Source organism: Peromyscus leucopus, chromosome 8b, assembly GCF_004664715.2.
Source record: "Peromyscus leucopus breed LL Stock chromosome 8b, UCI_PerLeu_2.1, whole genome shotgun sequence".
NCBI classification, from domain to species: domain Eukaryota; kingdom Metazoa; phylum Chordata; class Mammalia; order Rodentia; family Cricetidae; genus Peromyscus; species Peromyscus leucopus.
The window spans coordinates 96,652,153-96,795,354 of NC_051086.1; the positions used below are offsets into that span (position 1 = coordinate 96,652,153).

The 143,202-nt window shown below is 47.4% G+C and overlaps 1 protein-coding gene, 1 non-coding gene and 1 pseudogene across 3 annotated transcripts; all 3 read left to right on the forward strand.

Annotated features, from left to right (window-relative positions):
* The first annotated feature begins 8,354 nt into the window (after positions 1-8,354).
* Igf2bp1 (insulin like growth factor 2 mRNA binding protein 1) lies at positions 8,355-52,199 on the forward strand. Of its 2 annotated transcripts, none has more exons than XM_028869112.2 (15): positions 8,355-8,867; positions 10,014-10,074; positions 35,411-35,459; positions 35,845-35,896; positions 40,545-40,608; positions 41,546-41,827; positions 42,534-42,668; positions 44,496-44,618; positions 45,293-45,428; positions 46,628-46,750; positions 47,294-47,413; positions 48,307-48,381; positions 49,127-49,258; positions 49,547-49,660; positions 51,740-52,199. In XM_028869112.2, exons 1-15 carry the CDS (start codon positions 8,693-8,695, stop codon positions 51,830-51,832), a joined length of 1,734 nt encoding a protein of 577 aa, XP_028724945.1. In that variant the 5' UTR covers positions 8,355-8,692; the 3' UTR covers positions 51,833-52,199. The 2 variants fall into 2 exon arrangements, with proteins under 2 accessions (XP_028724945.1, XP_028724946.1); XM_028869113.2 differs by having other exon boundaries at positions 47,297-47,413.
* Positions 52,200-64,022: 11,823 nt separating this feature from the next.
* Positions 64,023-64,129, forward strand: LOC114693004. The gene has a single exon (XR_003734493.1). It is a non-coding gene; the product is annotated as a U6 spliceosomal RNA (small nuclear RNA).
* Positions 64,130-139,570: 75,441 nt separating this feature from the next.
* Positions 139,571-139,706, forward strand: LOC114693002 (annotated as a pseudogene).
* Positions 139,707-143,202: the final 3,496 nt, after the last annotated feature.

The window sequence follows — 143,202 nt, forward strand, 5'->3', positions numbered from 1 at the left end:
AATAAAGATAATATATAAAGTGTATATAGTTTCCCAAACAATCGCTAAAAACCTGCACATAGCTGCCCCTCAGAGTTAGATCTAGAACAACCCCAGTACTTTCAAAGTGCCCCGTTTGTCCTTCCGGGATCGGCCCTGAGATACTCTGCAGGAGCCAAGCACATTCTGCAGTTTCGCGTCCAGCGGTCTCTCTTTTCTCTGCCTCACTTCTTCCGGATGTACAGCTAAACAATTTGCTGCTTAGTTTTATGCATTCTTGAACTTATAGAATTAGAACCAAAAGGCGTGTAATTCCTCACTCCCAGAGCTTTGGATCACCGTGAGTCAGCCGTACTGCTGGTGCCTGGTCACTTCTCTAGCCATCACTGCTCATGGCTACCCCACAACACCGTTACGGCAGGCTTTGGGGGTTTCTAGTTCTGTTATGACAAGTGTTGCATGAAATATTATTTTATTAAAACCTTTTATTACACTTATTTATTGTGTGTGGGTGTTTAAACTTCCAGAAATTGGCGCTCTCTTTTTACCACATGGGTCCTAGGGACTGAACTCAGGTTCTTGTCCACTTTTGAGCCATCACTGGTCATGATAATGTTGTATACGTCTCTAGGGGCCAATGTGCACATCATTCTCTGCTTTTAAAGGGTCTTTCATCTTCCTTCTTTCCTCCCTCCTTCCCTCTCTCCCTTATTCCCTCCCTCCCTCCTTCCTTCCACTATATATACCTGGCTGTCCTGGAACTATGTTGACCAGGCTGGCCTGGAACTCACAGGGATCTGTTTGTCTCTGCTTCTGCATCCTGAGTGCTGGGATTAAAGGAGTACATACACCACTTGGCTAACAGGTTAAAAAATTATTTAATAAAACCATATGGGACACATATGACAGGTTCTCTCTACATAGCCCTGGATGTCCTGGAACTCACTATGTAGACCAGGCTGGCCTCGAGAATTCACAGAGATCTGCTTGCCTCTGCCCCTTGAGTTAAAGTTGCACTATTTCACTATATTCTTTCTAGTAATGAATCTTAGAATTCTTTTTAAAATCCAGTCATACTTTCATGCTCAATTTTACTTTCAACTTAGGTCACTATAAACATTGTTTGTGCCCTCTCTTAGTATTGGTGGCAGAACTGATAGCTAGAACGCTGAGTTACCAACTAGCTGATATAAGTAAGAAGGGAACCCCAGAGGGCTTGGGGGATCACCAAGAATAGCTCTTTCAAAGTGACAGTTTTGAATGACATAACAAAATAAGCAATCTTTCTTTGGTTAATGGGGTGTGAGTGACAACCCCAGAAGGAAGATGCTAAGCTGGCTCTCAGCAGCCAGCCTTAAGTGGAGCCCTTCTTTGAGATTGCTAGCCTGGCTGTCTGGCCCCGGGGGAATCCAGGACAGGAAGGCATGTGGCAAGCAGCTGATGTGGTTGCCTGTCTACCTCCAACCCTGGGTGCAGAAGGATGCGCAGGCTGTTTGACTCAACGCAGGAAACAGGTTCAACAGTTGCTAGTCAGCACAGGACTGCCATGAGCACAGAGCTAGGGCATGACAAGCCCAGAGGTGCCCATGGTTGCTCTTCTTTGTGTAGACCAATTAGCCTTTTCAGTGTGATTGTGCTATACTGTCATTTACTTTAAAAAAATAAATAAATAAGGAATAAAAAGGCAAACAGTCCAAAGCAGCATTTTATCTAATCACCCTGTCCACCTCTTCTCATATAGTGATTTATTCAATGTAGTTTTGGTGGACATCTGTCAGCATCATGATAAACTCCCTGTGATCCATAGTCTTTGTTCTCAAAGATTTCATACACAACTAATAACAAAATTAGTCTTAAGCAACACAAGCCAAGGAAAAGCCATACAAAAAATGTCAAAGTGTCCTGTGACCGTTCTCCGGGGAATGCTGGGAATGTAGGGATGAAGGAGCTCTGGGGTCTGTCACCCTGGAGTTCGTCTTTAAAACAAAAAAACAAACCAACACCAAAAAAACAAAACCAAAAAGGCACCTCTCCCATTTTGGTGGGTAGGACAATTCCAGCACTTCTGCATCCCCTCTGGCCCCAGAGATAACGGTTTGAATGCTAACAAGTGGGAGAGGAAAGGGGAAGGGGAAGAAGAAGGAGTGTGGATAAGCATATTGATTAAACAGAGGGGAGAGCAGAGGTGAGGGGTAGGGGGGCAGCAGCACCAGACCCCGGCAGAGAGGGGCAACAAAGAAGACAGAAAAGCTGAAAAAGAGGACGAAGGTAAAGGGGGAGGGGAGGAACTGACAGTGTCGGGAGGAGGAAGAAAAATGGAGGAACAAAAGGAGAGGGGGAGGAAGAGAGAGGGGAGGGAGGGGGAGGGGCTGGAGGAAGAGGAAGGGAAAGGGATGGGATCAGGAGCCTCATTTGAAAGCAATTTAGAAAGAACTCTAGGCTCTGCCTCCTGCACACTGTATAAACACATTGTAGAAATGGAAGGGCAAAAAAATAAATGGTGCAATAATTTATCACAAAAATGCTGAACAAATATTTTCATGTTAGGTTCTAGAGTGGAAATTCTAGTTGTCATAGTAAAATTTTTTTTTTTTTTTTTTTTAATTTGGAGTGTTTCTGGGAGAGGTAGTTGAATCAAATTTTTTCCCGAATTAACTGCTGAAAGCCAGGAATCATATCCTGGTTTAGTCAAACAACCAGTGTAAAAACAAAACACTTAGGTTGAATCTCTTCTGTTTGTAAAATTGGTTTGTACATGGAAACAGAGTGAAGTGTTTTCTAATGATCCCTCCCTCCCCCCACCCCGTGTGTGTGTGTGTGTGTGTGTGTGTGTGTGTGTGTGTGTGATGAAATACTAGTGAAGTGATCCGTGTACTAATTTTTTAAATGAAAAACTAAAAACTCACTGCAACATTTTCCCATAAGAACTTTGCAATATTTGAGGCAGCTCCTGGGGGTGGAGGAATCCTTTCAAGTAACATTAGGGAAATCAAGTCATCTTAAGAATAAAACTTGTAAAAAGCAAACGAAAATAATTTACTTTCTAGTAAAAATGCATGCATAGATGCTGGTAGCTAAGCTTGAATTAACTTCATCTGTCTTGACATCCTAAGGCATCCCTTTTTAATCAAAATACTTTAAATACTTAGACGACAACTGTGATTTCAAGTACAAAATGACCTCATTACTACTTCCATGTTAAATAATATTTAGGTATAGATTCCCTCTTTCCATAATTTGTTTTATTTGGAAAAACAACATTTGTCTCTTCTGGAACTGTTCAGTTTCCTACAAACGAAACCAGGGACCTATTTTGCATTTTGTGCAACAGGAGACAAAACTGCTCATTATCTTTGACCAAATGACTTTGGAGTTAAACAGAAAAAGCAAAAGCTGCAAGGGTATGAAGAATGTTTTAGACTGCTGTACCCTACCAAACAGGCAGAATAGAGGAGTTTTATTAGCAAATGAATTTGGAAACATGTATTTAAAAAAAAAAAGTATTTACTAGAATTAATTATTTACTTCTTTGCTTTAAGGTTTCCACACTAATTCTGAGGGTTTTTTTTTTTTCACACACACTGACTCAGTAAAACAAATAATTGTTCTTAAAGTTCTTCTTCTCCCCCTTGAGCCCTCCTAGCTCCAGAATTAAAAGCACACTCCTTTAAGGGTTTGAAACCCTTTTGAGTGGATGATGATTTGAATGAGGAAAATGTCTTTTCTGCTTATGGTTCTCTTCTATTTCATGAGATAGCCTAAACACATAATTATCCTTACTTATTTGACAGGAGAAAATGCTGCCTGTCCTTTTAAAAACTGGGACTAATTTACACTTTCTCAAAGTTTATAGGCATTTAAAAAGAACCACACTTCCAACTGCAGGAAGAAAGAAAACATCCCAAGGCAGTAACAACAATAAAACAAGCAAATAACAACAAAATAAACAAAATAAAACCCAGACCCAAAGAACTCCAAAAGTTCCAGAAACTTTAAAGTCAGAGTCCTCAGGAGAGGTTTCACTTATTTTGCATAGCAACCATAATTATATCAAAATAAGGAATTCTATTTTAATATATTTCCCTAATGCTTTCTAGGTTTTTTCTTTTCTTTCCTTTTCTCTTTTTTCTTTTTTTTTCTTTTTTTTTTTTTTTTTTTTTTTTTTTTTTGGTGTGTGTGTCCTCTCTTTTATAGAACATATCAAATTTTTTAAGATAGAAATCACAGGTAAATGTTAGATTTAAATTGCAATATGGATATTGGGGACTTATCCAAAGGAGTTAATAAAAAAAAATTAATACAAAATACAAAGGAGTTAATAAAAAAAAGAATTCTACAAAAATATATCTTCTGCACTATTTTTTCCTCCTACACTACTTACAAAAGTTTAAAAATACTGCAACGTATTTTTTCTAACAATACATTACTTGTCCCTATTATCCTGGATAAAATAGTTAGTTATTAAAACTTTGAGGCAGTGTAACAAGGACCATGCTACAGCAGTGAAAAACAAAGACAGAAAAAGATAAAACAGAAAGCTATTACAAACTGAAAAATGTTGCCAAGAAACACTTGAAAATGAGTTGAATTTTGCTTTTCCACTTTTCAACTTTGTAAAAAGTGGCTTTATTCTTTTACATTTTTTCTCTCTGCATGTTCATTTTGAAGGAAAATGGACAGAATTCCATCTTTAAAATGGAATCCAGTTTCAGGATTTTGTAGTTAGAGGGGAGCTGACCAAACACTTCTTTAGGAAAGAAATGAAGTAGGAGGAGGAGGAAAAGGAGACAAAAAGCAAGGAGTGTAATAACTGTAATTGTGAATATTATTACATAATAAATGCAGTTGTTAAAGAGATTTCTCCTTCAGAATATTTTTAACTCATACAGAAACTTCGTGAAGATTCATCTTTTCTTAAAAATAGGAAAAACAACACAGTGTTTGTTTTTAATGTCAAAACTAAAGCAAAACTCTAGTAAAAGGAGCTGAAATGTCTTCTGTTCCCCTTACCCCCACCTAGGAATGTGAGTCCTAGCAAGACACAACCCTTTGGCAGGTTCATTTTAGTGCTGGGCACATTCACAGAGGAGGTCTAAATGGTTAGTCAACACCATGTAGTTCCCCCAATCTCAACCTGAAACAGCCAGGTCACTGAGGCAAAACTCCTGTCAGGGCTGGAGGTTGCATCTTACCCCCAGCTGCCACTACTCTGGGCTCTTTAAAAACTCTTGCAGCCTCTGATTGTAAACACAGAAGCCCTGTCTTGTGGGGGGAAGGGGTAGGGAGGAGAGAGGATTAGAATTTAGTGAAACAGCTAACTTTGAAAAAGAATCTGTGAATAGAAATAATTGGTACTTTGTTAATGAAATAATTTTTTAAGAGATTTAAAAAATAGACTGTGGAAGTAGTCTATTCTGGAATTTCTATTTTTTCTTCTACTGTCATTTAAAGAAAAAAAAATAAATTATTTCTTATATAAAAAAAAGTCAACCTAAAAGTGAACTGAATTAAATTACTACTTATATTAGTTTGGTTTTTCTTGAACTCTAGGATAGCAAACGATGGGTTGCATTTTGTAGGAGATTAGAAGTCCGGGTAGAGTTTTTTGTTTTTTTGAGGGTTAAGTTGCTTTTGTTTTAGGAAGAAAGGGAGCAGTGGTTTGATTACCCAGGGAGATTATCTGAGAAGGTTTTTTTTTTTTTTTTTTAATCAACCCCTAAAGATTTAAAGTAAATGAAACAAATAGTTTCCTAAAGTTTTTGGGAGCTGGGGTGTCCTGCCTAGGTACCTTCTCCCTTGTCCCCCAATAAATATAACAAAAGGTTTGGAGACAGAGTTGCTATTTATGAAGACCCAAAGACTACTACAGACAGCTTCTGGGACCATCTTTTAGCCCTTTTCAAAAATCCACACACATCACTAAGAAAAGTCCCCAGGCAACAGATGCCCATATTCTAGCCAAGAGAATCCCTCCCCGCTGGACTTTTAATTTTCTCTAGTTCTCTTTACTCTGCATTTTTTCCCTTTCATTCAAAAATGTTTACTGTGAGTGCCTACTATGTGGCAGGCACTGTTTCCAGCTCATTGGTTTAGTTTGTTAAAAATTACGTTGTGATCAAGAGCTGACAAAGTTAGTGGGGGCTGGGGGACGTCGGGGAGGGCGTGTGGGGACAGAGACGCAGCTGTCTCCCACCTTCGTGGACAGAAAACATTTTTTTTTTTTTCCGACTAAGCAACTAATAGCTCGTAATATTAAATTCCTGTTGCTTCATGGGAAGAAAAATGTCACAAAAACAAAAAATCCGACAAACACGTGGCTGGCTAGAACAAAACGCCGATTTCACAGAGTGGATTCTGAAGGTGGTGGAGGAGACTCAGAGACCGAGTTGGAAGCCCTCCCCCGCCCCATTTCTTCCCGGCGCGCCGGGAAAACGAGGAGGGGACAAAGGTGTGGGGTGTTGTGTTATAACTCCCGACTTTGCAAACGGTAGGAAATCCTCCGGCCTAAGGGCGGTGAGCCGAAGTCGGAGTTGGCTTAAGGACTCTGCAAACGAAAAAATAACAATAAAAAAAAAAAAATCAAGCCATTCATATCGGTGCAGTCAACACGTGTTACGGAGCCGGCCCGGGCCGCAGGCGACTGAGACAATGGGGTCGGGACGGGGGAAGGGGAGAGTGACCCCCGTCTTCACCTGCCCTTGCAGCACGCGTGCCCCAGACAGCCCTCCTCCCTCCCGCAGACTCGCGCGGCTCAGGGAACACCCCTCTTTCGGGGGTGGGGTGGAGGGGCGGGTGTCGTCGGCCCCCTTCTCCACGGTGTGGCCGGGCAGGGGGCTTCTCCCGGGTCCCCGGGCTGCGCTCTCCGACACCCCCTGGCGCAGCCCCAGCCTCCGCCGCTGGAAAGTCGGTGTCCCCGCGTCGAGCCGGGCATCCCGGGATTGCGCGTGCGATGCATCCCGCGCTCCGCTGCGTGTCCGGGACTCCAGCGCGCGGCCCCTCCCCCACCGCGCAGACGGGGTGCGACCGCCCACGTGTCGCCCCCTGCCCAGTCCCGTCTTTCCCTCAGGCTCCGGGAGCCGGAGGATCCGGAACGCGTCGGTCCCGGCCGAGGGAAGGGACCTGGGCGGATCCACTTCCCCCTCCCCAAGAAGGGGGGGGGGAGAAGGAGGGCCGCAGCCCCCTCCCCCGCCTCCCGCTTCCTCGAGCGCCGAGCGGAAATTACCCCCTCCCCGCTCGGGCTGACCTGGGGACGTGGGCGGGGCCTCGTCGTCGTCGTCCCCCCCCCCCAACTCCAAGGCGGCCTTCCAAAATCTAGCACCCCAAACTAAGTTCCGAGACCCAAACCCGGCGCGTGGACAGCTGCTCTCGGCATCTCGGGTGGAGCGGGCGCAGGCGGCGCCACCTGTCCGCTCCTTGCGTGGGGAGGGCGAGGGGACTCACTCTCGGGTCTCCACCCGGTCACTCCCTTCTGAAACCAACCCCCTTTGGTTCGCTGGCGCTGGGTGAAGCGACCACCCCTCATCGTTCTCTCCCACCCTGCTGGGTCCTTCGGGGGTGATCTCGAGCCGGGTCGCGGGCTTCCCCCCCACCCCACCCCAAGATCGCTCGAGTGTTGTCATCCAGCAGCTGGACTGGGTGCGAGCCAGCTTTCCTCCAGCGGGGATCCCGAAACACGATTTGCTGCGGGTCCCTCGTTCCCAGGCGCTGCCCCCCCGTGTTCTCAGCTTCCTGGTCCCGCGCAATCAGGGTCCCCCCGGATCTGGACCCGGGAGGCCAGGGAAGTCTCGTGGGGGTGTGGCGGGGGAGACAGTGACCCCCTACTTAGAAATGTAGAGGAAAAGCGTCTTTCCTTTTCAACAACCGGCTCTTGCGACCCCCTCCTGAAGACCCCAGAGTCCTCGGCTTCTCTTTGTCTGTCTCGGCCGTCCCCCGCCTGTCAGTTGCTAGCAGTTTACCGGGGTGGGGTGGGCAGCCCAGTCTCCACGAAACGAATAAAAAAAAAAAAATGACCGTACATTTTACCCCTAAGGATTGGGGAGATTTGGGTCGCCACCGCCCTCCTCCCCCCCCCCAGTGCAGGTCACAGTGGCAAGATGGGTGGGGGCGGGGCGCCGCCTTAGGGGCCAGGTTCTTGCAAAGGGGGAGAGGGCGAGGAGAGCTTCGGGGACTCTGTCTCCACCTTCCCGCTTTACCCCTGGGGTGCGCTGAGTGCCCCCCAAGACAAGAGGCTGTTGGGCTGGTCCAGGTTGGAGGGGCCAAGGGGCCCGGTGGCGTCGGGGGTCTTTCCCTGCAGGGTGGGTGGGGGCTGTCACCACGTGGCTTCGCCTTTTTTTTTTTTTTTTCCGCTCCATTTTTTTTTTTTTTTTTTCAAGTCGATTTTATTTAGAGGCGGCGCCAGGGCGGCCGCGGAGAAACGTGACACACCAGCCCGCTCGCAGGGGTTTCGGACCGAAGGGAAGGAGCCGCGCCGCGTCGTCCGCCTCCCTGTGCTCCGCAGGCACTTCTCCCGGGCTAACCCGAACTCTCCCGTGACCTCCGTGTGCCCTCAGGCCGCCCACCCGCCCGGAGCTCCGGACAACTTCAGGGGTGGGGTGCGGAGAAAGTTTGCAGCTCCTGCCGCCCGCCTCCACGCCGCTCGGCCTAGGAGGCTCTCCGCCCGCGCTCGCCCGTTCGGCCTTGCCCCGGGACCGCGTCCTGCCCCGCCACCGCCACCATGAACAAGCTTTACATCGGCAACCTCAACGAGAGCGTGACCCCCGCAGACTTGGAGAAAGTATTCGCGGAGCACAAGATCTCCTACAGCGGCCAGTTCTTGGTCAAATCCGGCTACGCCTTCGTGGACTGCCCCGACGAGCACTGGGCGATGAAGGCCATCGAAACTTTCTCGGGTAAGAGCGCGGCCACCTCCCCGGAAAAACACACGCGCACACGCACGCATACACACAACGAAATCCCGAACAACGGAGACCTGCAGCTCCTCTTCCCTGGCCCGCCAACTCTTCCCGGGCCCGCGGGGCTCGGCCTCGGTCCCCGGCGTCCACCCACCTCCCTCGACGCCCCCTCCCCACGCAGAAATAGTCGGGATTTCCTTCCCCCTTCCCCCAGCCCGGGACGCTCGGGGCTCCTGACCCCCCCCCTCCCCACCGACGGGGCGGGAGCCCCCGTTGGCAACTGGTGGGGTGGGGGTGGGTCTCACGGGCACCGGGGTCCGGGTCTAGGCGTGGTTTCCCCGCGGCCCCCCCACCCCCCTCCGCCGAAGCCCCCCCCTTGCTGGAACACCCCCCACGCCCCATGCTCTCCGTCCTCAGGCCTTGGCAGGAGGGGTGTCCCCGCACCTCGGGGCTTCCCGCTCTTCCTGGGGACGAGCCCTGCGACAGGACGCGGAGGAAGGGGCTCCCGCCCAAGGCCCGGGGCTTGAGCCATTTTGATTTGAAAGTGGGGCGTGAGCCGGGTGGCGCGGCGGCGCCGGGTCGCCATGCTGCTTCCCGAGACGCCCAGGCTGGGCCGAGAGGCGCGCGCGCGGCTGCCGCCCGGGACCCTCCCGCCGGGCCGGGCCGCGCGCCCCGGGCCCTCCGCCGGCCCCGACAGGTGACGCCTGGTCGCCGAAGCTCTTCTCGGTGGCCCGGCAGGAAAATAAAGTTTGAACACTCTCCTCCCACCCACCCGCCCCACTCGGACTGAGCGGGTGCTCCTTTCGCCCGGCTCCTGCCTGCTACTTCTGGGAGTCGCAGGAGCAGCGCGCTCCCCCCAAAACGCGCTCACACCTTTCCCAAAACCTGGCTCTCGGAGCAGGCGCTTCAGCTCACCCACGTGATGAGTGGAAATCAAACGAAAAATTTGAAAAAAACAACGAAATGACGGGTTCCACCATGCCTGGAGCAAACCTTTCCCCGCACAGGCTTCGGCAGCTGGTGCCCGGATGCCTAGGAGGGCCCAGGAACTCGAATGCAGCTTATGCCCCTTACCCACCCTTCCCCCCCACCCTCACTCCCGAACCCTCATTCATTTATTTATTTATTTTTTTAAATCTTCAGGGAAAGTAGAACTACAAGGAAAACGCCTAGAGATTGAACACTCGGTCCCCAAAAAACAAAGGTAGGAAAAGCGCTCATTTGGGGGAACTGAGAGGAATATTAAGAGGGTCCATAGCGTCTCCAGTGGAACAAACCCATGACTGGCCTTTCCACCCCCCAACTCCGGATGTTGGGGGCTGGGAGAGAAGATTGGCTAAGATATTGTAATGGGTGTTTTACAGCTTAAAAAAAAAAAAAAAAAAAAAAAAAAAACCTCAACAACTTGGAACTGGGGTGGGCCAAAAGATGTTACTTGAAGAGATTAAAGAAAAAGAATCAATAGTGTAGAAGCCCTGTGGAGTTAATTCAGAGTATGGGACCATGTTTTTAGGGGAGCTTAAATACGGAGAGTTCAAACTCATGGCGGGGGTGATTTCTTCAACTTCCTGCTAGCCTCCTTTTTTTCTCTCATCCATATCATAATTCGAAAGTGGATTTAAGGGAGTCCTTTTGCTCTTGGGGGTGAAATCAATGAGCAGCCTACCCCCGTTAGAATCTCCTTATGCTGTGTTAATTTCTGTTCCGGGCATGGGTTTTCGTTGTCCCCCTCACAGCCCCTCACCCCCAGCCCCTCACATCTTATATTGCCCCTTCAACTGGATTTTCAAAGAATATGCTTTGGCTGTGCTATCCCTTTCCAACCCCCCCACCCCCACTCCTTCAGCCCATTGTTACCAGGGACCATCTGGGGTGAGAGCTTTGTGCTCGGGCTGTGAGCTGGGCCGCTTTGGAGGGTCTAGAACTCCGGGGATGAATGGGTGTGTGTGTGTTCTCATGTGAGTTCCTTTTACCCTGTGTTCCGTCTTTTCCGGCAAAGTGGGGTATCTCCATCTTGCTCCCCTAAAATTCGGGGCGCGTTTTCCAGTCTGCCTTGAATTCTGAAGTGTTTGGTTGAACTCGGGCTGTAGAGCATAAGGGTAGTGTTTCTCGAATCAGACTTCTTGAACATGTTGACAGTGCAGTTTTCTTTCCTGTCTTAGTCGGAAGCATCCCTCTGCGTTTTTGATCCCCTCAACCCCTTTTCAACTGGAAACTTCCTGTATTTCTGAACAGTTTTTGGCTCTTCCTAGGTGGAAAGGTGTGTGGTGGGGTATTTTTAAAATAATCTAGGAGGTATTTTTAAAATAATGTAGGAAGTTTAGCTGGAGGTTAAACTCCTCTGTGGTTTGGCTTTAGATTTTTTAAGTGACTGAATTATTGTATCTATAGATGATCAATATGGCTTGTGTCTATGTTTATAGAGTATGTGATTTGTTGTCAAATGCTTGAGAAATTTATTGGAAAGGTGATTAGAATTAGGAGCAAAGACGAAATTGGAAGGAAGGAAAATTGGAAAGAAGGAAAGCCTTCGAAAAATTTTTTGGGAGGTGAAAATAACATAATTGAGTTAAATTCTTTGAAGATTATGAATATTTAAATCCAAAGCTGTGTTGATGGGAAATCTAATAACTGGAATTCTGAAAAATGTGACAATTCCCCCTCTCCCTGCTCTTGAGAGTGGCTTAAAATTTAAAACCGAAGAAGGGAAAAGAGAAAGAAATAGCTAATTGTGGTGAAATGGAACTCAAACATTTATATTTTAATTTTCATGGTGCCCTGTATTTGTGGATCTTTCTCTTCAAGCCATCTGCCTGCTTTATGGCATTCCTGTCCAGGTTCCTTGTTCCCTCCAAAATGCATTACTAAGAGCTCTTGAGAGTGGGAATGGAAAGAGGGTCTCTGAGAAGATGGTTCTTAAAAAATTTCCCTCTTCATGTCCATATTCAATTCCATCTTTTGTGTGTTCTCCTTTTACTGAAATATTTTTTGAACCAAACATTGAGGCGGTTGTAATTTTTTTTTCCCCTTCTGGATGGTGGTGTGGGAAGAGGTTATTTCTAGCATGAACCGATTTTTGAAGTCTTGGTTTTTAAAAAAAAAGTTTGTTTCCATTAAAGTCAGTTTGCTCTGTTCGTGTGCCTTGAGGAGCAGCTTTGGTGCTTGTGTGGTTTGTGTCTGAGCATTCCCATTCAGTCGAGTTATTGCTGGCATTTTCAGTCTCTGGAAACACAGACACAAATTTAGTCAGGACCAACATTCTAAGCAAAATGAACACCTGTAGAAGTGTATTTTGTCTATGTGTATTGTGTTTTCAGTGTTTAAGAATGGAACTCCTGATAACACTCGAGTGCAAATGAGTTGACTTAAAAGTATTCCTGTATTTTGTTGTTCCTTTGAATATATTTGATAAATATGATTTATACCTTTCAAAAACCCAATTAGTAGTCTTAGCATCATATTTAAGCTGAAAACAGCAAATTTGAATTTTAAATATGAGAGACATTAAATTTCACTATTATCTTCCCCAACTCTGTCAGCCAGTACTGGGAATTTAGTTGGCAATTTTGTTCTATAATTTATATCTATTCACTGGCGTATGTTGGTACAAAGGAGAAGGACCCAAAGCATTTTAAAAACAGTTATGCAGCATTTGTGTTTAGATGTGTCTTCTTTTAGGAGACTTTAGAAAAATTTAGGCAAGGAAGGAGCTGCCTGCCATCTTAGATTTTCTTAGGGAGGGAAATGATTTGATTTACTTTTGAAGAGAATGAAACTTTTCTTATACCTACCCCTGAGGCCTTTTTTCTAGGAGTGTCCTAAACCTTGCATTTTACTTGTCAACTGCTATCATCAAAATAAAATGTTGCCCTTAACACATGAAAGATATTTTTTCCCAAGGTGATTCCAACTTTGATCTCTTTGGGCTGGTTGATAGTAGTGCTTTTCCTTTAAATTGACTCAAAATGAAGTGGGTTAATACTTTCTCCTAAATTTCCAATGATTAAAATGAAAACTAGGTCTCTTTTCCAGTGGTGAAAAACTCTGAAAAGAGAATGTATTCCAATTTGATTCCTATTTTATATAAGTTTAATTTTCTGGACTCAGCACCTTAAAATCCATGAAGGGTTGTTTTGTACATGACAGGAAATGTTTTCAACTTATTTAAAATGAACTGTAGAAACCTTGAATAATTGAGTCACTAAATCTTTTCAAAACACGTTAAAAATCACCTTTAGAAATAAGTTTGCGCCGGGCGGTGGTGGCGCACGCCTTTAATCCCAGCACTCGGGAGGCAGAGCCAGGCGGATCTCTGTGAGTTCGAGGCCAGCCTGGACTACCAAGTGAGTCCCAGGAAAGGCGCAAAGCTACACAGAGAAACCCTGTCTCAAAAAAAAAAAAAAAAAAAAAAAAGAAAAAAGAAAAAAAAAAAAGAAATAAGTTTGCATTTAATCAGAAAGCACACAGCACACAGTTTGGAGCTAGAGGCTGAAAAATGGAAAGAAGGTCAAAAGATGGCAGCCTGGGCTTTTAAAGCACTTAGGTGTAAACCAGGGTGGGGTGGGGTGGGGTGGGATGGGGTGGGGTGGGTTGGGGTGGGGTGGGGGTGAGTGAGGTGGGTGGCACACACCTTTAGTTGGGAGCCAGAGGCAGGAGGATCTGTGTGAGTTCAAGGCCAGCCTGGTCTACAGGGTGAGTTCCAGGACAGCCAGGGCTGCACAGAGAAACCCTGTCTTGGAAAATAAAACAAAACAACAAGAAGTTTATAATAGAAAGAATTTATAACTTTTTTTAGTAAAAAGGATGTTACCCTGTATATTTTTAAGTGAAAAAATGGTTGTCTTTGTTTTCTTTAGTATTTGGAGGAAATGTAGATACTGAAGCTCATTCCCTCCATTTTAAGTTTCCACTTAGAAATGAATTTTACAAATTCATAAATTTCCTTTATTGCTAGAAAAAAGCCATAGTTTCTTAATCTGGTAGTTCATATTTGAAGACGAAACTTGCCTGAGTATAATTAACTGTTCCTTGAAAGCATTGTGAATTTCTTAGCCCTGGGTTTTCTGGAATTTTAACTCTGATGGTTTCTCAGATGGAGAGTGTTTTAGTAAAGAAGGGAAGATTTGGGATTCCCATCACTAACTTCAGAGTGACTTTATTCCAGTTGTCTGGGTTTGATGACATGTGTTTTGGTGGTCTCAGTGTTTTGGGGGTGAAATACATAACCGCAATTGGAAGGCTCTTGATTCAAGGGTTCTGGGTGTCTGCCTTTCAGAATTACCTTAATAGATAATTTGAATCTAATACACGTGGGTGGCTGCTTTTAAGACATGGGAGGTTTTTGGTGTTTTTTATTAGTTTTGTTTTAATGTATAACAGTCAGTGACAAAGATAGCATTTGAGACAGACTAGTGAAAAACACTTACAAATATTTTATTAAAACCTTACATTTGAGCCCAGTAATCCCCTCAGAGTAAATCCCTGTAGAGGCAGCAGATTTTTGAGTTCGAGGCCAGCCTGGTCTAAGACAGCCAGGGCTGTTAAACAGAAAAACCCTCTCTCCAAAAATCAAACAAAAGCCAGCCAACCAACCAACCAAAAACAACAAACTCAAGCCTTACATTTGAGCTGGGCATCATGGTACACACCTTTAATTTCAGCACTCTGGAGGTAGAGGCAGATCTCCCTGAGTTTGAGGCCCACCTGGACTACGCAGTAAGTTTCAGGACAGCCAGGGCTATGTAGAGAGATTATCTCAAAAACAAACAAACAAAAAATCCTCACATCTGGTTTGGTTAAGTGAAAAGGGGGAAGGACTAGCAAAGTGTTTGTGTTTTGAGACAGGGTCAGTCTCATTGTGCATCCCAGGCTGCCCCCAGCCTAATGGTAATCCTCCTGCCTCAGAGAGCCTCCAGAGTTCTGTGATTACAGGCGTGATTACAGCCACTGGACCCGGCTGGCTATTTGAAGTTTAGAGATTTCATGGTGAAGAAAGATGTTTTTGGTGCATACCTCGGTTTGTGTGTGGAAGGTGGTAGGTAGGGATAGTGTCATAAGACAAAAATGAACCTAAGGCGATTGAGGAAGTGACATTTCCCCATCTGTTAAAATTTAAATTGTCTTGTCTGTCCCCGTCTGTTAAAATGGGGATGTTGTTCTAGAAAGCTCAACTTTGATTGAGGAGGGGAGTGTTAAGGAGAAAATGGAGAGACAGAGACTGAGGGGGATGAGGCAGTAGAGACTGGGGTGTTGGATTTCCACCTCACATTGAAAGAAGAGCCACTGGAGGCCCGTGGTCACTCTCTGTCACCAGGTTTAGGAAGACAGATGCGGTCAGCTCGAGGCAAGGCTAATTTTGTTTTGCCCTGAGTTTTTGGACTTCCGTGTTCAGAAACAGAGGGTGGGGTGGGAGAGGAGAGAGCTGAGCGCTGGAGGCTCTTCCTGGACCTTCCTGTCTGACCTTCCCACCGTGACCTTCCCGGCCCTCATGCCTGCCCCCAGTGCTCTCCTGAGCTGCACTTCCTTTCCCAGGGTCCTCAAGACTTAGTTCCTGGTACCTAGATTCCAACTATTTCCTAGTCGGAGGGCTCTGTGGGGCCATTGGCTGCTGGGCGTAGACCCCCGATCTAAACTGTCAGTTTATGTAGTCTGTGATCTTTACAGACTGGGACATCAGTTTGTATGTCCTGAAGGCCGACTGAGACAGTAACGGGAGTAATGGTAATGAGAGGGTCTGTGGGTTGTTGTTTTCTGCTTTTTCAATGTATAAAGATAGGGCTGGGGAGATGGTTCAGCTCAGTTAAAGGCGAGCGAGGCTCACAACCAAAAATAAGTGTATAAACAGGTCTTACAGCTGACCCCAGGGGAGGCTTTGACTTATTCCCTGTCGGAAGGAAACTTGGGCTCCCATCCACTTCCACTGTCCTTTTTAAACATCTCTCAAAAACAGAAGCAAAGCTCTCTTACATGAAATAAGGGGGCTGGAGAGATGGCTCAGTGGTTGGGAGCACTGGTCTCCCAGAGGACCTGAGTTCAATTCCCAGTATCCACATGGCGGCTCACAACTGTCTGTGACTCCAGTTCCAGGAGATCCGACACCCTCACACAGACATGCATGCAGGCAGAACAAAACAAAGAAACCCAACATGTGCTTAAGGTAGATGTCCACTTGGTTATTGATCATTGATTTGGTTAGAAATAGTCCTATAAGATAAAACACAGGGTAGATTACCAGCAGGAAGACGTTCAGTTTAGTCCAAATTCTTCCCGTGTAGAATTGGATGGCTTTGATCAGCGATGACCATGTGTACTTCATAGAGGCAGATCGGTCCTCTTAGTGCTGATATTTATTGCACAGTCAGCTTTATAAGACCCAGGTTGTTGGTTTGTTGTTGTTGTTTGTTTGTTTGTTTACCTTTGCAGTGCAGTACGTTTGGAATAAATATGACAGGAACAAGCTTTTTTTCAAAACACAAGCCACTGAAATCAAATGTGTGCTGATTACAGATAAATCATGAGGTTTTCCAAAGTAGGTCTGGCCCTCATAATTTTAATACAGTTAGAGGGAAATCTGATGGCAGCACACTGACCAAACATCAGAAAAGGAGCCCTGTTGCAGAAGTTGAGCACCAGCCGCAGAGCTGACCACTAGGCGACTGTTTTAGATGAAAAAATACCAAGTAAACAGCTGGATGGCTAAAGAGAACTGACTGGATGATCAGATATTTCCAAGTTCCTGGGGCAGTCTTACACAATCGATATTTTGGGGCTGGAAGACACAGTGATAAGGGGTGATGGGGAATTTTTGTTGAGTTGGGGGAAGGCCATTTGGAAATTTTTTTCTGGAGGCGGCAAGTGCCAAGTGTTTTCTCTGTCTGTAGTGTTTGTCTGTTCTGTGCATTCTAGTTTGTATTTCTTTAGCAAAAGAGGGCATTTTCCAAATATCTTCATTTAGAATTAATTTCAGGTTAAGTCTGAAATGGAAATATTCAGTATGAGCAAAATCTGAGTGAATAGTTTGAACAGAGTTTGAATCTTTAAGAGGAAAACTTAGAAATGATTTGCTTCCCTCCCACCCCCCAAGGCTGGATTTCTCTGTGTAGCTTTGGAGCCTGTCTTGGAACTCTCTGTAGACCAGGCTGGCCTCGAACTCACAGAGATCCGCCTGCCTCTGCCTCCTGAGTGCTGGGATTAAAGGTGTGCGCCACCACTGCCTGGCTGATGTGCTTCTTTTGAGACCGGTCTCACCGTGTAGCTAGGGTGGCTTAAGATTTATTTTTTAAGTTTTATGTGTGTGAGTGCTTTGCCTGCGTGGATATGTGTGCGCTGTGTAGATGCCTTGTGCTCACGAGGTCCCAGGAGGGAGTTAGAGCCCCTGGAACTGGAGTTGTAGGTGACTGGCAGACAACATGTCGGTGCTGGGAATTGATTCCCGGTCCTGTGGAAGTGCAGCCACTGCTTTATCCACAGTCATCTCTCAGGCACCCAGGAAAACTTTTTAAGAAGTTGCATTCCTAGAGACTCAGTGCCATCTGTCTGTCCAACTTGGGCACCAATATCCTCTTTTGGCCTCCACAAGCTCGTGTACACACACACACACACACACACACACACACACACACACAGCGAGTGTGAAAAGCCTTAAAAGAAATCTTTTAAAAAGTGGTCTTAGCCGAGAAGCAGAGGCAGGAGGATCTCTGAATTTGAGGCCAGCCTGGTCTACAGAATGAGTTCTAGGACAGCCAAGGCTACACAGAGAAACTGTCTTGAAACAAAACAAAGACAAAAAAGTTGGTTTTAAGGTGGGCACACAACTTTAATCCTAGCACTCTGGAGGCTGGGGATGGGGTTGGGGTGGGGGGTGTCTTTGAGTTCAAGGCCAGCCTGGTCTACAGAGTTCCAGGACAGCAGTGGCTCTGTGAAGACACCCTGTTTCAAAAAAGGAAAAAAAAAAGTTGATTTTATTAAGGTTGTTTATGGAGTCTTTTAGGGGGGTGAGGAATCATTCAAATCTCCCCCCCCTTTTTTGGCTTTTCAAGACAGCATTTCTTATGTAACAGCCTTGGCTGTCCTGGAGCTTTGTAGACCAGGTTGAACTCAAGCTCACAGAGATCCGCCTGCCTCTGCCCTCTGAGTGCTGGGATTAAAGGTGTGCTTCACCAGGCTAGGCTCATCTGTTTGCTTTTTGAAACAAGATCTCTCTAGGTAGCCCTGTCTGTCCTGGAACTCCCTTCTATAGGCTAAGCTGGCCTAGAACTCACAGATCCTCTGCCTCAAGAGTGCTGGTATTAAAGGTGTGGCATTATTCAAAACTCCTAAGGATCAGGAGGGAGGAAGCATTCCAAGGCCAGAGTCTTGATCCAGCCAAGGCCCTCCGTGCACCTTCTGTAAATAGACTGGAGCAATGATCTTCCTCACAGAAGAGCCAGTGTTGAAAGCAGAGACTCCCAGGTTCTCTGACTGTAAAGTGTGCCAAGAGCAGTATGTAGCGGCTAACACTGTCAGCACTATTATATTATTAGAACACTGTAGCATTACTGCCTTGCTCTAGACATGGGCTTTGCTGCCGCCACTTGAACTGGCAGGCCTTTGTCCTCTTTCCAGACTTCACAGTTCTGTTCTGTAGAGCTGTGGTTGCTCCAGAATTGGAGTGGATCAAGGGTGTTGGAGTTTGAAAACACGTCTATGAAAGGTTTTGCTTTAGGACTGTGTTGGTGAAATTATTAAGGCCACTCCACGTAGTTAAAAGATTTTAGTGGGTAACTTACAAATGAAGGAATAGGTAGGTTGCGGGGTCTGGGGAAGGTGTATCGCAATCCAGTGGTGTTCTCTGGAGCTCTGCTCCGTCCACCTCCATCGTCCAGGGTCCAGGAACAGAGAACGCACTGGCCCATCCAGATCTCAGGTCTCTTGGCGCCTCCCTTGGCCCCGGCCTTGTAGACGTGACAGTTGCCGAAGCCTCAATGGGGGTTGGAACTTCCAGATCAAAGCTGGAATAGCTACCCACTACAACTGTGTATGGCAACTTGGGGTGTTTTATCTAAGACATTAGATTAGGTGTTTCAGTATGCTTGTATACTTGGTGACTTTGGCACATTCTTTGTTTGTCATGATTTTATTGTTTTGGTTCTCTGTGGAGACTGGGTCTTTCTATGTCACCCAGTCTGGCCTGGAACTAACTCTTTATGCTGCTTGGCATGCATTGTACTGGTGCTGTACTGTGGGCTCGGTGGAGGGCGCCTTCAGAATGCTCAGTTGTAAGCCGGGCAGTGGTGGCGCACGCCTTTAGTCCCAGCACTCAGGAGGCAGAGCCAGGCAGATCTCTGTGAGTTCGAGGCCAGCCTGGGCTACCAAGTGAGTTCCAGGAAAGGCGCAAAGCTACACAGGGAAACCCTGTCTCGAAAAAAGAAAAAACAAAAACAAAAACAGAATGCTCAGTTGTGGGCAGCCTTCCAGAGCTCCCACTTTACCAACTGCTAGACTTGGAGGGATGCACCTGGGCAAGGGTGGTGCCCAGGAGAAATGGGTTATTTGTTACATTTCCCTGGATGTCCTGACCGGGTCCAGGCACCTCTCCATAATTTCACTGTTGAGGTTACTGTCCAGTGTGTGGAGGAGAGGGAACCACTTGTCACCTGACGAAGGTGTCAGATGGGAGGATGGGGCGGTAATCCCGACAGGGAAAAGCAGCTTCTCTTACCCTGATGGCAGATAATAGGGATGTTGGTTTTTATATTCTGCTTTTATTAAGCTCATAAAATAAGCATTTAGAAATTGGGGATCCCTGAGTGCCCTCAAGGAGACTGACCCTAGTTCCTCCTTCCTTTGCCTCTGCCGCAGCCTCACATTCCCTCCCTGGTTCCCTGCTTTGCACACGGTCCCACAAAATCCACTCAAAACTCATTTTCCTGGCCGCTTTCCCCTTTCAGTCCTTGTTCCAAGTGCACATGTCATACCTTGGGTGCACATGTCCACAGCCCGAGGTGGGAAACTTCTCTCTGGATTGGGGATGGGGAAGGTTTTCAGTCTGTGTGGTTTCTGGTCCTTTAACAGGGGTTGACTTTCATCAGTTACTATAAAGGTTTTACAATTTGTTAGTGCAGAGTGCTGTGTGTCACAGTTGGGATGGCTTTGGGCTCATCAACTTCTCATTACATCGTCCAAGGAGGAGAAAATGAAGGGGAGGTAGTAACTGAGATGGGACTGTTGGAGAAGGAAGTTGGAGATGTCAGTTCAGCGTTTAGAAGCTTTATTCAGTCTCAAGGACTCAGTCACTTGGCTGGAGAGGTCCATCTGTCATAGAGCCCAGCATTAACGGACAAGGATGACTGTTTAGAGAGCTAGCTTTTCTGAAGCCTGTGTGTCCTGAGCAAGGACTGAAGGTGCTAGACTGCTGAGTGGGGTGGTCAGAGGAGCAGGGATTTTGTTGTTGTTGTTGTTGTTTGTGTGTATTTCTCCCGGGGGTGGAACCCCCCAGCCTTGCTGAATGCCTGGTGCACATACTGCCAATGAGAACACCCCTGGCCTGGGTTTACTCTTTTAATTTTTTTTTAAAGATTTATTTATTTATTATGTATACACCATGTATGACTGCAGGCCAAAAGAGGGCATCAGATCTCATTACAGATGGTTGTGAGCCACCATGTGGTTGCTGGGAATTGAACTCAGGACCTCTGGAAGAGCAGTCGGTGCTCTTAACCTCTGAGCCATCTCTCCAGCCCTACTCTTTTTAAAATAGTATTTATTCTTATGTGTATGGGTTTTTTTTCCCTTTAAAAAATGTTTCTGCCGGGCGGTGGTGGCGCACGCCTTTAGTCCCAGCACTCGGGAGGCAGAGGCAGGCGGATCTCTGTTAGTTCGAGGCCAGCCTGGTCTACCAAGTGAGTTCCAGGAAAGGCGCAAAACTGCACAGAGAAACCCTGTCTCGAAAAAACAAAAACAAAACAAAACAAAAAAAAAATTGTTTCTAAATGATGTGTGTTGGGGGGATATGCACATGGGGTGCAGGTGTTTAAAGAGGCCTGAGGCGTCAGATTTCCCTGAGTTACAGGTGGTTGGGATCCACATGACATTGTGCTGGGAATCAATCAGGTCCTCTGGATACATGCTCTTAAACAATGGGCTATTTATCGCTCCAGCCCCTGAGTCCTAGAAGAGCAGCCAGTGCCCTTAACTACTGTACCACCCCCACCTCCCAACACTCTTGAGTGGTTTCCTCTTCATTAAGTTATCCCGAGTAAAAGCAATAAAAACAGCTGGCACGCCTTTAATCCCAGCACTCGGGAGGCAGAGGCAGGAGGATCTCTGTGAGTTCGAGGCCAGCCTGGTCTACAGAGTGAGATCCAGGACAGGCACCAGAACTACACAGAGAAACCCTGTCTCAAAAAACCAAAACCAACCAACCAACCAACCAACCAACAAAAAACCCACAGCTGGCACACACCCGTGATCCCAATTCTGGGGAGGTCATCTGTTTGTGATCCCAATTCTGTTTGAGGCCATCCTTATCTACACACCGAGTTACAGGCCAGCTAGGACTGCACAGTGAGAGTCCCTTACAAAAGAAATGCTTCGGAGGGATTCTTTCTGAAAAGGAGCTCTGTGTGGAGGGGGAACGGTCTTCAGGAACCCTGTGCCTGTCTGAGCTGATCAGGCCCCACTTCCGACCCTTGCTGGCCCTTGAATGGGTAGCTTCCTTGCCTTCCTAACCAGAGGAATGCTACCTGTCTAGTTCCAAAGTGCCTTTGCTTTCTTTTTTCTTCTTTTTTTCAAGAGAGAAAAAAAAAATTCCACACTGTCAGCAGCACTTGCCTGGGGGTGTGAAATTCTCTTTGCCGATCAGCCACTGGCTATTAAAAATTGTAAAATAAATGGCAGATAAGTGTGAGCCAATATTTGGCAGCCTAGCACTGACTTTGTGATAGTTTGCATATTGTCGCAGGAGTTGGTGCTTGTAGCCATGTATACATTCACTCACTCCTGCTTATCCTTTGAATCTACTGTTTATGGATGTCAGTCACTTCCTTTGCTAGATACCTGAAGTAAAACAAGGAAAAGGCCAGGCCACTCTTGGGTGTCTCCTGCTCGCACCCCCCCCCCTTTTCTTTGCGATGAAGTGGTCTTGGGTCATTGCCGACCACTCTCCTGTATGGTTTTTATTTATTGGGTTTTATTTAGCAGAGCTGGAGCTCCTCGGCAGGCAGAGGGGTTACAGAGAGAGAGAGAGAGGGGGAGGGAGAGAGAGAGAGAGAGAGAGAGAGAGAGGGAGCCTCCCCAAAGAGGGAGGTACAGGACAAGGTTCTTTCTATTAACAAGAGGAGGAATGCCACCTACCTGCCCTCTGGCGGTTTCCCTTTAGATCAGGAAAGCTGTGGGACTGGCCGGGGATTATGCTCTCAGATGGTGGGGTACATTAACTCATAACTCAAGAGCTTGCACGGAGGAGGAGGCGGGTGGCAGCTAAACTGGATTTTGGAGTACAGGCAAGAAAATAAAGCAGTGGATTAAGGAGGGCTGGTGGGCCGGCAGGGAGTTGGCATTCAGCGGCGAGAGTTAAGGTGCGGAGACTTGTTACTGCTCTCCGTGAGCCTCGTCGGGCATTATGGGAGGATCAGGGACCCAAAGGTGTCCTCCTACAATCGGAGGGGCTTATGTTGAGTGGCTCACTTAGTTCCATGCTGTTCTCTAAGGACGACAAAGGAGCCCCACGTGGGGGTTCACACCTGTAATTCTAGCTCTTGGAGGCCAGGGTGGAAGGGAGATTGCCCTGAATTCAAAGTCAGCCAGGGTTCCTCAACAAACAGAAGAACTACAAAGATGTTCTCCCCACCGCATCCAACCAACCGAAGCTCCAGCTGGGTTAGGTGGCAGCCACAGAGCCAGCCCAGGGTGCCCTCGGTAGGGGGGCTTGGTGTCTAAAGGGGCCACCCTTGGTGTCTAAAGCTGAGCTGGCCCTCACACACGGGCTGGATCTTTTTGAGCTTGATTGGAGTAGCGTAAGCTTTGCGAAGAAACACACCCGACCTGCATTTGTCTCTGCTTTTGAGCCTCCTCCTCCTCCTTTCCCAGGCCGAAGGAAATAAAGATGGTGGGTCCCGACCGGCCATCTTCCCTCGTGTGGGCAGTAAATTAGGAATAGGGATTCTGCAGTGGGATCCAGGGTCATTATTACTTCTGGACCTTTAGTCTCCTCACCCTGATTCTCTCCTTCTCTAGAAACTTGATGAATCTCTAGAAACTTGATGAATCCGGGTGAAGTGCTGCAGGGGGTGGGGGTGGGGTGGGGAGAGTCGGAGCTTGGGACAGGGCAGAGAATGAAATGTCTTCCTCCTGCTTCCCCTCCCTGCAGATAGGGACGGAGAGTGACTTTTGAATGCCTACTGAATCATAATTCTTACATGTTGGCTTCTAGGGAGCAAGAGCCAATCACCTTGGTTTTCTGGAAAGCAGGAAAGCAAGCTTTATGTCGTCCTGGCCATTGCCTCCTTGACCAGCTGGGGAGTGTTCCCACAGCAGCCTTATGTTCCAGGTTCATAGATTTTTGTGTGTAGAGACGAACTCGGAAGTACCTCGCAAAGAAAGCTGCCCTACTAAAGATAACTGATGACACCCCGAAGGGACGGGCGGGTACGGTCGTTTCAGCCCCTAACACCCTACTTCATCGTGGGGACAAGGATGACTTTGCAGTTACTTTGCTGTCGAGCCTTGGCCTCCCCGTGGCTGGGCGAGCCCCTAAGTGGTGTGTCCCGGTTCCGTCCCTCTCCCCCGGATCCCCGGCTGCCTGGTCTGGAGGGCCGCCCCAGCCTGGTCCCTGCCCTGCCCTGCGGCCGGCGGGGACGCCGCTGTCCCCGAGGAGGAGGAGGAGGAGGAGGGCCGCCTCCAGGGCCATTTTCTCCTCCCGGGCCTCTTCCCGGCGCCCTGCCCCCTCGCCGTCCCCCCTTAAATGTTTGCAGGCCGGGTCTCGGGCGGGAAGCCCCCTCCCCCACGGGACCACCTCAGTCACGGCCCTGACCACGGGGAGGTCGGGTCTGGATTTACTAAAGAAGCCCGGAGGGGGAGCCGGCCCCGCGCCGGCTGCCCAGCCCGCCGATGGGGTCGGGTTTCGGCCGGTGGCTCTGCGGAGAGGGAGGGCGAGAGACAAAGGGCAAAGTCCCGGTCCCCACCCCACCCCCACCCCGGGCCGCCCCTCCCTCCCCTCCCCTCCCTCCCCCGGGCCACCGCGGGCCACCGCCGGGGCCCCTGCGCTCAGCACCGGCTGCGCGCCCGCCCGCCCTCGGGTGCCCAGGGCGCCTCGCTGCGAACCTTCTAGACGGTGGCCGAGGGCCCGGGGCGCATGCATGCCGGCCCCCTCCTCCCTCTGCAGCGCGCAGCAGCAGCCCACCCAGGGCTTGGGGTGGGAGAGCGCGCTCGCCCTCTCCCCCCGGGTGAGGTGAGGGGCTGGGGGAAGGGGCGCCCCGAGGGCCGCCGCCGGGCCTCTCAGCTGCTCGGGCCTTCTCCATTGCGCGGCCCGCGGGGCTCCCTCCTCCCCCAGCTGCCGCCGCCCTCCCCCACCTCAGCTGCCGCCGCCGGGCCCAGGCGCGGCCTCCTCAGTTGCCCTGACTGCTCAGCTTCCCAACCCCGTCTTGGCAAAAGCCCGTGGGCAAGGCCTAGGCCCTGCGAGCTGTTGAAGACCCCGCCTTTTCTTCCTGGTCAGGGTGGCCCGAGAGCCATTTTGGAAAGCGCTGGTGGTCCTGCCTCTCCGTAGTCCCTGGACTTGGGGGGAGAGGGCCCTTCGGGGGGCCAGGCCACCCATTCCCCCAGCCCAGTCCAAGCAGAACTCGGGATGGGCAGGAATGGTGGAAGAGACTCGGTCTGAGAACACCAGCGCCTAGGGTACACTCCTCACGAACTCACCCTCCAACAGGTATTGGTTGACAATGGCGAGGACACACCAGAGCCCTGGTTTACTGATAAAAGAAGTTAGATTTTAATCCTAAGGATTTTCAGCATTATGCTAAATCCTTTTTCACTGGGCAAGGTTGTGGGTTGCCTGATTTCTTTTGAGATTGGCCTGCTTTCTTTGCTTCCGAGAACTCCACCTCAAAATCTTTATCTTGAGCTAGGTAGGCTCCATTTGCCTCCACCCTGGGTAGACTCCCTCTTTCCAAGGTTCTCCACATTGCCTTCCGATGCTTTCTCCTTAGCCTGTCCTCTCGGGCTTGCCAGGGCTAGACCATGTGGCTCCTGAAGACATGCTACAAATGTGCTGGGCGGTGGAGGTCCCTCAGAGCTTATTAACTCTTCCTCGATGCCTTGGGAAGACCGAGAAACTCTCCTACCCACAGCCTGAGAGGTGAGGGCAGGGCTCCTAGGGAATGGCTCGGTACCCACACAACACCGGAGGTTCTTCGAGTGGGCACTCTTTCTGTGTGTACTTGAAGCCTTAGTAAAGGCTCCATCCTCACGTCGTACCCCCACCCCCCACCCCAGTTCCTCCTTCCCCCTTCCCCACTGTTCAGCTCCACTTGGCCAGACCCCTGCAGGTAAAAAGTTAAAAAGGGAAGAGGCTACCCAAAGCCCCGGGGTGCAGGGTGGAGGCAGCAGTTGGCTCAGGAGGACCTGGAGTTTGCCGGGAGAGAGATCAGCTGTCCAGAGCTTCTGTTTGGGCTTTCTCTGGGGCTGCCCAGATGAGTAAGGGGTGAGGATTAAAAGAAAACCCACAACAAAAAAACCTGTGGGCTTTCTTGTCAACCCATTTTTTCCCAAGTGAGTGAGTGACTTGGATGCTGAGGTGCCTGTGTGCTCGCTCTCTCTCCTCCCTCCCTCCCTCCCCTCCCTCCCCTCCCCTCTCCCTCCCTCCAGTTAGCACCTCCCCCTCATCCACACTTTTACTTCTTTGCCTGCTCTAGGTCTAGCTAATACTTTGTAAGGGAAGAACTGTCACGGCTACCCTTTGGCCTCTGTAACAGATCTCTGACAGCCATCCAGCCGTATTATAGGGTAGTTAGCTGTTCTGCAAATGAAATCTGGTGCCCAAATTAGAGCCGCATGCAGTAAAAGCCAGTTGGCAAGCATTTAGCCATACAGAATATGGGCATTTTTCCTGCTCTTAACGCCAGACTCTTAATGGTTCTGCTATGCTAACACTTCCTTTGAACAAGCAGCACCGTTTGGTAAAATCGGCACAGACTAACCTGGAGAGCTGAGTTCCAGTCCTTCCCATAAGCTGGCTAGTCCTGCCCTGTTGGAACCTTGATTTCTGTGTCTGAGTTGAGGGGACAGCTCTGAAATACGAATCTGATTTTCCTTAACCAGAACTTCTTGGTAACAAGAGGTGTGCAATAAACAACATGTCCTATAAGAAGCCTGGTGATGCCCTCAGTCCCCAGTTTAGCATTCTACACAGGTAAAGACCTTTCCGGAGGAGAGGAGCGTCTCGCAGAAGGCTTTTCCTTTTCACGTCTCTAGCATTAGTTTAGGGATCAGGATACACGTGGGACAGTGTGTGTGCCGTATACATTTAAAGTTCAAAGGCTTTGGCTGCCAAGCTTGATGACCTGAGTTTGAACCCCAGGACCCACATCCTGAAGGAGACAACCAAACCTATTTGAACATGTTAACCGACCTCTGCGCATGTTGTGGCACGCACACCTCATACCCCACACCCCAAACACACACAAAACAAGCGAAATTTTAAAAAAATCTGTAAGAGGCAGCGTGCACACAGCTGCCTTCCATGGATGGCTGTGCCTTCTTGGTGCGCACCCACATGCGCTTTCCCTGGGGTGGTGGTGGTGACGGCATCTGCCTTGGCTCCAGACCTTGGTTACTTTTTTAGCCTGAGTCCTAACCTGCGGCTAGCTACTCAATAGAATGCCCGCCAGCCGCCCGTCCCGTCTGGCTGCCCTGCCTCTGGATCTTCCTGGCACGAAGCCCTGGGCATGGAGCCAGTTCCTTCTCCCTTCCCGGCACCGCCCCTTTTCTCAGCTGCTGCCCTGCCTGGAGCGTGCCAGGCCGGCCCCCTTCAGAAGTTTTCTGGACTTCCCACTCCAACCCGTTTTGGTGCCCACCTCTCCGTTTTGTATGTGGTTAAGAAGGATGGGAAGGAAGTATTGATAGTCTTGTGGTGATCTGGAAGACGAAGACCATCTTAGAAGAGGCAGTGATGAGCGTTATTTCTTATCTGGAAAGGGTCCAGCTTTGGCTTCTGGGTCAGTCCCTTAGGGTGCTTTTGTTGGGGGGAAAAAAAACCATAAAACAGCAGAATTACCTGCCTAGTCGACAACCTGTCACCCAAGCAGCCTTAGCTGCTTCCTCCTTTCCACACCAGCAAGCTGGCCTGGCCACCACTGGACTGGAAACTCCACCATAGTCTGCTCGGCACAGTGGGACAGTGTCCAGCCCCACGGAGCAGCAATGACGCCAAAGCCATTCGAGGAACTACAGAAACCATGAGTGTATGTGTTCACCCATGGACGTTTTCAATTACAGTCTCCACAGTAAAGAAGGCTCAGGTGAGTGGGTGATGGCACCGGCCTGTAATTCTGTAATCCCAGCACTCTGGAGGCTGAAATAAGAATAGTGAGAGTTTAGGCCTGCTGAGGCCCAGCATGAGACCCCATCCCGATTGGTGTGTAATTAATATTAAGAATTACGCCCGGTGGTGGTGGTGGTGGTGGTGGTGGTGGTGGTGGTGCACGTGCACGCCTTTAATCCCAGCACTCGGGAGGCAGAGCCAGGCAGATCACTTGAGTTCGAGGCCAGCCTGGTCTACAGAGAGAGATTCAGGACAGGCACCAAAAACTACACAGAGAAACCCTGTCTCAAAAAAAAGAAAAGAAAGAAAGAATTCTATATTTATGTGTAGCTTAAGTTTTTCTGTGTCTGGGCCTGCCGGCAGCCGCTCAGACCCAAGCAAACACACAAGAGACTTACATTATTTATAAACTGTGTGGCCATGGCAGGCTTCTTGCTATCTAGTTCTTATATCTTAAATTAACCCATTTCTATTGATCTGTACCTTGCCTCTTGGCTCTTGGCTTACCGGTATCTTTACATGTTGTTTCTCATCAGGGCGCCTGCCAGCAGCTCCTGCCTCAGCCTTCCACTTCCCAGAATTCTCCTCTCTGCTTGTTCCACCTATACCATACTTCCTGACTGGCTACTGGCCAATCAGCGTTTTATTTATCAATCAATCATAGCAACACATTTTCACAGCATACCGAAAGACATCCACAGCATTTATGCACAATATTTTGTGTCCTTTTGTTTTTGAAAAGACTTGAATAAGTAGCCCAGGCCTGGCCTGGAATTTAAATTACTGTGCCTCAGCCTCCCCAGTACTGAGGTTACAAGTTTGCACCAGCTCACTTAGCTGTTTTTTTGGGGGGGGGGGCAGGGGGAAGGGTAGATTTAAGACAAGGTCTCATGTAGTCTAGGCTGGCCTCAAACTCATGAGCCTCCTGCTAGGATTATAGGCATGAGCCACCACAAAGCTCTTAGATGTTTTTGACCAAATGTATCAGAAGATTGTTGCTGGGCAATGGTGGCACTTGCTTTTAATTTCAGCACTCAGGAGGCAAAGGCAGGGGATCTCTGAGTTCCAGGACAGCCAGAGCTACACAGAGAAACCCTGTCTCACAAAAACAAAAATGTGCACTGTTCATGCAACACCCATGTCAAATGGAACACAACTGACTGCCCCTCCAGGGGATCCCACACCCTCTTCTGGAGTCTGAGGACACAGCCACACACAATTAAAAGTAAATATACTCTTAACAAATTGAGCAGTAACAAGAATTTATATATTATATAAACCTGTGAAGTAAAATCAACATTCAGTTCTTCATTTGCTCTTGGTCATATTGTTGGTCCTCAGAGGTCTTGAATTAGTGGCTTCCCCAACCGGAGCTGCCAAAATAACCTCTGGAATTAGAAGGCTCCAGCAGTTGGACTCTTTCCAGAAATGTAGGAAAGTTGTGGAAGCCTGTGTGTGTTTGTGTGTGTGTCTATTTTCTCTCCCTTTACTTGAGACCAGCTGGCCCAAGGGATTCCCTAAAGTCCCACCTTGTGTTAGGAGTGGTTGGATTACAGATGCCTCCGAGCCAGCTTTCTGCTGATGATTCAGAATTCAGTACCTATGCTTCAGTGGAGTATGGTGTGTGTCTACAGATTTGAGCATTCCTGTAATATGCTTTGGATGGGGTAGGGTGGCTTTGGAGGGTCTCACTATGTAGACCAGGCTGGCCTGAACTCAGATCCACCTGCCTCTCTCTTGAGTGTTGGGGTTGAATGCATGGCTCTGTTGTTTTTTTCAGATTTATTTTGTGTATATGAGTGTTTTGCCTGCATGAGTATATGTGGATCACATGTATGCCTGATGCCCGCAGAGGTCAAAAGAAAGGACCAGAGGCCCTGAAACGGGTTTCAGATGATTGTGAGCCACCAGCTGTGGGATCCAGACCCAGGGCCACTGCTCTTAAGTACTGAGCCAGAAGCCGGGCGGTGGTGGCGCACGCCTTTAGTCCCAGCACTCGGGAGGCAGAGCCAGGCGGATCTCTGTGAGTTCGAGGCCAGCCTGGGCTACCAAGTGAGTTCCAGGAAAGGCGCAAAGCTACACAGAGAAACCCTGTCTTGAAAAACCAAAAAAAAGAAAAAAGAAAAAAAGAAAAAAAAAAGTACTGAGCCGGCTTCAGCCCTGGCTAGCTATTTTGATGAATTCCAGTTACAGCACCAAACCCACCACTAGTCTGGCATTTATTTTAATTTATGAAATGCCGCATGAGGAATGATGGACCCCAAGGTTTCAGTTTCAGCACACTAGGCAAGTGTCCTGTCAGTGAACTCCAGCGCTAGCTCCCTATTTCCTCATTGCCTGGGGCAGCTTTCTCTCACATTGAGAGAACCTGCAGGCTTCCCTGACAATTTAGACTTCTTTTGACTGAAGTTTGGCAGTGGATGTGTGTGTGAAGGTCTTACCTTTGGGTTTTTGCATGAATTCAAAGTTTTCATTAACCCCTGAAGTCTTATAATTCTGCACATACTGTACTTTTTTTTTTTTTGATGGAGTGTTGTTACCTTTTATCACATTCCTGAGAAGAAAAAGAAAAGCTAATAATGAGTTTCTCAGACAATTAATGTACAGCAATTCCTGTATTGAAGAAAGTTGCCTGTAGGTAGACAGGGTGATCCCTGTCTGGGGACACCCGATACTTGAGATGAACCAATCCTACTGCTTAAGCCCCCAGATGTGAGAAGTGGTCCCCAGGGAGTTGAAGTTTGACTGGAGACCGCAGGTGGAGGAGAGCTTGGGGTGGAGTGGGCGTGAAGATCCTGGTTTAGCCTTGTTTTCCAGGAGATGAAAGTCCCGGGGCCTCTGCAGATTGTTTGGGATTCCAAAGAAATGCTGCTGCCACCCCCTCCCTTTCCATTCAGCTTTTCCTGTCTTGAATCAGGCCTGAACTTTCATTGATTGCAGGTGGCACCTTTCACTCTGGGTGTGGGGGTGAGGTGCACTTTGGCAGAGAATAAGAACTTTTTAACTGGGTCTGGGGAGACGGCTCAGCAGTTTAAGACCACTGACTGCTCATCCTGAGGACTCAGGTTCAGTTCCCAGCATCCACATGGCTGCTTACAAGGTATCTGAGAAGCTCCTTCTGGCCTCTGCACCGCATACATGTGGTGCACTTACGCACCGGCAGGCTCATACACCTAACATGAACGCTGCAGTTCATAGATTTAAGAATAACAAGCAGAAAAAGTGACTCAGGACTGTCAGTGAGGCTGGTGTAGGAGGATTGCTCTAAGTTAGAGGCCAGCCTGGGCTACAGAGTTAAGACTCACATGGAAAAAATGGGGATGGGATGTGACCTGGAGTATAGCTCAGTAGTAGAATACTTGCCTAGAATCCATAAAGCAAACGAATCTCTGGATTTGAGGCCAGCCTGGTCTACAGAGTGAGTTCCAGGACAGCCAGGACTACACAGAGAAACCCTGTCTCAAAACCAGAAAACAGCCGGGCAGCGGTGGTGGCGCACGCCTTTAATCCCAGCACTCGGGAGGCAGAGGCAGGCGGATCTCTGTGAGTTCGAGGCCAGCCTGGTCTACAGACTGAGATCCAGGAAAGGCGCAAAGCTACACAGAGAAACCCTGCCTCGAAAAACCAAAACCAAAACAAAACAAAAAAACAAAAACAGAAAACAAAAAAAGCAAGCAAAAAACCCACACAAACAAAATGGAAATCAGTCAGTTTGGGTTCAACTCCTGGCTTTGGCTTTAGTGGTTATGTGGACAAGACATTCATTAAGCCTCTTAATCTCAGGGCCCTGGGTTGTCAAGCAAAGCCACTGATGGCCTGGGCAGTGGGAGGAGTGGAAGATGGATCTAGCAGGCATCTAAGTCTCAGCACCCCACCCCCCCAGCCCAAGTGTATATGCTATGTAATGGATGTCCTGATACATCTGTCTTTCTGCTGAATCTCCCTGACCTGTCCCTCCTGACTGGTCCTCACATCTGCAGGTCGGCGTGGCTGAGGTCTAGAGTTGAGTTTCCCTGATGACCATATGTCCGTTGAGCTGCCCTCCAGGGCTGGGTCCCTGACGGTCAGAACAGGCAGAGGATATGAAAGCTACAGGCTGTTGGCACTCAGGAAGCGTCTTGGCTGGCGTAACCGTTGCCTTTAATGGCCATGGCTGGCTGTTCATACTCTTCACCAGGTTTAGCTGTCGGAGGATTGCTGAAATAGGACTTGGCCCTCCAGGCACTAAGTGCTCAGCTGTGTGTGGTGCCCTTTTACCTGTGGGGCCTAAACTGCTCCACCTGGTCGTGGTGGGGCCTGGTTATGGGAGCAGGGTCGGGACATAGGTCGGACATAGGTCGGACAAGCGGTGGTGTGGAGGGGAGGACTTGGGTCAGGTGGGGCTCCTAGGCAGTGGTTCTCTCTAAGATTCCCCGTCATTGTGAACCCATTGAAATACTGAGGTGTCTGTCACTGTCTCTCCCACCCAGTGCTGCTTGCCCACCCTACCTTCTGGTCTTCTTGGAAGTACTAACAAGGGCTTTATTGGAGTTAGTTTCCACCAGGAGAAACCAACGTGGAGTGAAATCGGAGTTTGCTCGCCCTCCATCGGGAGCTTCTAAGCCAGTGGGGTCTCAACTTTCCCGGTGCCGGCCCCTCGACAGTTCCTCATGTCGTGGTGACAACCATAACGTTTTCTTCATAACTGTAGTTTTGCTACTGTTATGAATCATGTTAAAGCTGGTGCTTTTCGATGGTTTTAGGCGAGCCCTGTGAAAAAGGCCCCTTTGACCCACCGGTTGAGAACAGCCAAGAGTCTGAGCCCTCGGCACACCAGCCTAAATCAGCCAACTCTGGGCTTCCCCTCTGTGGGATGAATGAGTTATCCTGGGGGTTGAAATGTAAGCGAGGGAATTCAGGTTACAGGTCTCAGCGTTGCCTTCCTTGTGCGGTTTGGGCCTGAAAGGAATTAGAGGGCACTGGGCTCAGTGGAAAACCAGGCTTAAAAGACAAAGGTCCTTGGATGCCTCAGCTCTTCCAGGCCACCCCCCTCTGTTTTAATCAGGGCTGGGGGGGGGGGCGTTGCTGAAAAGGAAGCCTAGGAGAAGCCTAGAGTGGGTTCCCAGGGTGGGGTGTGTGCCCTAGAGGGGTGAGGGAAGGCTGCTGGGATGTCTTTCTTTCATTGGTTGGGTGGCCTTGCCCTCCTCCCCCTCCCTCCCTCTCCTGTAACATTCCAGACATTCCAGCCGATCTGCCTGCCATTGCTTTCTGGATATGGATTAACGTCCTTGCGGAGATCTGGTTTCTGCTACCACCCTTCTCTTCTGCCCTTCCTGAGTAGAAGACCCTGAACCAGATCCAGGAGGGAAGTTTTGGCCTTTGACCATGGAGTGCACTAATGGACTGTTTCCAAACTAGGCTCCTGTACTCGGTAGGGTTTGCTTTATTATACCTATTACTTGGACTCCCAAGCAGGCAGTCCTCATCATCTTCTGCCCTCCATCCAAAGGATTTGCTGGAAGGAGGTGTGCTGGGCTGGACCATTCCTGCTTTTAAACAAGGCAGTCTTCATTTCTTTCCCAGTTCTTCAAGTGGAAAATAGCCAGTGTGTCTTTTTGGTCAGCAGATGTGTTTTGTGAGACCCTTACAAGGGAGCCACAGCTTCTTTTTGGCCAATCCTTGGACCTGGTACCTGGTGGAATGAGGTCTATGGACTCAGAAATGGGCGTGATGGCTGTGTGTGTGTGTGTGTGTGTGTGAGAGAGAGAGAGAGAGAGAGAGAGAAAGAGAGAGAGAGAGAGAGAGAGAGAGAGATTGATTCTGATGCTGGGTGCTGGGATGACAGGCATTTGACACCATAGCTACCTTTCTTTACAGTGCTGGAGTTCAAACTCAGGGCTTAGTGCATTCCGGGCAAGTACTGTGCCCCCTGAGTTACATCTGTTTGTCTGTCTGTCTTTCTCTTTCTCTCTCTAATGCTGCCTTCACAAGGACTGCCCTACCCTGTGTATCAATCCTGCTTTAGACTCCTGTGTGTCGGGATCATGGCTTGTGCCTTCAGGCCCAGCTGGATTTGTTTTCTGATCCTCACTATATCTAGTAATCTAACTTTGTTAGGTCAGGTTCATAAACCACAAAGATCCTCTTCCAAGCAGATCCACCTTTCCTTGCTATTTATTTTTTCTTTCTTTTTGAGACAAGAGTTTTTCTTTGTAGCCTTAGCTGTCCTGGACCTCACTAAGCAGACCAGGCCTCAAACTAAATTCAGAGGTCCTCCTGCCTCTGCCTCGGAGTGCCGGGATTAAAGGCGTGTGCCACCGCCACCCAGCTCCTTCCCAGCTCTTTAGCTGTTTCATCCTAAGGTTCCCTTGCTGTAGTTCATGGATAAAGACATGCCAATCTCAGAATTTTAGACTAGAAGAAATCACAGAGAACCTTGTATTTTATTCCCTGAGACATTAGATTCTGCCTTGGTAAAGAGACTGACCTGGGACAGCCAAGGCCAACAAAGCTCACTTGATAGGTCACTGAGGCCTGAGGTCACGTGACTTAAACAAGTCTTTATGTTAACTCATTTTATATTATGTGCATAAGTGTTTTGCCTGCATGACATGCAGTGCCCAAAAGAGGGCGTCTGATCCCTTCCCCCACCATGTGCGTGCTGACAATTAAACCCTGATCCTAGAAGAGCGTCTTGTACTCTTACTTAGCTGCTGAGCCATCTCTCCAACCCCTGAAACTTTGTCTTTGAACTAAGGGTTTGTGCAAGATCAAAGATCTACAGAGATCTAAATGACAATTGACTAACACATCAAGTCAATTGAAATGTCTTAAACTCCAGGATTAAGGTATTGATTTGGGTGGTGAGCAGTTGCTGTGGGAGTTAGCCCTGAACCTGAAAGCGATCCTCAAGGGGGATCTTTTCTTTTCCGAGCTATTGAAAGCTGGGGTGGAGTAAGTATAGTGCAGTCACCCGGGGGAGAAGGTGCTCCTGGTGCCGGCTTCATGTGTTAATCACTCTGGAGAACCTTCCCCACTCCCAGATGCATCTATTGTTACAGATGAAGGACTCACTCCAAGTCTTTACAAATATTATCTAATGCCACCTCCCACCTGTGAATAGGTATTATCCCTGTTGAGGGGAGATTGGGCCTCACAGAAGTTAAATAATCTTCTAAAGATCAGTGCTAATAAGTGGTTTAGATCTCTAGTTGTGCCAAGGGCTTAACCACTGTACTATTATCTTATGTAATTGTTCACATATATTGTTTCCCCTAATATGGTGTGAGCACCTGGGCCAGGCATCCCAACTCTTTTGTTCATTGTGTGCCCCAACCTCAGGAGCAAAGTAGAGCTTGACATGGATGCCAGTTAAAGAGGTGTTGGATTAATTAATAGTTACTGCCTTACCTGACTTTGGATTTATTTGTGTGATTGTGTATATGTGGGTATGTACCCGTGAGTCAGGTGCCTGAGGTGGCCAAGGCATTGGATTCCCTGGAGCTGGAGTTGCACGCAGTTGTGAGCAGGCTCACAGGGCACCAGGAATCAAACTCCAGGTCTGTACCATTTCTCCAGCCCCTTGACTTTGTTGTAGTGCTGGACAGAAGGGTACTTGGAAAAGCTAAGTTGTAGCAACATCATGTACAATGTTTGGCTGCCATTACGCTGAGCACGTACGGTTCTGTGTTCCTCTCATGGTCCTGTTAGTAGTTGGGTCCATAAGGTGAGGCCTCGCCTACTCTAAAAGTCTGTATTCCTCTTGGGTTGCTATTCTCTGGCTGTCCTGGAACTTACTATGGAGACCAGAACTCACAGAGATCCGCCTGCCTCTGCCTCCCGAGTGCTGGGATCAAAGGCATGCGCCACCACCGCTGGGGATCTAGCGTGTGCCAGACCATGAGTTCAGTCCCCAGCACTGGGGAACAAACCACCCTTCTACGATTATGGTGAGATGACAAGCTGGGACAAAAATTAGAAACTGCCAGGTCGTGGGAGCCTAAAGCACCTGGAATTTTCTCTAACTTATTTTTTTCTTTCATTTCAGGAGTCGGAAAATTCAGATCAGAAACATTCCACCTCAGCTCCGATGGGAAGTAAGTGTCTGGGGAAATGCACAGTGGGGTGGAGACGGAGACAAGGCTCGGTGTCCTTCTGAGTGGGTAGAAATGACTAGAGAGGTCTCCCCTGGGTGTGGGGGTGGAAGGGTCTCATTTTTGCTCACACCCTGGGACAAGAGGCATTAGGGAGTTAGAGAGAGTGCCCCTGAGATTTAGAACTTTATTACGGTAGTCTGCCTCAGAGAGTCCCTTAGCACACAGCCAGGTACATCCTTGCAGACACTGGAGTTGCCCTCAGCAGTAGGAGGCTGAGGGGATGAACTGAAAAGTGATCAGAATGTCTAGTTCCTGCTGGTGCTCCAGAGTGCTGGGGCAAGGGGCGTCCGACCCTGGGGGACTCACCCGTGTTCTACTTCTTCAGGTGCTGGACAGCCTGCTGGCCCAGTATGGCACCGTGGAGAACTGTGAGCAAGGTGAGGCTGGGACAAGGGTGAGTGAGTGTGCAAGTGAGTGTGCAGGGAGCTGGGTGGCTTCAGCACCGTGCAGTTCTGTGATCAGATGCACCGGGAAGGTCCAGACAGTGGGTGCAGCAGCAGAGAGGCTGGGCAAACCCCCCCCCCCCCCATGTGCCCAAAGCGTGTGCGTGTGGATCCACGAAACTGGACTACTATGTGGTAGGAAGTCTGGACACCCCTCTTATATTTTTCCGTTTTTGGTTTTTCAAGGCAGAGCCTCACTATGTAGCCCTGGCTATCTTGGAATTTGGAGTATAGATCAGGCTAGCCTTAAACTTTGCCTCCTGAGTGCTGGGATTAAAGGTGTGGGCCACCACATCAGATTTATCACCCTTTCTCCTTGAGTCTGAGCCCCAGGCTTTCAGGAATTTCAGTGTTTCTGTAGAAGTTTTAGAATGGAAATTTGAGCCGGGCGGTAGTGGCACACGCCTTTAATCCCAGCACTCGGGAGGCAGAGGCAGGCGGATCTCTGTGAGTTCAAGGCCGGCCTGGACTACCAAGTGAGTCCCAGGAAAGGCGCAAAGCTACACAGAGAAACCCTGTCTCAAAAAAACAAACAAACAAACAAAAAAAGAATGGAAATTTGTGGGGGGCTGGGTGTATTTAGTCCCAGCTCTTGAGAGGCAGAGGCAGGAGGATCTCTGAGTTTTGAGGCCAGCCTGGCCTATGTATCAAGCTCCAGGATTACATAGAGAGACCTTGTTTTTTACAAAGGAAAAAAAAAAAAAAAAAAAATCCCGGGAGTGGTAGTATACGCCTTTAATCCCTGCACTCCAGAGGCAAATATCTCCTGAGTGTAGCCTGGTCTACAGAGTGAGTTCGAGAACAGGTAGGGCTGCACAGAGAAACCTTGTCTTGGAAAAACAAAAATGAGGTAAAAGCAACATGAAATAAAAGGAGCTTGGGGGTGGGGTGGGGGCTGAGTGGAGGGCTGCAGAGATGGCTCAGTGATTAAGAGCACTGCTTGCTCTTCCAGAGGACCCAGGTTTGATTTCCAGCACCCAAAGGCAGCCCATAGGCATCTGTAATTCCAGCTCCAGAAGATCAGATGCCTTCTTCTGACCTTCAAGGGGACATGCTTGCAGAACATCCTTACACATAAAAGAAAAATAATTGAAAAGTTGTTTTAAAAATCCACACAACGGCCGGGTGGTGGTGGTGGCGCACACCTTTCATCTCCGCACTTGGGAGGCAGAGGCAGGTGGATCTCTGAGTTTCTACAGATCGAGTTCTGAGACAGGCAGGGCTACCCGGAGAAACCAACCCCCCCCCCCAAACAAACAGGGTTTATTTGTTAATAGTTTTTGTAAGCAGAATCTTTTGACAGCTGTGCCCACAGAGGGAAGAGTAAGAGGAATTCTAAGTCAGACAAAATTAGCTGTGGTGTTTGAGGGTCCTCTGTTTCTAGGGTGTAAATTCTTGCAGAGAAGATGGGCTCGGGGTTCGGTTGGACATAGGGTTGTTATTAGATCTTTTTTTAAAGCCAGCACGTGAGAGCATTCCATGTTCATGGGTGTTGGGATGCATACGTGTATCCTGTCGTTAAGCCTGTCCGGCTCCTCACCTTGTCAGCTCTCTTCGGTGAGAACATTGAACATCTTGTAGCTCTCTGAAGTCCATGGTGCAGTGTGGTCTGTGGCTGTCAGAGTCTCCTTGGCTGCCTCTCCCCAGGCTTCCCTTGCCCATTACTCTCCCAGGCCTTGGCACCCATCAGTTCAGCGAGAATGCCTTTCCCCTCCCAGTCCTCCTTTTCCTACTTCCTCTCTCCTTTTCCTACTTCCTCCCCTTGCCCCCTTATCTCCGCCTTCCTTTCCCCTTCCCCTTCCATTCTCTGCCTCCACAGTCTTGAGAGCTTGTAGTTACTTGTCTTGTAGAGCCTGGCTCATTTAATTTAACTTAGTCATTTCTGGTTCCATCTAGTCACAGCTGGTGGAATTTCTTTCTTTATTTTTATTTATTTATTTATTTATTTTTGTTATTGTTTTTTTCAAGACAGGGTTTCTCTGTGAAACAGTCCTGGCTGTCCTGGAACCCACTCTGTAGACCAGGCTGTGAGTTTGAGGCTGGGATTAAGGGCGTGTACCACCACTGCCTGGCTGGGATTTCAATTTTTTTATGACTGAATAGTATTCCAGTCTGTGTGTTGGGGCCAGTTAGGGTGCATGGGTGAGCGAGCGCCCCCTGTTGGCCACTTTCTTGCTTGTGAGTAGTGCAGCAGCCCACTTTTGGAAATCTTCAAGGAGCAGCCATTGCATTGTCTGAGGTTTAAATATTCATTTCTAAATTCCTTGTGGGAAGGGGCAAGCTGTGTGTGCTGACAGATGATGACAGACCTTGCCTGCCCACCAGTGAAGCGCTGCTTTCTCTGCTCTAGTTCTTTAACTTGCCTTTCATCTTAAATGCCAGAACACAGCGGAATGAGCTGATCGCGGTTACCCATGCATGCTTTCCACTGGACTCATGAGTTACACAGACCAGGGGGCCGCTCTGAGCAGCATCTGCCACTGAAACGGACAGGCTCGGTCAGGTTGACACCTGAATCTGTCCCTGGAACCCATGTGATGATGGAGAGAGCTGACTTCCTAAAATTGTCCTCTGACCTCCACATCTGAACACACACACACACACACACACACACACACACACACACACACACACACACACACACACACTTAAAATAGTTTAAAAAAATGAAGGGATTCCACAGATGTGCTCAAGGTTCTCACCAGCCGAAGTGGCCTCCACCACCACATCCAGCTCAGATGTCACGGTTTCTTTTCATTTTAGGCTGAGCCTTGCAGTGTGGTCCTGGCTGGCTCACACTCACTGTCAGCCCCGGCTGCCCTGGCGATCTCGGCCATCCTTATCCTCTGGGTGTGCTGGGGCTGCTAGTGTGTTCTGCAGCCCGCTTTAAATGCCAGTTACTGGTTTATTTGAGGAAGGCTCTCCCTCTAGCCCAGACTGGCTTATTTTACAGTGTAGCAAAGGCTGGTCTTGACAGGATTCCTGCCTCGGGCCTTCCGAATGCCAGAATTGTAGGTGTGCATGACCACGCTCACTTTCAAGTGTCATTTTCTTTTAAAATTTTTTAAAGTTTTATTTACTTATTTTAATTTTTCTGAGACAGGGTCACACTGCGTAGCCTTGGCAAGTATCCTTCAAACACTTTTTTTAAGGTTTATTATGTATACAGTGTTCTGTCTGCATGTGTCCCTGCAGGCCAGAAGAGGGCACCAGATCTCATTACAGATGGTTGTGAGCCACCATGTGGTTGCTGGGAATTGAACTCAGGACCTCTGGAAGAGCAGTCAGTGCTCTTAACCGCTGAGCCATCTCTCCAGCCCAAGCCCCCTTATTTTACATTTATTGTGCTTATGTGTGTGCATGCACACATGCCGTGCCCACCTTGCGGAGGTCAGGCGACAACTTGGGTGTGGTTTTCATGTGGGGTCCAGAGATGGGACTCAGCTTTCCACTGAGCCGTCTGCATCAGCCCTTACTTGGTACTGCTAACTTCATGTGTGTGGGTGTCGGCCTCCATCTGTGTGTGTCTCCACCATGTGTGTACGGTGCCCGAAGAGGCCAGATTGGATCTCCTGGAAGTAGAATTACAGAAGGTTGTAAGCCACCTTGTGGGTTCTGGGATGGAACCGGGTCCTGGGGGTTCTTAGCCACTGAGCCATCTCTGAGGTATATTTTGAGACAAACCTTTCCTTATCAGTACAGTCCTCAATTCCCGATCTTTCTGAGACTGAAGGTGCACACCTTCATGCTTGGCCTGAGGTTCTTCTGTCTGTCTCTTATGTAATAACTTCCCATCACTGAAGTGGGTTAGTTTTAGTCCTGCTGGTGAGTTCAAGGTTAGCCTTTAGCTATATAGTGAGCTGCAAGCCAGCCTGAGGTATTGAGTGAGAGACCCTGTCTCACTGAGCCAAAGGTTGAGGGTGTAGGTCAATACTAGAGTTGTATAGCATGTGCAAAGGCCCTGGGTTCAATTTCCGGTGACTCAAAATTAATTAAAAGTAAGGTGGTAACCAACAAATCCAAACTCTGGGATGGGATTGATTCTTATGACCCATAACTGGTAGCCCAGTGTGCCCCATGCCCACTCTCAAGATGTTTAGAATGCTGGAGCCTGGAATTCCTTCTTTGGGAAATGTGTCTTTATTGGATATCCAAGCTTACAGAATGGATTTAGGTCGTCCCAAGTCACTTCAGGCATTGAGAGGAGACCCAGGTCATTTTCGTGGCAGGTACCTCTGTAACTGCCTAACCTCTCCCACCGGCTGCTGCTTTTTTGCTAGTTGGACTTTCCTAGGGTGAGTCTGCCTCCAGAGTGGAGATGTGTGTGGTGGGTGCAGGAAAACCTTCGCCAGCCTGGCTCCCAGGGTCTCCGGTGAAGGAGGGCGGTCTCCAGTGAACTTCTTTTCACTTGTCCTCTGAGTATATTCTAGGCTCGGTAGTCCGGTGCTCGCCTACAAACATTCTAGGCTCGGCAGTCCCGTGCTCACCTACAAACATTCTAGGCTCGGCAGTCCTGTGCTTGCCTACAAACAGGCTTGAGTTTGTTGGCAACGCTAACTCTGGCGGTCCGTTGTCTCTACAGTGAACACAGAAAGTGAAACAGCCGTGGTCAACGTCACCTACTCTAACCGGGAGCAGACCAGGCAGTGAGTACCTCAGAAGTGGTGCTGGGGGTCTCCAGAGGGGTGTTTGGAGATGGGTTCTACTCAGACCCCTGTGGGTAGGTCCAGGCAGGCTGGAATCCTCAGCTGCCTTCTGGTGTTGGATCCCACAAAAGGCCTTTTCAGGGCCCATGTTTCGTTGATGTTTTGTTTCAGAAGTGAGAAATTTACCCATAAAAATGAATGGGGAGTGGGGGTCAACGAGGAGAGGAGATTGTCTCTCAGTCAGTACCCAGGACTGCAGAGTCCTGTATGTGTCAATGGCGCCATCTATTGGTTATGAGGGGGACCTGCCTCATTAAAAAGACAAAAAAACCGAAGGTCGATCAAAAGTGTGTTTCCCTTTTGAGACCATAGTGACCTCCAGTTCACTCACGTAGCCAAGGGCTGCCCCGGACTCCTGATTTTCCTACCCCCTATTTCCGAACGTTGGGATTGTAGGTGTGGGTTGCTGCTCCAGTGTGTGATGCAGGATGGTTAGGAGCCCAGCCGCTGTCCCCACCCGGGAGTCCCCACCACCACCACCACAGGACCCAGCTCCTTCGCCCTTAGGTCCAGCATTTACAGTTCTCACTCCCTGGGTGGACAGAGCACACGCTGTGTACACTGATTGTTTCTAGCCCTACCTGGTTGTCACAGGGTTTTGCCCCATTTTGGTTTTTTTTTGTTTTGTTTTCTTGCTTCAACATTTTCCAGTGGTCTTAAGTGGAAAAGTATGAGGCCTTGCTGTACTGATGACTTTTCCCCTAGTCTAGACTGGAAGATTCCCTGGAGATGGGGTGGCAGACAGGTGGTTAGCGCCCCATCTGCAGCGTGGTCCCCAGTGTGGTCCCAGCTGCAGCCCAGCCGGTGCTTTGTGGAAGGAGGCCCTGGATGTGATGGGCATGGTTGGAGTGACCGCTGGACTTCTCTCTGTCCCCAGAGCCATTATGAAGCTCAATGGCCACCAGCTGGAGAACCATGCCCTGAAGGTCTCCTACATACCTGATGAGCAGATAGCCCAGGGTCCCGAGAACGGGCGCCGTGGAGGCTTTGGCTCTCGGGGCCAGCCCCGGCAAGGATCGCCTGTGGCATCGGGGGCTCCGGCCAAGCAGCAGCAAGTAGACATCCCCCTCAGGCTCTTGGTTCCCACGCAGTATGTAGGCGCTATCATCGGCAAGGAGGGTGCCACCATCCGCAACATCACAAAACAGACTCAATCCAAGTGAGTACTGGGAGAGGGAGGCTGGGTACAGGAAACAGATCGGGCCCCGGAGAGACTCCTGGGAATTGTTGTTTGGTTCGTGGTCACTGTTGCCATATTACCTGTGTGTGGAGGCTGGGCAAACGGGAGACAGAATGGGTCTCTGGGCCGTACGCTGTCACCAACAGTAACCATAATTCCTTGTATCAAGTTGCTCCAGCTCCTCAGGTATTCTGTGATAAGTGGCCACTTGATGGCCACAGCGTGGCTCAAGTCAGGGCCCTTTGCCACAAGTCATAATTATGTCCCACCTCACACTTCCCTTATCTTTATAGACTATCGATCGGTGCTTATGGGAAAGAACAGCTCGGTTGTGTCCTTATTCATAGAAAATCGTTTATTTCCTTGTAGTTGGGACAGTGTGTCTCTCCCAGACACAGTGTTTGAAAAAGGACACTAGAAGGGGAAACAGCTTCACAGCCACACACACCTGGGAGTGTCCCCAGCCAGCAGCTGGGAGGTGTTCGCCATTGTCCTCTCCAGCCACCCCCTGACAGGCTGGCAGAGCGGCACCCGCCACGGTTCCCTGGCCCTCTCTTGACTTCCCGGTTCTACACTTGACAGGCCCCATTCCAAGGAGAGTGGGTTCTGGGCTTTGATAAGAGGTGGGCAAGTCGGTGTTATTGGAGGCACGCTAACGAACGGGCTTTATCCTCGTGGTCCTCAGGATAGACGTGCACAGGAAGGAGAACGCGGGAGCTGCCGAGAAGGCCATCAGTGTGCACTCGACTCCGGAAGGCTGCTCCTCGGCCTGTAAGATGATCTTGGAGATAATGCACAAGGAGGCGAAGGACACCAAAACGTAAGATCGGCTGCACTTCTGGGGACTGCTGCCGCCCCACCCCCCACCCTTTTTTTCTTTTGCTGTGCTGAGCCAAGCCTCAGGCTTCACACTTGCCAGGCAGACGCTTGGCTGCTGGGCCACACCCCACCCAGCCTCTGCTTGCAATTGCTAATAGCAACGGTACAGAGATTAATTAGGGGAGAGTCCCAAACGGCACAGAAACATAGACTCTAAGATCTTTTCCTTGTATAATCATCTAGAAATTTTATGTGCCCAGTGTCTCCATTTGTGTCCATGTATATGGATGTGTGTATGTTTGAGTCCACATAGATGGAGTGAGTGTGTGTAGGTGAGTGTGTGTGTGTGTGTCGGCACAGAGGGTCAGTTGAAGTGCTGCTCTATACCATTAGAATTTTTGTGTGTGTGTCAACACATCTATCAGTAAATCTAAAGCCCTCACGGAGACAGAAATGACGCAGGGCTTGAACTATAGCACAGTGACGTGGGGTAGATGCCTGCATACATGAGGACCTGGGTGTGGGCCCCACTAATGCAAAGAAGTACCGGGGATTCACTTCCAATACCTTCTGAGTTGGGGTTCTTTGGTGTGGGTGGCAGTGTTTGAGGCTGGATCTCACTATAGCCCAAGATAACCTTGAACTCTCCTGTAATCCTGCCTCCCAAGTGCTGGGATTACAATCAGTTTCTTTTTGTTTTCTTTAAATGGCTCTGGAGTTGGAGAGACAGCTCAGCCGTTAAGAGCAGATAGAGTGTTCTAGTAGAGGACCAGAATTCGAATCCCACCGTTCATGTTGAGTAGCTCACAAACTTGAAACTCAAGCTCTAAGGGATCAGTGCCCCCTTTCTGACATCCATGGGCATCTTCACACATTCCCTCTGTCTCTCTCTCTCTTTCTCACACACACACTTAAAAGAGTCTTTCACAATCCGGGTTAGGAGCTTACGGTCCTCCTACCTTCCCTGATAGTAGGTGTACATCATCACACTATTTCTGGTGTTTTTTGTTTGTTTGGCTTTTTTATTTGTTTTGTTGTTTTTCATGATAGGGTTTCTTGTCCTGGAACTCACTCTGTAGACCATATGTGCCTGGCTCTGCCTCCCAAGTGCTGGGATTAAATGCAGGCATTTTGTTTCGTTTCTTATTTGAGACAAGGTTCTCTGTGTAAGTTCTGGAATTCACTCTGTAGACCAGGCTAGCCTCAAACTCACATATACTCTGCCTCCTAAGTGCTGGATTAAAGGTGTTTGCCACCCCGTCTGACTCAGTTGTTATTTTCGTGTTACAGCTTTACTGGGATTCAATTAGTACAAAAATGTTGTTTGTAGACATGTTGCCTAGATTGGCCTAGAATTCCTGGGCTCATCGGATCCTCAGCCTAGAGTATCTGGGACTGTAGGCACATGCCACCATTTCTGGCTTAATTGTGTATTATTTCCCCTTCCTTTCTGCGCCCTCAACCCCTTCCCCTTGGGGGTGGACAGCTCAGCTAAATTCCTGAGTTAAATTCTCAGAGCCTTTTGTACCTGCTTTTCCTGTGTCCAGTTGGGTGATTTTTCGAGTGTACAGTTTGAGTTTCGATTTGTATATGGTAGTACCTGTTGAAACCATGATCACAGTTGAGAGAAAGCTTTGGCTCCCAGATTTCATCCTGCTTCCCACAGGCCATCCTCATCCACCATTTCTCCGTAAACCACTCATCTGCTGGGTTTTGTAATCTTGTGATACCCGATTTTGTGGTTTGTCCTGGGATTGTTTGTTGTGAGTGACCCCATGGTTGAGTCTTTGTTGGCATGATTGACTGTCCCCCCCCTTCCCCCCCCCAGGGCAGATGAGGTTCCCCTGAAGATCCTGGCCCATAATAACTTTGTGGGGCGACTCATTGGCAAGGAAGGAAGGAACTTGAAGAAGGTGGAGCAGGACACGGAGACAAAGATCACCATCTCCTCGTAAGGCTCTCACTGGGTCCCTCTGCAGGTGTGGCGAGCCTGGGGCCTGGGGGACCAGGGATTTTGGCACTGAGCCTTAGTACCTGCCTCTTAAATCTGGGCGCTGCTTCCGTTGGCATAAGGCAAACAGGAGAAGTGATGAGATCATTTTCTACCTCTCGATAAGGGCTGGGACACCCCACCTCTTGGCCCAGTCTACCTCTGCGTCTCCAGGGAAGCCTGCAGCTAGGGTGTGGCCTTTAGGCCTTTAGCTAGGGTGTACCACCGTGAGAGTGCACAAACCGTGGTCCTTTTAGCCTGGGCATGCTGGGCTGCCTCAGGAGACCCAGTGAAAGGTACACGTTTGTAAGCACCCTGCCTCTCCATTCCCTCAGAGACTGACCTGTTTGCAGGGCAGGGTAACTCAAACACCGGTAAAACAGCGCCGATAAGGACCGCCTGCAGCAATCCTGCACGCGTGGCCACCGCACCTCACAGTAGCTTCTGTCCCCACAGAAGGGATTTCCGTGCCTGCCCTGTGCTCCTTGCCCTGGTCACCTGAGGCTGGAGATACCTTAGCCAGCCTTTAGAAACGCTGGCCCTGTCACTCAGCTGCTCCTTGACCTTGTCCCTGGCGGGGGCCTGGTCCAGCCCTGCCTTGCCCACTGCTTGACACTGCCCTGCTCTCCTGCCAGGCTCCAGGACCTCACTCTCTATAACCCCGAGAGGACCATCACCGTGAAGGGGGCCATTGAGAACTGCTGCAGGGCGGAGCAAGAGATCATGAAGAAAGTTCGAGAGGCCTACGAGAATGATGTGGCCGCCATGAGTGTGAGTGAAAGGCGGCATCCTCCTACGTTTGTGGAGGGAGTCGAACCCAGGCCCTGGAGAGAGGCAGAAGCTACACCCTGAACTACATCCCTAGCCCCTCGGCACCCTTCTCTGAACTTAGGGCAGGGGTGGTCATCTGGCTCCTGAGGTGGGGTTGGGGCATAATCTTGGGTTTCATGGGTTTTTATACTTTAGCCAATCTAATCTAGATTAGCTAAAACTTGTGTACCGTAGTAGACAGAAGGGTCACAATTTCAACTTCTTCTGAGGTAAGACTTCACTTGGACTCCCAAGTGCTGGGATTACTGGCATGTTCCACCACACCCAGTTCCCAGGAGGGTATGTGTGTGTGTGTGTGTGTGTGTGTGGGGTTAGTTATGTGTATGCAGGGACCAGAGGAGGACATCACATGTCCCGTTCTATCACTCATCCCCTTCTGTTCAGACACGGTCATTTACAAACCTGGAATTAGGGGCTAGAATTAGGTGGGTAACAGCGAAACCCAGCAGGTCCTGCCTCTCCTCCAAACCCCACTGGGCTTAGGGACATGGCATTGATGCTCAGGTCCTCAGTGCTCTTACCCACTGAGCCATCCTCCCCGTCCCCACCACTGGTTTTGCTTGTCACCATCTGGTCTTGTTTGAGACAGGGTCTCAGCATGTCGCCCAGGCTGCCTTGGAACTTGATAAATAGAGCTATCCTCTAACTCACAGAGATTGATCTGCCTCTGTCTCCCAATAATGGGATTCTGTTCTCCCCATGCCCAGTCCCATCTTGGACTTTGAATGGAAATGGGGGATAGGATATTTAGCAGAAAGGGTCACAACTACTTGGGCCCCCGGAATCAAAGGGAAAGGTGTCCCAGTTTCTCGCAGAGGGGCATCCCATTCTCAGATTTTGGGCCTGTTCTGCTTCCATCAACGTGGCAGAAACAAATGGGAAGCCTGCTGGTTGCCTTCCTGCTCGGACATACCAGTTTAGTCCAGTGAGGACATCTCCATGGCTCGAGAACCCGCAATGGCAGGCAGGTTTTGACAGAAGCAAATAACTCGTGTGGGGAGCTGACTTGCCTGGGGGTGCCGGCTCCTGTAGGTCCTCCAGAGCCACACACCAGGGCCCAGCAGGCGGCCCCTCAGCAAGCTGAGCTCCCAGACCAGGCCTGTGGGCCGGCTGACCCGGACCTCCCATCTCTCCTCCAGTTACAGTCCCACCTCATCCCCGGTCTCAACCTGGCCGCTGTCGGTCTCTTCCCAGCTTCGTCCAGTGCCGTCCCACCACCTCCCAGCAGCGTCACTGGGGCTGCCCCCTATAGCTCCTTCATGGTAGGTGGAAGGTCTTATTACCGGGGACCCACGGGAGTGGGGGGAGGGGAGACCTGCAGCCAGAATGCCAGCTCCAAGGAGAGCAGCCCCGCCGAGGTAGCTCCGGTGGTGGTGGTGGTGGTGGTGGTGGGTGGTGGGGTGGTGGTGGTGGGGTGGTGGTGGTGGTGGTGGTGGTGGTGGTGGGGTGGTGGTGGTGGTGGTGGTGGTGGTGTGGTGGTGGTGGTGGTGGTGGTGGTGGTGGTGTGGTGGTGGGGTGGTGGTGGTGTGGTGGTGGTGGTGGTGGTGGTGGTGGTGGTGGTGGTGTGGTGGTGGTGGGTGGTGGTGGTGGTGTGGTGTGGTGGGGGCAGCTTTGCACTGGGTTTTGCTTCCCTTTAGCTGGAGGGGGCTAAAAGGGATCCGTGGTGTCCTTCTGTGGCCCAGGGTGCAGCTGGGTACCCGCACCTGTTTCCTTTGGAGGTTGTGAGGAAACAGGGTAGAGGGGCTCCTGGGCCTTGCCTCGCCCCACTCCCTGGTCCTTTAGTAAGGAGTCTCTTGTCCTGGCAGCAGGCTCCGGAGCAGGAGATGGTCCAGGTGTTCATCCCCGCCCAGGCCGTGGGCGCCATCATTGGCAAGAAGGGCCAGCACATCAAACAGCTCTCGCGGTTTGCCAGCGCCTCCATCAAGGTGATTTGCCCTGAGATCTTCCGGGTCCAGTGTGAACTCCAGCTCCCTTCACACTTGGGGAATGAAAGCCCAGTCCCTTGTGGGTGTCTTAAGTACTTCTAGGTTTCCAGGCTATAGAAGAGTATTACGCATACAGCAGGCTGAGATATTGCCCAAAATAGAAATGGACCCAGGCCCAGCCCCTTTCTTTTTTTTTGGGGGGGGGGAGGTTTCCAAGACAGGGTTTCTCTGTGTAGCTTTGCGCCTTTCCTGGAACTCACTCTGTAGCCCAGGCTGGCCTCGAACTCACAGAGATCCGCCTGCCTCTGCCTCCCGAGTGCTGGGATTAAAGGCGTGTGCCACCACTGCCTGTCCTGTCCCAGCCCCTTCCTAAACCAATACCCCGACCCCTTGCTGTACTCCATCAAGTCTCAGTGTCCTGGTGTGGGATGTAGGAAGCAGGCGGGGCCTAGCAGTGAGCACCAGGTACTGGTTGTCTTAGCTCCCTGCATCCAGGATCCAGGAGAGCGAAACCAGTGCTGTTAATCTCACGGGTCCAGATTCATGGGTTTCATTCTATGGCATCTAAAGCTTTGTGAGTCCCTCCCCGACCCCGAGAGGTGTAGCCACTACCTTCTGCATTTCATAATTCCCCGCCCCTCCGCAGCCCTCTGCTAAAACCCTCAGATGGGGTGGTGGCGGGGAGCAGTCCTGCTGTGGAAGTATCACTGAGGCAGGTCCTTCTAGCTGCTGCCCATGCTGTCTTCACAGGTCTTGTGTGCAGACAGGAACTTGGGTTTGAGGCTTTTTCTTCTCTTTATCTCAGGGTGGGCGATGGGAGGGAACCAGAGGGGATGGCGATGCCTCCGTCTTCCTCCGGAAGCAGTCCCTCTGACCACCTGTGTGCTTTGTAGATTGCTCCACCGGAAACACCTGACTCCAAAGTTCGGATGGTTATCATTACTGGACCCCCAGAGGCTCAGTTCAAGGTTTGGTCTATATTGCTTTTCCAGGGTGGGTACAGGGGAGGGGAGGTTGGGAACCTAACGTGCAGGGAACGGCTGGGACAGCTTCTGGTCGCCGTCAGATTCCTGTCACAGGTTCACAGCTGCAGAGCGCTTCAGAGCGCCGGCAAGCTGAATTTCTGTTCATTTCCACTCACTGCCTCACAGTCCACCCAGGACTGTGAGAAAGAAGGGCATCCGAGGTGTTTGTGTTTGGTGCCGACACCCCCTCTTTTTGTGTGTCCACCGCTTCACTTGATCTGTGAGGAGAGAGACCACAGAGTAGCTAGTTGTTGCCGTTCATGGTTGTGATGGGTTAGTTCCTGCCACATCCCAGAACCTGTGAGTGGTACCTCCTTTGAAGTATTTATTCACTTCTTCTTTAGGAGGGAGGTGGGAAGAGGTTAAGGCAGGGTCTCAGTATGTAACTCTAGCTGGCCCAGAACTAGTTCTGCAGACCAGGTTGGCTAGGAACTCGTGGTGATCCTCCTGCCTCTATGGTGCTGGGATATTGATTTACTCGTGGGTTGTAGTCTGACGGTTGGTCTCCAGCATTACAGATAACCAGGGAACCATTGGAAGTCACCCACTAGGGCTTTGCGACCACTCACCTCCTCAGCTGGCTGGTCCTCGGTAGGGTTCTGGCCAGAGACTGGACTGGAGCCTGGGGGCACGTGCCTGCCTTCCACCTGGATACACGGCCGCTCTAACCATGACCTCCTCTCCCTAGGCTCAGGGAAGAATCTATGGCAAACTGAAAGAAGAGAATTTCTTCGGTCCCAAGGAGGAAGTAAAGCTGGAGACCCACATACGGGTACCAGCTTCAGCGGCTGGCCGGGTCATCGGCAAAGGCGGCAAAACGGTGAGCTCTGAGGGCTGACAGCGCCAGGCCTCGCTCGCTCGCTAAAACCCCCCTTTCGTCCAGTGTTTTCACTTTTACCCTCCTTTGTCCACTGACTTGACTCTAGTTCCCAAGCCCGGCGCCATTCACCCCCGCTCCGCCCCCTCCGGGCCCACTGTGTCTCTTTTGTTTTTCTTTTTGTGGTGCTGAGTCTTGAACCCAGGACCTCATGCGCTGAACAAAGCATTCCACCATGAGTTGCCCTCCTCCTCGTCCTGTGCATTTCATTGCCTGCTGCCCCGCCCCTAGGTGAACGAGCTGCAGAACCTGACGGCCGCCGAGGTGGTAGTGCCCAGAGACCAGACCCCGGATGAGAACGACCAAGTCATCGTTAAGATCATCGGGCATTTCTATGCCAGCCAGGTAGGTACCATCTCCCCCCACCTCCAGAGGGCCCAGGAGCCCCATACCTGCCTGCTCTGGGCTGGTTGGTCTGGTTCAGGTTGCAGGAGTGAGTGTGAGTGTGCACACAAACCCGAGTGCAGTCTTCAGTACCTACGTGTTCGCAGAGAGAATCAGCTTCTGGAAACTGTCTTCTGAACGAAGTGTGCGGATGCACACAATTAATATGTTATCAGTTTCCAAGTATATTGTGTATGACTTATAATGGTTGTGTATCTAGTATATACTCATCGTCGCCTCGGTTGTCCTGAACCCCGTCTGCACTGGATAGGAAGTTAGTATTCAACTTTGTCCATGGAGTGATAACAGTCAAACCCCTGGATTCTCTCCTGCTCCCAGTTCACCCTCTGCCTGCCATACAGATGAGGCTGCCCTTCCCCTCGGAGTAATCCTGCTCCCGCCTCCTTAAAGCTGGGCTTGCAGATACGTCACCGCACTTGGCTTTGAGTCGTCTGCAACTCTTCATCATCCCCTTCCCACTGTCACAGGGCGGGCGACTCTGAAGCCAGAAAGCAGTGCCAATCTCAGGTTCAGATCTGGTCGACCTTGAGCAGGGGAAGGAAAGGGTTGACAAAGGGCCTCTCCTCAACCCTCAGCACGTCCCAGTGTACACATCTCCAGCTTACCAGTGTGCTGTGGCCCTTGGGGGCTGTTTGAGCAGGCAGGGCCAGAACTTTCAGCCCAACCCAGACCCTCTCTGCTGAGGCACCTGGTATGGGTAGCTTGCTTTTAAGATCTTTGAGAAGCAGTGACAGCCTCGGGAATGGTACCTAAGGGTTAGGATTATGCTGGACCTAGCCCTGTCTCACGGGCTTTGTCTATATTAACTCAGTTAAGCCTCACAAGAACTGCATTATTCTAATGAGGGAAACGAGGCTGGTAAGGACGGTGGTGGATCCCCGCTCACACGGTTCCAGGCGCATTGCCGACACCATTTCAGCTGTTCACAAAAGAACAGTGGAAATCTATGTAAATAAAAAGCTTCAAAGGCCAGTGAGCTCTCTCCCTTCCTCCTTCCTTCCTCCCTTCCCTCCCTCGTGTGTGTGTGTGTGTGTGTGTGTGTGTGTGTGCTTGTGTCCGTGTGTGAGGATTCACTATGTAGCCTAGACTGGCCTCGAACTCTCAGGCCTTCATTTCACATGTTGACTGTGTATGGATTACCATACTTGGTCTGAACTCATAAATACTGAATACGGACCAGCTTCCTCTTCAACCAAGCCCTCGGTTTATGGAGAAGAGACAGCCAGGGAAACTTTCATGTGGATCCCACTTTGCAGTCCGTTTCCCTTCTAAAACTTTATTCTTATTCCTGGGAAAATTTGAGAAAAGATCTCGTTATGTGGCCCCGATGTAGAATTTCTACATACACCAGGCCTCTAATTCCCAGATCCATTGGCCTTTGCCTCCCAAGTGCAGGGATCAAAGGTGTGTACCACTACACCTAGTGGGGAGAAATTTGTAGTTTTGTTTATTTTTTAATGTGAATGGGTGTTTTGCCAGTGTGTGTGTGTGTGTGTGTGTGTGTGTATGTATGTATGTGTGTGTGTGTGTCTGTCTGTCTGTCTGTGTCTGTGTGTGTGAACTACATGTACTCAGTGCCCTCAAAAGCCAGAAAAGGGTTGTCCTGGAAACTGGAGTTAACAGTTGTTGGCTTCCATGTAGGAACTGGGGTACGAACCCTGGTCCTCTGGAGAAGCCGCCAGTGCTCCTGACTGCTACACCGTCCTTCTAGCCCCAGTGGAAGGACTTGAAGATTGAAAGTGGAAGCTGCTCTCGGGGACTTCACCCATTTCATAGGGGACCTGTCCCACCACTGTAATATATGATGGGGACATCATGACGCTTACTTATGCCTAGGAGCTGCGGTTCCATTTCCGCTTCGGTAGCAGCATCTCGGAGTGTCACCCCACCCACCCACCCCTCCCTGACTCAGGTCTTCCTTTATTCGGTAGAGGTGGTTGAGTGGCGGGTGCCCTTTCTTTCTGCTGCTGGTACGCAAAACGTCCCCATCGGCCTCATCCTTGCCTGTTCTCCATGCAGATGGCGCAGCGGAAGATCCGAGACATCCTGGCTCAGGTGAAGCAGCAGCACCAGAAGGGGCAGTGCAACCAGGCCCAGGCACGGAGGAAGTGACCGCCCCTTCCTGTCCCGTTGGCTCCAGATCAGCAGGCAGACCGCAGAACTGGAGGGCGGAGGGCCAGTGTGCTCTTCCCAGCAGGCCTGAGAATGAGTGGGAATCAGGGCTTTTGGGTCTGGCTGGAGATCAGGTTTGCCCACTGTCTTGAGCAAATGTCCCAGTGAGGAATCCTGATCTCTTGCCCCCAATTCAGTCAGGTGGCCACCACGGCCACCCTTGGAATGTCACCGCTGCAGATGTAGCTTGGGTTACTTTTAAACGTGGATTGTTCTGAGGAAGTTCTCCAGCCTCCATCAGAAAGATGGGTAAGCCCCCAGTGGGGGAGAGAAATAAAATTTCCTTCAGGTTTTACTAAACCTCAAAGGATGGTTTGTTTCTTGACCCCAGAATCTTTCTAACCTGACTCCTTGGTTAACTTGATGAAAATTCCTCCTATTTTCAATGCCTTGACCCAATACCTTACTTAGCGCCTCCTGTATTCATTTACACTGTTTTAGCCTTGTTACTATGGGGTGATGTTGGGGGGCTGGAACACAACTCTGTTTACAGTATTAACTGTGGAGAACACTTGTTATTAGTCCTTCAATTCTGATCCTTCCTCAACCAGCCAGTTGGTAACAAACAGCAAGATATAAAGAAGAAGGAGAGATGATAATTAAAATATATACTGATCCACGTTTAAAAGGAGTCCTTGAGCTGAGGATAGAGCTCAGTGGTCAGAGTACTTGCCTGGCATGTTCAAGGCCCTGGGTTCCATCCTTGGCATCACAAAAAGAATAAAAGATAGCACACCCTTGTTGGGTGGGCTATTGCAGATGGCCATCTAGAAAAATTGGCACAACAGAAATTTCTCCTGCTCAGCTGGGACTTCCCCACCGAGATTTCCCCACTACATTTATGCCCATCTAACCCTGTGGGTCCTGCATGGTGCCCTGGTACACATGGGTGGTACCGCGTGCTCAGCAGGGTGAGGGCTGACCACTGTCCCTGATTCCTATCATTCTCAGGCGGATTTTATATTTTTTTAAAGTCTATTTTAATGATTGGATATATGAGCTCTGGGAAAGGGGGTGTGAGCTCCCTTTGATAAAGTCTCAGTTCCATGGGGGAGTCGAGTGGCCCAAAGGTACCCTCACTCCAACCCATGTGCTCTTAGAAGGGCTGAGGCGGCATTGTGGTGTATTTCCCGCCGTGGCACTGTTTCCTCGTGGTGGTGGGACCTACCACCCAACCCTGAGCTCCCGAGAAAGCTTAAAGGCCATCGTCTGGCAAACTTAGTGAATTGGAGAATATTGTTTCTGTTGTTATTATAGAGGAGTATTTAACTGACTGCATATACCTCCATGAACTGCCATTGTCGTTAGGAAAGGCATGCCCAAAAGCAAACTTCAGAATACCAGCAGCATTGTGCACAAAGGGTGAACACACTTAATTTATTAGTTTACCAGGCTCCGTAAGATCCTGTTGGGAGTTTAGCCCTTCTGGAGGACAGTGGCCATCAGTTAAGTGAGGCTAGGCCTCCCCTCCTGATACTGTACTGATTGTAATGCATTTTAGCCAGGTGATGCACTTTAGCTCCCCTGGACAATACTATCATGCGTGCTGGGAAGAAAGGAAGGCCTCTCTCTGCGTGTGGAAAAGCCCATGCACAGAGCTCCCCTCTTCCTGGCATTGCAAGGACAACAGTGACGAGCAACCATGATGTGGGCGGAGTCAGGCAGTGCTGTGCTAAGTGAACTACCTCAAGGTGTGAAGTTACCTCAGCAATGATTTCCTTTTGTTCCCTGAACCCTGGTTTTTCATTTTTTATTTTCTTTTTTTTTCTGATTTTTTTTTTTTTTGCGGCTTGCTGATATTTTATATAAAAAAGAAAAGCAAAAGAGAAGCTGATAGTCTTGAATATTTTATTTTTTTAATGAAAAGAAAAAAATGAGAAAGTTATGTTTCATAATTTCTTACAACATGAGCCAGTAACTTTAGGAGCTCTGTGGAGAACAGACCCTGTGGGGAAGGGTGGGGGCTGGGGGCTGGATCCAGGGGAGGAGGGGATAACCCCAAAGGTCCCCAGGCCTGGGACCTTTCTGGGTTCTGATCTCTGACCTGGAAGTAGGATTTAAGATCTGGCAGAGCTTGGACCTTTGGGGAGCAAACAGCAGTGTCCACTAACCAGATGGCCCGTGGGCACCCTCCCCCCCGCCCTGTGGTGAAACAGGACCTAGCTGGGTTTTCCTACCAGTGGTGCTGTTGTTATTTTAAGATATTGCCTCCGTTTTATCGAGGAGAGAAATAATAACTAAAAAATATAACCTTTTAAGAAAACCTGTATTTCTTAAAAATTATGGGAGCCAAGATTCCATTTATGGGAAAAAAGACAAGGCCACCCTCTCGCCCCGCAGGAGGCCCACCTGGTTTCTCAGTGCGGTGCTTTCCGTGTCTATTTTTTGGTTATTGTTTCGTTTCCATCCGACCTATTCTTAGTCTGTATCATTCATAAGACTGGAAGGCAGGCAGATCGTCAGTGAATGCCCTCCCCCATCTCCCGGTCTTCTTCAGGTTGATTTGGCTGATACTAAAAGTGGACCTGTTAGGTAGGACATTCTTGGTAGAGGGTGGTGGGTAGCCAAGAGGGAAGGGGACATGGTAACAATGACTGGGACAGGGTCTTAACTTCGGTATGCTCCTTGTGACAGCCCCCATAGCCTCCAGACCACCTAGTCCAAAGAGAGAACAGTAGGGACAGTAACAGGCCTGTCCCAGACACAAAGAAAGGGTCTCCCGACTTCCCAGCTGGCTCTACATGCTTTGTCCCTAAACAAAGCAGACAATGTTCAGACATCGGCCATTTAGTGATTTAAAGTGGATTTCTTGCAGCAAGCATGCTTTGATACACGGTTCAAGTGATCATTGGGGGTGGGGGGATATTATCCCAGAGTACCTGAAATGAGATTGTTGGAGTGTTCCATTCCTTGGGGGCCTGCTCCCTTCACACCTTCAGCCCGAGCCCTCTTCCTTTGGTTGATTGAGCTCCCAGAAGAGATCAGAGAGTGTGGCAAGGGACCTGGAAACTTACGTGGACTGGGCCAAGTTCCACTGTGGCTGGACTTACCCAGCAGGAAGATTGTGAAAGTTGGCTTACTAGAAAGCAAGAATACGGATTAGGGCTCAGAGGTCAGCAGGCGGGAAGAGACTGTCCTGTCTTGAGTTGTCCTGTGACCCGAAGGCCAGATCTTAGGGCAGCTCCTTGCCCTTCTGGTCACCTGTTTTCCCCCCATCCTAGGTAAGAAAGCAAAACTATTACAAAAAGCACTTGGGAGATTTGGATGGTATTGAGAAAAGCAACTTAAAAAAAAATGCTTCCTGCCCTAAGGTGTATATATATATAGAAAGAGGTGTATGTGTGTGCGCCACACATATATTTTTATGAAAGGACCATCTCTTTAAGGATCTATTTTTTTCAATTCTTTGAAACACATAAGAAGCCAAATGGTTTGATTCACTGACTTACTTTGAAGCTCTGCCTGCTGCTCACACCGCGGAGGCTTTAACCCCCTCTGGGGTCTGCTTGCCTTTGCTGTTTGGGCTCTGGCCTCAGTTGTTGGAGGGGGTGTCTAGGCAGAAGAGAACCATAGCTGAGGACAGGAAAGTGCTGTGGCCCTTGACTCTTCTCTAGTCCTTTCTGCTTTCATTTTCTCCCCGAGCTCTCCACTTTTGGGGAAAACTCATGCCTCCCTGTTGGCCGAAGAGACCCCATGTAAAAACCCAGAGGACGCTGGGGCAGGATGCTCCAGTGGGTTCTGTGTGTCCATTTTCCTTTGTGCCAAAGACAGACAGACAGACAGAGGCTGAGAGGCTGTTCCTAAGACAAAAAAAAAAAAAAAAAAGGCCGGCCATCTTTCTCCATCTCCTAGGCCTGTCTGCAAGGGGGAGGGGCCTGGAGACAGTGTACGCTAAAGACAAGGACCCACTCTTCTTAAGCTCCTGGGGGTTTGGGAGTGGTGCTTGCCAAGGGCTAGGGAGCAGGAAAAAGGGGGTCCTTGGGTTCCCAGTTGCACTTTGGGGAAGGAGGGACATTTCGGGCTCCTGGTGGACAGCTCTCCTCCCCTGTCCCCACTGCAGAGACGGCACCGTGGAGTTCCCTTCAGGCCTGGCAGACTGGCAGTGAGGAGGGGCCTCAGTTAGCTCTCAAGGGTGCCTTCCCCTCCTCCTTTCCCAGACACCCTCTGCCAAACTGGGAACCGGCAGTGCTCCTAACTACCTCAGCCCCCGAGGGCGCCAAGCCTCGCTGAGCCCCAGGAGCAGCTGGAGCCTTCAGGCACCTCTTCTCTTGGGGCAAGGTCTCCTTTTCTTTCCCGAAGTGTTCGTTCGTGGGGGGAGACCCTGGTGGCTTTGCCATTCAAACCACACAACTGTTTTGCCTGTTTGTTGAAAACCAATAGAAGGAAAACATTTCCGCCTGACAGGACATTGTAGGAAGATTGAAGAGAAAGCCTCATCAACGCCAGGGGATGTAAAAGCCATTTTCCTTCCAGATACTCGATGGTTTAGGTGCAGAATGTTTCTCTTGTATTCAGACATAGAGTGTAAACCAGCCGAAACTCCGTTTCCTCCCTTTGGGTACATCTCGGTGAGGGTACAGGATACGGGAGAGGTCACCCGCCCAAGGGGTCCAGTGGATGGGCTAAAGCCTCAGGCCTGCATGGTCTGATGGCACCATAAGCTGATGACCTCAAACGGTTGAATCTGGACTGACAGAGGAGAGCGCTTGCTCTTCTTAACTAGCAGGAAGCTCCTGGAGCGCGTGTTTTTTGTGATCACAGATGATGAATGCTACGAGTATGAATGGATGAACTACCTCAGTCCTTACAATAAGATTGGAAATAAGGGCAGGGACTCATGCACGAGGGCGTGAGTCCCAGCCGGAAGAGTTGAGGCTTAGGCCACAAAAGGTTTGTCTTGGGGATCGGGCAGGCCTGCCAGGATCCCCATTCATATCGGTCGGGTTGGCAGGGTTCGTCACCTCGTCCCGTCCCCTCTTTTCTGCTCCCCCACCCGAGCTTCACCCCCCTCTCCCAGCTTGTCTTTCACCTGCAGAGGGGAGGAAAGGGTGAGCTCTTCCCTTAGAGAGCTGGCTGAAGGGGGTCCTGGGGCTGGCCTGGAGCCCCCCCCCCCAGCTCCCGCGGCCCCAAGTCCTAGAACCAGGGCCTCTTCAACAGGGTTTCTTGAAGATTCTCTACCTCCACCGAGCCCCCTTCTCCAAGAGGGGGCAGTTGGCTCTGGGAGGAGAAGAGATGGAGCAGGATCCTGCCCTGGGGCCCGGCCCAGTCTATCAGGCTCGCTCAGGCCATCTTCTTCCTAGTGGGGGAATTCCAGTGGGTGACCTCGCCCCTCCCCACCCTCGAAAGGAACTTCTAGAAACCCCATTTCACTTTTGTTTTATCTACCTCTTAGAAAAACAATAGAGAGAAAGTAGGTAGCGGCAACTCAACATGCTTAGGTTAGGGGAGGGGAAAGGTTTCTTTTTCCAAAGGAAAAAAAAAATATTACATTAAAAAATGCTTCCCAAAAAATATTAAAAAATTAAAAACCAAAAAAAAAAATTTTTTTTCTTTTAAAGGAGGGAGACAATTTCCAGTAACCAATGGATTAATTTCCTATCCGGTTTCTTTTTTCCCCCCATGCATAAGTTTCACTTTCTGGCAGTCTTTTTTCATTTAAGACCGTGTGATGGCTATGGACAGGTACAGTGTCCTCAGTGTGGCCTTGGCTTGTCACACCCCACCCCACGGCTGCCAGCGGGCCTCACCTGTGCTTCCTGTCACTCCGCAGGAAGGAACACTGGGTTGGGGTGCGTCTGCCCTGATTTGGTGTTTCCGCTTGGCAGGGGGTTGGGGGGCCACTGGTACGACAGTTTTGTGTGGACCACTGCTGGTAAGAAAGCTCATTTGAAATGAATTGAAGCGATTATAAATTAACACAATGAGTAAACATGGCTACCATTGGAGTCTCCCTTTAGAATCTTGATTCCGGTCCCCAAAACCAGTTAAGTCAAAAGAGCCCACTCCCCTAGGGCAGAATGGATGGATAGGCAGTCCTAGAACACGGCTTCCAGTGAGGAGTTAATTTTTCTGGGTGGAAATCTGGGAGGGATTGGAGGATTGCTGCTTGTGACTGTTGTATTCTGTAATCACAACTTTGAAAACTGTACTTTACCGGAACTCTGCCAGCCGTCAAAACCCTGAATTTGTTTGTGCCCGCCTCCCCTCCTTGTCTGTTCTGGAAGCTGGGGGAGGTGGGTAACTGGCTCGGACGTGGCAAGTTTGTTCTTTGAATGGATGAGCACTCGGGTTCCTTCCCGGTGAATGTTGTTTCAGCCACAAAGCAATTTCATTCCACTGTTTCAGTCTCGAAATAAAAGGAAACGTCTATTGAAACCCGAGTGTGTTTGTGTCTGTGAAGGGGTACAGGAGTCTGGGAGGTGAGATATGCTCAGCATGAGAGAGAGAGCATCCTTCAGTGTGCCTGAGGGGGCTCCCTGAGGACTGACTGGAGAGGAAGAGCCCCCATTGTTGGCCTGGCTGGAAGGAATCAGAGCCCAGGTTCCCTTCTGCTCCCTTACTGCCTTGAGGGGCAGCTGTGCTTGGCTCTGCCGTTGATGACCCGAAACAGCGGGTTAAAATACTTGGTTGTTTTGTCGTGAAATAGAAATAAAAGCAACTAATAAACGTAATTGTCTAATGGGGATAACTTTCTTCAAGCCCACTTTTTTTTTTTTTTTCTTTGCTTTTCTGAGGTACAGTCTTACTGTGTAGCACAGGCTGGCCTTAAACTCTTAATCACCTGCCATAATCTTCAGCGCTGGTGTGCCAGGTATATGAACAACATCCCACCTGGCCGGGCCTCAGCGTCTGATGGCTGAGGTCTGGAGAGGAGCGAATCCCCCCGTCGGCCACTTTTCCTTTTACTTCAAACCTTGCCTGCGTTGCTTCCTGAAAGGTGTTTTTCTCTTTCTCTCTGGCTGTGCCACCCTAGTTTGTCCCCGAGTCTTTGATTCCTTCCCTTGGTTCTTACTACAGTTGCCTTTTTTGGCAAACCCCAACAGGCATGTTGCCATTCACATGGAGTTTGTTTCTACCGCCTGGGCTAGTTCCTGGACTCCTCCATCATCTACCACATCCATTCAGTGGTTGCATGCCATTCACCCATGGGAGGGACTTGAGGCCACTGGAGAAGGGGAGAGTCGGTGACCTTGACCTGGAAACCATGGAGTTTCCCTGGAAGCTGTGTTAAGCTGTTTCTGGGCCCCCTCTTTAAGATCTGCCCATTTGCTTCACACTGGAACGAGACACTTCCTGGCCGGTCTGTGGACCGTGCTGCAGAGGGCAGGAGACTTGTCCACTAAAGGCTACAGGAATGCAGCCTGTCCTCAGTCTTTTCTCCCTTTTTGAGACAAGAGTCCCACTGAGTAGTCCTGGAACCTATGTAGATCAGGCTGGTCTTGAGTTGGGATAGACCCTGCCTCTGCCTCTCAAGGGCTGGGATGACAGTTGTGCCCCACCACACCTAAGCTTACAAAGTGAAAAATGGTACTCCCACTTTTGGAGGGCAGAGTTATTAGCAACATAGTGGTTCTCAACCTGTGGGTGGAGACCTTTTGGGGTGTCGAGCTGCACTTCCACAGGGGTCACCTAAAGCCATCAGAAAACATTTACATTATAGTTCATAACAGTAGCAAAATTACAGTTGTGAGGTAGTAATGAAGGTAGATTTGTGGTTGGGGGTCACCGCACCATGAGGAGCTATATTAAAGGGCCCCACCACGAGGAAGGGTGAGAACCATTGCTTTAATACACCATAGAAAAATCCACTGACCCAAAGAAACCATATGAATAAGTATTCCAAGAAAGGTTGACGGGGTGGTGGTGGTGCATGCCTTTAACCGCAGCACTTGGGAGGCAGAGGCAGGCGGATCTCTGAGTTCGAGGCCAGCCTGGACTACAGAGTGAGTTCCAAGAAAGGCGCAAAGCTACACGGAGAAACCCTGTCTCGAAATCCCCCCTCCCCCCCAAAAAAAGTTGCTAGTGGCACATGCCTTTTAGTTCCAGCACTCAGGAGGCAGAGACAGGTAGATCTTTGCAAGTTCCAGGCCAGCCTGGTCTACAAAGTGAGTTCCAGTGAGACCATGCCTAAAAAAAAAAAAAAAAAAAAAAAAAAAAAAAGAAAAGAAAAGAAAGCAAAACCCCTAGATCTATTTACTGTGTGTGTAGAATGTGTTACCTGCATGTATGTATGTACACTGCATGTGACTGGCACCCGCGGAGGTAAGTAGAGGGTGTTGCATCCTCTTGAACTAGAATTAAGGATGTTGTGAGCCACTATGTGGATGCTAGGAATCAAATCCAGGTCCTCTGGAAGAGCAACAAATGTTCTAAACCACTGGGCCATCTCTTTAGCTCCCAAGATGCACATGTGCACCCATGCCCATCAATACAAATGCTCTTTAGAGGCCAGGAGCTTTGGGTCTGCTGGGCCTAGAATTGCAGGCATCTATGAGCTACCTAATGTGGGTGCTGGGAACTGAACTTGGGTCTTTTGGAAGAGCACAGGTTCTTAACCTCTGAACCACCTTGGCAACTACTACTACTACTACTACTAATTATTATCATCATCATCATCATCATCATCATCATCATCATCATCGAGACAGGGTCTCTCTACATAGCCCTGGCTGTCCTAGAACTCAATATGTAGACCAGGCTGACCTCGAACTCACAGAAACTCTCCTGCCTCTGCCTCTGAGGCTGGAATTAAGAGTGTACCACCACTCCCAGCCTAGCCTAACTTACTATTTTTTTTTTTATTAAAAAAAAAAAATTTTTTTTTTTTTAAGCTGGGCAGTGGTGGCGCACGCCTTTAATCCCAGCACTCAGGAGGCAGAGCCAGGCGGATTTCTGTGAGGTTGAGGCCAGCCTGGGCTACCAAGTGAGTTCCAGGAAAGGCGCAAAACTACACAGAGAAACCCTGTCTCGGAAAAAAAAAAAAATCGTTTTAGTGACTGATTTTTTTTTTTTTTTTTTAAGATTTATTTATTTGTTATGTATACAGTATTCTGCCTGCATGTATCCCTGCAGGCCAGAAGAGGGCACAAGATCTCATTACAAGTGGTTGTGAGCCACCATGTGGTTGCTGGGAATTGAACTCAGGACCTCTGGAAGAGCAGTTGGTGCTCTTAGCCACTGAGCCATCTCTCCAGCCTTTTTTTTTTTTTTTTTAAAGATTTATTTATTATACATTGGGGTTTTGCCTGCATATATGTCAATGCGAGGGTGTCAGAGCCCCTGCAACTGATGTTACTGACAGGGTGTTACCATGTGGGTGCTGGGAATTGAACCCGGGGTCCTATGGAAGAGCAGCCCGGGCTCTTGACCACTGAGCCATCTCTCCAGCCCCCCCCCTTTTTTTTTTTAAAAAAAAAAAATATATATTATTTTAATAAAAATTACACCCTGGGTGTTTGCACACGTCTTTATTCCCAGCACTGCAGAGGCAGAAGCAGGCTCATCACTGAATGTGAGGCCAGCCTGGTTATAGAACAAGCTCCAGGAGCCAGGACTACACAGAGGAAACGCTTCTTTCAAAAAGTCTAGCAATTTATGTCCTTTCCGAGGTTTGGTTCCCCGTGCATGAGCAGCTTAGAGTCTCATGGGGGAGGGACAGCTGTGGAAACCTTTGGAGTGCCCCTAGGTGCCAGTGTAGAGAGAGCTGTGCAGAGTGAGTAACCACTCGGAGCACATGGGTTGGAAGGACTGGCAGTGGACAGAAACGCTGTTCAGGCAGGAGGAGAGGCTTCTTCTGTCTAGTTTAGCACAGGGCTGGGCAGGAGGAGAAGATAAGCATCCATGTTGAATGGAAAGTACACAGGGACCAGAGAAGGGGGCTGCTGTGGAGGGAAACTGTGGCAGAGGAGGTGCTGTGGAACGATCTTTGTACACTGTAAACATGTATTGCTCTCATTGTTAATAAAAAGCTGATTGACCAATGGCTAGGCAGGATTTTGGGGGCAGAGAGGATGCTGGGGAGGGGGGTGGAGTCAGAGGAGTCACCAGCGGGACAAGGACAAGAAACAGGAGGTGCAGGATGTAAGAGAGGTAATGCCACGTGGCAGAATGTAGATGAATAGAAATGGGTTAATTTAAGTTGTAAGAGCTAGTTAGTAATAAGCCTGAGCTATCGGCTGATCATTTATAATTAATATTAAGTTTCTATGTGGTTATTTGGGAGCAGCTGCCAAGACACAGAGAAACTCTGCCTACAAGGAGGATTGTTTAGGGCCTTGACAGCCTGGTGTTCTAGACTGTTGGGTCTTAATGGGATACTTGTAGGTGGTACTGGAATTGGGTTCATAAAGAGGCATTAACAGGAGTCAGTGGAGACTTGAACCCAGAACACAGGTTCAGTATGATTTTCAGAGGCAGGAGATAAAGGAGACCAAAGGTAGTTTCATGCGTGGAACATGTTGAGACTTCATAGACTGGCCATCCTTCAGAAGTTTCCTGCCTCAGAAAACAAGTTTATGAGCTAGGCTGCTGGCTGAGTTTTGAACACACAGGTGGGAAGACCCATGATTAGAATTTAGATATCATTTAAACAGTAGACACCCGGAGTTCCCATAGCTCTCTGAGTGCTATTTATCTGCGTTAGTTACTGGGTTTTTGTTTGTTTGTGTGTTTGTTTTCTGTAAGGAGACACCATGACCAAGGCAACTTTAAAAAGCATGTAATTTTGGTACTTGCTTACTGTTTTACAGTGTTGGTCTAGCAGACGGGCATGGTACTGGAGCAGTAGCTGAGAGCTTTACATCCTGATCTGGGCGGCAGTGGTGTGTGTGTGTGTGTGTGTGTGTGTGTGTGTGTGTGTGTGTGTGTGTGTGCGCGCGCGCGCGCGCGCCGAGTGAGAGACAAAGAATAAGAAGCATGAGAGAAATGTGAGGAAGTGAATGGGTGAAAGAGTGAGGAAAAAGTGAATAATGTATGTGTGTGTGAGTGTGAGAGCGAGCTGTGTGAAGGGGCTGCTGCCACGTAGAGAACCTGTGCCCAGGAACTGTGTAAAGTGCAGTATGGGGAGAGAGCTGTGTAATGAGATGCTTAGCTGTGGCTGGGTGGAGATTCGTAACTGGAGACAAGAAGTCATCGTAGTTTTTTTCGTTTTCTTGAGGTCCTTTCCTTAGTGTTGGTTTTTCCCTCAGAATGAGTCAAGCAGATTTGTTTGTACTCCCTCACATTGTGGTACATGGCTTATTTTCTTTTCCCTGTTCTGGCGTTCAAACCTAGGGCTTTGGGCATGCTAGGCACGAGTCTATCACTAACCTCCATTTCCCAAAAAGGATCGATCGACCTACCTACCTACCTACCTGCCTGCCTGCCTGCCTGCCTGCCTGTCTGTCTGCCTGTCTGTCTGTCTGTCTTTTGAGGCAGTGTTGCTCTGGTTTGTAGCTCTGGTGCCCTTACCTGCTGACCCATCTAAACCAGCTCCTGTCAATGTTCTTCCTAAGACAGCTTTGATTACAACACAGAATGTTGACACAAAATATTTTCATTCCGTGTGTTCAGCCATTGTTACTAATTAGCATAGTAAAGGTGAATTCTAGAAAGGAAGCTGGATGTGGTGGTGCTCACCTTTAGTCCCTGCACTCTGGAGTCAGAGACATGTGGATCTCTGAGTTCGAGGCCAGCCTGGTTTACATGGTGAGTTCCAGGATAGCAAGAGCTACACAGAGAACTCTTGTGTTGGGGTGGGGGCTGAGGGAAAAGAAAACAGGGTTGGTCTCTGGCTCTCCTGGAGCCCACATAAAAGTAGAAAGGGGATGGAGAGATTGTTCAGTGGTTAATAGGTGTACTGCTCTTGCAGAGGGCCTGAGTTCAGTTCTCTCAGCCATCCAGGGGCTCTGACGCCCTCTTCTGACCTACACAGGCATTGCATGCACATAGTACCCAGTACATAGTATACATGCAGGTAAAACATCCGTACACATAAAATAAAAACAAATAAAAAAAATTAATCCTTTTGTTTTTATTTAGGAGAGAACTAACCACACAAAGTTGTCCTCTGACTTTCATACATTAGTGATGGCGTGTATATGTGTGTGTACCCCTCTCATGCACATACACACAATTTATAAAATAAGTTATAGTGCTCGCTTTGGCAGCACATATACTAAAATCAGAATGATACAGAGAAGATTAGCATGGCTCCTGAGCAAGGATGACATGTAAATTCATGAAGCAATCTGTATTTTTCAAAAATAGAAAAGAAATTATAAAAAAAATTATACATTTTTTTTTGTTGTGGTGATGGTGGTTGTTTTTTTTTTTGTTTGTTTGTTTTGTTTTGTTTTGTTTTTTTTTCCTTCTTTGGTTTTTCAAGACAGGGTTTTTCTGTGTAATATCTCTGGCTGTCCTGGAACTCACTCTGTAGACCAGGCTAGCCTCAAACTTAAAGAGATCCTCCTGAGTGCTGGGATTAAAGGCACGAGCCACTACAGCCAGCATAACAGAAAAAGGTACATTTGTGGACTTAAAACATTTCTATATTTAGAAAACAGCAATAACTGAGAATTGTGATACTTAATGTAATCACTTTGAGTCAGTTGACCTGAGGACATGAGTTAATTCTATAAGAAATAAAAGTTGCTCAGCAACAGAGCACTCTCCTACTCATGAGGCCCAGAAGAGGGCGTCAGTGCTCTGGAACTAGAGTTACAGTTGGAAGGTATTTCTGAGCTGCCTGGCTGTAGGTGCTGGAACCTGAGTCCTCTGTAAGAACAGCAAATTCTCTTCATCACCGCACCACCTCTCTAGCTTGTGTTTCTAAATCCTTATCAACAAGACTAAGAACCCCAAAGAGGGGCCCTCAGATTCGCCGGCCACACTGCCTCAGTCACCCGAGGGCTGGGAATACAGGATGAACCACCAAGCTTGGTTCTGCTTGGTGGTTTTAGAGGTCACTGAGGAATGTGTGTTCTGTGTAGCTGCCAAGCTTTTTAACTTCCTTCCTGTCTGAACAAAGTCGAGAGGTGGAGATTAGATTACATCATTAGTCCCCTTTCAGACCAGGTTGGGGCACTTTGCCAAACTAACTCTCAGAACTGAGCGTGTTCTCGGAATTTGATTCCAGACCATTTGATGGGCCAAAAGCCATGCCCACAGTTCTTTCATACTTTTCCCCTAGAATTAATATCAGATATAGGGCTTAACAAAAGGCCTATCAGGCTTCTGTGGGACCACACAGTTAATCGTGCTAGGAACGCTTTTGTCTGGCTGAACAGATCTACAGTCACAGCCTTAATCCTTTCAGTTTTTACTTTAAAGGGATGTGATAACCACGCCTTTGATTTAGTCTTTGCCCTAAAGCCACGCGGTAGACTGTAGACATGGCGGCCGACTCCACAGGCCCTGCCTGCACGCCTCTTTGCGTTAGGATTGTGACAGTGCTCATGAGTTGGAGTCTTTTTTTCTCACTTTTCAGTGAGTGTAGCCAGGGGCCTTGTTCTCTGTCAGCTAAACCATAAAAGACCTGAAAGGGCTCGTGGAGCTGGCATGTAGTATGCTTGCCTAGCATGGTGGGGGAGGCCTGGGTTCAAGCCCTAGCCCGGGGTATGGAGTGCTCTCTCCTGCTGATCTCCCAAACCCTTCTGTCTTTGTGCAGACACCTGCTGGAAGATGAGGGACCAGATGGAGCAGCCATTAATGATTCCAACCCAGGTCATTCGGCCTCAACCCCAGCTAAGTTAGTCCAAACCAGAAGCCTTGTACAATCATGAGACACAAACTTGTCCCAAGTCACTACATTTTAGGGTAGTTTGTTATGATGCAAAAACCAATCGACACAAGTGAGGTGCTGTGGTTTAGGTACTGGTTAAGGGTGTGTACCCCAAGGATTCACATTTTGAAGTCGGCCTTGTAGTGCAAGGTAGATTATAGAATCCCAGTACTTGGTGCCAGGGGTTGTGGTGGGTGTTATGAATTTGCACAGGGGACCCTGAGGGTATCCCGAGCATGCAGGGAAATATGCTGGGCAGATGCAATAGCAGTCTGGGCAGATGCATGCCATGCACAGGGGCTGGAGAGATGGCTCAGTGGTTAAGAGTACTGGCTGCTCTTCCAGAGGACCCTGGTTCCATTCCCAGCCCCCGCATGACTGCTCAAACTGAATGAAAATAAAGACAAAGGAAAGGACATGGCTGCTCCTAGGTATGTTGGAGGAGAAAGTTCATTGTAGATAAAAGGGAGAGCATAGTCAGAGGCAGGGACGTCTGGGAGAGTCCAGAGTGACGTGACCCTGAGCCAGGTGAGGAGAGGGGGAGGGGAGAAGAGCCAGACCAAGAGGCCGAGAAGGTAAAAGTAGACCAAAGAAGGGCAGGTAACCAAAATGGCTGGGAAGAGCCTCTGGGGGAAGGGCAGCCCAGACCCTGGACTGGAGAGCTGGGAGGCTGGTACAGGGTGGGCTATGCCAGCCATACCCTGTAACAGGTAGGGACTGAGGGATGCTGGGAGAACCTGGTGGCCAGCGTCTGCTTTGATATGTTCAACAGGCCCCTCAGCCATTTGTCCCAGGGTTTGAGACTTAATAAAAAACTACCAGTAACTCTAGATCCAGCGGGGCTCACACCCTCTTCTGGTCTTCGTGGACACCAGGCATCCATGGGGTGCACAGACATACATGCAAGCAAAACACACATGCGCAGAAAGTTAAGTTTCAGTTAGAATCCTTTTTCTTTCAATCATTGCAAAGGAAAGCAGGAAGGGGGTGGCTGGCCTCTTCAGACACTTCTGTCCTGGAAATGCAGCAGGGCCTCTGCCTTTTACTTGTGGAGAGGTTGAAACATTTGCATAAAAGTCTTACTAGGTGGAGGAGATGAGAAGATTTGAATTCTTTGTGCTAAATGCGGGTTTTATAGTATTGGCTAAAAAAAACTTATACAGTGTCTTAGAGACTCCATAGGAATTCCTTAGATGAACTTCGAGCATGCCCTTTGGAGGGATCATGGAATCCTAATCTCTGGCTTCTTGTTTTGAGACGTTATCTTTTGGTCCCATGTGGATACATCCTCCATCCAGATCCAGTTCTCCCCAGAAGCTGAACAAGGCTGCCTTGTGTTGGATTTTGAACCTCCAGAGCTATGAGGAAATTAATGTTCTTTTCTTTATAAAGTTACAGGTATCTCAGTACAGTATCAACAACAAAAGTACTAATTCATTGAGTCTTGCTGCTGTTGAGATAGGGTCTTCTGTGTCCCAGTTGGCTTCAAACTCATTATGTAACTAAGGGTGACTTTGAACCCCACCCCCACCCCTCCCACCCTCCTACTCCCACCCCTCACCCCCATCCCAGACAGGGTTTTTCCATGTAGTCTTGGCTGTCCTGGAGCTTGCTCCATAGACCAGGCTGGCCTCAAATTCAGAGATCTGCCTGCTTCTGCCTCCAGAGTGCTGGGGTTAAAGAAGTGCCTGACTTTGTTTGTATCTTTTGAGATAGAGTCTCACTCTATAGCTCTGACCACTGCTCCTGAAATTACCCAAACAGGGCCACCAACTGGGGAATAAGTATTCAAACACCTGAGCCTATAGACATTCTCATTCAAACCACCACATGCCTAGGACTATATGGTAATGCTAAATTTGAGTTGTCTTATAGTAAACATATGGTATTGTATTTATGGCAATTGCTGTCATTATTTAAACTTAGTCTATGCTTCCAATTTCTTACTTAGAGAAGTGAGAATTTGGCTTCTCAACCCTGAAAGTCTCCAGATCATTAACTTCTGGGGATCACAGTTGCAGGCAGGACCAGATATACTTAACACACTTGGAATCCTCACTATGTTGCTCAGGCTGACCTTGAACTCTGGGGCTCAAGCAATCCTCCACTTCAATCTCCTGAAGAGCTGGGACTAAAGACTTATGAGCTCCTTTTACAGCTGATTAAAACCTCATCCTGATACTGATCAAGGTGCTTTGATGAGGGTTTTCCCAGATGGTGTGAGACAGGTAGGTACCCAGAAGCCTTCCTGCCTCTTTCCAAAGTGTCTGAGTCCCAGGAATCTCCCTTGGTTTGTGTTCTAAGATGGAACGGGGGCAAAGAAAGTTTTGATCATTCCTCCATTAAAGGAACTGAGGAGAGACAGAGTGGCCATCATAGTCTGTCATGCGTCAATTGGTCAATTAGAAACAGCCCCAGGCTGATGAAGTACTTTCTGACCCAGCGGTCGATCCCTGAGTTGGTCCATTCTCTATCCATGGCCCCATGGCCTCTTGGCCTGGCCTGGGTAAGTATGCCTGCTTCCTGTGATCTTACTCCTCGCTGCATGGGTGGTTTGCAGACTGGACCATGGTCACATGTCAGGTGCATCAAGTGTGTTCTGTGGTGGAGGAGAACTCGGCCTTCACAGTCTCTTTCTCCAGCTTCCAGTAAGGGAAGGGGTGGGTGCTGAGGGAACAGGAGATTCCTCTCTTACCCACTAGTTCATGCAAGCCCTTTGCTTTCATTTACAACCCTCCACCACAGGAAAGAGCAAGGAAGGAGACATCCTTGTGATGAATAACATTCACCATCCCTAACTGACTTCCACCAGCACGCTGTGAATTGACATTGCATTTGCATCAGCTGGAGGGGTGTGGTGGTGAATGCCTTTAGCCCTGGCACTCCGGGGACAAAGGCAGGAGGATCTCTGTGAGTTCAAGGCTATCTTGGTCTACATAGTGAGTTCTAGGACAGGCTGGACTACATAGAGAGACCCTGCCTTAAAAAAAAAAGTTCCATGATAGGTTGCTCACACACGTGTGAAAGTATATGTTGGAGGTCAAAGGTTGATGGTAGATGTCTCCTCCTCCTCCTCCTTCTAATTTTTTGGAGATACAGCCCTCTCACTGAACCTGGAAGTCATTGATTTGGCAAGATGTGCTGTCCAGGGAACTCCAGGGATCCTCCTGTCTCCACTCCTCCAGAAGTAGGTGTGTAGTGCACACTACACCTGGCTTTAGGAAGCTGCTGAGGATCCAAACACAAACACTGACCGAGCTGTCTCCCCCGCCCCCATCTCTCCTTCTGCTTTAGACGGTCTTGCTCTGTCTCCATCTTCTCATGTAGATAAACCTGAGCAATGCACAGTTCGTTCTCCTGGTGACTTCGCTGCTCCCAGACCTGGGCCCTCACAACACTGCACCAGGTACCCAGCCATATCCTGTGCTGTCAAATCTCCTAAGGCCTAGAGTGTTGTATGCTTGGATGAAACACCCTGTGAGGGCCACAAATGTGTTCCATTCAGCCTCTGAATCAAACAGAGTTAACAGACAACCGCATAGCATCCCCCAGAGGAGTCAGATTACAGTGCCATTAGGTGCCCTTTGGAGGAGAAGTCACTCCCAGTGGCCCTAGAGAAAGTTAGTGGGAGCCAGTGGGGATATTGTTATACAGGGGATGAATGGTTCTAAGCACAATAAAAGCTGCTTGTGCAGTTTTGGTGGAATTGTGGTCGATCCACCAAGCGTCCCGTTGCCTGTGCTTAGAGCAGGATGCCAGGTCCAAATGATCAAACAAACAAACAAAAAACAACAAAGAACAAGAAACAGCCCCAAACCAGCCAAACAAAACAAATAAAAACCAGTACACCTAAACATCTCCGCTCTTTTCTTTCTGTTTCTCTTACAGGGCAGGATAAAGCCACTTAAATGAGTCTTAGGAACCAATAGGGGGCTGACCACAACCCGCATCAGTGGTGTTTGGACCACTGAGGATGCTTGGTTAGAATATGAAATGCCCGACCGAGCCAGGCGGTGGTGGCGCACACCTTTAATCCCAGCACTCGGGAGGCAGAGGCAGGCGGATCTCTGTGAGTTTGAGGCCAGCCTGGGCTACAGAGTGAGTTCCAGGAAAGGCACAAAGCTACACAGAGAAACCCTGTCTCAAAAAAACAAAAAGCCCAAAAACCAAAACCAACCAAACAACAACAACAAAAAGAATATGAAATGTCTGCTGCAATTTTGTGTGTTATATGCTTGGTCCCCAGCTCATGGTGCTGTTTTGGAAGATTCTGGAACCGTTAGGAGGTACAAGCTAGTTGGAGGAAATAAGGGGGTGAGGCTTTGAAGGCTATACCTGGTCCCCAGTCTCTTCCTTGGTCTTTGCTTCCGATTTAGCATGACATGAAGAATCTCTTCAATCACATGTTCCCACTACAGTGATGTTCGCAAGTGCATTCGAGCCAAGCAAGGGTCATAGCCAAGTCCTGGGTTTGTTGGGCTGTTCTGGGATTGAGCCCAGGGCCTCTCATACACACACACACACACACACACACACACACACACACACACACACACACACACACACGGCAAATGCACCACTGAGCTCCTGGCCACCCTGATTTTTTTTTTTTTTTTTTTTTTTTAGACAAAGTTTCATATAGCCCAGGCTGACCTCAAACTTGCTATAGCTGAGGATGACCTTAAACTTCTGATCCTCCTGCCTCCACCAGCAAAGTGCCAGGATTAGAGGAATGTGCCACCATGCCTGGTTTAAGACCCTCCCCATTTAAGTTTTCTTTCTTTCTTTTTTCTTTTTCTTTTTTTGGTTTTTTTGAGACAGGGTTTCTCTGTGTAGTTTTGGTGCCTGTCCTGGATCTCGCTCTGTAGACCAGGCTGGCTTCGAACTCACAGAGATCTGCCTGGCTCTGCCTCCTGAGTGCTGGGATTAAAGTTGTGTGCCACCACCGCCCTGCCCCCATTTAAGTTTAAAAAAAATTTAAAATTATATTTCATTTGTTTGTGTGTAGGTGTATGCAAGTGTTTGGGCATGTGTGATATGGTACACAAGAGGTCAGAGGACAACTTGCTTGAACTTCTACCATGTGGGTCCCAGGGTCAAACTCAGATCATGAAGTTCAGTGGCAGGTACGCCTACCTGCTGAGCCATTTTGGCAGCCCAGCCCAGCTCCCTGCCTTTGAAAAAAAGTCTTTATTTTTTGTGTATGTTATTGTGTCTGCATGTATGTCTGTGCACCGCATGTGTGCATTGCCCTTGGAGGCCAGATGTGGGACTGGAATCCCTTGGGACTGGAGTTACAGTTGTGAGCCACCATGTGGGTGCTGGGAACTGAACCCGGGTCCTCTGGAAGAGCAGCCCGTGCTCTTAACCGCTGAGCCGTCTCTCCAGGCCTGCAGCCAGTGCTCTTCACCAATGAGACACACACCTCTCCAGCCCCCCCATCCCCATCTCACCCCCCCCCTTTTTTTTTTTTTTTTTTTTTTGAGACAGTCTCACTGTGTAGCCCTGGCTGTCCTGAAACTCAATATGTTGACCAGGCTGGCCTTGAACTCACAGAGATCTGCCTGCCTCTGCCTCCACGGTGCTGGGATTAAAGGAAGGTGTCACCAGCCTGGTTTTCAGCTCCCTTTTAAATTAAAAATAATAATAATAAAAGTTTCCTGCCAGATTTTTTTTTTTTTTTTTTTTTTTTTTTTTTTTTTTTTTTTTTTTTTTTTTTTTTTTTTTTTTTTTTTTTGCGACAAAGTCTCCTCATTCCCAAAGCTCCTCAGGCTGCCCCTATAAAGGGTCACAGCCAGCTTTTTCTCCTGACAGACCCTTCGATTTTCCAAAGGACAGAGGCTGCCCTCTTCTGTGTGCATGATAAACGCAGTCCCATCTGATCAAGGTCAGACTCTGGTCTCTCTTGCTGTCTCTTGATAATGACTCAGAAATCCAGCCCTGCTCCTGGAACTCTGGGCTGCTGTCGGGAAAGCACATGTCTCAGAAACCAGAAACTGTTGGGACAGGTTCTCAGGACTCAATGATGATCATTTTATTGTTTGGGGGAGTCTGGGAAACTGTTAATGTACATAGATATCAATACTAAGAATTTTTGGATATAAATGCCAACCAAGAAAAAGAAAAGGATTGGGGCTGGAGAGATGGCTCAGAGGTTAAGAGCACTGGCTGTTATTCCAAAGGTCCTGAGTTCAATTCCCAGCACCCACATGGTAGCTCACAACCATCTGTAATGAGATCTGGTGCCCTCTTCTGGCCTTCAGGAGTACATGCAGGCAGAACACTGTATACATAAATAAATAAATCTTTAAAAAAAAAAAAAGAAAAGGATTATTATTTTTAGAAAATGAAAACAAAATCCAAGTTTCTTTAAGTTCCACATGGTGGTTCCTGCACTAAATGCTATGGGATGTGTGCATGTGCATGTGTGTGTGTGTGCGCGCGCGCGCGCGTGTGTGTGTGTGTGTGTGTGTGTGTGTGTGTGTGTGTGTATGAGAGAGAGTTGTGTATATACAGGTTCACATGGGTGATTGTATGTGTGCACCAGTGAACATGTATGTGTGTGTATGTTTTCAAGGGGAGACTAAAGGTTGATGTCTGGTGTCTCCCTACCACTTTCCAGCTTATTATTTGAGACAGGCTCCCTACTGCACCTGGAGCTCACTAATTCAGCTGGCCTGGCTGGCCAGTGAGCTCCAGGGCCTGCCTGTCTTCACCTCCCAGAGTTGGGATTATAGCCACTTGCCTCTGCACCTGGCTTTTCCAGGGTACCGATGATACAAAACTCAGATCCTCAGGCCTTCACAACAAGCCCCCGCCAACTGAGCTATCCTCCCAACACCCCCAAATGAGATTTTTAACACTTATTATGACTTAAAAATGTGTATGTATGTGTGTGATGTGCCATGTGTGGTGTGGATACCCTAGGAGGCCAGAAGAGACCCTGAGATTCCCTGGAGCCGGAGTGGTAATAAGCCGCCTGGTGTCTGTGCCAGGATCCAAACTTGGGTCCTTTGGAAGAGCAGGGCATTTTCTGACATTTGAACCCTCACTTTAGCCCCACATTTGATTCGGAATGAACCGGACAGACCCTATTTGCTTTCCTGTTCAAAGTTCCTCCTGATGACTTTATGAACCCAATTTACATGCTGCTCTAAATAGACCATTTCTAGTCACCCTAGAGACAGAGGGCAATGGCCAACCAGAGAAATGACTTCACGCAAGCCAGGCTTGGTGCACTGGTGACTTTGGGGGAGGGGTGACTCACAGGAACGAGAGCGTTGGCAGCTGGCTCATTGAGAAGAACCTGGGCAGTTTACCAACACCACGTAAGAGTCTTCTCTCCTCAGCTGTCGTTTACTGAGCCAGAAGCACCTTGGGCGACAAGATTCATAGCTGAGCAGGGTCACTGGGGACAGTTCTGTAGCCTGAGTGGTACTGACTGGTGTTCTACAAGCTGGTGTCTTAGGGTCACTATGGCTGAGGAAACGCCATAACCAAAGCGAGCTGGGGAGGAGAGGGTTTATTTGGCTTACATTTCCATATCACTATTCATCACTAAGGAAGTCAGGACAGAAACTCAAACAAGGCAGGAACCTGGAGGCTGGAGCTGGTGCAGAGGCCATGGAGCGGAGCTGCTTACTGGCTTGATTCCTGCAGCTGGCTCAGCCTGCTTTCTCATCTAACCCAGGACCACCAGCCCGGCGGGGCCTTCCCGGATCAATCATTAATGAAGAAAATGTCTTACAGTCTGATCTTATGGAGGCGTTTTCTCAACTGAGGTTACCTCCTTTCAGATAACTCTAGCTTGTATCAAGTTGACATAAAACTAGTCAGCCCAGCTAGGGAGGTACCAGCTTGATTTGCCCATGCCCTGTGCCAGAGCCTTAATGTCTCCAGCAATAGTGACTAACTTTGATTTTTGACATGAACTGAGTGAGAGCAGTGGCAATAACCTGTGTTATTCTGGGGGCCTCAGGAGCCTCCCTGACCAACAACTCATAGGTATCATTCCTTAATACTAAGATTTCCATTTACCCAGCAATTGTATGGCTCCTGGGAATACTTTCTCGATACATAAAACAAAGTACCTGCATTTAAACTCTGTTGTTTTTTTTACTGTTTTGGCTTTTTCATTTTCAGAGTTTTTTCAAATCTGGAAGACGCTTGAGAATTACTACCAGATCTATTAGATGCTAGAATCTTTTTTTTTTTTTTTTTTTTTTTTCTGAGACAGGATTAACCTTGTCTGTCCTGGAACTTGCTCTGTAGACTGGACTAGCCTTGAACTCACAGAGATCTTGTTGCCTCTGCCTCCTGAGTGCTGGGCTGAAAGGTGTGTGTTGCCATGCCTCCCTCAGATGCTAGAATCTTTTTAGTGAGGGTAGACAGAATCCCAAGGTCTACCACCGTACCTTCCAAGCAAACAATGGTAGCCGGTAGCCGAGGGGGTTTACTAAACAAGAAGAACAAAAATGTTACCGAAGACCGATACACTTCGTGGACAATCCCATCTCTGCATTGGTTTTTCATCCAAACTTCTTGCTGGATTAACTCTGCTGTGAACCTAGTTCTGCAGGGTCTGGCGAGCCTTCTTTCGTACCCCGGATTCCCTTATGATGCCTGGTCTTCTGTTGTATTCCAGTCCATGACATTCAAGGGGACTCACCCAGTGATTACCATATATCCCTACTGGCTCATAGAAGCCAGTCCATCAGGGACTCTGATCATGCAGACTCCATCTCAAGAAGCAGTGAATTGCCAGACTCATGCCTTTAATCCCAGCAGAGGCAGAGGCAGGCAGATCACTGAGTTCAAGACCAGCCTGGTCTACAGAGCTAGTTCCAGGACAGCCAGGGCTACACAGAGAAACCCTGTCTATAGTTAAATCACGGAGTTTCTCTACTTCTGTAGCATTCAGAATCACTCTGTCTGCCCCCACATCCCACAAGTTCCTAAATAAGACATGAGAAGCTTTTAAAAATTTCTTGTTTAAAAGCGTTTTCCAGGGATGGCTCAATGTTAAGAATGCCTGTTGCTCTCGTAGAGGACCTGAGTCCACAGGGAAATGCCAAGTGTGGTGGTGCACACTTGTAATCCCAGTGCCGGAGAAACAGAGACAGGGGCACGGGTCCCTGAGGCTTGCTGGCCATTTTCACCTAATCAGTGAACTCCAGTCCAACAGAAGACCCTGTCTCAATGGAAGAGGACGGCTTTTCTGGGGATGACAGGTGAGGTTTGTTCTCTAGCCTCTAAACACACACACACACACACACACACACACACACACACACACAGGAACATGCACACACATACATACATTACAAATAGACTTCTCAGGAAAAATGACGAAATATCACAACCTGGTAGTAATGTGGTCACAGGCAAATACCCTGGTCACGAGGAGCCAATCCTGAAGGGCTTGCAAACAAGTTGACCAGGCACTTGATCCAGGGCTTCTCACTGGCGAGGTGGCTATGCAGGGGCTGGATGAGAACTACTGCTGCCGGTCCTGCCCTGCGGCAGCTGAGCTGTCCCGTTCTCGGGATAAGTAGAGCTTGTGGTGGTTTTTATACAGTCCACCAGGCTGGATGTTTCTCTAAGAAGAACTCGGAGCTTGCCTCGTTTGACTGTTTGGTTACATGGCTGCTTTTGTTAATAGCACCAACTCGAACCTGGCATGGTGGCACAGGCCTTTAATCCCAGCACTTGGGAGGCAGAAGCAGGTGGATCTCTGTGAGTTCGAGGCCAGCCTGGACTACAAAGAGCGTTCCAGGACAGCCACGGCTACACAGAGAAACTTTGTCTGGAAAACAAACAAACAAAAAGAACACCAACTTCGGTTGGGGCTGAAAATGTTCAGCATGTTAAAATCTTGTTGTATGGCTGTCTCCATCTCCCATCTGTCTTTGCTCCTCAGGTTACCTCGAGTGCACAAACAATAAAGTTCTTGAGACAATAAACGTCCTGTGACAAAAGTTGAATTTACCCCCAGAGAGTATTGACTTATTTATTCTGACAAGGCTTCCTCTGAAGAATCCTTAATGTTCAACCAGACCTGTTTGCTTAAGACTAATGCCTCATACTCCTTGTCCTTTGCGTCTGTCCCTTTGACACATAATCTAGGCACCCACGTCATGTCAGTACCTCCCAAAGACAGACCTGCTCAAAAGACACTCCCCGTCTGCCTTCCCAATGTAGGCATACAGACGGTGGGGTAAGACAGTGGATGAGGGGTTGTATCCATAGATGAGAAGAGTCAGGGTTAAAAAAAAAAAAAAGGAAGGAAGGAAGCCGCCGGACAGTGGTGGTGCACGACTTTAATCTCAGCACTTGGGAAGCAGAGGCAGGCGGATCTCTGTGAGACCAGCCTGGTCAACAGAGTGAGTTCCGGGACAGCCAGGGCTACACAGAGAACTCCATTCTCGAAAAACCAAACCAAAAACAAACAAACAAACAAATCAGAGAGATGCTGCAGTTGTACCTCAGTTGACAGAGTGTTTTTTTGGCATAGAAGAAGCAGCCCTGGGTTCAGTTACCATTGTTATGTAAAACTGGTCTTGTGGCCGCATGATCAAGCCGGATGCGAAGGTAGTTCAACACACACATACAAGTCAATGGGTGTCATATGCAGGGCAGTGGAGGCCCACGCCTTTAATCCCAGCACTTGGGAGGCAAAGGATCTCTGTGAGTTCAAGGCCAGCCTGACAGCCAGGGCTGTTACATAGAGAACCACCCCCCCCCCAAAAAAAAGAAAGAGCCTCCAGGTTCACACATTGCCAGAATTATTATTGTGTAAATTCAAATCTCTATGACAATTCCAATAATATTCTCCACAGAAGCAGAGAAGAAAATCCTACAGTTCATCTTGTGAAAGCACAAACAGCCACAGCAGCCCTGACAAAAAGCCACGCCAGAATCATCACAATGCCAGATTTCAAATTATACTTCAGAGCCATAATAACAGAACAGCATGATGTTGACACATGGGCCGAAAGAATCAAATGCAGAGTGTCCAATCTGTGGCCTTGGGGCTGCCTATCAACATGTATGTACAGGCTACAGTGTCCCGTCTCAATGTCAAAAGACATCCCAGAAATAAACCCACACAGAGACAGCGACTTAAACCTTAACAGAGTTGCCAGACAGCATATATTGGAGAAAATACAACCCCTTTCAACAAATGGTGCTTGGAAAACTGGGCATTCCCGGCCCAAGAATGAAACTAGATGTCTATCTCTCAGCTGGCACACACAAAAATCAGTGCAATGGGCTGGAGAGATGGCTGAGCGGTTAAGAGCACTGGCTGCTCTTCCAGAGGACCTGAGTTCAATTCCTAGCAACCACATGGTGGCTCACAACCATCTGTAATGGGATCCAGTGTCCTCCTCTAGCACACAGAGACCATGCAGACAGGGCACTCATATATATATATTTGCTTTTTAGAAACAGGGTTTCTCTGTATAGCCCTGGTTGTCCTCGAACTTGCTCTGTAGACCAGGCTGGTCTTGCCTCTGCCTCCCGAGTGCTGGGTACAAAAATAAATCTTAAAAAAAAAAATCAGCCAGACACTGGTGGCACTTTAAACCCAGCACTCAGGAGGCAGAAACAGGCGGATCTCTGTGAGTTCGAGGCCAGCCTGGTCTACAGAGCAAGATTTAGGACAGGTACCAAAACTACACAGAGAAACCGTGTCTCTCGAAAAAACAAAACAAAACAAAACAAAAAAATCAATGCAAAATGTATCAAAGACTTCAGTGGAAGACCTGAAACTTTGAAGCTGCTTAAGGAAAAACAAACAAACAAACAAACAAAAAACCCACTAGAGGATGTAGGTAGGGGATGTAACTTTCCAAAAAGTACTGCAATAGCCCAGGAAGTAATTGCATGAATGAATGAATAAACTGGAATTTATAAGATTAAAAATATTCTGCACAGCAAAGGAAAACAGAATGAAAAGACAGATTACAGACTAGACGGAGAATATTTCTCTCTCCATCCACCTGACAAGGATTGATAGGGTACATAAAGGACTCAAAAAAAATTCAATGTAGAAAAAAAAAAGAAGCTTCAATCAATAAATGAGTGAGTTGGGGACTGGAGAAATAGCTCAGCAGTTAAAGCATGTGCTGCTCTTGAGGATGGTTCCCAGCATCCATGATGGACAGCTCCACAGCTGCCTCTAACTGCAGTTCCAGGGGGTCCAATGCCCTCTTCGGGCCTCTGGGGGTACCAGACATGCACTCGGCAGACATATATGCAGAAACGAGGTGTGAAGGCACATGTCTGTAATCCCGGGGCTTGCAGAAGTGTGAGCATCAGGAGTTTGGGGTTATCATTAGTTACACAGAGAGTTCCAGGAAGTCAGGGCGACACAGTGAGAGAGTCTCAAAGCTACAGATACATGTATCAGAGACACAAGAGGTGGGACAGCTGATGATGGGAGCGTGGGTCCACCTTCCATGACCTCCAAGCCTGCTAATATTGGACTAGCTACCTTCCAGAGTTGCCCCAGCTAGAGAGCCAGTGACAGCAAAGGAACCTTCCCACGCAAGTCCTGTGTGGTGAGCCAATGAGGTCATTGGACCTGTTTATAAGAACATGGGGTGAGAGGAACTGCTTACCTGCACAACCATAAAATCCCTCCACCATGGATGATTACCTCCTGGGGACTCCATCCTGGAGCCTTGCTTCAGCTAACCTCCTGCCTCATATCTCCTGTAGCACTCCCTGAGGTCACTTGTAGTTGGAATGTAGGAAGGAGCAGTGGGTGGCATCTCAGGTGATGGTCCACCCATCATCCCTGCCTCTGCCAGGGAGTGGTGACAGCTGTATTGTCATTACTGTAGACATAACTAGAGCCCCAAAGCATTGCTTATTGCGTTACAGTGCCTAGGAGGCTAAGGTAGTTCTGCTCCCTGATGGGAGGGGATGGTCAGGTACACCTGGAGGAAATAGCTCTTATTGCCCTCTTCCTGCATCCACACTTCAGCAGCCTCCATTTACTCAGCTACTACAAAGTTCATCTACACCACTTCTTGGGAATTGGTTATCTTTTGCCTCAGCTTCCTTATTAAGCAAAGAGACAGAGTGCCGCATGGGAGAGCATCCTAATTAGCAGTGTACTTAGCACAACGTTAGTGTCTAGTATATCAAGAACTCCAAGGGCTAAACACCAAGGAAAACAAAGCAGCAATCAACAGACAAGCCAATGCACAGACCTCAAAAGATGAACTAACAAACTGTCAAGAAGCTTGGCGTGGTGGGTGCTGGAGAGATGGTTCAGCACTTAAAAGGCCTGTCTAGTCTTCTAGAGGACCTGAGTTCAGTTTATTCAGTTTATAAACAGCTCTTATTGCCCTCTTCCTGCATCCACCCTCCAGCAGCCTCCATTTACTCAGCTACTACAAAGTTCATCTACACCACTTCCTGGGAATTGGTTATCTTTTGCCTCAGCTTCCTGAGCTGGGATTATAAGAAGGTGCCAAGAGAGAGTCTCACTTGAAATGGTCTAAACCACCACTGTGTTGCCTAGCCAGGATGACCTTGAACTCATGACCCTCCTGCCTCAGCCTCCTAAGTGCTAAGATGCATGATGTAGACTTCTTTTTTCTTTCTTTCTTTTCCTTTCTCTTTTCTCTCTTTCTTTCTCTCTCTCTCTTTCTTTCTTTTCTTTTCTTTTTTTTTTTTTTTCTGAGACAGGGTTTCTCTGTGTAGTCCTGGCTGTCCTGGAACTCCCTCTATAGATCAGGCTGGCCTTGAACTCAGAGATCCACCTGCCTCTGCCTCCCGAGTGCTGGGATTAAAGGCGTGCACCACCACTACCTGGCTCTGTGTTTGTAATGGAGGCTTTCTTATATACCTGATAATAATAGGCTGGGTGGGAGAGCCCAGGAGGTCTCCAGATTCTTTTTGGCTTTTCTGTACTACATTTCTTCTTCCTGCATCTGAAACAGGACCTCTCTTCGGTGGGGGTCTACAGAGGCAAGATAAAAGCAACACAGGGACATGGGACTTGGGCAGGAAAAGGAGCCACTTGCCCCAGAGCAGCTGAGAAGGAAGTATGTCAGCAGAACTGTAGTAGGAATCTTAAAAGTTCTTATTAATAAAATTAAACCCGGGGCCAGTTAATGGGGGTGAAATGTTCTGTCAGAGAGACAGAACAAGCCACAGCTAACCTCGCCTGGCCAATTTCTCAGCTGATCTTGTCTCAGACTGGAAGCCTCTGTATCCTCATATCCGAATGGCTCTCAGCTGAACTGTGCTGCTAGAAACCTGAAAGCTTAACCAGCCAAATACTTAACCAGTCAAATGCTTCTAGTTTCTGGTCCTCATGCCTTATATACCTTTCTGCTTTCTACCACCACTCCCTGGGATTAAAGGCGTGTATCACCATGCCTGGCGGTTTCCAATGTGGCCTTGAACTCACAGAGATCCAGAGGGATTTCTATCTCTGGACTGCTAGGATTAAAGATGTGAGTGCCACCACTTTCTAGCCTTTGTATCTAGTGGCTGTCTGTTCTCTGACCCCACAAAAATTTATTACACAATATTTTGGGGAACACAATACCACCACACAGAACTACCAAAAATTTTGGTGTGACAGTATTTGAATCAACATGGTACTCCTTTAATAGAGATTTCATGAATTAAACGCGTCAGGGATTAACGTGGAGTCACTGGCAATGTGTTGGTGTCCCGTTAGGGAAAGGAACCGAAGCACTGTCCCCTGCAGTCATTTACCAAGAGCGAGTCCAGACTCAGCTTCTCTGTTTCATGCTCTACCTCTTCCATCCTCTGTCCATCCTGTGAGTCTGAATCTGTGCCTGCCTCTGTCCCTGTGTCTGTCTGTCAGTCCCTAACAAAGGGCTTCACTCTGTCGTTGTTGAGCAGAAAGCATCACACGGGGAAAAGAATGAGGGGCACTTTACAGAAGTCTCTAACTTCTTTAACTGCAGTGTTTTCTAAGGGATGAAGTCACTGGATCCACCTGAGCCCGATGGACTCAGGATCCAGACCACAAGCAGTGCTACGAACATCGGTGTTTACCAACCCAAAGCCAGAGATGGGTATTCATTTTAGAAGACTGCTGCTTTCAGCAAATGATGCACATGCACAGTCTGGATCAGGGCCATGGAAGAGCTTCACGGTTTCACTAATACATAACCTAAGCTATGCACCAGTTTAGGCTGTAAAATCTCAGAGTGCGATAAACCCGGAGCAAGTCGGATTGACTGACAGTGTTCTCTTAAAGAGTAAGCAAACAGGCTGAGTACACAGTAAGACACTGGTCTTAAGTGACATCAGAGTAGATTAGTAACTTCGGCTGTGAGGTTCAGCGACAGTAGCTTAGACTATAAGAGAGAGCTTCATAATATTGCATTACCTCAAGGATTTTGGTTTTGTTTTTGAGACAGGTGTTATAGGAATTTAGAGCATCACTGTATGGGGTAGACATTAGAAGGAACGGCTGGTGTTTTTTAGAGGTACTTTGACCTTGAAGAATCCTTGTAGAAAACAGTGATTGTTTCCTGTGATCTGGAGAGTTGTTTTGCTGACTGGACTCTGCAGCCATCCCATGATTTTGGTCACAAGACGCTTCAGGCACACCTGAAGCTCTTGTCTGTTTATCATTACTGAAAATCTTTAAGTTGCTTTCTAGAAATTCTTGGTTAAATTCTATAAAAATGTAGTATCTGAAACAGAGTGGGTTGTTAGCTTATTGAATAATGTGGTTACTAAGGTAAAAGTGCAAGTTTTTAAAAAGTACAGCTCTGGAGGGAACGGGAGTCAGGCTACACCTGAAGCTGTGAGGGGCAGCTCTGGAGGGAAAGGCATCCTGACTTCTCAGGAAGTCAGGCTATACCTGAAGTTGTGGTATGGTGGGGGATGGTCCCCCAGCAGGATGTAGCAATCCTGCTCCTCTCCTAGAGAGAGCCTTTACAGCTGAGCTCTGCTCCCCCCTCACCTCAAAGGGGCTTCCCAGCCGAGGTGTCCACTTTTTCTTCCTCTGCTCTGCTCCCCTAAGGGAACATCTAGCACAGGTATCCGTGTCTTCTTAGGTCCATCCTAAGATGTTACTTCTTCGCTTCCCTCCGCTAAAGGGGAACCCCCTGCAGACATACATCAATCTCCTCAGGCTCTGGTGACAAGTTGTTACTTTTTCTGCTCAGTCCTGCAAGGGGACATCTCAGCAAAGGTTCTGTTCCCTTCATTAGCGAAAGATCTTCACCTAAAACTTTTAAGAAAGATTTATCCGGGAAGGAGGCGTCCAGGAGAGTGACTGCCTCTGCCAGGATGGAGAAGGAGAGCCAACCCCTGACCAGGCAGAGGGCCTTCTATAGGGCTTCTTAGGGTGGAGTTTTTCCAGGGAGAAGATTTTCTGCTCAGGGATTGGTTGGTTTAGATGGTCAGGGGCAAAGTTGTCTTTGGATTCAGGGCCAAACTGTTTCTTTCCCTGACTCTTTTTAGCCTTTTGGCTCTAGTTTAGGGCCAGGGTGTATTTCTTTCACTGGCTCTGGTTCTAGGGCCAAAGTATGTTTCAGTTCTGGTTTCAGGGTCAGGGTGTGTTTCTTAGGTTCTGGGTTCAGGACTAACATGTTTCTTTCACTTGTTGGGGTTTCAGGGCCAGGGTATGTTTCTTTCACTAGCTCTGGGTTCAGGGACAGGGTGAGGTTTTTTTGTGTGGCTATTTTACCCTACAAAAAGTTCATAAAAAATAAACTCTTACTGATAAAGAGCATACAAAAGTTATTTTTCCACTAAATAAAATATAGGTAAATTATTTGTTCCTCACTTAATAATTGGCAAGTCGCATTAACATGTTACTTGGGATCTATTAAAAGGATCCTCTTTTTGAAATTTTGTAAAAAATACTCTGTGAGTATTCCCTAAAGTTACATCTTAAAATCCTATAGAGATTGTTTTTAATGCTTTTATGGATGTAAAAAAGACTGCGCAAATAGAAGCTGTTAATAGAATTGTCCAATTACTATTGCTTCCATATCTAAAGGTAAAGCAGCTCCATTGTGTAAAACAGAAAGTTTAGAAAGTACTGGAAAGAAAGTATTTTGACAAACTGTTATTAATGATGAATGGCCAAAGTTAAAATTACAAATAAATGGCATGGAGATTTCAGGCCGACTAGACACTAAAGCTGATGTACCTATAATTTCTCAAAAATCATGAAATCCCAACTGGCCTTTACAAGAAGTGTCTATTCAGTTTTCAGGAACTGGAACATTATCTAATGTAAAACAAAGTGTGGAATGGATTAAATGTAAAGGGCCTGGAGGACAGGAAGGGATATTAAAGCTGGTATGGGTGGAGCAGTACCCCTTAACTAAAGAAAAATTGCAGGCGCTTGAGCAACTGGTACAGGAACAATTAGATGCTAAACACACTGAGGAAAGCACAAGTCCTTGGAATTCTCCTACGTTTGTAATAAAGGAGAAATCTGGAAAATGGCAATCTGGAAAATGGAGAGCTGTAAACAGAGTAATTCAACCCATGGGCCCTTTACAGCCTGGAATTCCTTTACCTTATTACCTAAGGCATGACTTATAATAGTTGTTGATTTAAAAGATTGCTTCTTTACTGTCCTTTACGAGAACAGGATAGAGAAAGTTTTGCTTTTTCAGTTCTAGTAAAACGATATCATTGGAAGGGTTTTCCCCAGAAAATGTTAAATTATCCAACTTTATGTGAGTATTTTATAAATTAACCATTAAGTAATTTGTTTCAAATTTTGCAAGGTGACTCAGATTTAAACAGTCCAAAGCATTTAACAGTTGAAGCTGAAAAGGAGCTGACCCAAGCAGAACAGAAAATACAGAATGCCTATAGAGATCCATTAGATCTCACAACTGAGTGTATTTTGGTAATTTTACCTTCTACCCATTCCCCTACTGGACTTATTATGCAAAGGGAAGATAATATTTTAGAATGGATATTTTTATCTCATAAACAGGGTAAAAGTTAAAGTAAAAAGTTAAGTAAAATGTGTATAGAAAAGGTTTCTGAATTCATTTAAAAAAAGGAAGAATAAGACTTCGTCAATTGTCAGGAATAAATCCAGCTGAGATTGTAGTACCTTATACTAATGTAGAAATTATACAATTATGGGTAATTAGTAATGACTGGCAAAGATCCTATAGTAATTATTTAGGAGAAGTCAACAATAAATACTCCAGAAGTAAAAGACTTCAGTTCATGGAAAGAACTGGATGGATTCTTCCCAGCCTGGTGAGGAGAGCACCTCTTTCTGAGGCTGGTACATTCCGTGCTGACACAGGTGAATTAGAAATGGTTGGTTGTGGGGCAGGAAACAGAGATGAAATGGTTCGGAGTCTATGCTTCAGTTAAAAAAATCAGAGTTGTATGCATTCTACTGGTTTTATTAGACTTTAATGAATCTCTTAATATAATTATTGATTCTCAATATGCAGAGGGGTTGTATTACATATCGATACTGCTGAACTTATTCCTGATAATTCAGAATTAACTTTATTATTTATACAACTACAACAGGCAATCCAAGAGAGGAATTGCCCACTTTATATTACCTGTATTCAGTCTTATGCTGGATTGCCTGGGCCATTAGCAAAAGGAAATGAAGAAATTGACCAACTATTAATAGGAAATGTATTAGAAGCTTCAGAATTTCATAAAAAATCATCATGTTAGGGGCTGAGTGGTGGTGGTGCACACCTTTAATCCCAGCACTCAGGAGGCAGAGCCAGGCGAATCTCTATGAGTTCAAGGCCAGCCTGATCTACAGAGCGAGATCCAGGACAGGCACCAAAACTACATGGAGAAACTGTGTCTTGAACAAAACAAAACAAAAAACAAAAAACAAAAAACAAACAAAAAAACCCCCAAACCTATCATGTTAACAGCAAAGGCTTGAAGAATAAATTTTCCATAACCTGGCAATAAACTAAAGAGATTATAAAAAACTGTCTTAATTGTTCTATGTATAATCAAGTTCCTTTACCTTCAGGAAGTAATCCTAAGGGCACTCAAAGGAGTGAAATTTGGCAAATGAATGTATTTCATTTAGCAGAATTTGGAAAATTAAAATATGTTCATCATATTACTGATGCATACTCTGAATTTCAATGGACATTTGCCTAACGTTCTGAAAAGGCTGATTCTGTAATTGCACATTTATCAGGGACAATGTCTTACATGGCTATAGCAATACAAATTAAAACTGATAATGCTCCTGCTTATATTTCCAGTGAAATCAAACAATTTTTTGCACATTAGAACATAAAACATATTACAGGAATGCCATATAATCCCACAGGACAAGCAGTTGTTGAAAGATCTAGTCACACTCTTTATAAAAGAGATGCTTATAAAACAAGAGGGGGATATGAGGACCCCCAGAGATAGATTAGATAATGCTTTACTAACTTTAAATGTTTTAAATGTTAATGAAACAGGGACAACAGCTGCTGTAAGACACTGGACCATAGAAAAAAACCACTGAATTAAATCAGCCTGTGTACTACAAGGATGTCATGATATCAGTATGGAAAATGGAAGGTGTTACGATGGGGTTGAGGTTATGCTTCTGCTTCCGCGGGGGACAAGAAGTTGTGGATACCATCAAAATTAGTAAAACTTAGACATGAGCAAGAGAAGTCTCCCGGAGGCCTTGGCTGCTGAGATGGATAATACAGCTCTGGGGAGAAAAAGATATAGAAAGCCTTTGAAACAGACAGCTGATCCTCCTCCATGGGGACAGCTTAAGAAATTGACTGAAGAAGGAGAAGCAATAGTTGGGCTGGCCAAGAATGCTGGCCTTTGAGTGCTACAACTCTGTCCCTCGCCATGCTGTCTGGGTAACTGTACAGGTGACAGGGACTGAGGATCATAGTCACTGGGCTTATGTTCCCAGTCCTCCGATTAACAAAGGATCAAGTTGGGGAGATACGGATATTCCTGTTGTGGTCAATGAATCCTCTTGGCTACCTGGCCCTTATAACCACAGAGAACCTGCTAAGCCTGAGGAAGAGGGTGAGGAAATTGCAAGTTCTGCTGTGGGAGCGCAAGGGATTCCTATTTGCACGAGTAATGGAACTCACTGTCAAAATATAACTTTTCAATTTTGGCCATCTTTAGTTAATCACAGCACTGCCCAGAATTTTCATGATAAATTTGATATGCTTCATGCATCTGGCTTTAGAGGACAGGAAATTAATGCTCCTGGTTCCATAAATCTACCTGGGTTACCAACAAGGAATCTGACTGGGTACATTGGCAGCAATGTAAAGGTGAGAAACCTCAGGTGCTCATTAATATCTCCCATGGAGACGTCATTGACTGGAGCCCATACGGCTTCCCTTGAGGAAAATGTTCTCATTCAGAGGTAAGACAGCAGAATACAGTCTGAATGGAACTTTAGAAATTAGCTCCACTGTTGAACCTATCCAATGGCAGGGAGATGGAATGTCAGGTTCTATGTTACAATTTGGCAATTCAGCTCAGACTAATTTCTGGAAATGGGTAAGTGCCTTATGAACTCTTAAATTTTGGAAAGGAAAGTTAAGTGTTTATGATGGTACTTATACTTTGTCCTTTAGATTGAATCAAAGTCACACTTTTGTAGCACGTGTACCATTACCATATAAATTATTGAAAGGGCCTACACAATGGCACCCTAATAATGACAGTATCATTCGTGAGCGTTGTACTCTCCATACCTTAAATGGATTTTTAATCCTTTTGCCATGATGTAAATCCATTCCAGCTGTCTTACAGATACCTACAGGCTCCTGGGGAAAGTTTTGCTGCTGCATCAAGAAATCTGATCTGGCCGGGCGGTGGTGGCGCACGCCTTTAATCCCAGCACTCGGGAGGCAGAGCCAGGAGGATCTCTGTGAGTTCGAGGCCAGCCTGGGCTACCAAGTGAGCTCCAGGAAAGGCACAAAGCTATGCAGAGAAAGAGAAACCCTGTCTCGAAAAACCAAAAAAAAAAAAAAAAAAAAAAAAAAAAAAAAAAAAAAAAAAGAAAAAAAAAAGAAAAAAAAGAAATCTGATCTGATGAAAACAATCTCCAGAGCCCATTTCTGATTCCCCCTATTTTTTGAGGATATTTTCTGCTGGGAGCTGCAGAAATATGAACTAGGAATTCAGCTGGCTATGGCAAAAGCTAATACCTGGAAGGAGCCAAGGGCATTTCGAGAGGATAAAGTCAAGACTCAAGGAAGACTTGGTGATATTTGCCTTGGATATTAGCCGTTTTCCTGCAATGAATTTCTTATGTGCTATTGTGGCTTTTCCATCCAATTCTTTTTCCAAAAGCAGTGTGTTTTCATCATTCATTGGGTACAATTTCCCCTTTACTAATGGAATATTTAGACAACCTTCTGTGCTGACAGCGATAACACAGCCAGAACCCCAGTTTCAAGCCTCCCTGTAATTATCCTCATTAGTAACATCTGGACAGAACCATCTCTGAATGAAAGTATCTTATCTGAGAAACTTCACAGACTTTCTAAAGAACAGACCTATGTGTCAGAGAAGGTAAAGATTTACACTATTGCCCAGACCAGGTGGATGTGCTAATTAAGCTTAATTTCTCTTCTTCCAAATCTTATCTCTAGTTCCAGATCTCCTGTTAACAATTACCAGATGCACAGGCTGCCTAGTGACTGAGTACATTTCTTCTGCTCTGCCAGAAAACCTCCACAGCCAAGATAGCTTAGGCAGATAAGGGTCCAAAGGAAAAAATAAGGCAGTTTTATTTTCACTCATCACTGACAGACTCCTAACACTTTACCTAACCACGTGTAAGAATATAGTTTGAGCATATAAATCCCCTCTTCCTAGATATTAACAGAATTTAGCCCTCAGTTGATTCTATTCCCCATTAGTCACTTCCCTTTTGGGTTGCAGATGATGCTGACAATTACTGCTCCTTGTGGGGATCTTATCACCCCTCCCTTTGACCCTGAGGGAATTCAAGTCTGGTGAAATTGTCTTATCCAGGGCATTGCTATTGCATGGGTAAATAACTATAGACCTCAGAGACCTGGGGAGGACTAGATTGGAGGAGAACTACATGAGTGGAGGAGTAGATTGAGAACTAGAAGAATGAGATGGAAGATGAGGAAGAGCCAGGTGGAGAAGAACAAGATGAGGAAGGAGATGGGAAAGGAGCTAAGACAGGAAAGAACCTGACTGCTACTTGAGGTTTTGTTTGTTTGTTTGTTTTTAAGATTTATTTATTATGTATACAATGTTCTGTCTGCATGTGTCCCTGCAGGCCAGAAGAGGACACCAGATCTCACTACAGATGGTTGTGAGCCACCATGTGGTTGCTGGGAATTGAACTCAGAACCTCTGGAAGAGCAGCCAGTGCTCTTAACCCCTGAGCCATCTCTCCAGGCCCCGCTACTTGAGGTTTTAATTGACACTTAAACTTTAAAACACCATGAGGCAGAAGGACCGGGCCAGCCTGGGCTACAAAGCGAGTTTGAAATCCCAGACAGAGCTACATAAACCGTGTCTCAAAGAACAAACAAAAAGAAGCCAGGTGGTGGTGCCGCATGGCTTTAATCCCAGGAAGAGGCAAGCAGATCTCTGAGTTCGAGGCCAGACTGGTTTACAGAGTGAGTTCCAGAACAGCCAGGGCTACACAGAGAGGCCCTGTCTCTAAAAAACAAGCAACAACAAAAACAAACAAATAAACAAAAACTAAAATGTTGAAACAGAGCGAACTGCCAAGTATAACATGGCGTGTGAGTTTCTTGGTGGTAGGTTTCTGGTTTGGACTTTGCTTTAGGTGGGGATGAAGCTGTAGCTCAGTAGAAGGGCATACACTTAATACTCCTAAGGAGCTGGGGCCAGTACCCAGCACCACCAAAAACTGCTTGGAAAGTGTAATATTTCATCAAGTATGAACTCAGCATCTTAGCTTACCAAGTCCCTCCCCCTTTCATAAAATAAAGCATGAACTCAGGTCCTCACGCAAACTACAAGCATTCTACCACCAAGCTACATCCCTGGCCTTTGTAATCCTTTACTTCCTACGGATTCCATACAATCTGAAAAACTTGAAAAAGTATACCTTTTCAGTGGCCCTGAAACGAAAGAAAAACTGGGAAGATGCTCAGCAGATGGTAGAAGCCCCTGCTGCGGGACCCCGATGACCCGAGTTTGACCCCAGAACTCACAAAAAAGTTGAATGTAGCTGCAGTGGTGGGGTGGCAGTGGCCTCAGCAGGAGAGGAGGCCACCTTTAACCCTAGCACCTGGAGGCAGAGACAGGTGGATCTCTGTGAGTTCAAGGCCAGCCTTGTCTACACAGCTAGTTCCAGGGCTACCCAGAGAAACCTCATGCTCCCCACCACACCTCAAAAAAAGAAATGTGTTGTTCAAGTTCCAAGGGAGGAAAATGTAATGTTGGAATGAAAGTTTTGCCCAGGACATCTGATTTGATGTTGATATCAAATACACCACAGTTCACCACTTCTCCAAGAAGTTGGGACTTGAGTATTTCCAAGACCTAGTAGGACACCCAGCACAAAGTAGGGAGCATCCAACATCTGGCTTTGGTTTTTGTTTTTATGTTTTTTTTTTTTTTAAGTGTGTGTGTGTGTGTGTGTGTGTGTGTGTGTGTGTGTGTGTGTGTGTGTAGGTTTCAGATCCTCTTGGAGCTGGAGTCACAGGTGCTTAGGGCCTGCAAGACATTAGTGCTGGGACTCGAACACAGTGCCTCTGCAAAAGTATTGTGTGTTTTTTGTTTTTGTTTTTGTTTGTTTGTTTTTGTTTTTTTCGAGACAGGGTTTCTCTGTGTAGCTTTGCACCTTTCCTGGAACTCGCTTTGGAGACCAGGCTGGCCTCAAACTCACAAAGATCCGCTTGCCTCTGCCTCCCGAGTGCTGGGATTAAAGGCGTGAGTCACCACCGCCCGGCCGAATTGTGTGTTTTTAACTACTGACCCATCTCTCCATTCCCCAACAAATGTCAAATGAAATTCTAGTAAATGTCCCAAATAATCAAAATCCAGGATGGAGGTAAACTCCAATCAGCTCCTTCCAGCATGGTCCTGGGACAACTTTCTCCCTCAGTCTCAACTGTAACATGGAGAGAGGTAGGTATCAGCACTTCCTTCTCCATGGGCCTTGTCAGGAGCACAGTTGACTCACCCTAAGTAAATGCTGGTCTCCTGACCGGTCCCTGTCATCACGCTTTTCTGTCCACTCACAGAGCCAGCTCCTGAGTGTTCTACGAGGTATAGAATGAATTGAACTTTTAACCCCCTTTGCAGACAGGGTCTCACGTAGCTGGCCTCAAACTCACAATGCAGCAAAAAATGACCTGAACTGCTGGAATTACTACAGACATACACCGCCACACTGGTTTTTGAAATGAATGTAAAAATTAACATGTATTCAGTGTAGTTTATGGACAATAATGTCTCTCTGAGTTGGTAGGGTATGCTGAGAGGAGCTATCGCATTTCAGGGGCTAGAAGAGACAGATGATGGTTTCCCCGGGACCGCAAAGGCCAGCACCAAGCAGTAGAAACAGGAAACTAGCACACAGCATGGATTAAGGTTGTAGATCTAGAAGCAAAATTCTAGCTTTTCATAAATGAAGGAAAAAAACGAAGTTTGTCAAACATCTGCCAGCCTTAAATTCATTGGCATCATTCATGTTCACTGAGCCGGTTAAATGAGCCCAGTTTCTACCTTCTCCCTGAAGTCCTCAGCAGTGGGCAAGGGTACATGAGAGATCTGCCTTCCCCCTCACTCTCTGCATCTTTTGTGGAACGTGTGCTTTAAAACAAACAAACAAACAAACAAAGTCCCGGTATGTGCATAGTAGGGGAGGGCCATACCACTGAGCAACACCTCCTCAGCCCATTTTAAAGTTGAGACAGGATCTCCCCATCTAGCCTCCCAGGGAGTTGGGATTGAGCCCAAGGCTTCTGGAGTGTCAGGCAAGCCCTCCACCAATTGAGCTACATCTCCCTTAACTGCATTTGCATTTGGGGAAAAAATAGAGAAACTAACCTTGGACCTGAATTTATAGAAATGCGCTTCCCCCTGTCTCTGAGTGTTGGGATTAAGGCGCGTGACACCATCACCCGGCCACAACACTCTTTCTAATCCTTCTATGTAATTTGTAAAAAGTAATCGAACACGTCCAAGGACATTTTTTCCCGCGTTCATTATTAAGTCAACCTTCCAGCGTCTTTGGCGTGCGGTGCTATGGTGCAGGCTCACTGAGGTACAGCTGAGCACCTCACTCCAGACCCCAACATTCTGGAACCATGGAGTCTGCGAAGGTGGCTATGGAACTCTCTGGAAGGGATTCAGGGACCAAGGCTCCTGAACTTGCCTCAGCCAGCATCTGACCACTAGATCCCAGAACTCAGTCAGATAGGCGCCTAGTCTCTGCTCAGGGCTTCAGGGCTTCTAGCCGTGCGCCTGGCACCCCCAAGGCACCACCCCACGCTCAGACCTGCCCTCGGCGTGTTCTTGACCGTGGAACAACTTCCAGGTCGGTTTTTCACACTGGAACCCCAGTTTCCTGTTTGCACTGGAGCAGCAGCGGAGACAGGGGGCGTCGGGGGGTGGGGTGGGGGGGGGTTGTGTCCTGCCAAGGTTGCACGCACCGTACCCGGAGGCTGCTGCCACCCACGCGAGGACTCCCCGGGTTCCACCTGCCACCTGCCCTCCGCCCTCGTACTGCCGCCCCCGCACCCGTTGCTCCCCAGCATCGCGCGCCACTTTTTTCACGGGCCAGGGACACTCACTTGCTGGAAGTCATCGCGGATTGCTCTGGCCACCTCTCTGCAGACTGCACAGCTGGTTGTGTCCCAACCCGAGAAGGAAAAAGCTGCGGGGACCGTGACCGCCCACATCCCACAGACCCCGCCCAGGAGCTGGATCTCGCCAGGCGTCCACGCTGCCCTCCAATAGTTTAGTCATTGTTCAGGTTGGTCCATTGTGACTGTGCGCGCCAGGGTCTCACGCCCCGGGAACTGTGGTGGTCCCGGAGGCCACCACCGCCCCAGCCTTTCCTACTAGAAGAGTTGGGAGCTCAGCTCTTCATAAACTACGACATCCCCAAGGACAGTTCTGAGGCTTGCCTTTCAGATGAAGAAACTGAGGCAAGGTGGGGGTAACCAAACTGTAAGTAGAGTTACCCTGCCTTAACCCACTTTGGGTGTACTTTATTTCCCTGAGGTTCAGTGCTAAGAATGCAAGCCACCTCTGCTCTACCCGCAGGGCAGTCCACCGCACCTCCTTGGTGGGCACGTCTTTCTGGGGGAAGTGGAGTGGATTCGGCATTTCCCCCAAACTCCAGGATAGACTAGAACTGGGTGAGGTTGGGCGAAGCCCCAGTGCTTTCCCCTTCAGAAGCAAAAGGTGTCACTAGTCTTGTGTTCTCGCTCCAGGGTCGTCCTCCCGGATGCGGGGCGGGTCCTCGCACGGAGTGGTTAACCTGGGTGCACACAGCGCTCGATAGTTGCGCACTGCCTCCCTGGACCATCAAGCATTTCTGTCCACCCTATAGTCCCACGCCTACATCTCCGACACCTCCGCCCCTACCTGCCCTTCCACAGCTCAAATTTCAGTTCCCTCTAACTTACCTTTGCCCTACCTGCACCTTCCCCGGACTCTCCACTGCAAATCGTCGGGACAAGACCCAGGAAAGTAAAGCTGCAACCTAGTCCAACCCCCCTCACAAGAACTTAACTCGCCACAAGATGCCTTTGTGCTTGGTTAAAAAAAAAAAAAAAAGAATTTCACACGAAATTGTTCCGCATTTGCGAAAGCCTTTTCGGAAGGCGTTGGGGGGTGGTTTTCGAGGGGCTCTTCTCGAATGGGATTGTACTCTTTTGTTCTGACCCAGCCAAATTGCATGCAAAAGGCTAGTTCCACTTAGACAGGATTGCATGTTATTCCCTGTGAACATGCGGTATGTATGCATTTCATCATACCTTGCTGCGTCGCAAAAAGGAAGTAAGGTTAAAAAAAAAAAGTAATTCCGGATATGCAACCAGTTAGGAACAATACAGTTATAGATACGCAAAAACAGGTGTCTGTGGTGGAGTACACCTGTAACCCAGCGCTCGGAAGGTAGATAGAGGCAGGAGGATCAGAATTCAAGGTCACAGGGACCGTCCCCCTGTCTCTGTTTCTCTAGTACGCATCACCACACTTGGCATTTCCCTGTGGACTCAGATCCTCTACAAGAGCAACAGGCACTCTTAACCTTTGAACCATCCTTCCAGCCCCTGGAAAACGCATTTAAAAAAAAAATTATTTATAGAGCCTGTATGATCACAAGAGGGCACCAGATCTCATTATAGATGGTTGTGAGACACCATGGGGTTGCTGGGAATTGAACTCAGGACCTCTGGAAGAACAGCCAGTGCTCTTAACCTCTGAGCCATCTCTCTAGCCCTTGGGAAACACTTTTAAACAAGAAATTTTAAAAAGCTTCTCAAGTCTGAGTCATTAACTCGTGGAATTGTGGGGGCAGACAAGGTGATTCTGAATTCTACGAAAGTAGAGAAACTCAGTGATTTAACTATAGACAGGGTTTCTCTGTGTAGTCTTGCCTTTCTGGAATTAACTCTGTAGACGAGACTGGCCTTGATCTCAGAGATCCACCTGCCTCTGCCTCTCAGGTTCTGGGATTAAAGGCGTGTGCCACCACTGCCCGGCCTATGACACCTATTGACTTGTGTGTGTTGAACTACCTTTGCATCCATAGAATGGAACCAGCTTGATCATGCGCCACAAGACCAGTTTTACATAACAATGATAACTGAACCCAGGGCTTCTTCATGTACTTCGGGGGGCGGGGGGTGGGGGGGAACCACTCTGTCAATTGAGGTACAACTCCAGCATCTCTCTGATTTTTTTGGTGGGGAGTGTAGCTTGAGAGTTTTCCTGCCTTGCCCACAGTCAGGACAAATCTCTGCCACCCGCCAGTCCCACAGCCGCTCAGACCCAACCAAGTAAACACAGACACTTATATTGCTTTCAAACTGTATGGCCGTGGCAGGCTTCTTGCTAACTGTTCCTTTACCTTAAATTAACCATTTCTTTTTATCTATGCCTCGCCACATGGCTGGTGGCTTATCGGCGTCTTCACATGCTTCTTGTCATGGCGGCAGCTGCAGTGTCTCTGGTCATGGCGGCGGTGCAGCATCTCTGGTCATTGCGGCGGCTGCAGCAGTCCTTCTGCCTTCCTGGGCCTTTTATTTCTCCTCTCTGCTAGTCCCGCCTATCTTTCCTGCCTAGCCACGGCCGATCAGGTTTTATTTATTAACCAATCAGAACAACTTGACATACAGACCATACCCCAGCACAGCCAAGTGCAGACCATCTCAAACACCTGCACTCAGGCCCATGGTCCTAATCATCCTCTATACGGACCCGCTGGGTAACGCCACAAGGAACCCAAGAAGGGCTCCCACAGGACATACAGAACATCCCACAGCAGGGGAGGGGATTGATTTTTCAAGAGTGGAGTTCTATGTGTAGTTTTGGCTGTCTTGGAACTTGCTTTGTGTACCAGGCTGACCTTGAACTCACAGAAATCCATCTGCCTCTGCCTCCATTCCTGCATTCTCTCTGATTTCTAATTTTTGTTTGTTTGATTTAAGACAAGGCTTCTCTGTGTAGCCCTGGCTGTCCCTCCCCCTTTTATAAAATAAAGCATGAACTCAGGTCCTCACCCAAACTACAAGCATTCTACCACCAAGCTACATCCCTGGCCTTTGTAATCCTTTACTTCCTATGGATTCCATACAATCTGAAAAAATTCAAAAACCATACCTTTTCAGTGGCCCTGAAAGGAAAGAAGGGAAGATGCTCAGCAGATGGTAGAAGCCCCTGTTGCGGGACCCCGATGACCCGAGTTTGACATCAGAACTCACATAAAAAGCTGAATGTAGCTGCGATGGTGGGGTGGCAGTGGCCACAGCAGGAGAGGAGGCCACCTTTAACCCTAGCACCTGGAGGCAGAGACAGGTGGATCTCTGTGAGTTCAAGGCCAGCCTTGTCTACACAGCTAGTTCCAGGGCTACCCAGAGAAACCTCATGCTCCCCACCACACCTCAAAAAAAGAAATGTGTTGTTCAAGTTCCAAGGGAGGAAAATGTAATGTTGGAATGAAAGTCTTACCCAGGACATCTGATTGGATGTTGATGTCAAATACACCACAGTTCACCACTTCTCCAAGAAGTTGAGACTTGAGTATTTCCAAGACCTAGTAGGACACCCAGCACAAAGTAGGGAGCATCCAACATCTGGCTTTGGTTTTTGTTTTTATGTTTTTTTTTTTAAGTGTGTGTGTGTGTGTGTGTGTGTGTGTGTGTGTGTGTGTGTGTAGGTTTCAGATCCTCTTGGAGCTGGAGTCACAGGTGCTTAGGGCCTGCTAGACATTAGTGCTGGGACTCGAACTCAGTGCCTCTGCAAGGGCATTGTGTGGTTTTTTGTTTTTTGTTTTTGTTTTTGTTTGTTTGTTTTTGTTTTTTTTCGAGACAGGGTTTCTCTGTGTAGCTTTGCACCTTTCCTGGAACTCGCTTTGGAGACCAGGCTGGCCTCAAACTCACAAAGATCCGCTTGCCTCTGCCTCCCGAGTGCTGGGATTAAAGGCGTGTGCTACCACCGCCCGGCCGAATTGTGTGTTTTTAACTACTGACCCATCTCTCCATCCCCCAACAACTGTCAAATGAAATTCTAGTAAATGTCCCAAATAATCAAAATCCAGGATGGAGGTAAACTCCGATCAGCTCCTTCCAGCATGGTCCTGGGACAACTTTCTCCCTCAGTCTCAACTGTAACATGGAGAGAGGTATCAGCACTTCCTTCTCCATGGGCCTTGTCAGGAGCACAGCTGACTCACCCTAAGTAAATGCTGGTCTCCTGACCGGTCCCTGTCATCATGCTTTTCTGTCCACTCAGAGAGCCAGCTCCTGAGTGTTCTACAGGGTATAGAATGAATTGAACTTTTAACCCCCTTTGCAGACAGGGTCTCACGTAGCTGGCCTCAAACTCACAATGCAGCAAAAAATGACCTGAACTGCTGGAATTACTACAGACACACACCGCCACACTGGTTTTTGAAATGAATGTAAAAATTAACATGTATTCAGTGTAGTTTATGGACAATAATGTCTCTCTGAGTTGGTAGGATATGCTGAGAGGAGCTATCCCATTTCAGGGGCTAGAAGAGACAGATGATGGTTTCCCCGGGACCGCAAAGGCCAGCACCAAGCAATAGAAACAGGAAAATAGCACACAGCATGGATTAAGATTGTAGATCTAGAAGCAAAATTCTAGCTTTTCATAAATGAAGGAAAAAATGAAGTTTGTCAAACATCTGCCAGCCATAAATTCATTGGCATCATTCATGTTCACTGAGCCCGTTAAATGAGCCCAGCTTCTACCTTCCCCCTGAAGTCCTCAGCAGTGGGCAAGGGTACACGAGAGATCTGCCTTCCCCCTCACTCTCTGCATGTTTTGTGGAACGTGAGCTTTAAAACAAACAAACAAACAAACAAAATCCCGGTATGTGCATAGTAGGTGAGGGCCATACCACTGAGCAACACCTCCTCAGCCCATTTTAAAGTTGAGACAGGATCTCCCCATCTAGCCTCCCAGGGAGTTGGGATTGAGCCCAAGGCTTCTGGAGTGTCAGGCAAGCCCTCCACCAACTGAGCTACATCTCCCTTAACTGCATTTGCATTTGGGGAAAAAATAGAGAAACTAACCTTGGACCTGAATTTATAGAAATGCGCTTCCCCCTGTCTCTGAGTGTTGGGATTAAGGCGTGTGACACCATCACCCGGCCACAACACTCTTTGTAATCCTTCTATGTAATTTGTAAAAAGTAATCGAACACGTCCAAGGACATTTTTTCCCGTGTTCATTATTAAGTCAACCTTCCAGCGTCTTCGGCGTGCGGTGCTATGGTGCAGGTTCACTGAGGTACAGCTGAGCACCTCACTCCAGACCCCAACATTCTGGAACCATGGAGTCTGCGAAGGTGGCTATGGAACTCTCTGGAAGGGATTCAGGGACCAAGGCTCCTGAACTTGCCTCAGCCAGCATCTGACCACTAGATCCCAGAACTCAGTCAGATAGGCGCCTAGTCTCTGCTCAGGGCTTCAGGGCTTCTAGCCGTGCGCCCGGCACCCCTAAGGCACCACCCCACGCTCAGACCTGCCCTCGGCGTGTTCTTGACCGTGGAACAACTTCCAGGTCGGATTTTCACACTGGAACCCCAGTTCCCTGTTTGCACCGGAGCAGCAGCAGAGACAGGGGGCGTCGGGAGGGGGGGGGTTGGTTGTGTCCAGCCAAGGTTGCACGCACCGTACCCGGAGGCTGCTGCCACCCACGCGAGGACTCCCCGGGCTCCACCCGCCACCTGCCCTCCGCCCACGCACTGCCGCCCCCGCACCGGTTGCTCCCCAGCATCGCGCACCACTTTTTTCACGGGCCAGGGACACTCACTAGCTGGAAGTCATCGCGGATTGCTCTGGCCACCTCTCTGCCGACTGCACAGCTGGTTGTGTCCCAACCGGAGAAGGAAAAAGCTGTGGGGACCGTGCCCGCCCACATCTCACAGACCCCGCCCAGGATCCAGGAGCTGGATCTCGGGGAGCTGGATCTCGCCAGGCGTCCACGCTGCCCTCCAATAGTTTAGTCATTGTTCAGGTTGGTCCATTGTGACTGTGCGCGCCAGGGTCTCACGCCCCGGGAACTGTGGTGGTCCCTGTGGCCACCACCGCCCCCAGCCTTTCCTACTAGAAGAGTTTGGAGCTCAGCTCTTCATAAACTACGACATCCCCAAGGACAGTTCTAAGGCTTGCCTTTCAGATGAAGAAATTGAGGCAAGGTGGGGGTAACCAAACTGTAAGTAGAGTTACCCTGCCTTAACCCACCTTGGGTGTATTTTACTTCCCTGGGGTTCAGTGCTAAGAATGCAAGCCACCTCTGCTCTACCCGCAGGCCAGTCCACCGCACCTCCTTGGTGGGCATGTCTTTCTGGGGGAAGTGGAGTGGATTTGGCATTTCCCCCCAAACTCCAGGATAGATAGAACTGGGTGAGGTTGGGCGAAGCCCCAGTGCTTTCCCCTAGAAGCAAAAGGCGTCACTAGTCTTGTGTTCTCGCTCCAGGGTCGTCCTCCCGGATGCGGGGCGGGTCCTCGCACCGAGTGGTTAACCTGGCTGCACACAGCGCTCGATAGTTGCGCAACGCCTCCCTGGACCATCAAGCATTTCTATAGTCCCATGCCTACATCTCCGACACCTCCGCCCCTACCTGCCCTTCCACAGCTCAAATTTCAGTTCCCTCTAACTTACCTTTGCCCTACCTGCACCTTCCCCGGACTCTCCACTGCAAATCGTGGGGACAAGACCCAGGAAAGTAAAGCTGCAACCTAGTCCAACCCCCCTCACAAGAACTTAACTCGCCACAAGATGCCTTTGTGCTTGGTTAAAAAAAAAAAAATTTCACACGAAATTGTTCCGCATTTGTGAAAGCCTTTTCGGAAGGCGTTGGGGGTGGTTTTCGAGGGCTCTTCTCGAATGGGATTGTACTGTTTTGTTCTGACCCAGCCAAATTGCATGCAAAAGGCTAGTTCCACTTAGACAGGATTGCATGTTATTCCCTGTGAACATGCGGTATGTATGCATTTCATCATACCTTGCTGCGTCGCAAAAAGGAAGTAAGGTTAAAAAAAAAAAGTAATTCCGGATATGCAACCAGTTAGGAACAATACAGTTATAGATACGCAAAAACAGGTGTCTGTGGTGGAGTACACCTGTCACCCAGCGCTCGGAAGGTAGATAGAGGCAGGAGGATCAGAATTCAAGGTCACAGGGACCGGTCCCCCTGTCTCCGTTTCTCTAGTACGCATCACCACACTTGGCATTTCCCTGTGGACTCAGATCCTCTACAAGAGCAACAGGCACTCTTAACCTTTGAACCATCCTTCCAGCCCCTGGAAAACGCATTTTAAAAAAAAATTATTTATAGAGCCTGTATGATCACAAGAGGGCACCAGATCTCATTATAGATGGTTGTGAGACACCATGGGGTTGCTGGGAATTGAACTCAGGACCTCTGGAAGAACAGCCAGTGCTCTTAACCTCTGAGCCATCTCTCTAGCCCTTGGGAAACACTTTTAAACAAGAAATTTTAAAAAGCTTCTCAAGTCTGAGTCATTAACTCGTGGAATTGTGGGGGCAGACAAGGTGATTCTGAATTCTACGAAAGTAGAGAAACTCAGTGATTTAACTATAGACAGGGTTTCTCTGTGTAGTCTTGCCTTTCTGGAATTAACTCTGTAGACGAGACTGGCCTTGATCTCAGAGATCCACCTGCCTCTGCCTCTCAGGTTCTGGGATTAAAGGCGTGTGCCACCACTGCCTGGCCTATGACACCTATTGACTTGTGTGTGTTGAACTACCTTTGCATCCATAGAATGGAACCAGCTTGATCATGCGCCACAAGACCAGTTTTACATAACAATAACTGAACCCAGGGCTTCTTCATGTACTTCGGGGGGGAAAAAAAAAAAACACTCTGTCAATTGAGGTACAACTCCAGCATCTCTCTGATTTTTTTGGTGGGGAGTGTAGCTTGAGAGTTTTCCTGCCTTGCCCACAGTCAGGACAAATCTCTGCCACCCGCCAGTCCCACAGCCGCTCAGACCCAACCAAGTAAACACAGACACTTATATTGCTTTCAAACTGTATGGCCGTGGCAGGCTTCTTGCTAACTGTTCCTTTACCTTAAATTAACCATTTCTTTTTATCTATGCCTCGCCACATGGCTGGTGGCTTATCGGCGTCTTCACATGCTTCTTGTCATGGCGGCAGCCGCAGCATCTCTGGTCATTGCGGCGGCTACAGCAGCCTTCTGCCTTCCTGGGCCTTTTATTTCTCCTCTCTGCTAGTCCCGCCTATCTTTCCTGCCTAGCCACGGCCGATCAGGTTTTATTTATTAACCAATCAGAACAACTTGACATACAGACCATACCCCAGCACAGCCAAGTGCAGACCATCTCAAACACCTGCACTCAGGCCCATGGTCCTAATCATCCTCTATACGGACCTGCTGGGTAACGCCACAAGGAACCCAAGAAGGGCTCCCACAGGACATACAGAACATCCCACAGCACTTCCCCTTTTCTTTTTTTTAAAAAAGGAAGGTTTTAACTTTTACACATCTCCAAAGCCAGCTTGGTATATTTGGGAATTTGGGCGTAGCTTCTCTTAACTACTTCCTGCTGGAGGGGGGCGCTGTATCTTATTGGGACCCAAAGAATATTTAAGGATCATGGAGTAGTCCGTGAGGCTGTATCGTCTGAGCCAGTTGCCTTGAAACAATTCTGGATGTTGAATCATCTGGGCCATGGTGTCATCAGAGACCTTCAGGGGGTCTTGGCTGGTCAAACCTGATGTATCTTAATCTGGAACAAATCCATAGCCTCTGGCTTTCTGTGAAAACAAAAGCAGAGTCTCCTTTCCAAAGTAACACATCCTTATATCCAAATTTTAAAGTCAAAGTATCTTTAATATATACATATTGGTTTAACTCAACATCTTTTACGATCAAATGTTTTTCTGCAGTTAAAAATCCCAAAGACAATATAATCCAAACTCTCTGTGTGATATCCATCTTTACATGGCTTATTTTTTATATTACTTTTACTTTCTCTTTAAGGACTTTATTTTTTTTAAACTTTCTATTTCTTTATATAACTGTCTATGTTCCTTTTCCTCTCTCTTCCAAGCCTATGTACATTTTTACACACATTGTAAAGCATTTAAAGTCTTGTTCCATCTGAATCTGTCTTATTGCAAACTTATTGCTTTAAACTGTAGCCTTCTAAGCCTGAAACAGCTCTGTGGCTGCTGGCTCCGCCCCCTTCAGCTTCCCAACATGGCGGTGGTACGTTTTCCACCAGCTCTGGGAGCCATCGTGGGTCTGTGCTTTTATCCAAGCAGCGTGTAGCCCAGAAACCTTTTTTGTTTTGTAACTAGCAAAGGCTAAATCCACCACGCAGCTTAATGTGCCACTTGCAGAGGCCTCATTCCCGCCATACTGCAGGTCAAGCACACATGCCAGGAACCCGCCAGTAACTCAAACCGGCGGCTGCCGCTCATTTGAGAGAGAGAATTAGGAACTGTGGGGCGTTTACCGACATCACCGTTCCTGGAGAACTTACCGACGTCACCGCTCCGTGTGTTGAGTTCTGAATCCTCTTTACCACCACGCGAGGATTCTTCTCAGATCACACTTTATTGGAGCGCCTCTTGGTTAAGGGACTTTGTCTTTAGTATTTTTTTTTTTTTTATAACACTGGCCTTTATCCCTGTTCATTTGTCCTTTTTCTTTAGTCCCTCTTTTTTTTTTCTTCCCTTTTTTTTCTTTAGCCCTTTTTTCTTTAGCCCCACGTTAGAATCTTTTCTCAGGTTTTAGGTAGAAACTCTTGCCCCACGTTGGGCGCCATTTGTAGCTTGAGAGTTTTCCTGCCTTGCCCACAGTCAGGACAAATCTCTGCCACCCGCCAGTCCCACAGCCGCTCAGACCCAACCAAGTAAACACAGACACTTATATTGCTTTCAAACTGTATGGCCGTGGCAGGCTTCTTGCTAACTGTTCCTTTACCTTAAATTAACCATTTCTTTTTATCTATGCCTCACCACATGGCTGGTGGCTTATCGGCGTCTTCACATGCTTCTTGTCATGGCGGCAGCTGCAGCATCTCTGGTCATGGCGGCGGCTGCAGCACCTCTGGTCATTGCGGCGGCTGCAGCAGTCCTTCTGCCTTCCTGGGCCTTTTATTTCTCCTCTCTGCTAGTCCCGCCTATCTTTCCTGCCTAGCCACGGCCGATCAGGTTTTATTTATTAACCAATCAGAACAACTTGACATACAGACCATACCCCAGCACAGCCAAGTGCAGACCATCTCAAACACCTGCACTCAGGCCCATGGTCCTAATCATCCTCTATACGGACCCGCTGGGTAACGCCACAAGGAACCCAAGAAGGGCTCCCACAGGACATACAGAACATCCCACAGCAGGGGAGGGGATTGATTTTTCAAGAGTGGAGTTCTATGTGTAGTTTTGGCTGTCTTGGAACTTGCTTTGTGTACCAGGCTGACCTTGAACTCACAGAAATCCATCTGCCTCTGCCTCCATTCCTGCATTCTCTCTGATTTCTAATTTTTGTTTGTTTGATTTAAGACAAGGCTTCTCTGTGTAGCCCTGGCTGTCCTGGAACTCACTCTGTAGACCAGGTTAGCCTTGAACTCAGAGATTTTTTTTTTTTCGAGACAGGGTTTCTCTGTGTCAGTTTGCACCTTTCCTGGAAATCACTCTGTAGCCCAGGCTAGCCTCGAACTCACAGAGATCTGCCTGTCTCTGCCTCCAGATTAAAGGCATGCACCACCACCGCCCAGCTGAACCTGCCTCTGCCTCCCAAATGCTGGGATTTAAGTCACGCACCACTGCCCAGCTTTCTTCTTTTTTTTAACCCTGACTCTTCTCATCTATGGATACAGCCCCTCATCCACTGTCTTACCCCACCGTCTGTATGCCTACATTGGGAAGGCAGACGGGGAGTGTCTTTTGAGCAGGTCTGTCTTTGGGAGGTACTGAAATGAGGTGGGTGCCTAGATTATATGTCAAAGGGACAGACACAAAGGACAAGGAGTATGAGGCATTGTCAGAATAAAGAAGTCAACACTCTCTGGGAGTAGATTCAACTTTTTACACAGGACATTTATTGTCACAAGAAATTTATTGTTTGTGCACTCAAGGTAACCTGAGGAGCAAAGACAGATGGAAATAGAGGCTGTCAACTGTCTTTGTTCTGGTTTGGTGACTGGAAAAAACTTGTTCTAGTGTGGTGACTGGACAAGGAAAACTGGTACTGGTTTGGTGACCTTGTGTCTATGTTCTATCCTTCCTCTTTTATGTTCTTGAAAAATACTCTGGTGGGGCAGGCAATGAGCTTCACGCCCCTGGACCTGGTTGGGTCACATTGCAAGGATTTTAAACATTTGGTGTATTGAATGGAGAGCCTGGAATTAATTTGCAATGGGGAAACTAAAGATCTTTTCCAGTAATACTGACTGCCCGTGTAGCCATGTTGTATGATATTTTGTTTGTGTTCTGGCAAATAAAGCTTGCTTGGAGTCAGAGGGCGGAGCTAATCACTAGTTAACCATAGAGGTCTGGAGGTCTGTATAGAGAGGAAGAAGAAGTGATTTTGGACTAGGGGAACAGAAGAGGAAGGAAGTGACTGTGACTTCTCTCCTGCTTCTCTGATCTTTCTGGTTTTACCCCTATATCTCAATCTTGATTTTTTTACTGATAAGATTAATTAGATTTATTCTTCATAGCTACTGCTTCCCACTTCTGTTGATATAATTTATAGCCTTGTGAGGTCCTTGCCACTGCCTGCTCTACCACCTTAACCGTTTCCTGTCCTGACATAGCCTAAGAAACTGCTTAATTAAACCAGCTTATATAGTTTAAAAAGTCTTGACTTAAAAGTCAAAAAAATATGTTTAGAAATTATGCTTGTGTTTTCACAGGAAAAAAAAATATGGTTTTTGGTCATTCAGACTCAGTGGGTTATAAATATTTGTCATCATTTAGTTATTAAACCAATAACTGAACCCAGGGCTGCTTCTTGTATGCCAAAAAGGCACTCTGTCAATTGAGGTACAACTCCAGCATCTCTCTGATTTTTTTTGGGGGGGGGCGGGGGGAGATTGATTTTTCAAGAGTGGAGTTCTATGTGTAGTTTTGGCTGTCCTGGAACTTGCTTTGTGTACCAGGCTGGCCTTGAATTCACAGAGATCCATCTGCCTCTGCCTCCATTCCTGCATTCTCTCTGATTTCTAATTTTTTGGGTTTTGTTTGTTTGTGTGTTTTAAGACAAGGCTTCTCTGTGTAGCCCTGGCTGTCCTGGAACTCACTCTGTAGACCAGAGTTGAGTCTTGAACTCAGAGATTTTCCCTGCTTCTGCCTCCTAAGTGCTGGAATTTGGTTTTTTGATTTAAAGTTGTTTTTGTTATAATATATATCTATATGTTTCTACTCTTGCTTAAGATACTGTACCTATACAATATTCTAAACTACTAAAAAAAACCACAAAAGACTTTGATAAAAGGTTTCATGTTATAAAAAAAAAAGCTGGTTATTCTTCACTTCAAAATGTTTGCTAGAAATGGGATCATGTTCTTTAAAGGAGAGAGGAAAACTGAGGTCCCATGTCAGACTTATTTAAAAATATAACATATAATTAAAAATACAAGTTAATAATCAATCATATTATAGCCCTCTAAGTTACAGGGTTCTATGATTGGCCTTCTATGAAATGGCAGGGCTAAAGCTCCTAGCTATTGAAAATTTCATTGAGAAGTCCAAACATGTTTCTTTTTTATTTGTTTATTTATTTATTTTATTTTATTTTTTGGTTTTTCGAGACAGGGTTTCTCTGTGTAGTTTTGTGCCTTTCCTGGAACTCACTTTGTAGACCAGGATGGCCTTGAACTCACAGAGATCTGCCTGTCTCTGCCTCCCGAGTGCTGGGATTAAAGGCATGCGCCGCCACTGCCCAGCTGTTTATTTTATTTTAATTTTGAAGCAGGATTTCTCTGTGTAAGAGTCCTGGCTGTACTGGAATTCACTTTGTAGACCAGGCTGGCCTTGAACTGAGACCCCTATGCCTCTGCCTCCCAAGTGCTGGGATTAAAGGAGTGTGCCACCACTGCCAGGCTCAAACATGTTTCTTACAAATTGTCAATATTAGGCGCAAAGCTACACAGAGAAACCTGTCTCGAAAAACCAAAAAAAAGTCAATATCATATCAGTGGTCTATAAATAAAAATTGCAGTCTAGCTGCTCCTGTAATGTCTATGATTACAGGATATAATATGATATATGATATACTTATGTCTATGGATTAAAAAATACAAGATAAAAGCAAAACAGGACCTGAGAGGTCCTTTTGACTAATACATCTACAAGGTAACAGGATGGCATGATTGTTGTTATCAAACTTAGATATATTTTCAAGATTAAGCCTAGGTTTGTTTAGCTCAGATATATTTAATAGATACTGGTCCTCAGATCTCTCAAAGATCTGATGAATATTGCATTTAAATCACTTAATAAAAATCTTACTACAACAGACAGAGACTCACAGCTCCTAACAACGACTCCTAAGTTTTCCAAAGAAGATATGGAACAACAGGATGATGTCACCTGGATTGTTGATGATAACACTGACCACTAAGAAAGATACTCCAATGTAACACCTGCTGCCAAGACCTGGCCCAAACTATAGACAAACAAGATCAGTCTTCCCCAGGTTCCTCTTCCATAGGAAAAACTCTCACCTTATGGACCTGGCAGCTGAAGACTGATGCAGTTCTGGTATCTCTGCCTCCAACATGATAGAGACTACAGGATCCTGGGATGGCTGCCTAGATAATGGACTAGTATGTCACTTTTAATAGATTTGGAAGCTTCTTGGTCTGTCCTTCTGCTTACTCAGGTTTCATTTATCCTTCTCAGATCTCTGATGGTATTGATGGCTAGGCTAACTATAACTTTGTCAGCTTATCAGCATCAGACAACCAGATTCTTCTACAAGGCAATAGATAGCTTGTTAGCTCATTTTGTATGTAAAAATCAAGCCTTACTTTTTCTAAAGCTACTAGGTTTCCTATAGAGAAAAAATAAAGAGGTTTCAAATGTAACTTTCCACTAAAGGAACATGATTTAAAATGACTGTTCTCAATAATTACTTATATCTCTGATAAATAATTAAATTTAAAAAACAGAAGTCTATATATATTCTGATGATCTGAGATATATAAAAGTCTGAAAACATAAAAGCTTAAATAAATTCTGAGGGCCTTAAAAATGATTTAATATAAATACAAGTTACAAAGGTATAAATAAATGATTTAAGGTATAGAAAATGCTTCAGATTTCTTACCCCTTCTATGATATTGTTATATTAAGATTTCAAGATTCAGAGTTTAACATTAATAGAATGCTGATAAGCTAGTAGAGCAATGACTGCTTACTGTTTAAGTCACAAGCTCATAATTTTAGATTTCTTTTGGTTATTTTCTAAATATAGATTTAAAGATACTTCTTTCTCATCAGGCCAAAGACATCTCTGTCCAATCTACATCTGACTCTCTGGACAAAAAAAAAAAGTAAATGCTTTTTAACCCAAATCATAAGTCTTAGATCCACCTGTCACAGGTTAAATAAAAAATTTCAAATATAAGTTTTTTTTTTTAAGTTCCTAATTATAACTTCTGTCTCCAGTCTTTCTCAGAAGATTTCCACTTGGCTGACAGACACGTCCAAGCATCAGCTGCCGACTACACCCTATTCCAAATGGCCATGGGCCCTGAATTTGCTGAAAGCTGATGCTGTGGGATGTTCTGTATGCTCTGAATGTGTTGCTCTGATTGGTTAATAAAGTGCTGATTGGCCAGTAGCCAGGCAGCTATACTTATAGGCGGGACAAAGAGAGAGAAGTCTACGAATTGGAACGCTGAGTTAGGAGACGCTGCCAGCCGCCACCATGAGAAGTGAGATGCAAAGCACCGGTAAGCCACAAGCCACGAGGGAACTTATAGATTAATAGAAATGGGTTAATTTAAGATATAAGCAAGAAACCTGAGCCATTAGGCCAAACAGTTTAAGAATATAAGTGTCTGTGTGTTTATTTGAGTCTGAGTGGCTGCCGGCCTGGGCAGGACTGGAGATAACTCCAGCTACAAGCTGATATTGAGCAATGAAGTCAATGCAAATGCTGTCGCTTCAGCTGGTCAGTGAACCAGATGCATTTAAATTCTCTCCTTTGACTTGTTGGGCCTCATAAGAACCTGGATGTGAGGCCCAGTGTAACTTCCTGAGCCTAGCTTGAGTTTGGCGACCTGTCCTGGGACATGACTTCCGCATACCAGTGACTCAGCACTCACTACCCGACCTAGAATCGCCTCTGCCTAGGAACTGCTGAGATGATATCATCTCACTGGCCCGCCATCCTCACCCTTTCCCCCCATCACCCCAACCTATATAAGTTCACTCCTGATGCAATAAAGCAAGTTCCTGCTTCGACAAGACTCCTGGCCCAGTGTGCTTCTCTCCGGTGGAATGGGGGGTCTGGGCCGTCCGACACTCACCATCCAGTTCAGTCCCAGGGACAGACCGGCTGGATTGGTCCTGCCTTCGTCCTAACTGTTGGTCAGACCAACAGACTTGTATCCCGTGTGAGGAATGGAAGAACGCTGATGAGCCAATCGGTCTATGGGTGACTGTACCCCCATAAGAGATGGAGCGGTCTTCTTCTAAACTAAATCCTGCCTTGGAGTCCCTGCAAATACTACTAAAGAACAGGGCTCTCAACCTCTCTGATAGTCAGGCATTCCAGCCATGGACTTACCTCATTAAGATCGCCCCATGGTTGCCTGCTGGCCATCTTTTCCAATGGGACACCTGGGATAGAATAGAAACTCTGATTCACAGGGCTCAGGTTGACAGAGGAGAGATTCCTCCTCTGGGAACTATCCTATTGTTACAGCCTTAAAAGACTGCTTTCCACCAAGGCCCATTAAGGACAAACGGTCAGTGGCTACCTCGGAAAACTCTAAGAGGGGAGACATAAGTCCAGAGTCCTACAAGGAGAAGGGGCCTGTAGAGAGAACTCAAGGAGAGGAAATGGAGCCCAGGGAGGAAAGAAACATAAAAATTCAAGTCATGGCTTGGGGATTTAGCTCAGTGGTAGAGCGCTTGCCTAGCAAGTGCAAGGTCCTGGGTTCAATCCTTAGCAAAAACAAAAACAAAAACAAAAACAAAACAATTCAAGCCACACCCAAATCAAAAACCCTGAGTCAGCCTGGTTCATCCGGCTCATTGTTTCCATCTCTTGATCCCTTTGATGTCACCCCCTGGCCTTCAAAGGGCCCTTCAACATCCACTCTTCCTACCAATCCATTCCTCAACTCCTCTGTCCCGAATCTCCCCCACCCCCATCCACCTGCACCTCCGCCCTACTCTGGGTGGGGTGAGGCCCCAGGGGATGTGACTGGCCTCTTTCCTGTTAATATTAACCCCAGTGGCAATCACCCACTTGCCTGGTATCCCTGGGAGGCTCAGGACCTTAAGGACCTTAAAAAGCCCGTTTCAGAGGACAGGCCAAATTCCCCTTGGGCTGTGACTATCCTTCTGGGTCTGGCTCATCAAGCCTTGACCACTGGGGATTGGAAGGCCCTCTCCAAAGCAGTCCTCCCTGGACCTCTCTACTTGAAATGGGATGCCTTCTATCTAGAGGAGTGCAGAGTCCAGGCAGAGAGAAATCAAGCGGCCAAACCCTCAAATCCCTATCACCTCCAGCCGGCCGCCATCCCTGCCCCCTATCAAGATCAAGTTAGGGCACTTGGGATAGCTGCTTGGAAAAAATTGGATGAAGGCCCCACAGAGGCTCCTATATCTGGGTCCATCAGAGATCAGGCGAGGACTTAGTGGCGTTTGTTGAAAGGGTCAATAAGAGTCTCCAGAGAAAGTTTCCTCCCGGGGAGCTGAGGGATAAATTTGTTAAAATGTTGGTGTGGGACGGCATGAACACTGATCATAAGCTTGCCTGTGCTGGATTAAGGGATCAGGAAATTGGCAAATGGATTGAGGCCTCCCTCCTGAGATGTTGGCTCTACTTCTCACCGGGCCCCAACCATGGCCATGGCCAGGCAGGTGGCTAATCGGGAACAGATGACCACCTTAGTCAATGTCCTCTAGCAAGTCTCCATGGGGGGAAAACGGCCCTGCTTCGGTTGTGGGGTGGAAGGCCATTTTAAAAGAGAGTGGCCTAACCATGCTAAGGGCGCCTCCATGGTTCCTCCCCAATCGGGCCTGCCCCACACCCCATGCCCCAGGTGTTAAGAAGGGGTTCCACTGGGCAAAAGACCGTAGATCTAAATTCAACCTCCAAGGGGTGCCTTGAAACTCCCCCAGGGGCGATCCCCAGCCACGTTAAATAAGGGGAAAGAGGTGGTCAAAGCCCACTGGACCGTACCCTTGGTGCCCGGATTAAGGCCCAAAATGACCCTAACCATTGAAGGAAAAAACCTTTAATTTTATCATAGACACTGGGGCTGACCACACGGTCATCCGAAAGGAAGAAGTCCCCTCCTGTCAGTTGGTTCCCAGACCCACGTGCTTGGCATTGGGGGGGGCATTCTATGTCATGGGAGACAGCTAATTGGTTGTCCTGGACCAACCCAGACAGAAATCACAGGGATGTACATCCCCTTGTGGTTGGCTCCTGGTGTAACTGACAACCTTCTTGGCCAGGACATCTTTGGGGAAGCTGAGGCTTTTATCACCACAGACCATAAGGCCCCTTATCAGGACATGCTTGACACTGAAGAGTACCAACAGCAGTTTGAGGAGGGGCAGGAAACACACCCCAATTATAGGGATGATCCCTATTTTGAGAAGCTCAAATGAGACTTTTCCTCCATTCACCCCCAATTCTAAAGGCCACTGCTTGCCCCCCTGGTGCCAAAGATTCGATGGACACCTGGGGAACCTGTTTGGGTTGAGCAGAGGCCTCTACCATCCTTTAAATTCCAAAACCTGGCAAGGTGAGGTGGCTGTGGCTTGTTCTGCTTCTCTGATCTTCCAGCATTCACCCTCCCCCCCAAAAAAAATTACAACAGCTTGATGCTCTGGTTAAACAACAATTGTCCTTAGGGCATGTGCGGCCATCCACCAGCCCCTGGAACCTTCCTGTTTTTGTTATTAAAAAAGAAAAAAAAAAGAAAAAAAAAGGCTAATGTTCCTGGAGATTCCTACATGACTTAAGAAAAATCAATGAAAACATGATCCCATTTGGGACACACCAAAGGGGACTTCCCTGGATACCTGCCATCCCTAATGCCTATTATCTGACTATTATTGATATTAAGGATGGTTTTTTCTCCATTCCATTCCATCCAGATCATATGGAGAAGTTTGCATTCTCCCTGCCCTCTACCAGTTCCCGGGGCCCAGACTTAAGGTTCGAGTGGACAGTTTTGCCCCAGGGGATGGCTAACAGCCCCCCTATGCGTCAGTACTTTATATCACATATTTTTTCCTCCCTAATAGGATGCCCCAACATTTTATATTATATTTACTTGGATGATATTATTCTTGGAAGCCCCACTTTGACGGGCCTTCAGGACCTCACCACTAATTGCCTTACCGTTTTTTTTTTTTTTTTTTTTTTGGTTTTTCGAGACAGGGTTTCTCTGTGTAGCTTTGCACCTTTCCTGGAACTTGCTTTGGAGACCAGGCTGGCCTCGAACTCACAGAGATCCGCCTGCCTCTGCCTCCCCAGTGCTGGGATTAAACGGCCGCCACCACCGCCCCGCACCTTACCATTTTAAAAGATCATAATTTTAGGGTGGCTCCAGACAAAGTACAGTCCATTCCCCCCTTTAAAATTCTGGGCTCTCTCCTGTCCCTTGACACAGTTTCCCCAGCTAAACCCCAATCGCTTATTCAAGAGACCTATACCTTAACTCAGCGTCAAAAGATGCTGGGAGAGAGAGACTGGCCGAGGCCATGGATCCCTGTGCCCACAGAACAGTTAACCCCTCTAAATGAACTCCTTAAGGGCCCTGACCTCTCATCCCAGATTACCTCATCCTCCCACCATTTGCAAATCTTGCAACAGGTTCAACAAGCCATTGATACAGCGGCCCTAAAGAGATTTGACCCTGACCTGCCTGTCTCCCTGTGTATTTTTCCTGGGGGAAACCTTATGCACTGCGCTGTTAGCACAAGAGGGGGGGCCCATTCACTGGGTTCACCTCTCAGTGGGTGGAGCCCCCAGGTTTACTCTCTGACCAAACAGGTAGCTGATTGCATTATCAAGGGCAGGATATTTGGCACAGAACCTCATTCCATTATTGTTCCATTTAAAATTACTGACTTTACCTGGCTTCAAAGAAATAATAGCAGGATTGCCATAGCCCTTGAGGAGTTTCTGGTGAAGGTTGATTGCCATTATGGCTCTTATACATGGATGAGTCCCTTCTCCCGTCTGGAGTGGAGGCCCCCTAGAATTTTTCTGCCCCACCCAAACCCCAATTTTCCTATGGTGTTTACTGATGGGGGACGTTTGGGGGCCTCCCTAGTTGTGTTCCCACCCCTTGGGTGAGGAGAGGAACCTATACCTATAAAAACAATCTCCCGAGAGGTGGAGGGGTCTGCACAGTTTAAGGAACTGTGTGCTGTTGTTATGGCGCTAGATTCCATATCATATCACAGTCATTTAATCTCTTCTCTGATAGCCTGTATGCTGTAAATCTTTTGCCCAACACGGTCGAAGCCTGTATTAAATTAGATTCCAACCCATTTCTCCTCTTATGATTCAGGCTCACTCCTTACTTAAACAGAGACTCAATCCCATTTATTTACAACATATTAGAGGCCACCAAAATTTGCCAGGATTTCTTTCCAAAGGAAATCAGCTGGCTGACCATCTGGCTTCTATGCCTCAATGTAATACTGTTAACGAGGCCACAGATTTCCACCTACTTACCCATGTTAACTGGAGAGGCCTAAAACATGAGTTTCCTCAGGCACTGGTTAAAGATCTCAAAAAAAACTTTCCGGACCTATAAGTCTTGTCAGCCCTTCCTTCAGATCCCTCTCCTCCAAAAGATGGGGAGCAATCCCCGAGGTCTTCACCCCAATCATCTCTGGCAGATTGATGTCACACATTATTCTCCATTTGGAAAACTTAAATATGTGCTGTGGATATCATTCTATATAAATAAAACACTGATGGCCAGTGACCAGGCAGGAAGTAGGTGGCCAGGCAGGAAGTAGGTGGGACAAGGAGAGAGGAGAATTCTGGGAAGCGGAAGGCTGAGGGAGAGACACTGCAGCCACCGCTGGGATAAGCAGCATGTAGAGACTCTGGTAAGCCACCAGCCACGTGGCAAGGTATAGATTTATAAAAATGGGTTAATTTAAGATAAAAGAACAGTTAGCAAGAAGCCCGCCACGGCCATACAGTTTATAAGTGATATAAGCGTCTGAGTGATTATTTTATAAGTGGATTGTGGGACTGCGGGGCTTGGGGAACCTGGAGAGAAGCCCTCCAGCACCAAATATGTTTTTCTTTCCACAGATGCTTTCTCCCATGCCTGTTGGGCATCAGCTCATCCTGGGGGAAAATCCAAACATGCTATTAGCCATGTGCTCCAATGCTTTGCCACCCTCGGTTGACACAGGCAAATCAAAACAGATAATGGCCCATGCTTTACCGGCAAAGCCTTTATAAATTTCCTACACACCTGGAAAATGTCTCATTCTACTGGCATCCCCTATAATCCTAGGGGTCAGGCCATTGTGGAGAGATTCAACCGAATACTTAAGTCCCGATTACAAAAACAAAGGGGGAGTCTCTACCCCCCACATGATCAACTAAGAAAGGCATTATTAACCTTAAATATTTTAAATTGTTCTAAGGAAGATAAACATTTGTCTCCTTTTCAAAAACATTGGTCCTCATCAGTTACCTACAGTACCATCTGGGTCAAGTGGAAGGACCCCTTAACTGGGGCCTGGAGAGTGCCAGACCTACTCCTCACTGCAGGAAGAGGGTTCGGATGTGTCTTTCCTCAAAATGAAAGAGACCCATCTGGGTACCGGCCAGAGACCTCAAATATTTACCCCAACAAGGGGACAATGATAAAATGTCTCCGGGGAGTGTTCCACCCCGGAGGATAGTCTTTTTGTTTCTGCCTCAGAAATGACCAAAGGTGCAGATGCTATTGTATGCTCTGATGCTGATGTTAATTGTCCAGCCCAGTGATGGAGATTTGGTAACCCACATGACGTCAGAGCCATCCTGATCAAATGCTGGGGAGTCCTGTGACTACAGTGGGAGATCATTTGAGATTTCATACATAAACAGGTCTCCCATCAGTCATTCAGATTGTGGTGCTAAAATTGCCTATAATTTCATTGATACCTCTGGGTCCCAGGTTTCTGGGTCCAACAAGAGGGTGTGTGTGCAAAGGCTAAAATCATACCCACGGTAAATGGCACACCTGGGCCCTTCCCCTGCACCTCCTTTTACCCATCCATGCATGCCCCCTGCTACACTGTGGTACATGAATGCATTAGAAAGACTGATAATAAGACTTACTGGATTGCCACCAGAAATGGCATTGGCCATTCGGGTATTTGGTTTTGCCTTGGGAGGCACCCAGCGGGGAACTGAACCCTGTTTTGGCCACTCTGGGGACCATGTTTGCTGGGAATTGGAGGCCCCCATTGGTTACTCATGGAGGCAGAGTGCAGGACCAGTTGTGTAATACAACAGCCTATCATTGTACAATACTCAGCAACTGATCACCTGCGTTTCCTAAATGCTAAACTAATGAAGGAAACAGGTGCCTTAAATAAACTACCTCTAACAAGGCTTGTCTCAGATAAAAATTAAGCAGAGTACTAAGGCCAGATCTACCTTAGATAAATGTCACATGTCTCCATCTGGGCAGGCCAGATCTACCTCAGAAAAATACCAACTCCAAAAATAAAATAATAATGATTCTTTTTTCTCTAAGCTTCTTTTATGTCACCAGTATCTTGTCAGACAAAAGGTTCCCAGCCACACCACAAAGGATGGACAGCTGCAGAACAAGGGGACGGCAGAACTTCATTCCAGGACCCCCACCATCATCCCAGGACTTCACAAGCTACCCTCCCCATTTCCCCCAAGAGCCAACTGACGCCCACTATTCAGCCGGAAGCAGTCTTTGAGAGAAACGACACCCCATACCCACTCAACCACAATTTTTTTCTTTTTTAGAAAGAGTCAGGGATCATAGATTCACAACATGCCCCTACGGTTGGGCATGGTTGCGCATGTCCGGCCGCCCTAGACACTTCCACCTAGCCAGTTCCGGGTCAAAACAGCCAGTTCTGGGTCAAAATATCTCGAGTGACCAGGACCCCATGGCTTTGCATGGTTGTGTAAAGTGTGCAACGCAACCATGTGATCTACTCGCATGCGTAGAGTAGCCACATGAACCTGGGTATGCGTGCGCGACCCAGTCTTTATAAGCAGGCGCCATATTCCTGGTTTTCTTATTTATGCACGTGTCCTTCCGCAGGCCTGAGCACACTTGTCTCTCTCTCTTATCTTAATAAAACTCGTTATGGATTCTGTCATGTTCGTGACATTTCCTCGCAGGGTAAGAGCACGGCCAAATAACTAACAATGTCGTCCTGTGCTCCCTGTTCCCATGACAGGCTGGAGGGCTAGGTTAGGTGTAGCATGAATCTTAAAAGGTCTTATTAATAAAAACAAACCCAGAGTCAGGTATTGGGGTGAATGCTGAAAGATCAGAGAAACAGAACAAGCCACAGCCACCTCACCTTAATAACTTCTCAGCTGATCCTGTTTCCTCAGACTGGAAGCCTCTGAGTCCTCATCAAAATGGATCTCAACTGAACTGCTGCTCAAAGGCCTAAAAGCTTAAAATGCCTAGTTCCTGGTTTTCATGCCTTATATACCTTTCTGCTTCCTGCCATCACTTCCTGGGATTAAAGGTGTATGTCACCATGCCTGGTTCAGTTTCCAGTGTGGCCTTGAAATCACAGAGATCTGGATGGATCTCTGCCTCCAGAATATTAGGATTAAAGGTATGTGCTACTACTGCCTAACCTCTGTGTTGAATATTGTGGCTGTTCTGTTCTCTGACTCCCCAGATAAGTTTATGGGGTGCACAATATATCAACCACAGCTAGGACTGGAAACCCTGGCATACAAGTCCACCAAGAGAATCTTTTTCCTTTTCTCAGAGCGTCCTTTGCTCAGAGTTGGGCTGACTCACAAGCCCCTCTTCTCCTTGGGATCTTTCCTGTCACTCTCAGGAGACAGCTTAAGAAATAATTATGTCTACATAAATCATTCAGGATTATAATCTGGCTGTACTCAAAAATCAGAACTACAACTACAAGGCCTCAAAAATGCTAATAGATTCAGATATCACTGCCAACAGCTAAAAGAATGTCTCTCCTTACTCAAGGTCTATTCAGGCTTAAGAATATGAACCTCAGCTGGGCGGTGGTGGTGCACACCTTTAATCCCAGCACTCAGGAGGCAGAGCCAGGCAGATCTCTGTGAGTTTGGGGCCAGCCTGGTCTACAGAGTGAGATCCAGGACAGGCTCCAAAACTACACAGAGAAACCCTGTCTCAGGAAAAAAAAAAATGTGAGCCTCCCTGTCCTTGCTAACTTCACTGAGCTGTAACTAACTAGGAAACCTGTACATTCAGATTTAAGTCATATGTATGCTCTCAAAGTTAAAAATACATCTAACGGATTTTGTTCCCCTAGAATATGGCATTTAATATAAAAGCCTTTTTATGATAAAGAGACCCTGTATCTCCTCCAAGAAGACAGAAGGCCGCAGAAGAACGTCCACATGGAAGCTCATGGCAAGGCCAGCCACGCAGCGGAAAAACTGATCCTGTCCAGACTGCGAATAAATGGAACACTGGAGGATCGACTGCCCTATGCTGCAAAGTCAGGGTGGGTCAGTCTCCCCAAGTTTCTACTACACAGAAAAAAACCTGTCAGATCTTCTGGGCCTATCAGCTGAATAACTGCTGTCTTTTGGGCTTCTGCTCCCCGCCCCCAACAACAACAACAGAGAGACGTTGGGATTGCTAACTAGGTAGCTGGAAAGCTGTCTCACTTCTTAAATGTATCCTTTTCAGTTTAACAGCCCCAACCCCAAGATAATATATATATGCTCTCCAATTACAGACAGGTATGCCTCATTCACAGACTTCATGGTACAGGATAGACCAGTTTCAGATATAACTCCAGAGGTTCAACATTTTAATACTGAAAAAAATGTAGCTTTGATAAACTGATAGAACATTAACTACAAAGAGTTCTTAAGAGTCCTTAAATGGATTTTTAACCCTTTTGCCATGATGTAAATCCATTCCAGCTGTCTTACAGATACCTACAGGCTCCTGGGGAAGGTTTTGCTGCTGCATCAAGAAATCTGATCTGATGAAAACAATCTCCAGAGCCCATTTCTGATACCCCCTATTTTTCGAGGATATTTTCTGCTGGGAGCTGCAGAAATATGAACTAGGAATTCAGCTGGCTATGGCAAAAGCTAATACCTGGAAGGAGCCAAGGGCAATTCCAGAGGATAAAGTCAAGACTCAAGGAAGACTTGGTGATATTTGCCTTGGATATTAGCCGTTTTCCTGCAATTGCAATGAATTTTTTGTGTGCTACTGTGGCTTTTCCATCCAATTCTTTTTCTAAAAGCAGTGTGTTTTCATCATTCATTGGGTACAATTTCCCCTCTACTAATGGAATATTTAGACAACCTTCTATGCTGACAGCGATAACACAGCCAGAACCCCAGTTTCAAGTCTCCCTGTAATTATCCTCATTAGCAACATCTGGACAGAACCATCTCTGAATGAAAGTATCTTATCTGAGAAACTTCACAGACTTTCTAAAGAACAGACCTATCTGTCAGAGAAGGTAAAGATTTACACTATTGCCCAGGCCAGGTGGATGTGCTAATTAAGCTTAATTTCTCTTCTTCCAAATCTTATCTCTAGTTCCAGATCTCCCGTTAACAATTACCAGATGCACAGGCTGCCTAGTGACTGAGCACATTTCTTCTGCTCTGCCAGAAAACCTCCACAGCCAAGATAGCTTGGGCAGATAAGGGGCCAAAGGAAAAAATAAGGCAGTTTTATTTTCACTCATCACTGACAGACTCCTAACACCTTACCTAACCACGTGTAAGAATATAGTTTGAGCACATAAATCCCCTCTTCCTAGATATTAACAGAATTTAGCCCTCAGTTGATTCTATTCCCCATTAGTCACTTCCCTTTTGGGTTGCAGATGATGCTGACAATTACTGTTCCTTATGGGGATCTTATCACCCCTTGTTTTGACCCTGAGGGAATTCAAGCCTGGTGAAATTGTCTTAGCCAGGGCATTGCTATTGCATGTGTAAATAACTATAGACCTCAGAGACCTGGGGAGGTCTAGATTGAAGGTGAGTGGAGGAGTAGATTGAGAACTAGAAGAATGAGATAGAAGATGAGGAAGAGCCAGGTGGAGAAGAACAAGATGAGGAAGGAGATGGGAGAGGAGATAAGACAGGAAAGAACCTGACTGCTACTTGAGGTTTTTTGTTTGTTTGTTTTTAAGATTTATTTATTATGTATACAATGTTCTGTCTGCATGTGTCCCTGCAGGCCAGAAGAGGACACCATATCTCATTACAGATCGTTGTGAGCCACCATGTGGTTGCTGGGAATTGAACTCAGAACCTTTGGAAGAGCAGCCAGTGCTCTTAACCTCTGAGCCATCTCTCCAGGCCCCGCTACTTCAGGTTTTAATTGACACTTAAACTTTAAAACACCATGAGGCAGAAGGACCGGGCCAGCCTGAGCTACAAAGCGAGTTTGAAATCCCAGACAGAGCTATATAAACCATATCTCAAAGAACAAACAAAAAGAAGCCAGGTGGTGGTGGTGCACGGCTTTAATCCCAGGAAGAGGCAAGCAGATCTCTGAGTTCGAGGCCAGACTGGTCTACAGAGTGAGTTCCAGAACAGCCAGGGCTACACAGAGAGGCCCTGTCTCTAAAAAACAAGCAACAACAAAAACAAACAAACAAAAACTTAAAATGTTGAAACAGAGGGAACTGCCAAGTATAACATGGCGTGTGAGTTTCTTGGTGGTAGGTTTCTGGTTTGGACTTTGCTTTAGGTGGGGATGAAGCTGTAGCTCAGTAGAAGGGCATACACTTAACACTCCTAAGGAGCTGGGGCCAGTACCCAGCACCACCAGAAACTGCTTGGAAAGTGTAATATTTCATCAAGTATGAACTCAGCATCTTAGCTTACCAAGTCCCTCCCCCTTTCATAAAATAAAGCATGAACTCAGGTCCTCACCCAAACTACAAGCATTCTACCACCAAGCTACATCCCTGGCCTTTGTAATCCTTTACTTCCTACGGATTCCATACAATCTGAAAAACTTCAAAAAGCATACCTTTTCAGTGGCCCTGAAACGAAAGAAAAACTGGGAAGATGCTCAGCAGATGGTAGAAGTCCCTGCTGTGGGACCCCGATGACCCGAGTTTGACATCAGAACCCACATAAAAAGCTGAATGCAGCCCGGGGTGGCAGTGGCCTCAGCAGGAGAGAGGCCACCTTTAATCCCAGCACTCAGGAGGTAGAAGCAGGTGGATTTCTGTGAGTTCAAGGCCAGCCTGGTCTACAGAGTGAGTTCCAGGACAGCCAGGGGTACACAGAGAAACCCTGTCTCGAGAAACAAACAAAACTGCCAGCTTAAACTGGCCACAGTGGCACATGCTTTCGATCCTGGTACTACAGAGGTAGGAGGAGGATCTGGCTTTCAAGGTCATCTTTCATTTTGAGATGAAACTCCATCTCAAAATTAGAAAGGAAGGAAGTATAGGGCAGGCATGGTGGGTGGGAGGAGCACCTGGGGTGTCAGGTGTTGGAGGAGATGGCAGGATGGCTGAGCAAGTCCAAATCTAAAGGTGCTTGCTACCCTGGTGACATGAATTTGACCCCATGCAACCAACAAGGTAGAGGAAAAGTTGGCCTCTGACCTCCACGCGCATGCCCTGCAGACAAAAAGCCATCCTCCAAAATGCACAACTTCCCTGAAATTAATTGGAACTCATTTAAAGAACTGTGTTACCTGGCAGTGGTGGCACACGCCTTTAATCCCTGCACTTGGGAAGCAGAGGCAGGTGGATCTCTGTGAGTTCAAGGACAGCCTGGTCTACACAGCTAGCTCCAGGGCTACACAGAGAAACCTCATGCTCTCCCACGCACCCACCCCCCAAAAAAGAAATGTGTTGTTCAAGTTCCAAGGGAGGAAAATGTAATGTTGGAATGAAAGTCTTACCCAGGACATCTGATTTGATGTTGATGTCAAATACACCACAGTTCACCACTTCTCCAAGAAGTTGGGACTTGAGTATTTCCAGGATCTAGTAGGACACCCAGCACAAAGTAGGGAGCATCCAACATCTGGCTTTGGTTTTTGTTTTTATATTTTTTTAAGTGTGTGTGTGTGTGTGTGTGTGTGTGTGTGTGTGTAGGTTTCAGATCCTCTTGGAGCTGGAGTCACAGGTGCTTAGGGCCTGCTAGACATTAGTGCTGGGACTCGAACACAGTGCCTCTGCAAGACCATTGTGTGTTTTTAACCACTGACCCATCTCTCCATCCCCCAACAACTGTCAAATGAAATTCTAGTAAATGTCCCAAATAATCAAAATCCAGGATGGAGGTAAACTCCGATCAGCTCCTTCCAGCATGGTCCTGGGACAACTTTCTCCCTCAGTCTCAACTGTAACATGGAGACAGGTATCAGCACTTCCTTCTCCATGGACCTTGTCAGGAGCACAGTTGACTCACCCTAAGTAAATGCTGGTCTCCTGACCGTTCCCTGTCATCACGCTTTTCTGTCCACTCACAGAGCCAGCTCCTGAGTGTTCTACGGGGTATAGAATGAATTGAACTTTTTAACCCCCTTTGCAGACAGGGTCTCACGTAGCTGGCCTCAAACTCACAATGCAGCAAAAAATGACCGGAACTGCTGGAATTACTACAGACATACACCGCCACACTGGTTTTTGAAATGAATGTAAAAATTAACATGTATTCAGTGTAGTTTATGGACAATAATGTCTCTCTGAGTTGGTAGGGTATGCTGAGAGGAGCTATCCCATTTCAGGGGCTAGAAGAGACAGATGATGGTTTCCCCGGGACCGCAAAGGCCAGCACCAAGCAGTAGAAACAGGAAAATAGCACACAGCTTGGATTAAGGTTGTAGATCTAGCTGGGTGGTGGTGGCGCATTCCTTTAATCCCAACACTGGGAGACAGAAGCAGGCGGATCTCTGTGAGTTCAAGGCCAACCTGGTCTACAGAGTGAGTTCCAGGACAGGCTCCAAAGCTACACAGATAAACCCTGTCTCAAAAAAAAAAAAAAAAAAAAAAAAAAAAAAACAAACAAAAAAAGATTGTAGATCTAGAAGCAAAATTCTAGCTTTTCATAAATGAAGGAAAAACGAAGTTTGTCAAACATCTGCCAGCCTTAAATTCATTGGCATCATTCATGTTCACTGAGCCCGTTAAATGAGCCCCAGCTTCTACCTTCCCCCTGAAGTTCTCAGCAGTGGGCAAGGGTACATGAAAGATCTGCCTTCCCCCTCACTCCCTGCATCTTTTGTGGAACGTGTGCTTTAAAACAAACAAACAAACAAACAAAATCCCGGTATGTGCATAGTAGGCGAGGGCCATACCACTGAGCAACACCTCCTCAGCCCATTTTAAAGTTGAGAGACAGGATCTTCCCATCTAGCCTCCCAGGGAGTTGGGATTGAGCCCAAGGCTTCTGGAGAGTCAGGCAAGCCCTCCCCCAAATGAGCTACATCTCCCCTTAACTGCATTTGCATTTGGGGAAAAAATAGAGAAACTAACCTTGGACCTGAATTTATAGAAATGCGCTTCCCCCTGCCTCCGAGTGTTGGGATTAAGGCGCATGCCACCATCACCCGGCCACAACACTCTTTCTAATCCTTCTATGTAATTTGTAAAAAGTAATCGAACACGTCCAAGGACATTTTTTCCCGTGTTCATTATTAAGTCAACCTTCCAGCGTCTTCGGCGAGCGGTGCTATGGTGCAGGCTCACTGAGGTACAGCTGAGCACCTCACTCCAGACCCCAACATTCTGGAACCATGGAGTCTGCGAAGGTGGCTATGGAACTCTCTGGAAGGGATTCAGGGACCAAGGCTCCTGAACTTGCCTCAGCCCACATCTGACTGACCACTAGATCCCAGAACTCAGTCAGATAGGCGCCTAGTCTCTCCTTAGGGCTTCAGGGCTTCTAGCCGTGCGCCCTGCACCCCAAAGGCACCACCCCACGCTCAGACCTTCCCTAGGCGTGTTCTTGACCATGGAACAACTTCCAGGTCGGATTTTCACACGGGAAACCCGGTTCCCTGTTTGCACCTGAGCAGCAGCGGAGACAGGGGGCGTGGGGGGGGGGTTGGTTGTGTCCAGCCAAGGTTGCACGCACCGTACCAGGAGGCTGCTGCCACCCACGCGAGGACTCCCCTGGCTCCACCCGCCACCTGCCCTCCACCCGCGCACTGCCGCCCCCGCACCGGTTGCTCCCCAGCATCGCGCGCCACTTTTTTCTCGGGCCAGGGACACTCACTAGCTGGAAGTCATCACGGACTGCTCTGGCCAACTCTCTGCCGAATGCACAGCTGGTTGTGTCCCAACCTGAGAAGGAAAAAGCTGCGGGGACCGTGCCCGCCCACATCTCACAGACCCCGCCCAGGAGCTGGATCTCGCCAGGCATTTATGCTGCCCTCCAATAGTTTAGTCATTGTTCGGGTTGGTCCATTGTGACTGTGCGCGCCAGGGTCTCACGCCCCGGGAACTGTGGTGGTCCCTGCGGCCACCACCGCCCCAGCCTTTCCTACTAGAAGAGTTGGGAGCTCAGCTCTTCATAAACTATGACATCCCCAAGGACAGTTCTGAGGCTTGCCTTTCAGATGAAGAAACTGAGGCAAGGTGGGGGTAACCAAACTGTAAGTAGAGTTACCCTGCCTTAACCCACTTTGGGTGTATTTTATTTCCCTGGGGTTCAGTGCTAAGAATGCAAGCCACCTCTGCTCTACCCGCAGGGCAGTCCACCGCACCTCCTTGGTGGGCACGTCTTTCTGGGGGAAGTGGAGTGGATTTGGCATTTCCCCCAAACTCCAGGATAGATAGAACTGGGTGAGGTTGGGCGAAGCCCCAGTGCTTTCCCCTTCAGAAGCAAAAGGCGTCACTAGTCTTGTGTTCTCGCTCCAGGGTCGTCCTCCCGGATGCGGGCGGGTCCTCGCACCAAGTGGTTAACCTGGGTGCACACAGCGCTGGATAGTTGCGCAAGGCCTCCCTGGACCATCAAGCATTTCTATAGTCCCAGCCTACATCTCCGACACCTCCGCCCCTACCTGCCCTTCCACAGCTCAAATTTCAGTTCCCTCTAACTTACCTTTGCCCCACCTCCACCTTCCCCGGACACTCCACTGCAAATCGTAGGGACAAGACCCAGGAAAGTAAAGCTGCAACCTAGTCCAACCCCCCTCACAAGAACTTAACTCGCCACAAGATGCCTTTGTGCTTGGTTTAAAAAAAAAAAAGAATTTCACACGAAATTGTTCCGCATTTGCGAAAGCCTTTTCGGAAGGCGTTGGGGGTGGTTTTCGAGGGCTCTTCTTGAATGGGATTGTACTGTTTTGTTCAGACCCAGCCAAATTGCATGCAAAAGGCTAGTTCCACTTAGACAGGATTGCGTGTTATTCCCTGTGAACAAGCGGTATGTATGCATTTCATCATACCTTGCTGCGTCGCAAAAAGGAAGTAAGGTTAAAAAAAAAAGTAATTCCGGATATGCAACCAGTTAGGAACAATACAGTTATAGATACGCAAAAACAGGTGTCTGTGGTGGAGTACAGCTGTAACCCAGCGCTCGGAAGGTAGATAGAGGCAGGAGGATCAGAATTCAAGGTCACAGGGACAGGTCCCCCTGTCTCCGTTTCTCTAGTACGCATCACCACACTTGGCATTTCCCTGTGGACTCAGATCCTCTACAAGAGCAACAGGCACTCTTAACCTTTGAACCATCCTTCCAGCCCCTGGAAAACGCATTTAAAAAAAAATTATATATAGAGCCTGTATGATCAGAAGAGGGCACCAGATCTCATTATAGATGGTTGTGAGACACCATGGGGTTGCTGGGAATTGAACTCAGGACCTCTGGAAGAACAGCCAGTGCTCTTAACCTCTGAGCCATCTCTCTAGCCCTTGGGAAACACTTTTAAACAAGAAATTTTAAAAAGCTTCTCAAGTCTGAGTCATTAACTCGTGGAATTGTGGGGGCAGACAAGGTGATTCTGAATTCTACGAAAGTAGAGAAACTCAGTGATTTAACTATAGACAGGGTTTCTCTGTGTAGTCTTGCCTTTCTGGAATTAGCTCTGTAGACGAGACTGGCCTTGATCTCAGAGATCCACCTGCCTATGCCTCTCAGGTTCTGGGATTAACAGCGTGTGCCACCACTGCCCGGCATATGACACCAATTGACTTGTGTGTGTTGAACTACTTTTGCATCCATAGAATGGAACCAGCTTGATCATGCGCCACAAGACCAGTTTTACATAACAATGATAACTGAACCCAGGGCTTCTTCATGTACTTCGGGGGGGAAAAAAAAAAAAAAAAAAAAAAAAAAACACTCTGTCAATTGAGGTACAACTCCAGCATCTCTCTGATTTTTTTGGTGGGGAGGGGATTGATTTTTCAAGAGTGGAGTTCTATGTGTAGTTTTGGCTGTCTTGGAACTTGCTTTGTGTACCAGGCTGACCTTGAACTCACAGAAATCCATCTGCCTCTGCCTCCATTCCTGCATTCTCTCTGATTTCTAATTTTTGTTTGTTTGATTTAAGACAAGGCTTCTCTGTGTAGCACAGGCTGCCTAGTGACTGAGCACATTTCTTCTGCTCTGCCAGAAAACCTCCACAGCCAAGATAGCTTGGGCAGATAAGGGCCAAAGGAAAAAATAAGGCAGTTTTATTTCACTCATCACTGACAGACTCCTAACACCTTACCTAACCACGTGTAAGAATATAGTTTGAGCATATAAATCCCCTCTTCCTAGATATTAACAGAATTTAGCCCTCAGTTGATTCTATTCCCCATTAGTCACTTCCCTTTTGGGTTGCAGATGATGCTGACAATTACTGCTCCTTGTGGGGATCTTATCACCCCTCCCTTTGACCCTGAGGGAATTCAAGCCTGGTGAAATTGTCTTAGCCAGGGCATTGCTATTGCATGTGTAAATAACTATAGACCTCAGAGACCTGGGGAGGTCTAGATTGGAGGAGAACTTCATGAGTGGAGGAGTAGATTGAGAACTAGAAGAATGAGATAGAAGATGAGGAAGAGCCAGGTGGAGAAGAACAAGATGAGGAAGGAGATGGGAGAGGAGCTAAGACAGGAAAGAACCTGACTGCTACTTGAGGTTTTTTGTTTGTTTGTTTTTAAGATTTATTTATTATGTATACAATGTTCTGTCTGCATGTGTCCCTGCAGGCCAGAAGAGGACACCAGATCTCACTACAGATGGTTGTGAGCCACCATGTGGTTGCTGGGAATTGAACTCAGAACCTTTGGAAGAGCAGCCAGTGCTCTTAACCTCTGAGCCATCTCTCCAGGCCCCGCTACTTGAGGTTTTAATTGACACTTAAACTTTAAAACACCATGAGGCAGAAGGACCGGGCCAGCCTGGGCTACAAAGAGAGTTTGAAATCCCAGACAGAGCTACATAAACCGTGTCTCAAAGAACAAACAAAAAGAAGCCAGGTGGTGGTGCCGCATGGCTTTAATCCCTGGAAGAGGCAAGCAGATCTCTGAGTTCGAGGCCAGACTGGTTTACAGAGTGAGTTCCAGAACAGCCAGGGCTACACAGAGAGGCCCTGTCTCTAAAAAACAAGCAACAACAAAAACAAATAAACAAAAACTAAAATGTTGAAACAGAGCCAACTGCCAAATATAACATGGCGTGTGTGTTTCCTGGTGGTAGGTTTCTGGTTTGGACTTTGCTTTAGGTGGGGATGAAGCTGTAGCTCAGTAGAAGGGCATACACTTAACACTCCTAAGGAGCTGGGGCCAGTACCCAGCACCACCAGAAACTGCTTGGAAAGTGTAATATTTCATCAAGTATGAACTCAGCATCTTAGCTTACTAAGTCCCTCCCCCTTTCATAAAATAAAGCATGAACTCAGGTCCTCACGCAAACTACAAGCATTCTACCACCAAGCTACATCCCTGGCCTTTGTAATCCTTTACTTCCTACGGATTCCATACAATCTGAAAAACTTCAAAAAGCATACCTTTTCAGTGGCCCTGAAATGAAAGAAAAATTGGGAAGATGCTCAGCAGATGGTAGAAGCCCGTGCTGTGGGACCCTGACGACCCAAGTTTGACCCCAGAACCCACATAAAAAGCTGAATGCAGCCAGGGGTGGCAGTGGCCTCAGCAGGAGAGGATGCCACCTTTAACCCTAGCACCTGGAGGCAGAGACACGTGGATCTCTGTGAGTTCAAGGCCAGCCTGGTCTACAGAGTGAGTTCCTGTCTCGAGAAACAAACAAACAAAACTGCCAGCTTAAACTGGCCACAGTGGCACATGCTTTCGATCCTGGTACTACAGAGGTAGGAGGAGGATCTGGCATTCAAGGTCATCTTTCATTTTGAGATGAAACTCCATCTCAAAATTAGAAAGGAAGGAAGTATAGGGCAGGCATGGTGGGTGGGAGGAGCACCTGGGGTGTCAGGTGTTGGAGGAGATGGCAGGATGGCTGAGCAAGTCCAAATCTAAAGGTGCTTGCTACCCTGGTGACATGAATTTGACCCCATGCAACCAACAAGGTAGAGGAAAAGTTGGCCTCTGACCTCCACGCGCATGCCCTGCAGACAAAAAGCCATCCTCCAAAATGCACAACTTCCCTGAAATTAATTGGAACTCATTTAAAGAACTGTGTTACCTGGCAGTGTTGGCACACGCCTTTAATCCCTGCACTTGGGAAGCAGAGGCAGGTGGATCTCTGTGAGTTCAAGGACAGCCTTGGTCTACACAGCTAGCTCCAGGGCTACACAGAGAAACCTCATGCTCTCTCACCCCCGCCCCCCCCAAAAAAAGAAATGTGTTGTTCAAGTTCCAAGGGAGGAAAATGTAATGTTGGAATGAAAGTCTTACCCAGGATATCTGATTTGATGTTGATGTCAAATACACCACAGTTCACCACTTCTCCAAGAAGTTGGGACTTGAGTATTTCCAAGACCTAGTAGGACACCCAGCACATCTCGCTTTGTTTTTTGTTTTTATGTTTTTTTTAAGTGTGTGTGTGTGTGTGTGTGTGTGTGTGTGTGTGTGTGTGTGTAGGTTTCAGATCCTCTTGGAGCTGGAGTCACAGGTGTTTAGGGCCTGCTAGACATTAGTGCTGGGACTCGAACACAGTGCCTCTGCAAGAGCATTGTGTGTTTTTAACCACTGACCCATCTCTCCATCCCCCAACAATTGTCAAATGAAATTCTAGTAAATGTCCCAAATAATCAAAATCCAGGGTGGAGGTAAACTCCGATCAGCTCCTTCCAGCATGGTCCTGGGACAACTTTCTCCCTCAGTCTCAACTGTAACATGGAGAGAGGTATCAGCACTTCTTCTCCATGGACCTTGTCAGGAGCACAGTTGACTCACCCTAAGTAAATGCTGGTCTCCTGACCGTTCCCTGTCATCACGCTTTTCTGTCCACTCACAGAGCCAGCTCCTGAGTGTTCTACGGGGTATAGAATGAATTGAACTTTTAACCCCCTTTGCAGACAGGGTCTCACGTAGCTGGCCTCAAACTCACAATGCAGCAAAAAATGACCGGAACTGCTGGAATTACTACAGACACACACTGCCACACTGGTTTTTGAAATGAATGTAAAAATTAACATGTATTCAGTGTAGTTTATGGACAATAATGTCTCTCTGAGTTGGTAGGGTATGCTGAGAGGAGCTATCCCATTTCAGGGGCTAGAAGAGACAGATGATGGTTTCCCCGGGACCGCAAAGGCCAGCACCAAGCAGTAGAAACAGGAAAATAGCACACACCATGGATTAAGATTGTAGATCTAGAAGCAAAATTCTAGCTTTTCATAAATGAAGGAAAAAACGAAGTTTGTCAAACATCTGCCAGCCTTAAATTCATTGGCATCATTCATGTTCACTGAGCCCGTTAAATGAGCCCAGTTTCTACCTTCTCCCTGAAGTCCTAAGCAGTGGGCAAGGGTACATGAGAGATCTGCCTTCTCCCTCACTCCCTGCATCTTTTGTGGACTGTCTTTTGCTTTAAAAAAAAAAAAAAAAAAAAAAAAAAACAAAACGATCCCGGTATGGGTGCACTGGAGGTGAGCACCATACCCCACAAAGCAACACCTCCTCAGCCCATTTTAAAGTTGAGACAGGATCTCCCCATCTAGCCTCCCAGGGAGTTAGGATTGAGCCCAAGGCTTCTGGAGTGTCAGGCAAGCCCTCCACCAACTGAGCTACATCTCCCTTAACTGCATTTGCATTTGGAAAAAAAACAAAACCGGAGAAACTAACCTTGGTCTCGAGTTTACAGAACTGTGCTTCCCCCTGCCTCCCCAGTGTTGGGGTTAAGGCGTGTGACACCATCACCCGGCCACAACACTCTTTCTAATCCTTCTATGTAATTTGTAAAAAGTAATCGAACACGTCCAAGGACATTTTTTCCCGTGTTCATTATTAAGTCAACCTTCCAGCGTCTTCGGCGTGCGGTGCTGTGATGCAGGCTCACTGAGGTACAGCTGAGCACCTCACTCCAGACCCCAACATTCTGAAACCATGGAGTCTGCGAAGGTGGCTATGGAACTCTCTGGAAGGGACTCAGGGACCAAGGCTCCTGAACTTGCCTCAGCCCGCATCTGACCGACCACTAGATCCCAGAACTCAGTCAGATAGGCGCCTAGTCTCTGCTCAGGGCTTCAGGGCTTCTTCTAGCCGTGCGCCCGGCACCCCCAAGGCACCACCCCACGCTCAGACCTGCCCTTGGCCTGTTCTTGACCATGGAACAACTTCCAGGTCGGATTTTCACACGGGAACCCCGGTTCCCTGTTTGCACTGGAGCAGCAGCAGAGATGGGGGCGTCGGGGGGGGGTCGGTTGTCTCCAGCCAAGGTTGCACGCACCGTACCCGGAGGCTGCTGCCACCCACGCGAGGACTCCCCGGGCTCCACCCGCCACCTGCCCTCCGCCGGCGCACTGCCGCCCCCGCACCGGTTGCTCCCCAGCATCGCGCGCCACTTTTTTCACGGGCCAGGGACACTCACTTGCTGGAAGTCATCGCGGATTGCTCTGGCCACCTCTCTGCCGACTGCACAGCTGGTTGTGTCCCAACTCGAGAAGGAAAAAGCTGTGGGGACCGTGACCGCCCACATCTCACAGACCCCGCCCAGGAGCTGGATCTTGCCAGGCGTCCACGCTGCCCTCCAATAGTTTAGTCATTGTTCGGGTTGGTCCATTGTGACTGTGCGGGCCAGGGTCTCACGCCCTGGGAACTGCGGTGGTCCCTGCGGCCACCACCGCCCCAGCCTTTCCTACTAGAAGAGTTGGGAGCTCAGCTCTTCATAAACTACGACATCCCAAGGACAGTTCTGAGGCTTGCCTTTCAGATGAAGAAATTGAGGCAAGGTGGGGGTAACCAAACTGTAAGTAGAGTTACCCTGCCTTAACCCACTTTGGGTGTATTTTATTTCCCTGAGGTTCAGTGCTAAGAATGCAAGCCACCTCTGCTCTACCCGCAGGGCAGTCCACCGCACCTCCTTGGTGGGCACGTCTTTCTGGGGGAAATGGAGTGGATTCGGCATTTCCCCCAAACTCCAGGATAGACTAGAACTGGGTGAGGTTGGGCGAAGCCCCAGGGCTTTCCCTTCAGAAGCAAAAGGCGTCACTAGTCTTGTGTTCTCGCTCCAGGGTCGTCCTCCCGGATGCGGGCCGATCCTCGCACCGAGTGGTTAACCTGGGTGCACACGGGCCGATAGTTTCGCAACGTGGCCCCTGCTTCTCTCCAGATTGGTCCTTTTTCTCCCTGGGTCATCAAGCATTTCTGTTCACCCTGCCCCACTCCTAGATCTCCCTGTCCCTCTGCCCCTACCTGCCCTTCCACAGTTCTCCCTAACTCGACCTTTGCCCTACCTGCACCTTCCCGGACACTCCACTGCAAATCGTCGGGACAAGACCCAGGAAAGTAAAGCTGCAACCTAGTCCAACCCCCCTCACAAGAACTTAACTCGCCACAAGATGCCTTTGTGCTTGGTTTAAAAAAAAAAAAAAAAAAAAAAAAAGAATTTCACACGAAATTGTTCCGCATTTGCATTCGTGAAAGCCTTTTCGAAAGGCATTGGGGGTGGTTTTCGATTGTTTTGTTCTTACGCAGCCAAATTGCATGCAAAAGGCTAGTTTCACTTAGGATCTCGTGGGATTCCCTGTGAACACGCGGTACATATGCATTTCATCATACCTTGCTGCATCGCAAAAAAGGAAGTAAGGTTAAAAACGAAGTAATCCCAAATACGCAACCAGTTAGGAACAATACAGTTATAGATAGGCAAAAATAGGTGTCTGTGGTGGAGTACACCTGTAACCCAGCGCTCGGAAGGTAGAGGCAGGAGGATCAGAATTCAAGGTCACTCTTAGTTACATGTGAGTATACAACCTACAGAATGGGGCGGGGAGGGGTGTGTGTGTGCGCGCCAGCTGTACACCTGACAGGGGGTTACCGTAGACAATACAAATAACTCAAAAAACGAACAAAGTCATTTTTTTTCCCCTAGTTCCAACTCCATCATTGGTTTTGGCTTTTTGTTGTTGTTGTTGTTTTCCCCTTTTTGTGGTGGATATGAATTCAATTGTGGCTATCGACGTGGCAGGTTTCAGGCCAGGACAAAAGGCTGTGTGTGGTGCCTGTTAGCACGCCAAAGTGCATGCTGGCCCCCAGGCATCCTCAGTGTCACAACTACCTGTGGTTCTTTACAGTTTTTCTCACCCCACCCCCCCTACCCTAAACTTCTCCTGCGCGCATGGGGGTGCATGGGCTTCCCTCCCCTGCCTTCTCAGCCCCTTATAACCCTGCCATTTCGGCTACGCACACTCTTGGTTTTTCTGTTTTTGTCTCCCTCTCTTCGCCCCTTCTCTATTTCTCCTTTCTCTCGGTGGCCCTCACCCACCCACCCAGGCCAGGCTGCCGCCCGGCCGGCCGCGTTCACTTTACTAATCCACTATTTTCTCTCTGTGCTCCGAGGACTCTTCTCCAAGTGCCTCCGGCTGTACGCTCCCTCCCCTCAAACCTCCCGGCGGCGGCGGGGGCATAAATAAACAAGGGCCTCCTAACCTAACCTGCTGCTGATTCCACTCGCCTAAAGTAAATATGGACCATTTGCTTCTGCTGGCTTCTGCCATCCACCATGTTTGACTCCAAATTCTAGAGTGTGCCTCCTGGCCGGCTCCTTCCCTCTACCTGCTGTCCTCCGCTGTGATCCGGGGCATCACCTCTCCGTCTCTGTCTCCAGGAGCCTGCGACGCCTCTCTCCCTCCCCGCGCCCGGGGAACCGGTCACGTGGGAAGATTCCGTCACTCCCTCCACCAGCTCTCTCCTCATCTCCTAGGTGAGTGTCACCCTGGAGCTGCCTGCTTCGTCTTGCGGGAGCCTGCTCTTACTGTGAAAGTCACAAAGTGTGTGAGGATGCTCCTTTCACCCTCCTGGTCCCGCATCGCGTAGAAAGGGTCCCCTCTCCTCTGTGATTTGGGACCTTTCTATCTGGCAAGTCTCCCAGCCTGCTTGAGGATGCCCCAAATTGAAATTCCTGTGGCCAGGGCACTTCTCTCTCTCCCCCTCCCCGTCTCCTCCTCTCCACCAGGACTCAGCTCCACCCCGGGGCTTCCCTCCTTCCCCTAAACGCTGCCTGTCCTGTTTCTTCCTGGCGCCCTCCTGGACCTCTACCGCAATGGAATTCTTTCTCTGGTAAAATTCCTGTTTGTGACCCTTGTCCCTCTTGTGTCTCAGCTCCCTTTGGAATTGGAGCCTTCCCTCTGGAGGAGTCGGTGTGCAAATCTTTCTCTTTTCATCCTCGGACTCAGGGATTGCATTAAAGCCACAATGTCTTGCCACTAATGGCTTGAACTCTATACAGATCCATGGCCACATCAGGACACACCCAGTTTTCAAATTCTACAGATCGACAGCTTCTGCCAACTGCACCAGCAAATGATCCCAAAAGTCTCCAGTCGCTAAGCTTTTTCTACTCCCTCCCTCCCTCCCTCCCTCCCTCCCTCCCCTCTTTCTCTCTCTCTCTCTCTCTCTCTCTCTCTCTCTCTCTCTCTCTCTCTCTTTCTTGTTTTTCAAGACAGAGTTTCTCTGTGTAACAGTCCTGGCTGTCCTGGAACTCTGTAGACCAAGCTGGCCTTGAACTCAGAGAGACCAGACTGTCTCTGCTTCCAAGTGCTGGGATTTAAAGCATGGGCCATCACCCTATACTCTTAAAAAAAACCTCTTATCTCTTTACTTTCTTTGCTCTCTGCTCCCAGAAAGAAATCTTGTAAAACTATTGTGTAAACTCTTTATCTCAGGATTTGTAAATTCACTGGGTATGGTTTAAAGACCTGTAAAATCTGTAACAAAAGTTAACTTAAAAGTTATAACAAACTGGGCGGTGGTGGCACACGCCTTTAATCCAGCACTTGGGAGACAGAGGCAAGTGGATGTCTGTGAGTTTGAGGCCAGCCTGCAGAACTAGTACCAGAATGGCCAGGGCTATTACATGAGAAACCCTGTCTCAAAAAACAAACAAACAAAAAAGTTGAACAAGCCTGCAGGCACAGTGGTCCATGCCTTTAGGGAGGCAAAGGCAGGCAGATCTCTAAGTCCGAGGCCAGCCTGGTGTGCAAAGTGAGAACAGCCAAGACTACAAAGAGAAACCCTGCCTCAAAAAAAAAAAAAAAAAAAAAAAAAAAAAAAAGTAACAAAAGGTTGATAGTTAAAAAATCTCTAGATAAGGTAATCTTAATTTACTACAACAAACTATATATAGCTTGGGTTCAACTCTTGTTTCAGAAAATAGATGTTTTTAAATAGCAACCGTTGGGCTTGACTTAATCTTGGCTGACGACCTCTTCACTGTGGCTGGCAGCCACCTTTTCTAAAGCTAAAAGAGAGAACATACCATGTAATCCGCCACCATCTTGACTAAGATGACCACAAGGTAGAAACCAACTAAGGCAGCACTCACAAAATTCTGTAGTCCTTCTGAGCCCTCTGCTTATCCTGGCCTCTCCTTTTAGACTAAGGAGACAGCCAGTCTCCAAGGTTTTGCATTAGGATGGATTTTGTATGATGATTTTTGTCCTTCGAGTAAAAAATGTAGATAAGCAACAGCATATGTTTGATAGATAAGGTATTTTTGATAAATACAGTTTATATAAATTCCTAAGGTTATAAAGGCCTACTCAGAATAACAAAAGCTGACTGTCTTAGTCATTCTGCTATTGCTATGAAGAGACACCACGATGACCACGACAACTTTATATATATATATATATATATATATATATATATATATATATATATATAATGTATACAGTGTTCTACCTGCATGTATGTAGGCCAGAAGATGGCACCGGATCTAACTACAGATGGTTGTGGGCCACCTTGTGGTTCCTGGGAATTGAACTCAGGACCTCTGGAAGAGCAGACACTGCTCTTAACCTCTGAGCCCTCTCTCCAGTCTGACGACAACTCTTATAAAGAAAAACATTGAATTGGGGCTGTCTTACAGGTTCAGAGGTTTAGTCCATTATCAGCATGGTGGGAAGCATGGCAGCATGCGGGCAGACAAGGTGCTGGAGAAGGAGCTGAGAGCTCTACATCTGGATCCACAGGCAGCAGGAGAGAAAGAGAGAGCCACTGGCTTGGCTTGGGCTTCTGAGCCCTCAAAGCCCACTCACAGTGACACACTTCCGCCAACAAGGCCACACCTACTCCAACAAGGCCACACCTCCTAATAGTGCCACTCCCTGGTGACCAAGCATTCAAATCTGTGAGCTGATGGGGGCCTGTAGCAGGAATCTTAAAAGTTCTTATTAATAAAATCAGACCCGAGCCGAGTTATTGGGGTCAATGCTGGTAGATCAGAGAGACAGAACGAGCCACAGCTATCTCACCTTGCCAATTCCTCAGCTGGTCCTGTTTCCTCAGACTGGAAGCTTCTGTGTCCTCATCCCAATGGCTCTCAGCTGAACTGTTGCTAGAAGCCTGAATGCTTAACCAGCCACATGCTTAACCAGCCAAATTCTTAACCAGGCCAAAATCTTCTAGTTTCTGGTTCTCACACCTTATATATCTTTCTGCTTTCTACCACCACTCCCTGGGATTAAAGGCTGGCTTTCTGGGATTAAAGGCGTGTCACCATGCTTGGCTACTTCCAGTGTGGCCTTGAACTCACAGAGATCCAGAGGGATTTCTATCTCTGGAATGCTAGGATTAAAGGTGTGAGTGCCACCATTTTCTAGCCTTTGTATCTAGTGGCTGTCTGTTCTCTGACCCCAGATAAATTTATTAAGGTACACAATATTTTGGGGAACACAATACCACTACATCTCCTCTCTTTTTGTCTAAAATTAAAGAAAGCTTATAACTAATACAAGAAAAACTTCTTCAATAAGTATATGCAATATACAGTCAAGATTACATTAACAATGTCTAGTCCATTAACATTTGACAGATCCAGACCAAAAAACTCCATTATATATACTAACAATGTCCAGTCCAGTAACATCTGATAAACTCAGACGAAAAAATTTTCATTACTTATCTTATTTAAAACAAGTAGTTCCTTTTTAAAAGTAGATTCCATAATCTCCCTTTTTATCTTATCATATCCATATTCTTTCTCTTTTCTTTTCATAATAGATTCATTAGTCTACCTTTTGTCATTTTTATATCTTCCCCTTTTTCTTCAGTGTTGATTCAGTGATCTACCTATTTATCCTATTATTTCTTTATCTTTTTCCTCAGAGTAGATTCGATGATCTATCTCATATCCATATTCTCTTTTTCTTTTTGCTTTCTAGGGGTGAAGATATCTTTAGGGAATCTTGAAAAGAAAATTTTTGGGTTAATCATCAAGTCCTGTATCATTTGTCCAGTCTCTGCATAATAGGAAAGTTCAGGGCTTGTTTCAAGTCCTTGTTCAAGTAGTCTGTCAGGCTGGATTATCTCAACTAGTCCTCTTGAAATTGTTCTGACCAGTTTGTAGTCCAAAGTCGATTTTTCCATGGTGTTAATCGGCTTAATGGCTTTATCATAGTCCATGTGGAATCATCATTGTAGGATCCTGTCATCTTTTTGAAGATTTCAAAGTCACTGTTAGGCATGGTCATGGTTTCCAGCAGACTTTTTTTTTTTTTTTTTTTTTTTTTGCCTCCTCTGTGGTTTGGAGCAATCACAGTCTGAAAAATGTCTCTCTCTCGGAACCATGAACATTCTTCCCTAGTACAGGAAATCTTCACAGCAGTTTTTACCCACCATTTGTCTTGCCAAACTTTTCCAAACTGACCTTTGCCGATGCTTTCTTGTAACACGATGGTCCTGGCAATTCTTCTCTGAACCAGCAGCAGTAAACCCTTCGTCCCAGGTAGCAGCATCACCGCAGTCACCAACATGATGAGAAGGAGCTGGCAACGTGGAGCAGTAGCCACTGCTTCCATGGTCCCACCACTGTTTGTGGCTCAGTCCAGGCCAAAGCTTCTCCCAAGCCTCCTAGGCCGGCCTCAAACTTGGGATCCTCCTGCCTCTGTCTCCTTCAGCAAATCCTACCGGTGTGTGCCACCACAACTGACTGAGTGTAGTTTGGGCCTGAGCTGGGGCTCACAAGGCCACAGGCAAACAGCTTTTTCATGAATTCGTAACACGAACGTTGGGCACCAGATGTAGCATGAATCTTAAAAGTCCTTATTAATAAAATCAAACCCGAGGCAAGTTATTGGGGTCCATGTTGGTAGATCAGAGAGACAGAACAAGCCACAGCTATCTCACCTTGCCAGTTCGTCAGCTGGTCTTGTCTCCTCAGACTGGAGGCCTCTGAGTCTTCATCCAGAATGGGTCTCAGCTGAATTACTGCTCCAAAGCCTGAATGCTTAACCAGCCATATGCTTAACCAGCCAAATTCTTAACCAGGCCAAAATCTTCTAGTTTCTGGTTCTCACGCCTTATATATCTTTCTGCTTTCTACCACCACTCCCTGGGATTAAAGGCTGGCTTTCTGGGATTAAAGGCGTGTCACCATGCTTGGCTACTTCCAGTGTGGCCTTGAACTCACAGAGATCCAGAGGGATTTCTATCTCTGGAATGCTAGGATTAAAGGTGTGAGTACCACCATTTTCTAGCCTTTGTATCTAGTGGCTGTCTGTTCTCTGACCCCAGATAAATTTATTAAGGTACACAATATTTTGGGGAACACAATACCACTACAGGGGCCATTCTCATTGAAACCACCACACTGACTTAGAGATGTATGTCTAACCACATCTGTCTTTGCTAACTGTTCAACACCAGGCTTCCAGAAAAATTTAGTAACAACGTATGTTTGATAAATAAGGTATGTTTGATAAACACAGTTTATAAGATCTGTTTAAGCTCACAAAAACCAACTTGAAGATATATGTCTAGCCTCTTGGTCTTTGCTAAATTTGTTAAGCTTTAGCTATTGGATAAACTGAGTCATACCAGAAACTGAATAGGGTTCTCAAAAGAGATACAAATGACCAATAGAGTTTTTCTGCATTTTATTTTCTTCTTATCTGTGTATGCATGTTCACATGATGTGTGTATGGGGGAGGTATTGAAGGACAACTCTTCGGAGTTGGTTCTCTCCTTCCAGTTTTCGGGGGGCTCTAGGGCCAAATTCAGGTTGTCAGGTGTATAAAGAACTTTAACCTGCTGAGTCACTTCACTGGCCTTCGAGAACTATTTTTTAAAGTATTGAACATCCCTAGCCATCAAGGAAATGCAAATTACCTAGAGGTTCTGTCTCACCGCAGCTGGACCGGCTACCATCAAGCAATCAATGACAATAAACGCTGGCCAAGGAGTGGGTGTAAGGAATCCTGACACACTGGTGCTGGGTGTGTAAACTGCAGCCATGGAAATCAGTGTGAAAGTTCCTGAAAATGAGAAACAGCAGAGCATGGTGACACACGCCTTTAATCCCAGCACTGGAGAGGCAGAGGCAGGAGGCACTCTGTGAGATGGAGGCCAGGCTGGTTTACATACCACGTTCCAGGCCAGCCAGTGATACACAGTGAGACCTGGTCTTAAAAAATAAAAGAGAGAGAGCTAGAAATAGATTTCTGTTTAACCCAACTATACCACGCCTGAGCACATGCCCAAAGGACTCTACCCCACCACAGAGATGCTTATACATCCATGTTCATTGCCAGTCTATTCACAATAGCTAGGAAATGGAACCAGCCCAAGTGTCCATCATCCACTGATGAATAGACAGTGAGAATGTGGAACATATGTACAATGGGATTTTTTGTTTTGTTTTGTTTTTTGAGACAGGGTTTCTCTGTGTAGCTTTTGGAGCCTTTCCTGAAACTCACTATGTAGACCAGGCTGGCTTTGAACTCACAGAGATTCACCTGCCTCTGCCTCCTGAGTGCTGGGATTAAAGGTATGTGCTACCACTGCCCGGGCATACAATGGGATTTTATTAAGCTATAAAGAAAAATGACATCATGAAATTTTTAGTTAAGTGTATAGAACTGGAAAATAATTATACTAAGTGAGGTGACCTAGACCCAAAAGATAAATGTCTCCAATGAGAATACTAACTTCTCATTTTCATATATGTGTATTTCTGTGGGAGTGCATGTAGAGGCCAAAAAAAAAAAAAAAAAAAAAAAAAAAAAAACCGAGAAGGCGGCTCCTGAGAGGGTAAGATGTGCTGACTAGATTTAAGTCAACGTCAACTACACAGGTTAGAGTCATTTGAGAGATGGGACTCTCAAATAAGAAAATGCCTCCATAAGACTGGGCTGTAGGCAAGCATGTAGAGCACTTTCTTAAGTAGCAATCAATGGGGGAGGGCGGGGTGGGAGAGGGCCCTGCCCATTGTGGCCCTGGGTTGGTGGTCCTGGGTTCTATAAGAAAGCAGACTGAACAAGCCATGAGAGAGTAAGCCATTAGGAAGCATTCCTCTATGGCCTCTGCATCAGCTCCTGTCTCTAGTTCCTACCCTGTTTGAGTTCCTTTCTTGACTTCCCTCAGTGATGACTGCTATCCAGAAGTGTAAACTGAAATAAACCCTTTCTTAGTTAGGGTTTCTATTGCTGTGAAGAGATACCATGACCATGGCAACTCTTATAAAGGTAAACATTTAGTTGGGATGACTCACTCACAGTTCAGAGGTTCAGTCCATTATCATCATGGCGGGACATGGTGGTACGCAGGCAGACATGGTGCTGGAGAAGTAGCTGAGAGTTCTCTATCTTGCAGGCCACACAAAGTGGTCTGAGACACTGGTTGGTATCTTGAGCATAGGAGACCTCAAAGCTCACCTCCACAGTGACACACTTCCCCCATCAAGACCACACCCACTCCAACAAGGCCACACCTCCTAATAGTGCCACTCCCTTTGGGGTCCATTTTCTTTCAAACCACCACATCTCCCCAAGTTTCTTTGGTCATAGCATTTCATCCTAGCAATAGTAACCCTAACTAGGACAGGAGGGGAACAGAACACATGTGATATGAAAGTGAAAGGGGGTAATAGTAATACTGAAGTGGAAAGGTTTAAGTGAGGCAGGAGCTAGGGAGATGGGAGAGAGGAAGGGGTACAGGGAGAGTCAGCTAAAACTAAGTATGTATAAAAATGCCATAAGGAAACGGGCTACTTAGTAAGCTAATTAAAACAGAAAAGAAAAATAATTTTAAAACGAACAAGAATATTCAAAGAATATTCAGCCTCGGTTCCAGTGAATGCCAAGCTCTCAGCCAACAGAAGGTGTCAACCAGAGGGGGGTCCTCAAGTAGCATATATCTTTTCTACTCCAAATGGGAAGATGGATGTTGCACATTCTTTGACAAGACCAACCAGTTAAGTGTAGCGCTGACCGTGACCGAGTAGGAAGGAAAGAAGTACTAGTGCTTTCTCAGGAGTGGTAACCGCCTCTTTCAATCCTTCCTGTCAGGCTGGAAAAGACTAAGGCTGGGGGCTGGAGAGATGTCACCAAAGGGAAGAACTCTTGCTGCTCCTGCAGAGAGCCAGATTCGGTTCCTAGCACCCACATGGTGGTTCACATACTGTTACTCTAGCTGCAGGAAATCTGATGCCTTTTTATTTTTGGTTTTTTGAGTTTTTGTTTTTTGGGATTTTTTTATTTTTTTGGTTTTTGAGACAGGATTTCTTTGTGTAGTTTTGGTGCCTGTCCTGGATCTTTCTCTACAGAACAGGCTGGCCTTGAACTCACAGAGATCTGCCTGGCTCTGCCTCCCGAGTGCTGGGATTAAAGACATTGCACCACCACCACCCGGCCTGATGCCTTTTTATGATCTCTGAAAGTGCTTAGTATGTGCTAATACATAGGTATTATAGGCAGGCTACATATATATGACATGTATGTATAAAATTAGTATATTTATATTTATCCTGAGTCTGTAACTGGTTGTATGGCTGTAACCAGTCTGCCAGGTAGAAGGATATTTTACAAGAAACTTGTGTTCCCTGCTTTGGCTATCAGAGTGTTGAAACAATGGACCCAAGACACTGGAATTTGCTCAGGAATCTTACTCTGCAAGAAAGAGGCTAAAACCAAGGCAGCCCGAGGGGGAACTTGTCTCCAGAAAGGGATTTGCAGTTTGTCAGACTACCTTGCAGAGAGACTAGAGACAGACGATAATGGACGGAACACACCTTGACTAGGGACTTATTAGCTATGAATAACCTTTACTTAAATCTAAACCTCATGTCTGTGCCCCTGGGATGGACAGGGAGGAGTCACTTGATCTCTTTGTCCCTCTCCTCAAGTGACCACACTGAGTAAATCTCCTTTTTCACCTCTTCACTATGAGTTTAGCTCTTTTAACTGGCTGATTGAGAATGTGCCACCATGCCTGACTTGCCAGGGTGCCAGGCCACAGACCCGGACCTCCACTCCTGTAGCAAGGCTAAGTCAGACTGTTGTGGTAGTCATGAGCCAGGACTTGCTTGCATACACAAATTCTGCCTCTAAAGCAGGTGCTGGCTCTCCTGCCTCCCATCCCCCACACCCTATCTAACTAGGAAAGATCTTCACCTTCACAGCCTTTCTGGAGACTAGAGTGGGAAAGTGTTCATTCGGTTGTGATTTGTGACTGGCCCTCAGGGGGTCAGAGAGACGCTGATCTTCCCCTGCTTGTCTGAGAATAGATGACAATGTCAACAGCAGTGGGATGTGGCCCAGAGACACAGTTCCAGGCTACTGCTCCAGGAGTTCTTTTCTTTGGACACCTCTCCTCAGGTGAAGCCAGGATTCTTACCTTCCTTAATCATTCTCCACTTTAGCTTTGGAGGCAGGGTCTCTCTCTCTCTGAATCTGGAGCTCACCTATTAGTCTAGATTGGCTAGCTAGTGAGCGCCAGGGATCTGCCTGTTTCCACCCCTTCAGCACGGGGGCTACAGACACATACCTCCCTCCATGCCCCAGTGCTGAAGATTCGAACTCAGGTTCTTATGCTTATATAACAAGCACATACTGACTATCCATCTCTCCTGCCCCAAAGGGAAAGATTATTTTTAATGTCTTCCTTCCTTCCTTCCTTCCTTCCTTCCTTCCTTCCTTCCTTCCTTCCTTCCTTCTTTCCTTCCTTCCTTCCTTCCTTCCTTTTAGATAGGCTCTTACTGTGTAGCTCTGGTTGGCCTGTAACTTGCTATATAGACCAAGCTGGCTCCAAAATCACAGAGATCCACTTGCCTCTGCCTCCCAAGTGCCGGAATTAAAGGGTAGGGTTTCATTACATAGCTCTGGCTGTCCTGGAACTTGCTATGTAGACCAGGCTGGCTTTGAACTCACTGAGGTCCACCTGCCTCTGCCTCCTGTCACTGATATTTAATATTCTTTTTTTGAATACTTACCTGACAGGGGAGATTCCAGGCAGAGGATTGTCTATTCCGCACGCACGTACTGGCTCCTGCGATTTCCCCAAACGTGGGAAACTACACTGCATAATTTATGATAGTGAGGGGCTTCATTCACACTCTCTCCTAGGGAACTACATAAACACACACACTCATACATACACATATATACATATATTCTTACTTGAAATTCCTGTGACAAAAGTAAATAAATAGTCAGTTGTGGTGGTGCACACCTTTAATCCCAGCACTCAGGAGGCAGAGACAGGCGGATCTCTGTGAGTTCAAGGCCAGACTGGTCTACAGGATTAGTTCTCAGACAGCCAAGGCTACACAAAGAAACGGGATGCACCGTATAACACAGGTTGATTGAAGAAAGAAGGCGCTCCAAGATGAAATTTTAAGGGCTATGTGGCAGCAGGAAGGTCCAGCCTTTCTGATGGACTGAATCCTGAACAGCCGCACAAAGGTATATTTATTGAAAGTCACACAAAGTATTTCCTCATATCAAGGTCCCTAATCTTTTTTTTTTGGGGGGGGGGAGTTTCGAGACAGGGTTTCTCTGTAGCTTTGGAACCTGTCCTGGACTAGCTCTGTAGACCAAGCTGGTCTCGAACTCACAGAGATCCACCTGCCTCTGCCTCCCGAGTGCCGGGATTACAGGCGTGCACCACCACCGCCCAGCTAAGGTCCCTAATCTTATTTACATGTCTTACTGAAGGAGAGCATCACAGGCCTCCATGACTCTGGTCCTTTATTATGTACCGTTTACAATACTCAATGATACAAGAACCTCAGGTGTGCCTGAGGCGTCCTGTGACCAAAGTCATGGGATGGCTGTAAAGCCCCTTCACCAAAACAGTTCAACAGATCATGGGAAACAATCACAGTTTTCCACAAGGATTCTTGAAGGTATTTCTAAAAAAACAGCTGTTCGTTCTAATATCTACCCCATACACTGATTCTGCTAAATTCCTACAACATTTCCCCCTTTTGTTTAAGCTACTTTAACTATGTTGAAGATTCTGCAGCCACACAGTGAAGACAGCCTTTCCTCTTCCGAGCTGTCCCACAGTCTTCTGTACATAAGTCAGAATACATTTGAAAGTCAGTAAAATTATTATAACAAAAGCAAGTATAACAATTGCTAGGATAAGAAACTTACCAAAATGATTCATAGGATTAAATGAAGGCTTTCCATATCTGCAAGTCTTTCCATGACACCCATTCCAGATACATCAGGTAACTTAACTACAAAGGTTTCCTTAATTTCTTGTCGTAAATCATAAATCATTCGAGAAGCCTCAGGGTGACTCAACAGAGGCATGTTAACCTTTTCCCAATCATACTTGCTTTCATTCAACTTTAAAGGTCTAATAGAATAAGTTGTAACATTCCAATCACATTTTAATTTAATTTGTTCCTTTATAGTCTCTAACTGATCTCCCAAAAGTAACACAGCTTGCCTCAAGTCAGCTGTTTCATTAATTATCTCACTGTCTACTATTCTGGTGAGCCCGGAGTTCTGCAGAACGCCGATGCCAGTCTCTAACAGACTCCGCCGCAGTCTGACTTTCTCTCTGAAGGGTCCACTCCCGCTCTTGCAGCAATAGCGGTCAATGCAACAACTCCCATAACTACAACAGTAATCCGTCCAGTCATCCCGCGTGTTCCTTTGAATACTCTCTCAGCAAGTTTCTGGACTAGAATCAGCACAGGTGAGTCTTGCCATGGTCTCAACAACTTCATCGGTATCCAGATTGCTGGACTTGCTCTAAGAATATATAAACTTTACAGAAGTGACATCAAATACCATGCTGGCATTAATAAAAGGTATAGAGAGTACAACGCTCACGAATGATACTGTCATTATTAGGGTGCCATTGTGTGGGCCCTTTCAATAATTTATATGGTAATGGTACACGTGCTACAAAAGTGTGACTTTGATTCAATCTAAAGGACGAAGTATAAGTACCATCATAAACACTTAAATTTCCTTTCCAAAATTTAAGAGATCATAAGGCACTTACCCATTTCCAGAAATTAGTCTGAGCTGAATTGCCAAATTGTAACATAGAACCTGACATTGCAGCTCCCTGCCATTGGATAGGTTCAACAGTGGAGCTAATTTCTAAAGTTCCATTCAGACTATATTCTGCCGTCTTACCTCTGAATGAGAACATTTTCCTCAAGGGAAGCCATATGGGCTCCAGTCAATGACATCTCCATGGGAGATATTAATGAGCACCTGAGGTTTCTCACCTTTACATTGCTGCCAATGTACCCAGTCAGATTCCTTGTTGGTAACCCAGGTAGATTTATGGAACCAGGAGCATTAATTTCCTGTCCTCTAAAGCCAGATGCATGAAGCATATCAAATTTATCATGAAAATTCTGGGCAGTGCTGTGATTAACTAAAGATAGCCAAAATTGAAAAGTTATATTTCGACAGTGAGTTCCATTACTCGTGCAAATAGGAATCCCTTGAGCTCCCACAGCAGAGCTTGCAATTTCCTCACCCTCTTCCTCAGGCTTAGCAGGTTCTCTGTGGTCATAAGGGCCAAGTAGCCAAGAGGATTTATTGACCACAACAGGAATATCCGTATCTCCCCAACTTGCTCCTTTGTTAATCCGAGGACTGGGAACATAAGCCCAGTGACTATGATCCTCAGTCCCTGTCACCTGTACAGTTACCCAGACCGCATGGCGAGGGACAGAGTTGTAGCACTCAAAGGCCAGCATTCTTGGCCAGCCCAACTATTGCTTCTCCTTTTTCAGTCAATTTCTTAAGCTGTCCCCATGGAGGAGGATCAGCTGTCTGCTTCAAAGGCTTTCTATATCTTTTTCTCCCCAGAGCTGTATTATTCATCTCAGCAGCCAAGGCCTCAGGGAGACTTCTCTTGCTCATGTCTAAGTTTTACTAATTTTGATGGTATCCACAACTTCTTGTCCCCCGCGGAAGCAGAAGCATAACCTCAACCCCATCGTAACACCTTCCATTTTCCATACTGATACCATGACATCCTTGTAATGCACAGGCTGATTTAATTCAGCGGTTTTTTTCTATGGTCCAGTGTCTTACAGCAGCTGTTGTCCCTGTTTCATTAACATTTAAAACATTTAAAGTTAGTAAAGCATTATCTAATCTATCTCTGGGGGTCCTCATATCCCCCTCTTGTTTTATAAGCATCTCTTTTATAAAGAGTGTGACTAGATCTTTCAACAACTGCTTATCCTGTGGGATTATATGGCATTCCTGTAATATGTTTTATGTTCTAATGTGCAAAAAATTGTTTGATTTCACTGGAAATATAAGCAGGAGCATTATCAGTTTTAATTTGTATTGCTATAGCCATGTAAGACATTGTCTTTGATAAATGTGCAATTACAGAATCAGCCTTTTCAGAACGTAAGGCAAATGTCCATTGAAATTCAGAGTATGCATCAGTAATATGATGAACATATTTTAATTTTCCAAATTCTGCTAAATGAAATACATTTATTTGTCAAATTTCACTCCTTTGAGTGCCCTTAGGATTACTTCCTGAAGGTAAAGGAACTTGATTATACATAGAACAATTAAGACAGTTTTTTATAATCTCTTTAGTTTATTGCCAGGTT

What these genes read in the sequence shown, in the direction of transcription:
- Igf2bp1 (XM_028869112.2), top strand. Translation starts at nt 8,693, where the DNA reads ATGAACAAGCTTTACATCGGCAACCTCAACGAGAGCGTGACCCCCGCA. An exon ending in CCCCCTATAGCTCCTTCATG is followed by an intron (nt 46,751 to 47,293) that starts GTAGGTGGAAGG and finishes TTGTCCTGGCAG; the next exon opens with CAGGCTCCGGAGCAGGAGAT. An exon ending in TTGCCAGCGCCTCCATCAAG is followed by an intron (nt 47,414 to 48,306) that starts GTGATTTGCCCT and finishes TGTGCTTTGTAG; the next exon opens with ATTGCTCCACCGGAAACACC.